This window comes from Spermophilus citellus (genome assembly GCF_964194105.1).
Source record: "Spermophilus citellus genome assembly, chromosome: 8".
NCBI classification, from domain to species: Eukaryota; Metazoa; Chordata; class Mammalia; order Rodentia; family Sciuridae; genus Spermophilus; species Spermophilus citellus.
The window spans coordinates 96412571-96556749 of record NC_138189.1 but is presented as its reverse complement, the minus strand read 5'-3'; the positions used below and the strand labels follow the sequence as shown (position 1 = coordinate 96556749).

At 37.1% G+C, this 144179-nt stretch overlaps 1 protein-coding gene and 1 long non-coding RNA gene across 6 annotated transcripts; one reads left to right on the top strand and one right to left on the bottom strand.

Annotated features, from left to right (window-relative positions):
* The first annotated feature begins 26635 nt into the window (after positions 1-26635).
* On the top strand, positions 26636-115581 carry ENPEP (glutamyl aminopeptidase). Its single transcript, XM_081303182.1, has 20 exons — positions 26636-27540; positions 46461-46602; positions 48490-48621; positions 60955-61075; positions 63533-63687; positions 64349-64462; positions 67881-68015; positions 70740-70805; positions 75668-75733; positions 75878-76026; positions 83528-83607; positions 91959-92095; positions 92237-92292; positions 97884-98034; positions 99430-99503; positions 99613-99717; positions 99806-99976; positions 104152-104292; positions 113044-113122; positions 114031-115581. Exons 1-20 carry the CDS (start codon positions 26891-26893, stop codon positions 114181-114183), a joined length of 2877 nt encoding a protein of 958 aa, XP_081159308.1. The 5' UTR covers positions 26636-26890; the 3' UTR covers positions 114184-115581.
* LOC308654153 lies at positions 62392-141285 on the bottom strand. Of its 5 annotated transcripts, none has more exons than XR_014023185.1 (8): positions 140546-141285; positions 98794-98869; positions 81794-81932; positions 80894-81018; positions 79760-79845; positions 76837-76907; positions 74527-74603; positions 62392-62909 (listed from the first exon to the last, which is right to left on the bottom strand). It is a non-coding gene; the product is annotated as an uncharacterized lncRNA (long non-coding RNA). The 5 variants fall into 5 exon arrangements; XR_014023187.1 differs by having other exon boundaries at positions 81845-81932; positions 140546-141283; XR_014023186.1 differs by lacking the exon at positions 80894-81018 and having other exon boundaries at positions 140546-141283.
* Between the last annotated feature and the right edge of the window lie 2894 nt (positions 141286-144179).

The window sequence follows — 144179 nt, the reverse complement described above, 5'->3', positions numbered from 1 at the left end:
CTTGGCTCTTAGAGATGTGTTTCTTAAAGTAAAACTGTTTTCAAACATTCAACTATGACAGCAAGGGCTTTTAAACATACCGTAGATTATGAAACACTTTGTTCTTTCCCATGATGTTTCTCTAGAAAAATTAAAACAATTTTAAAGCTTACCCCACCCCCCAAAAAAAGAATTAGAAATCCTCCTCCTCCCTCCAAGAATTAGTATATTTGCTAAGTTATTGTTCTTTTAATTCTCTTGCTTTTGAGATTATTCATGTAGAAATCTATTCTTTGAGTATAGTGGGAACATAAAGAATTATATATTTTAAAAAATAGCTAAAAGGAAAATGAAGTTGGCATTTTTGCTTTGTGACAATAGGATAATTAGGAAGTATGGAATTTTTTTTTTAATTTGCAAAACGGTTAAAAACAATCTCTGTTGTACTGAGGCAGAGGAGACTATAAATCAGAAAGAAGATTTATTTCAAAATCAAAAACCGTTGGGATTCTTCCTGAGATTTGCATGCTTGAACAGTTCTATTCAAAATGGCAATCCTGTCCTACCAACACTGCTCCTTCTTAGTCTCATTTCTGTCATGTGTATTTAGGGGAAAGCATTTTCATGGAGCTAATGTTTTGCATGGATTCACATCCAGTTAAAACACCTTTGTGTAACAGGTCCTAAGTCATGGCATTCAAGTGTAAGCTTGTCTATGTGTCTGAATGATTAAGGTTTTGCAAAAGTCAATACAAATAAAGTTCCATCAGTGTCTTTCTTTTTTGCAGCCCTGAGGATTGAACCTAAGGCCTAGCTCTCTACCACTGAGCTACACCCTCAGCCTTTTAAACTTATTTATTTATTTATTTTGGTACTGGGGATTGAACCCAGGAACAGTCTACCTCTGAGCAGCATTCACAGCCCTTCTGTTTCTATTTTATTTTGAGACAGGTCTTGCTAAATAACCGAGACTGGCCTCAAACTTGCAATCCTCCTGCCTCTGCCTCCCAAGAACTTGGATTACAGCCACATGCCACCATGCCCAGCTTGAGACTTGTTGAGTAAGCTACACTTAATGAGTTAAATTGTTGTGTAGAACAGCATTTGGCACATACTAAATCCATGTGTGTATTACCTTTGGCCATTCAGAATATGGAAAGAGTAGACAAAAATAAAATAATAGATAAAGTGGTTGTCGAGTTAGATAATAGTTACATATTCATCCCAATAATCCCTCCTGTGTCATAGTGCAGCAAGATGTCAAGAAGTAAGGTTAGTGGGATTTGAAGGGGATGTTTAAATTGGGAATAACCTCTAAAAGTCTTTATTTTAGTACTGTTTGTTCTTGTTTTATTTTGTTACTTACTTTTAGAAACATTTTAGCAGAAAAAGAAAGAGAAAATACCTATGACTTCCCCATGTAACTGGTGTGTCCATGCATTAGTTTAGCACAAAACTATCCCCTGGGAACAATCCAAAATATAATCCTCTGACTGCAGAACTTGAAAAAACTGTTGCTGCTATTGATACATAACATACTGCTACTTTTGGTCTTTTTATATAAACATAAATACACTCACACATATACATGTATATATTGAATTTTTGGAAAATTTATCTGTGCTGTCAGCCTTGGAAAAAGTATCCAAGTTTATCATCTTTATTTGGCATCCTACATCAATTAACAACCATGTTGGATAGGTGTGACAGTGTACACCAAAATCCCAGCGGCTCAGGAGGCTGAGACAGGAGGATTACAAATTTTGGGCCAGCCTCAGCAATTAAGCAAGGCCCTAAGCAATCTAGGGAGACCTTGTCTCAAAATAAAAAAAAAAAAATAAAAAGGATTGGAGATGTAGATCAGTGGTAAAGCTCCCCTGGGTTCAATTCCTGGTACCAAAAAAAGAAAAATTAAAACAAAATCATATCAGTTTACAAATGCTAAATTTATTTTTTTTCATTTGTACAGGGGTTAATATCCTGTATTAAATATGTAAGATCTTATCTACAAAGGTTTGATTACAGAAATTAATAAGTATCTCTAAATAATGAAAAAAACCAAAGTATAACCCTCAAGCATGCATGTGTGTGTGTGTGTATGTGTGTGTGTGTGTGTGTGTGTGTGTATATATATATATATATATATATATATATATATATATGATACTGGGGATTGCACCCAGGACTTTGTGTGTGTCAGGCAAGCACAGTACAACTGAGCTACATCCCAGCTGTCCTCAAGCCCATATTAGCAGAAAGCAAATCTCTCTCCCTTGCTATGCCCCAGAATGCCCCAGAATGCTTACTCATTATGCAGGACCACCCATATCTGCTTTTGGCTCACTGCTAAAACCATAATTAAGCTCATGCCCTCTCTGAGAATGACCAACTCCATCATTCTATGAGAACTTTATGAGGAGCTGGGTGTCATAGCATGCTACACTCCTTCTGCTTGCTGATGCAGATAAAAACCTAGATAGCGTGAGGAAGTTCTCCATTCCCACAGCTGGCATGACGTCATGTCTCTGTGCCCTACTTGGAGGTGGTTGCTGCAATCAGCAATGGTACTGCAAGGTACAGGAAAGTTGTTACCACCACAAAGAATGCCAGAATCAAAACTGGGCCAAGCTTCCCAAGTGACAGTCCTTAGTGTCACTCAAACCTCCACTCTCTAGATACAAAGACCCCCTCATGCCCACTCCACCAAGGTGGATGACTCGTTTGGGATGGATTCTAGTGTCTTTCTACCACTTCATAAACTGGAACTCAGAGTTTCCCTGGCCACACACTGAGAGCAAAGGGCAGCTCACAAATTCTCTCTTCCACACTTTTCTCCCAGAAACTTAGCTTCAGAGACCTGCCTTGACTTAATCAGGGTACATGGGTCCATCAGTTTTGATAGTTTCTATTGTTCTGCCTTCAAATTTACTACTCTTTACCTCCATTATTCCCATTCAGTGTAACTTTCAGCTCAGCCATTGTAGCTTTCATCTCTAGAAGTTCAATTTGGATCTTAAAAAGAAAAAAAAAATAAGAATTTCTTCCATGTCCACTTAAATTGGGGGGGGGGGCAGTACTGGAGATGGAGTTAGCTACGCCCCGGGCCCTATTTGTTTGTTTGTTTATTTAGGTACTGGGGATTGCACCCAGGAGCATTCTACCTCTAATCTATGTTCCCAGACCTTCTGCTTTTACTTTATTTTAAAACAAGGTCTCACTAAGTTGTCCAGATTGGACCTTGAACTTGTGATTCTCCTGTCACAGCCCTCAAGGAACTGAAGATTATAGGCATCTACTTAACTTTTTGAACACAAAATATAGCTGTAAAAATTGTTTGGGTAATTTTGTCTGCTAATTCTAGCATATGAGGCAATTCTGGCTCAACTGATTGATTTTTTTTCTCCTGTTTAAGGCATCGATTTCTTTGAATGCCTGGTAAATTTTAATTGCATATGAGACATTGTGATTTTATTTTGTTGGATGCTGGGTATTGCTGTATTCCTATAAATATTCTTGAACATTGCTCTGGGATACAGTTAAGCTAATAGGAAACAGTTTGATCCTTTGTGGTTTTATTTTTAAAGATTTATTAGGTGGGATCAGAGTCATGTTTATTCTCCAGCTATAATTATTCCCCACTACTGAAGCTAAACGCTTCTGAGCACTCTATCAAATGCCCTGTGAATGATGAGGTTCTCCAACATGGCTGGTGGGAACAGGAACCTACTCAGTCCTGTTCAAGTGCTCAGAGTCTCCCCTCTAAGCTGATTGGGTGGTTCTCTGATCTCTGATAAATTCCTCATGTGCATGGAGTATTCTGCTGCATCGTCAGGGGGACACCTTATAGATCTCTGGGTTCCTTTTTCAGTGCAGATTTTTTCTCTTTGGTATTCTGTGCTATGAAGACTAGCCACTTGGTCTCCCTGGATTCCCAGTACCATCTATTCAACTCAAGGAGTCTGCCAGCAACTCTTAGGTTGCACTTCTTTGCACCATAGCTTGGAAACATGCTCAACAGGATAAAATGGACAAATATAGGCTCATCCAACATGTTTTTCTGTATTTTGAAAATATCTGTCAGTTGTTGCCTTGTGTCTGGCATCCACGAAATATTTCATAATTTTTTCCTTTTATTTTATTTTTTTTGGTATTGCAGATGGAAGGATAAATCAAGTCTGTGTTACTCCTTGATGAGACGTGTAAGTCTACCCAAAGCCATTAAGATCAATAATGTTCTATTTTGGAAAGAAGAATTAGGGGAAGTAGTACTTTGAGAATATGTAAATAAGAGAGATTTATGGATGGTAATTTACTGAAATAAATAATATACAGCTGTTTTGCATAACACTTCACAAAATATTGAGAAAAACAGACATTATGTCAAACAATGAGAAAGACTGTGGGGAGAAAACCAAACCTGCTCTTGAAGCTGCTATTGGATTGGGGTCTTAATCTCTTTCTTGTCAAAGAAGCTCTTGGAATTCTTGTACAAAATTCTCCCAAATCTTTTTAACATGTTCAAATGCCATGTCTGAAGTTTCTTTTGTGGGCATGTGTGTGGGCATTGAACCAGGGGTACTTTACCACTGAACTGTGTCCCCAGCCCTTTTATTTTTTCATTTTGAGATAGTGTACAAATTGCCCAGGCTGACTGGGAACTTGTGATCCTCCTACCTCAGCTTCCTCGGTTGCTGGGATCACAGATGTGTACCACCTTGCCCAGCTTCCCTATTTGAAAAGATTCTACCCACACAATTCAATTTCTACCCATCCTCCTCAACTTTTTAACTCATGGGAAAGAGAATATTTGGTAGAATATTTAAAAATAAGAGTGACAGCAGACCCTTCTGCTCTGGAACTCACATAGTCTGGCTCCTGATGTGTGGATCTGGGATGGAATACAGAAGGGAACAGTCTGACACAGGGCAGGAGTGAGATAAAGCTCACAGTCACACCCCATGGATGATTGATATGTGGTCATACTTGCCAGATGTATTGCACTATCCATATATCAGGTGAATACAAAGCAGCCTGGCACATACCTATAAAGCCGGGTGATTCTCCAGAAAAGGGTTATGGGAACCATCAGAGAAAGAGAACTTATCTGTCCCTTGAATAGTGTGAGGATAGACTGATACAAGAAATCCCTGTTCCCTTTCTAAGTTTTAACTGAGACTATTATTTCTAGTAACCTCCAAAGTAGAGATCAGATTACTCAAAAACCTATAGCCACCCACATGGAAATATATTCAACTTTTAATTTTTAAAATGATTTTATAAAAGTGACAGCTTTAGATGCTGTAAGAAACAGAGAGTGTCTGAAATGGGAGTGACACTGTGATCTAGTGGGGAAATAAGTCATGCCTTTATTCAAAGTAACACAAGGGAAGGAGTAAGTCACAATATAAAGTGTCAACAGAAGAAAGGTCACAGAGTTAGCAAATAATGGTAAGGAAAAAAATCACAAAATTTTGCTGAGCGTAGTGGGGCATGCTGGTAGTCACAGTAACTTGGGAGGCTCAGGCAGGAGGATCACAAGTTCAAGGCCAGCCTCAGCAACTTAGTGAGACAGGTTTCAAAATAAAAATTAAAAAGGGCTGGGGTATAGCTCAGCAGTAGAGCATCCTGGGTTCAAACCCCAGTACAACACAGATAGACACACACACACACACACACACACACACAAACACATGAGAAAATTGCCGCAGTCTGGCTGGGCACAAAATCACGAGCCACTCAAGCAGGAACAAACTTTATTTTTGAAACTCCCCGCCAATGCTCCCTACGCTCTGGGGGGGGGGGGGGAAATGCCGACCAACCCATGCGGTGTTCTCCCCCCACCCCCCACAGGAAATCCCTCCTCCGGAATTCCCTCCTACCACACTTCCCCAAACAATGGGAACTCTCCAGGAGTCGTAGCAGGCCGAGGTGGATAGCAGGAGTCTAATATCCATATGAATGCAGATCTTAACATAATCATATCATCTCAATGGCTAGCTGGCGTCACCTTTCAACCAAAAATGCCATGCATCATACTACTTGGCTATGGCTCTTAGCAGAAAATCATAATATTTAAGTTCAGAGAGATCTGAGAAATAAACAGTCACTAGGCTGGGGTGGCCTTAAAATGCCCCATGAAACTTGTGGTGCTCCTGTTGTGCTTAATGGGATTTCAATGAGAATAGTCTTGGGGTGGCCAAGACTCATGGGGACTTATTCCCATATAACTTTCACTTCATGGCAATACTTGCAGAGCTAAAGTTTCATGAAAAGTAAGGTGGCAACAAGTGTAAAGTTCAACATTCCCCAGGGCAGGAACTTTAAAACTTTACATCCTAGAGTCAGCTGACGCCCCGCTGCTCCCGGGCTCTCCAGCTGGGATGGTGGCACAAAACTGCAAAACTGCTTCTAAATTCTTATCTCATCAAGAAGGGGAGGAAGGGAGGGTCATTGCTCATAAGTCAGGCATTGGTTCATTGAGCACATAATAGTGCGAGGAATTGCCCATCATCTTATCGTTACCTGCTTCAGTGAACATGACGAATGGGTAAGAGATAAAGCTGTTTCAGTACTGCTGCGTGTGTTCCTGCAGCATCATTTTCCTGCTGCCTCTGTAGGAGTAGCTTATAGACCGATGCTAAGAAAACTGCTGAATCTGGAATTGCTTGCCAAGGAAGCAGAGGAAGAATGATGTCAACACCTGCAAGGACACAGAAGAGCAATGATCCTGCCTGTATCAAGAGAACAGTTGGTGAAGTTGAAGACTCATGGGATTGGACAAACAAAGAAAAATTAAACCCATAAAGAGGGGAAAGACAATGCTGTGTACTTTTTCAGAGCACCTTTGCTCTGAAATCAAGTCAAGAGAAAGGTATATACTCCTAGTGAAGTGGGAGTCAGGGCCAGTGGTCCTTACAGTTAGAACTAGTATCTGGGGCTGGGGTTGTAGCTCAGCAGCAGAGCGCTTGCCTAGCATGCGTGAGGCACTGGGATCGATCCTCAGCACCACATAAAAATAAATAAAATAAAGGCATTCTGTCCATCTACATCTACAAAAAATTTTTAAAAAATTAAAAAATCTAGTATCTGAACCCTCCATTTCATACTTAATAAGTGAAAGAAAAGCATTCTCCATGACCATTTCCTGACTTCCTTGTGTCATTCAAAATAGAAAGCATGAATTTCAAAATCTCAGATAATTTGGTGTTTTATTTTACAAAATTATAGGTACTATTATAATTACCCTTCAAAGATCAGGAAATCTTTTTTTCATTTCCTACTTCCTATTATACCTTGGACTTTTAATGTCAATCTTAACTCTATTCCCATCACCCTGTGAATTTATCAAATAAATTTTCAAATACTATTATCATATAAGGAAAGAACTCAAAAAAATTTGGGGTGGGTGGGTATGGTGCCAACATCTTTGTTTTTTATTCTCCACTACTTGTCAAAAATGTTTAAATATTTCTACTTGAAGAATAAGGGTTATTAATTTTTTTATAATGGGATGAAACCCTGGAGTGCTTGACTACTGAGCTGTATTCCCAGCCCTATATATATATATTTTTTATTTTGAGACAAAATAAAAGGCCAGCTCAGGCTGGCCTTGAACCTGTGATCTCCTGTCTTAGTTATTTAAATCACTGTGGTTACAAGAGAACACCATTCTGCCTCCCTGAAGGATTAATAATTAAATGCAAGAACTTCAACTTAATTTATTTTTTGTCAAAGGATAGAATTGCAATTTAGTTTTAAAGATCTAATTGACTTTATTTTGCCGTTTTGGAATCAGGCAACACTTCCTTCCAGAAAATAGAATAAATGTTTCAATGAGCCAAGCAGAGAGGTTGGTTTCATACACAGAAAAGGTATATAATATATTATATATATAATATATAAATTTATATATATATTATATATATACATATTTTTTAAAGTGGCTTTGTCATTTCAAACTTACTTTCCTTGTAAGGTGGGGGATAGGGAGACAAAACAATAGAAAAATAACCACCTGGTTAACATAAGGTTACCAGTTTTGTGTAAAGATTAAGGTTAAGGTGAAGATAAATTCACTATTATGCTGGTTGAAACTGGCCTGTTTAGAAAATTTGGCTGTTATCTCTCTAATCCTGATATCTAGGAAAGCCAGATAGACAGCTTAGTTTCAGGTTGATAACATAGAACTTTATAGCACAAGCAACTCCCTTTTCATATTTAGCCCATTCAATTAGGGCCAGTGCAGAACCTTAGTTCAAAAACATGTTCTCTTATGTGAGCAGAGTACATGCCTGTCATCCCAGTGTCTCTGAGGCTGAGGCAAGAGGATCCCCAAGTTCAAAGCCAGCATGAGTAACTTAGCAAGACCCCTTTTCAAAATAGAAAACAAAAATGTCTGTGGATGTAGTTTGGTGATCGAGTGCCCTTGGGTTCCATCCTCCCACAGCATTGTAAAAATAAATAAATAATAAAATAACATTTAAAATTCTATAATTTTTATTTAACATTTCCATTTAAAAATAACAACCAACATCTGGGTGTGGCGGTGCATGCCTGTAATGCCAGCAGCTAGGGAGGCTGAGGCAGGAGGATCACAAATTTAAAGCCAGCCTCAGCAACTTAGAAATACCTCAAGCAACTTAGGGAGATCCTGTCTCTAAGTAAAATATCAAAAGGGCTGGGAATGTGGCTCAGTGGTAGAGTGCCCCTGGGTTCAATCAACAAATAAAATCACTTTACTGCATTATCATATCAGTAGTGGAGTTGTTTACTTTGCATTTAAATACCAAGTTGGAGACACACTTCAGGGTGCATTCATTAGGCAGAGGTGACTATGAAGCATAGAGAGGCAGATAACCATACAAAATAATATTGTTTAAGTCACTGTGTAGGATAGTCATGCTTGTGTTTTACATCCTCAAAAGTCCTCAAAAGTCAAAGATTAACGAAAAGCAAAGGATATGGAAATAGTCCCCAGAGAACTTCCCTTATCTACAACTGTTCCCTACCCACCCTCCTGCCCTGTCCTAAGTGAGCTTTATTACCAACCACAATCTTCTCCCATGAAGTGACCCTGCTAAATGCCATAAAACCCAGACCCTTGTTGTAGCCTGTCACCATTTTCCCTCTAGAATATGTGCCCCTCCACGGCTTAATACAGCATCACTGATCCGTCGAGGTCTGTCTCCCTATCTTTTTCTTTTCATGTTCTCTTTCATTTGCTTTCAAAAAGCACCATGACTCTACAACCACCATTCCAACCAAAGCCAAACTCCTAAACTTAAATAAGTTTTTAAAATCTTTTATAAAGTGTTGATTCGTCAATTGTCAATTGACTGCCTTTTATGTGTCAGGTGCTGTGACACAGAAGAAAATACCTAATATTGAAAAATAGCTAAGCCTATAACTAATAAACATTCAATTTCATTAGATGTAATGAAAAGAACCCTGGTCTGAGTAGCTAAACTGGGCTCTCTGTGACCTTTGGAAGGTTCTTTAGACTCACCCTGGGTTTAGTTGTCTTACCTGTTTACTAGATTATATCTAAATTTCATTGCAGTTCTATATGCCATGTTCTTATGAAAGATCAACTTCTCTTTATTTTTAACTCAGTGCAAGTATAGGTGGTATGGTTGAATACATTTTTAACATGAATTTAAAAATCGGTAAGTCATTATATTACTAAAGATGCTCTGAATTTCCATTTGGCCCAAATTCTAAACCAGATAGTACCCCCAGTCCTATTAACTTGCCAATAAATACTGATTCAAGGTCAGGGCATGGGTGTGGGAAGGAGTGTGACTGGAACTTGGCTAGATAAGAGACAATTCCCCTAAATGCACAAATTGCTGATAACAAGGCCATTTCACCTGTGTAGACTGAAGGTCAACACAAAGATTCATTGAGTAGGCTGATTTCTGATTACAGGAGCTGGTAGGAATCTTTGCAAAAATCTGGCGAATGTTGGAAGGCAGGGTGTGGAACTGCCCATGGCCTGAAAAGACACTAAGAGTCTGAGAATAATGACAAAGAGAAACTGAAAGAACTGGAACGAAGGGCTTGAGTAGAGACTCAAAGGAGGAGAGAGGCTTCTTGTTCCTGAAGCCAGGTAGCCTTTAGAGGAGGATCAAGCCAGGTGTGGTGGTGCACGGAATTTAGGAGGATCAGATGTAGGTGATGTGCATCCTCAAAGTTAATTTTTATTTACCCCCCCCCCATTTTTATATGCCTACTGTATACCTGGCACACTTCCAGACAACGGGGATACAAGAAGAGTCCTCATTTGGTGGGATTTATATTCTAGTTGGGGAGATAGATAATACACATTAAGGAAAGACTAGGTGAAATAACTTTGGATGGGAAGAGGGCTCTGTCTGCAAAATATAAAATAGGTCAATATGATAGAAGGTGCTAAAGAGAGTCAGGAGCCGTGGCACATTCCTGTAGTCCCAGGACTTAGTTGGGAAGCTGAGGCAGGAGGATCACTTGAGCTCAAGAGTAGCCTGAGCAACAGAGTCAAGTAAGTAAATAAGCAAGTAAAGAAAGAAAGAAAGAAAGAAAGAAAGAAAGAAAGAAAGAAAGAAAGAAAGAAAGAAAGAAGCAAGCTAGCTAAAGAGGAGAGAGAATGGGCAGTAATGAGAAAGCTAATGGAGTCTACAAGGTCCTCCCTGAGGAAGTGACATTTGAGATAAGGTGTGAATATGAGGATCCCTCCTTGCAATGATGTTGGGGAAATGTGTCTTAAGCAAGCAGAATTGGAGATGGGATTCTGGAGTGTTCAAGGAACAGAAGGAAAACTGGAGGGAGTAGAGCCTGGCCTAGGAATAAAAAAGGGATCTCGGAGGAATGTGCAGGGTTTCAATGTTGCTCCAACTGCATTGGGAAACTGTAGCCTAGTATTGGGTTCCTTGGTTCTTGTCTAATCCAAAGAAAGATTTGCGAGACATGGGATGTAATGCCAAATTCGTGGGACCCCAATAAACCTCCAGGCGCAGAATCCGATGCAATCACACAAGAGTCTGGACTCACAATCGTTTCTGACCCAGCGGTCCAGAGGAGTGAGTCCTGACACTTAGTTCAGTGAGGATTTATAGGCTTTTTGGGGGATACTCTATGTGTCACAACATCACACAGCAAATCATTTCACACAGTGGGAAAGTCAAACAACAACTCTTAACATTGATTAGCATATTCATTGGCGGGAACAAGTCGGGTAAGAGTGATTGGTTAGCTCAAGAGGGGGATAGTTTGAACTTATTGGTTTAAGCTGAGAGGTATGTACGTGATGAACTACTTGGTTTCCTAACGTGTTATCAATCACCGAAACTACTAGGAGGGTCACCTGGCATTTCAGGTGTCTTCCCTGTCTCACTCTGATTTGGTTGTTGCTATGGTCCGAATTAGGCCTCAAGCATTTTTTGGTCTTTTCAGGAACTTGCATTTGCTGAGTCAAGGACATCTGGTAGGACAAATGACTCAACAGGGTAGCTATGTGCCTAGGAACGTGTTTTCCAAGGAGAAGGGTCACCCCACTCCCCCTTTGGACAGGCCCTGCTCTGAGGTACAGGCTGGTTTTTCAAAAATGGAGTCACATCAGTTTCTCAGGGTAAGCATAAAGGGTTTATTAAGCGAAGTAAAAGTACACTCCAGATGAGAGAAAGTGGCCCGCTACAGGTTTTCTACACTGCAGGTTTTAATATTTGGTCTAGAAACCTCCCTCCTCATGTATTTTGTGCTTCGGGGGTGCTTACCCTTGTCTCGGTGGCTCAGTGCGTCTGCGCTGATTTCACCGAGTTGGAAAATTTCCTGTCAGCACCTAAGTGAAACTTTGCTGTGTTAGTTTTAAAAAACTACTATGGCTGCTCTGTATATTGTTTTCATAAAGCATTTCTTTAATTAAAAAAACTCAGATTTAAAAGTATAAAAGAGTTGCTTGACCTGCAGGTGTGTCTGAATGTCAGGCATCTTTAATAAAGGATTGATCAGGCATGTTTGTTGACTGACCTATAATCCATGCAGTAAAAGCAATTTCCCCAAGAAGGAGTAATAGGCAATAAATAATGCCTGACACCCAGGAGGGAGGAGGGAGTGAGAAAGATAATCAGAGGGGAATAGATACTTCTGGAATGGGAATCTCAGTACCAGGTTCTCCTGATTCCAGGAAGCCTTATAGCCTTCGTAAGAGCAAACAAGTTGCAGGTGACGTCCATCACTCAAAGCTGATTTTTATTTAAAAAAAAAAAAAAGACCTTAAAAAAACATGGAAAATTATGGAAAATTGCAAAGGCTGGGCAGCACAGATATAGAATTAAATTTCCCTTAACAAATGAAAAGTATAAGATAATGATGGAAAATGGATTTATATTTTATTTAGAAATGGCATAAATCTCTCTTCTTAACTTATTTAATTGATCAAGATTTGGAGGAGGGTTATTATTACATTATAGGAAAGTGACAAATGCTAATTTTCCCAGAAAAATGCTAGATTTTCCCAGAAGAATTTCACAAAGATATATGTGTGTGTGTGTGTGTGTTTATTTATGTGGAAAACTAAAGAAATATATCTTCAGGTATATTTAGAGAAAAAGGTCTCTAAATCAAATGAAAGTAAAGGTGATAACATAAAACTACAAAAGAATGTCCATAATTATTTAGGGAACTAAAGAAAACCACAGTTTTTAACATTTTCTGTTTTTTAAAACTACATATTTTTACAACAGCAATTTCACATAGTACATATCATTTTGTTTGTTTTTATCACTTTATTATATATATTTATATTTTCTTTCTAAACAATAAGCCTAAATTTAGCTAGTAACTAAAATAGTTAAATACAGCATCACATTGAAAATTGATTAATATGCTTTAGAAAAAAAGCTGTTTAAATGCTGTTGCATGAACTATGTATGACATTTTAAAAATTTTACATATAGTGTTAAAATTCTAAATTTATAGCAAAACTAGGAAAAAGTGTTTTTCTTTCAAGTTAGATTTTATCTGGCCCTCATGTTATCCACGCATTACTCCTGTATAATATTTTCTATGAAACTGGCATCATTCAATGCAGAGTGGGGAATAATGAAGACATTACAAAACCAAGTGAATGACTCTGATCTCAAAATACTGTATGGGGAGAAAGAAGATACATAATATGCCAAGAAAGTAGGAAACAAATTTAAAGTATCAAATAAGTATGAGACACTATACACAAAAATTCTATAGAATGTTATTCTGTAGAACATTACAAAGAGAAAATGATTCCAAGGAAAAGAGGTTAGTTTCTTTGGCTGAACACATGTGTGTGCCAGATGCTGTGTCATGTGCCAGATATCATGAACACAAACTAGCATGAGGCCAACCTAGACCTCTGCAGCTGTGCTGTCTGCTAGGATAGCTGCTAGCTATGTTAGTACTTGAAAGTATGGGTCAGTTTATCATCTTAACACAAAACATACTAGGCTTTTGTTTGTTTGTTTGTTTTTAGTTGGTTGGTTGTTGGGTTTTTTTGTTTGTTTTTTGTTCACAGGGATTGAACCCAGGGACACTTAACCACTATTTTGGTCAGCTTTTTCACTGCTGTGACTAAAAGATCTGACCACAACAATTGTAGAGGAAGAAAAGTGTATTTGAGGGCTCACAGTTTCAGAGGTCGCAATCCATAGAAGTCCGTTCCTTGGCTTTCAAGGTAAGGCAGAACATCATGGTGGAAGAGTGCGGCAGAGGGTAGCAGCTCACATGAAAGGAGAGAGGGAGGGGGGAGGGGGGGAGGGGGGAGGGGGGAGTGGGAGGGGGGAGTGGGAGGGGGGAGTGGGAGGGGGGAGTGGGAGGGGGGAGGGGAGGGGGGAGGGGAGGGGGGAGGGGGGAGTGGGAGGGGGGAGTGGGAGGGGGGAGGGGGAGGGGGGAGGGGGGAGGGGGGAGGGGGGAGGGGGAGACTGGGGATGTGGCTCAAGCGGTAACGCTCTCGCCTGGCATGCGTGCCGCCCGGGTTCGATCCTCAGCACCACATACAAAGATGTTGTGTCCACCGAGAACTAAAAAATAAATATTAAAAAATTCTCACTCTTTAAAAAAAAAAAAGCAGAGAGAGACTCCAATCACCATATACAAATGTATACCCCAAAGTCACACCCCATTCCCACCTTCTCCAGCTACACCCTACCAGTTCAGTTACCACTCAGTTGATCCCTATCATAGGATTAATTCACTGAGTTAAGACTCTCACAACCCAATCATTTCTCCTCTGAACATTCTTGCATTGTCTCAGACATGAACTTTTGGGTGATACCTCACACCCAAACCGTAACAACCACTGAGCCACATCTCCAGCCATTTTTATTTTTTATTTTGAGACAGGGTCTCTCTAAGTTGCTAAGGACAATGCTAAGTTACTGAGGTTACCTTTGAATTTGTAATCCTCCTGCCTCCACCCTCCAGAGTTGCTGGGATTACAGGTGTGCCTGGCACACACTAAGTTTAGGTAGTGTGTGTGTGTGTATACCTAAAACATTAATTTTTATATTAATATATTAAAAATTTTGTTTTGTGTCTACAACATGATAATATTTTGTACATACTGGTCTAATTATATTGCTAGAATTAATTCCATCTGTTTCTTTTTTGTTTGTTTTTTAATGTGACTACTAGAAAACTCAAAGATAAATATATGGTGTACAATGAATCAAAATGCATCTTCTGTCATGTATAACTAATTAGAACAAACAAAAAATTTTTAAAAATTTTAAAGATAAACATATGGCTCATACTATATTTCTATTGGTTGATACTGCTCTGGGTTTTTAAAATCCAAACAAGAAAACAACAGATTAAAGCTATACAAGATAACCTATATATAGTGCCAAGAGGGTGGACATATCTCAGGGATAGAGAATTTGCTTGGCATGCACAAGGCCCTGGATTCAGTTCCTAGCACGGTGTGGGGTAGGGGCAAGAGATGAGAAAGAGAAGCTACGAACTCTCAGTATAATATACTCAGCAGTCTGTGAAGAAAAGTAAGTGTTGGTCAATGTCAAGGAACAATGATTGTTAAATGGAAAAATGAAACCTGTAAAAGTGTAGAAATATACAATGTTTTCTGGGGAATGATTCTATTTAACTTTAGACCACCGGAACTTGCAGGTAATGGTGAACTACACAAGTGGATATGGCCAAGCAGAGTTTTGACCTTGAATCTCAGGAGAAAATTTGGATTAGTGATGAAATTTGGCATTCTTTGAACAAATGATTGAAGTCATAAGATGAAGTTATGGAAAGGTTAGAAAGAAGGAAGAGAAAGCATCTGACTTGTGGAAGAACATTTAGTGGACAAGAAGTAAGGACATTGGAGCAGACAGAATGGAGACAGAATGGGGTAAGAAGAACCAAAGCAGGGGCAAGAGAATGATATTGTTTCACTCTTCATTCAGTAAGCATTTATTAAATACCTACTCTATGCCAGGTATTACAAGAACTTATGGAGATAAAACAATAAATACATGGTTTGGATAGATAAGAGGTAGATGACTGGTTAAGGATAGTTGTGGATCAAAGTAGAAAGAAAAATCTACAGATCATTGAGCTTTGCACAAAAAGACAAATGACCAAAGCTATAACACTACCAAAACAAGAGCCTAAATTAATCAGACAGGAAACTCTGCTTTAGGCTGTATCTCAACTTTAGCACCATTGACATTTGGATTAAATAACCAATGGAAAGGCTGTCTTCAACATTGTAGGGTATTTATCAGCATTGAGGGCCTTTGCCCTCTAAATGCCAACAGAAATCCACCCCTACCCCAGTCATAATAATCAAAATATCTCTGGATATTGCCAACTGGGAAGATGACAGTTACCTTTAATGAACTGGCCTAAAGTAAACTTCAGTGATTAAGTAAAACTAATATGTATGGTAAAGAATATTAAAAGTCATGCTAGCAGATAATTCCTTTGACTTGAAGTAACTTAATACTGTGGAGTTTATTTATTGCTTATGTAAGGATCAGTTAGTGTGTGGAGTTGGAAGGGGCTGTATTTGTTCAAAAACCCAGAATGAGGAGGAGGAGGAGGAGATGAAGGGGGAGTAGGGGAGAGGAAGAGAAAGAGGAGGAAGAAGAAGAAGAGAAGGAGGGGAGGAGGAGGAGAAGGAAGAGGAGGAGGAGGGGGAGGAGGAGGGGGAGGAGAGGGAGGAGGAGGAGGAGGAGATAGAAACAGAAACCCAGACTCCTTCCATCTTGTGACTCTTTCGTCTTCACTATTTGCCTGTTGTGATTTTCCTGGGTATCAACATACAGCTGGCAGGCAGTGTAAGAGAGTGCATAGAATTACAGAGGTGGCTCCTGTGGACCAAATCTGGAAGAAACTATTACTTTTCTTCACATTCCATTAGCCAAAATGGAGTCACATTTCCACAGGGGAGAAAAGAAAGGCTGAGAATTGTCCATCTGTGAGTCTGAGAGGAGGGAAAATGTGTTTCATGAACAATTACCCAGTTACTACCAATAAGCCAGTAGTCACCTTGTATCTCAAATGAAATTTTGTCTTTAATTATCAAATTCAATTGTCTCTATATAAATAAAATTAATAAAATTATAGATGAATCTTTATGTATTTATTGTTATGTAGACAATGTTGCTTTAGAGTCAGAAATATTGAGTTTCAGTTGCTAAAAAGCAAAAAAAAAAAAAAAAGAAAGAAAAAAGAAAACACTCATTATGTATTGCTTCATTAGCAATGGGGAGAAATTAGCCATGCTGGCCTTCATGGCAGAATGATTAAGTGTTAAGACTGAAGTCACAAGATTGGTTCAGAACTTGAACTCATTGCCAGAATCAACACAGAAAAATGACCAGGTCTACCCCTTGGACATAGATACGGGTAAAGTTATGTCATACTTATAATGCTGTAGTTGAAACACATGAAAAATCAACCACCAAGAAAATGAAATAGCCTTTTTAAAAATAATCTGAAATAACTCACTCGACTTCTCAAATCACTGACTTATTTGAAAAATAGAATAACAATCAACTTGCTTTATAAATTTGTGCATGATAAGTTTCTAGTCTTATTCTCTTGTTTTTTGACTAGGCTAACATTTGTCATCATGTACTAATAAGCTAGGTGACACACTACCTAGGTTACAAGACTACTTTCTGAATACCCCAGGGAGATGGGACACCATTGGAGAATAAAGAGTAATGCAATGTCTAGCCCAGCTCAGTACATGTCATGGGAGGGGGTCCTGAAAGACTTGATATCCAGATATCTGTCTTATATGTTAGATCTGGTAGTAAATTCTTCTTTAGAAACTATTATACATGTTATTTGTTAGCTAGGCTATCTGCAAAGGTCTATGTAGGCCTTAACATAGCAAAACCACAAAATTATTCATGGAGAGGTCTGGAGTGGGTCATAATAGTACCAAATTTCTTCTATTTGATTTGGAGTCAGCCTGGTGTGATAAGTGGCAGCTGGGGCTCATAATAACTAACTCATAGCATTGTTGAAATGTACTAAAAAGACAGCAAATAAAAGACATCTGGTCCCAACTATGCACCAAGAAGGCTGGCTCTGTTTCACTCTCTTCTTCCACCTGAATGCAATTACATTTACAGAGCAGGAATGAGAGACGGGTAAGTAAGAAATGAAAGACACAGACCATGCAGAGATACACACCAGAGTTTATTTGTCAGGGCTGACACATAAAGGCCATCTCTCTATAAGAGAGAGAGAGGCAAAACAGGCTGGGCTCTGGGATTTTTTAATAGGGCAGGCTCAGGAATCAGAGCGGAGTGGGTCCTAATGAGGGTGGTTGAGAGTTGGGTTCATATGAGGGAGTGGTGAGCTTTCTCAGAAACGCCCTTGGGTGGGGAAAGCAAAACTTTTTTCCTTAAAATGGCGGCTGTCACTTAAGATGGCCGTCCAGATGCTAAGCAAGGACCTTATATCTTTGCCCACATTTGTTTCTATGGTATTCTGAAATGCAAATAAAACCAACTTTAGGAAAATAAAATTGGGAGCTGCTGTTCCTAAGCCATCTCTAGAAGCAGTGTGGGGCCCAGGGTAAATCACCTTGTACATTTCCCCCTCAAAGTAAAACAAACCTGCTCCTGAAAGATCAAGCTGAAGTAAATATCCATGATAGGAAATAAGTGCAGGCTATGAGGGTGTGGCCAAAGTTCTTCCATATGTGTAAAGAGAGTGTGTGTGTGAAGGACTGTGTCAGTGAAGTGTGTTCTGGAGATTAACTTGGGCTATTCAAATTGTTGTTTCTGTTATATTCCTCTTTACCAGTAGGAGCTACCGAAGGAATAAGCAAGCCAGACTTGGCCAAGGAAGTATCAAGGGATGCAGCACCCGGGAATTTTTTATGCAGTGATAAAAGGAAAGAAGCACTTAAGGAAAAAATGTGTCTTCATTTTTCCCCCTCTCTACTTCTGTTTTTTTAGTTTGATTGTGATAGTGAGAGCTGTGGCAACCAGTCTGAGACCACACTATATAGAGGGTAGAGGGGGAAAACAGGCAGAGATGAATTTCTTGATATGACTGAGCTGCTAAAATCACACTGAAGCTCTGTAACTCCAGATTTCTTGTTATAACTTATTCCAATTAGGATACTATTTTTGTGGTGTACATGATGTGAAGTTTCACTGGTAGTGTATATACGAGCATACGAAAGTTATGTCTGATTAATTCTACTGTCTTTCCTATTCCCCTCCACCTTCTCTTCCCTTCATTCCCCCTCTATTCTTCCACTCCCACCCTCCCTTGTTGTGGGTTAGTATCAACATATCAGAGAAAACATTCGGCCTTTGGTTTTTTGGGACTGGCTTGTTTCACTTAGCATAATATTCTCTAGTTCCATCCATTTACTGGCAAAAAATATAATTTCATTTTTGTTTAAGGCTGAGTAATATTCCATTCTGTATATTTACATCACATTTTCTTTATCCATTCATCTATTGAAGGACACCTAGGTTGATTCCATAAACCATTCAATCCAGTTATCCCACTCCTTGGTCTATATTCAAAGGACTAAAAATCAGCATACTACAGTGACGCAGGCACATCAGTTTATAGCAGCTCAATTCACAATAGTCAAGCTATGGAATAAAAAGTATCTTGATTTATGAACTTTAAAATAAGTTTTTTCTCAGCCAAGCACTGGGACACAAACCTGTAATCTCAGAAACTTGGGGTGGGGGTGCCGAGACAGGAGGATCACAAGTTCAAGGTTAGCCTCAGGAACTTAGGGAGGTCCTGAACAACTTAGCAAGACTACGTCTCAAAACAAAAACTATAAAGGGCTAGGGATATTGTTCCATAGCAAAACATCACTGGGTTCAATCTCCAATACCAGAAATAAATAAACAAATTTTTTCTCAAAAGGAATCTGAAATTCTCATATGTTCCAATCCATTATTGACTGTGCCTGATAATTTCACACATGGAAAAATATCTGAATCTTAAGTAAAGAGGCTGTAAGCAGTCAAGCTAAGACCCTTACAGCGCATGCATATAAATATCTTAGGCCTATATTCAAAAGAGACCAGATAAAGCAAGAATGAGTTCACTACCTGAAACCCCTTTAAATGCTAAAGGAAAGCATGGCTTCAAAGGAAAGAATCCAAATGTTTTAAGTCAAATAACTTTCCAGGTTAGCTGTTGACAACAAGAATAAAAATAAATGAGGCCAAGCATTCAGAAGTCAGAAGGAAATGACTTCTAAAAATAGTGTCATTTGCCTTGAACTTTTAGTAACATTGACCAAAACAAATTCTAGAATAAAAACCTCAGAAATCAGAAGTGAATATAAAATTTTCCCAGACATCAACTTAAGGAAGGATTCAAGTAAAATCAGTGGAGTCATATTATTTATGTGGAACTACAAGTATCCTAGTCACTGAACAAATAATTGATGGACCCTGTTAACAAATATTCCATAGTGAAGGTAATTACAAAGAAAAGTCATAAAAGTCCTTTGAAACCTTGAGCAAAAGCTATTATGTCCCAAAGAACAAAAAGAAAATTCTGAAGAGTACCTTCAGAAAATCAGAAACAAATTAAAGAAGGTATATTTTGTGGAAAAAGATAATATTCTACTTATCCTGACCCTCTTTCACTTAAGAAGAACTATTGTCTTGAAAATGATGTTTTCACTTGTTTATATTCGGTGTCTTTTTACCATTTTAAATACCTAACATATTCTGCTTCTCACTAAACGTGTGCTGAATGAATATATAAAATCCATTTTATTCACTTAAAATAACAAAAATTTATTCTTCCACATTTTGGGACACCAGAAATTCAAAATGAATTCAGCTTGACGCAAATCAAGGTGTCAGCAGGGCCACACCCACTGTGGGAGTTGTAGAGGACATTCTGTTCCTTGCTTCTTCCAGCTGCTGGTGACTGTCAGCACTTCTTGGCTTGTGGTCACATGGCTCCCACCTTTAAGACCTACATCTTCAAATCTCTCTTCCCTCTGTCTTCACATTGCCTCTGTGTTTAAAATCTCTCTCTCCTTTCAGAAGGGAGTGTAAGGTTGTGTTTAGGATTTGCCCCAATAATCTAGGATAATTCCCATCTCAGGATCCTTAACTAAATTACATCTGCAAAGAACCACCCTGCCTCCTCATTGTTTTTTTAAACCATATAAGACAACAGTCACAAGTGCCTGAGATTAGGACCTTGACCCCTGGGGGGAGTTGGAGGGCGTTTTCTGATTTAAGACAAAAATGTTCTTAAAGAACAATAAAAAGGCAGTTAAAGCCTTTACTTTCAAGGAAAGCAGAAACTGAACACAACTTTATTAGTTAAAATCAGTGTGGAGCTAGATATGGTGGCCCACACCTATAATCCTAGTCACTTGGTAGGCTGAAGAAGGAGGATCATGAGTTTAAGATCAGCCTCAACAATTTAGTGAGGGCCAAGCAACTTAGGCAAGGTCTTGACTCGAAATAAAAAAAATAAAAAGGACTGGGGTGTGGTTCAGTGGTTAAGCACTCCTGGGTTCAATCCCCAATACTAAAAAAAATTTTTAAAAAGTTAGTGTGGTAATGAAGAAAATTCAAACAAAATAGCTAGCACTAATAACTAATAATTGGAAAAGTACTGGCCTTTCTTCTGAAAGAAATAATTACTATCACCTAAGGGGAAGAATAGGTCCATTAGAATGTTTATGGAGAACCTGATCCAAAGCCTTCTTTGCTAGTGTAATTCACTTGGATTCTGTATGAAATAAAAGAGCATTCAGTGATATAGTTTCCCTACACCAACATTAATTTTGCTGACTTCTGCAGATGCAAGAGAGAAAATGTTGCCAAGAATTTGGACACTACAAAGGCTGAAAGGAAATGCTGAGTAAATTAAGCACTTCAGGAAGTTTAAAAGTTCTCTTGAAATATGAAACTATTATTTAGTGCACTGTGAAAAAAATATAAAGATAATTTTTAAATTCCTGGAACAACAGAAATCTAGACTATATTATCACTATTATTTTTCTCCTGCTGTTTCTTTATTCACCTGCTTTCTCCCAATATAATGCACATTAAGGAACTCACTATAAAAGCAGTTCAAAATTATAGGAGTAATAAACTCTTTCCTTTTGTTTTATTTGCTTTTCTGAATATTTTCAAAACATCTACGTGCTGAGAACAAAGCAGAGGTTTACATACATGCCTTTAAGAGTATTTACTAATATTTCTTTTAATGTTCACATTTTAAAATTTTTTCTAAAATTTCTTGCCTAATATATGTTCTTTGAAAAGTCAATATTTATTGAGTCAATAAATATTTGTGGACTGAGCAAATGAATGAATGAATGGTGGCCTGGAGACACTTACCAGGAGGGTGGCAAGCTGATTCTCTTCAGAGGAATCCAAATGAGTGACCAGAACAAGATTCACACTTATGAACTGAGAAGCCCTGGCATCCATGGAAGATGGATGTGGGAAAGATTTAGACCATCAGTCTGTAGATCCCAGAAAATCCTGCAGGACAATCAGTCTTGGAAACAAAGAAAAGAGAAAACTTATTGTTTCATTGATTTTTACTTTTTATTGAATAATTTTCCCCTTCATCTTTGAAAATCTTCCTTCTTCCTTTCTCTTGTCTTTATCATCTATCCTTCCTTCACATTCTCCTCCTTTTCATTTTCCGTAGTGTGTATTTGCCCATATTGTGTCAATCATTGGACCAATTCATCATTTACCAACCCACAAAAATAAGTTGTAGTGTGCCGAGCATTTTCCATCTGAAAACTACCCACAAAAATAAGTTGTAGTGTGCCGAACTTTTTCCATCTGAAAACTACTCCTAACAGCTGCAATCACTTCCAGCTCTTAAAGTTTATTTAGTCCACTTAGTTTAAATGGGAACTGAATCTTTTCAAACAGTTGCTGAATCCTAATAAAAGATGATGAATAAAATACAGGCATTGAAAACATCAAATGGGTTAGACAGGATCACAAAGAGCATCGCCAATATGGATTCAGAATTCATAGTTAGCAGAGTCATAGAAAATGTCTCCCTGCTTCCATTCTAAGCCTTTAAGTTTGAAAATGTCTGGATCAACCATGGAATTATGCAGAATTTACATGCGTGATAAAAGTGGCCCTATAGCAAGATGGAGAGGAACTGGTTATTATCTTCCCTAAAAAATACAACTAAATAGTGGCAGATTCTGCTTCTTCCAAGTTGTGAATCCAGCTTGCCACTTTTGTTTGTTGGTTAACCATGGGGTTCACCTCAGATCAACTGAGAGAAATAAAGAACCAGCCAAATAATCACACTGTAGTGTCAGTTGTTGACAACACTTCTGGAGATGGTTCTGGTGCTCAGGTGAGCCTAAGGCACATCATGTATACAGAAGGCCAGGTAGCCTCAGTGCAAATGTGTACTCCCTGGACTTCACAGCTTTAAGCTGAAGCTTCAAGTGAAAAAATAAAAAGAGAGAGAAAGAGGCACACTCTAGGTGTTTCAGTGTTATGGTGATTCCAACATCACAACATACCTGCTGTGGGAAGGAATTGGTTAAGAAGTACCTCTGCTACTCAAGACCCGATATGATCTCTTTGCCTCCAAGGTATGTCTTTCCAGGTGTTCCTGGAATTTTAACTGATTTTGTTTTATTTATTTATTTTTATTTGTTGTAATTGATTGTATTTTAACTCAACATTTCTGATATACTATGTCCATGAATGCTTTCTATTCTGGATTCTTGGTTCCTTTCCCCTTCTTTTTCTTTTTTAGATTTTTTTAGGTGGTGTTGAAGATTGAACCCAGTGCCTCACATGTGCTAGGTGAACACTCTGCTACTGAGCTACAACTCCAGCCTTCCTTTCCCCTTCTTGTTCATTTGTTTATTCATAAGCCATCAATAAACATTTATTGCGTCAAATGGAGAATGAATATCAGACTTGTATTTTAAATAGAAGATGATAATGTACATTGTCAAAAGCTTTGAGAGCTGTGATCTAGAATCTACAGTGAACAGCCATCACTGGCCTGGACCTAATTAGTGAAAACTGATCAGGAGTAGCCTTTCCAAATTACTTTTATCAGGGTAGGGGTTGGAGCTCAGTAGTAGAACAGTTGCCTAATACAGGCAAGGTCCTAGGTTCAATTCCTCAGCACCAAAAACAAACAAACAAAAAAAAAACAGAAAGAAAATATTTCAAATTACTTTTATCTGATATAAATTCATTCAACATAACTTTATCCAACATAAACTATTTCATCTAGAAGGGCTTGTGTGATAGTTCATTGGTCTCCTTGTAGGAATAGCTTCTCTCTCTTTCCTCAGTAGCTGCCTTGATGGTCACTGTGGATTGAGCATGGAATGAGGGTTTTCAAGGTCAAGAGGATGCTGCCACAGACTCTGCCTTCCAGTGTCAGTGACACGAAGGACAGTAGGTACTGCTGCAATGAGAACAAGTGTTGAATTATAAAAGCTAGGTGAGTTTATATTTAGTAGATCCTAACCTGTTGACCATAGATAGGTTTAGTGTACGTCCTGGCTCTGCCACCCTCCTGCCCCACCTGTCTGGCTGTGTGTCTTATCTCTATCACATTTAGCAACCTTAGTATGCTGATCCAGTTAGGATGTGGTGCCCCTCACTGAATGCAGTCAGCTTTCACAGACAGGTACTAAGATACTGTGGCTGCAACTAGGCGTTAGACTCTAAATTTACACACACACACACACACACACACACACACACACACACATTACTTACATGTATTTAATGTATTTTATTTCTTCTAGCAAAAACTGCATGTAAGTACTGACTCTTTTACGATGGAATTCCAGGCAGAGTAGGAGGGATGTTTTATAGCAAGTAGCCATTCTCAGTCATCATTAAGTGTATTCTACCCTAAAGGTCTATTTTCTTCTCTGCCCAGTCTATGCATAGAGTCTCATATTACTGTTTTTCTAGATGAGGTGGAGTTTGTATATGTTTGCTTATCTGATCATTCTAAAAAATGCTTCTAGTTTAATATAACTTCATATGTACCTTCTTCCAAACAGTTTTTCTCTTCACTTTTTCTTTCATTATGTTGAGGTAAATTTGATTCCTATTTTGCCTTTTATTTTTGAGACACCATATGATTTCCAGCCGCTTGCCAGGGAGCTGATGGGTCCAAAAATATCTGACATCAAACATTTAGTGAAATGTCAATCTTCTCAACAAAAAGGGGGTTTGAGCTATCCCTCTCCTTGGTCTATACCCAAAGGACTTAAAAACAGTACTACAGGACACAGCCACATCAATGTTTATAGCAGCACAATTCACAGTAGCTAAACTGTGGAACCAACATAGATTCCCTTCAATAGATGAATGGATTAAAAAAATGGCATTATATACACAATGGAGTATCACTTAGCTATAAAAGAGAATAAAATCATGGCATTTGCAGGTAATTGGATGGAGTTAGAGAAGATAATGCTAAGTGAAGTTAGCCAATCCCAAAAAACCAAATGATATAAGAAGGCTGATTCATAGTGGGATAGGGAGAGGAAGCATGGGAGGAATAGACAAACTCTAGATAGGGCAGAGGGGTTGGAGGAGAAGAGAGAGGGCATAGGGTAATTAACAATGGTGGAATGTGATGATCATTATTATCCAAAGTACAAGTATGAAGACACAAATTGGTGTGGATATACTATGTACACAGAGATATGAAAAAATTGTGCTCTATATGTATAATAAGAATTGTAATGCATTCCACTGTCATATATAAATTTTAAAAAAGTACAAAAAAATTGGGGGGGGGCTCGAAGGGCTAACATTCAGAAAGTTGATTTGCCAAGTTTAAACATACGTCGATCTCAAAAAGTTTAGAATTGCTTCAAAATATGAAATTAATGAATACAAGATAGATCTATAATTCACAAAACCATATCTCCTCCTTCTATTAATTCTTTTCCTCTTAGTAGTATTTCATGAGAAAATGCAAATATTAGAATATAGTAGACTATTTTGCCTTAAAGAGGTCATCCCACCCCCATTCATTCGTTTGTTTAGTTTGTAACAGAATAGTTTAAAGCAACATTTCTTAGAGTGTGTTCCTTGGTGTTCCCTCACCAAAAAACAAAAACACAAACAAAAAAAGCTCATGTGTTAACTAAATGTGGAAATTACCCACATAGTGTTTCCTCTCAGAGTCTCACAATGTGTGTTACCATCTGGAGACTCTGAAAGAATGGAGGACAGCAAAGAAGATTTTAACTTACTCTCTCGGTCAGCATTCCCTGTCCTGCCAGCATATCTATTAATACCCATAGATTGTACTTTGGGAAATAATTGAGTTTCTCCCAGGTACTTAATCTTTGAATATTTCTCCTCTTTACAGAATAGAAGCAGTGTAATGTGGTAATTAAATGTACAGACTTTAGATACACACACCTGCATTCCAACCCCAATTTGCTGTTTACCAATTATGCTACCTTCAACAATGACACCTCTTAAGATGTCAGTTTTACCATCTCTAAAAATGGTCATCCAAATAGCACCAATCTCATAGGGTTGTTGGAAAAATTTCAACAACATCTATAAATCACTTTGCATAGTGCCTGGCATATAAAAAGTTGTCAAGATTTGCATTATTATTTTTGTATTGTTACTATTCCAAATGACTTGGGTGCCTACATGTACAGCTACCCCTAAATATGGAAGTCATTGTGACTTGCCCGGACCCCCTGTCATCCAGATGCAATAGGTTTGCCTTACAGCTTGGAGAAGTGGTCCTTGGATTTATGAATTACTCCAAGCACCCAACTCTAAGGATTGTCCAGAGGGCAGCATTTGAATGTTTATATAATAGGAAGAAAAAGAATGGAAACAGTTTCTTTGGCAAGCGACCTGATAAAATAGTGAAATTCAAGAAGCCCTTCAATTAAGAGAGAGAATGTGAACACAACAGGAAGAAGACCTAGTGGCAAAGGTTGAGTTTTTCTCTCTAAGCACACCTCTTACCCAGAGGCTTTCTCTCTTGAAAGCTGCTGACAGAGCTTGGGGGTGGGGGGAATCATTCTCCTTTGGCTGATAAGCGAAGTCCTGTTTTATGTTTAACTTGCTCCAGAGTGGGAGGGGTGGGGTGGGGATGCGGTGTTTATAAGGGGAGCTGGGGCAATGTTCCTGTCATTCCCTGTCTGGGATTCAGCTCCTCTTCTGGAGTCCCCATCCCACCCGCCTCCCTCGTTTCCGCCCTCACCCTGGAGTGGCTGGTGGGAACTTGAAGGGAGTGGAAAAGACGCAAGAAAGCAAGAAAGCCGGAGGAAGAGGTGTGGTGAAAGTGAAAACAGGCTGCCAAACCAGGGGACTCTCTCCAATTTAAGAAGGAAGTCAGCTGACGTTAGTTAAATTTAACATCCCTCTTATGTGTAACATTTGACTTCGGAAACAAACAAAAAAAAATGAACTTTGCAGAGGAAGAGGGCTCTAAGAGATACTGCATTCAAACCAAACATGTGGCTATTATCTGTGCAGTGGTGGTGGCTGTGGGGTTAATAGTAGGACTCTCCGTGGGCTTGACCCGATCGTGTGACTCCACCGACGGCACAGCTCCGGCGCCATCCCACCTTCCTCCCCGGACTAGCCCTTCGGCCCTTCCTCCCAGACCTTCAGACCCCCCTCCCCAGGACCCCAGCGCCTGTCCTGCCAGCGAAGATGCAAGTGGAGAGTGGAAACATTTCAGACTGCCGGCCACCGTCAACCCCGTGCACTACGACCTGGAGGTGAAGCCCCTGATGGAGCAGGACACATACACCGGCAGAGTGACCATCTCCATCAACGTGAGCGCACCCACGCCTTACCTGTGGCTGCACCTGCGGGACACCTGGATCACCCGGCTCCCCGAGCTCAAGAAGCCCTCGGGGGAGCAGGTGAAGCTCAGGAGGTGCTTCGAGTATAAAAAGCAAGAGTATGTGGTGGTGGAGGCCGAAGAAGAGCTGGCCCCCGTCAGTGACAAAGGTCTCTACCTCCTGACCATGGAGTTCGCTGGCTGGCTGAACGGCTCCCTGGTGGGGTTTTACAGAACCACCTACGTGGAGAACGGGCAAGTCAAGTAATATTAAGTTTTGCTTTACTTCCCCTAAGCCCACAGATCTCCTTTCTAGTTCTTTTCTTTTTTCACATTCTACGTTTTAATTATTTTATTGGTCTGATCTTTATCTGCCTTCATCCAGTTCTCTCTGTTACTCTGAGAAGCAAAAATTCTTGCCCTGCTGTATTTTAAAAACCTATCATAAAATTTAAAAGTAGTTAATGAAATGCCTGGAGGGGGAGAAAAGCAGTAACAGGGAGTCCTTCACTCAACCAGGAGGAATCATGATATACTGCATCCCATCCTTTATATTTACACAGAGTACTTTCAGATTTTAAAGTTTAGGAGTTCAGTAAATTTCACTAGTGATATTCTTGGGCCATTGGGCAGTGATTTTATACTAAGCTTTTAAAGTGATGTTACACTACATCCTGAATGCTATTCCCCATCCTTCATGTATCTAAGTGAGCAATCAGTAAATGTCAATGATTATTTTGTCCAGTATATCAAAGAGAGACATTGAAAAACTACATGAGATCCACAGAATTGTTTTTTTTTTTAATATCTTCATCTAGGAAGGAAGGAAGGAAGGAAGGAAGGAAGGAAGGAAGGAAGGAAGGAAGGAAGGATCGATCATGTCTTTCTTGTATCCTATGGCCAGAATTGTACTTTATTTATTTATTTATTTAGTTAGTTAGTTAGTTAGTTATTTTTGGTATTAGGGATTGAACCCAGGGGTACTTTACCACTGAACCATTTCCCCAGCCCTTTTTATTTTTATTTTTTTTTTTTTATTTTGAGACAAGGTCTTGCTAAGTTGCTGAGGCTGGCTTTGAACTTGAGATCTCTTGCCTTCACCTCCCCAGAGGCTGGGATGTACACTACGTCTGTAAGTGCACTACGGGCCGGGCTTCTCATTCTTAAATATTTACAGGAATTAGATTTTAAAGATTGTGTAATATCCTGTTGTATGAAGGAACAGAAACTTTCCCCTAATTACCTGATGTTGGGTATTTGAGTTGCTTCTAGTACTTTATTATTTGAAAAAAGTTAGAAAAGGGCATAGGTATACATATATTTTTATGTATATATCTGTTTATTTCCTTAGGTTAGGATATTATCCTAAAAATAAAAGTAGTAGTAGGCCAAAGGGTACAAATATGTCAAGAAACTTGTAATACTTAGTTTATTCATTAAATAAATAATACAAATTCATTACAGAGAACTTGTAAAACAGAGAAAATTATAAGAAAAAAATAAACATTCCCTGTAAATCACCCAAGTATACCCAAGTAAATCACCCAAGTATAGCCATTATTAGCCTTTAGCCAGATACTCTGTCTTTTTTCTGCACACAGATAAACATGGTGTTATTGTATTGCATGGTGGTATTGTGTAACATGATTTTTCACTATATCATCAATACTTTAATACGTCATTTGTATTCATCCACAAATGGAATATTTGATAGGCCATTGGATAATACTAATGTAATTTTTCAACTTTTCTACTAAATGTGGGTAAGCTGCTCCTATTTAACACAATGAACAGTTAGTAAATTATATATAAACATTTTCTAATATTTCTATTAAAAATTCCTAGGAAATCGACCAAAATTATGTCCCAAATTACATTCTCATCAGTGATATGTGAACAGGTCTGTTTCTCTGAACCTCACCAACAATATGATGGTTTTTTTTTTTTTAATTGTTTGCCAATTTCATAGAGGAAAAGGCTTAATATTCTGAAGAATATCCACCTTAAAGAGATTGTAAAACTTCATTAGTGTAAAGTGAAAATAAGCCAAAACTTTTAAATCATTATCACTAAACTTTTTAAACTGCTTTTTAGTTTAAAAATTTGTGAAGATAATAGAAATCTTATCTGAGGGAAGCCATCAAAATATTTATAGAATAAATAAGATAGAATTTCATATAAGAAAGGTTCAAAAATATGGAACAAGTTTCCATTAATAAATTTCTGTCACATAATTTATAAGTTTAAAAAAGCATTTTATACTCAAATGTGATTTTCAGTCTGGCTCTTTGTGTTATTTTTCTGTACCAGTTAATTTTACCAAAGTAGATATACTTGAGAGCTGCTCACTTTGAAACTCAGCTGACTTAGTTTTTGGTTGGCAAATCCTAGATGAGGAAGGACAGGGCTTGGCTAGATTCTCGAGGAGGCTTGGTCTCCTGAGTTTGCCTGTTTTCATTAGTAGCAGTTGCAGTTGAAACTCTCACATTACACAGATGCTGCCAGTTCTGTATTGCACACACAGCTCTGGAGGATTCTGGCATCTACTCAATAATCTCATTTAGGCTAAATGGAATACTTTTTTTGTTTTTCTTATGATGAAATATTTCAGGCACTTGAGAAAAGTGCATTTATGTTTTGTTTTGTTTGTTTTGTTCTGTTTTCAAGCCTGTGAGTAACATCTTGACAATGTAGTTAGTCCCTAGTGGTTCTCATCCCCTGAGTCCATATAAGGGCTGCCAAGGTAAGGTCACAGGGCAGCACCATTCTGTCACACTCTTCAGTGAACTTTGTCTTATGTGATGTTCATACAATTTTAAATATTACCATACTGTTTCATTTTAAGTATGCAGTCAAAGTATATTTTATTTATTTATTCAATACATAAAAATTGGACATGTTTATGGTGTGTTTTTGATGCATGTATTCATTGTGTAATGTTCCCATAAGAGTGAGCAATCTGTCTCCACAACCATTTATCATTTTATGGTGGTGAAAACATTCAAAATCTTTTCATCCAGCTTTTATGAACTGTATTATACATAATCTATAGTTACCATATTGGGCAATAGTGTACTGGAATGTCTTGTTATAACTGTAGCTTAGTATAACTGTAGCTTAGTACCATGACCAGCTTTTCTGCATCCCAGCTCTATCAACTACCATCACAGCCTCTGGTAACCACCATTCTACCCTCAACATCTAGGAGAAGTTTTTTAGATTCCACAGATGAGTGAGATCCTCCTGAATTTGACTTTCTGTGCCTGTCAGTTCACATAATGTCCTCGGTTTCAATCACGTTGCCTCAAATGACAGGATTTCATCCTTTTGAGGGTGAATAGTATTCTGTTATGTATGTATATCATGTTTTCTTTGCCATTCATCAGTTGATGGATACTCAGGCTGATTCCATGTTTTGGCTATTGTGACTAATGCTTCAATTAATGTAGAAGTACAGATATCCCTTTGACATATCAATTTCATTTTCAAATTCTATTTCCTGACCTTTCTACCTTCACATAAAATTTAATTCTGGGGTTGAGTATCAGTTTGGGATATCAATCTGTGACAGTCTCAATGCATTCTAAGCATGATTGCACTCAGTAGTAACCAAAATTACTTGATTTCTGCAAACACAACCAGGACCTGAATTTCACAAAGGAGAGATGAGACAACAGTCCATGATTCTTTTTCTCAAGATTGAGAGGTGGAAAAAAATAAGTGGAGCCACTGTAGAGTTCCTTAGTAATAATAATAATATCCACATTGTCTTAATAGTAACAGAGAGGCTGAGAAACGTTGCATCACTTTTCCTTTCTTTCCCACTTCTTCCTACTCTCTAGACTGTTACTTAAGAGTCTAAGAAATACCACTTAACTGTAACCTTTGGAATGTTTCCCTCCCTACATTCTTCCCCTCCACTTGTACTCACTGTGTTATATAGGGTTTCCTGTTGTCTTCTTCCCAAAAAGTTTCCCTCTACTTAAATCTCCAAAGTATGTATTTTCTTCTCCCAAACACTCAGCATTTCCTTCTCAGTATTTGAATTACTCTTGCACAGAATTTCCCAAGGTATAATCTATAGCATTCTGGTTGTAAGGAATCTTAGTAGATATTGCCAGAAAAGAATCAAGGGAGGGATTCTGTGGCCAAATCAACCAAAGAAATAATATGACGTACATAATTTGGTTTGCTTTTTAATCATGGGACTTTTTGGAAACTTTTATTGGATGATGTCCGTTATGAATCTTTGACAGACTGCCATAGTACAGTTCCCATACTGTGACTGTGGAATCTCTAGTGGAGTTCCTGAAAAGAGACGGTGGTTCTCCTGTTTCCCATCTAGTACACAGCAAACGCTCAAATGTCATTGAATGACTACATGGGAACGTGTTCATTCAGGTCCCCATCTGACTGGTGTTCCCCTACACATGCCGAGACATTGAAATTGAAATTGACAAAGTTGCAGCCCATTTCCCATTAATGAATTCCACTTTCACTGGTGAAATTTTCTCACTTAGGGTGGAAAATTAGCCTTGGCTTCTTATCTCCCCATGCTATGGAATGGAAGAGCAGTTTGTCAAATCTTTGTTTGACTTTGGAATGCAATCTTTATACTTTTGTGACTGAGAATCATTAGAATTGACAGAAAATACGAGAAGAATTTATTTTATTTTTTTTTTATTGGTTGTTCACAACATTACAAAGCTCTTGACAAATCATATTTCATACATTAGAATCAATTGGGTTATGAACTCCCATTTTTACCCCAAATACAGATTGCAGAATCACATCGGTTACACATCACATTTTTACATACTGCCATATTAGTGACTGTTGTATTCTGCTACCTTTCCTATCCTCTACTATCCCCCCTCCCCTCCCCTCCCGTCTTCTCTCTCTACCCCATCTACTGTAATTCATTTCCCTCTATGTTTGTTATCTCATTCCCCTCATAACCTCTTATATATAATTTTGTATAACAATGAGAGTCTCCCTCCATTTCCATGTGATTTCCCTTTTTTTCTCCCTTTCCCTCCCGCCTCATGTCTCTGTTTAATGTTAATCTTTTCTTCCTGCTCTTCCTCCCTGTTCTGTTCTTAGTTGCTCTCATTATATCAAAGAAGACATTTGGTATTTGTTTTTTAGGGATTGGCTAGCTTCACTAAGCATAATCTGCTCTAGTGCCATCCATTTCCCTGCAAATTCCGTGATTTTGTCATTTTTTAGTGCTGCGTAATACTCCATGGTGTATAAATGCCACATTTTTTTTTATCCATTCATCTATTGAAGGGCATCTGGGTTGATTCCACAGTCTAGCAATTGTGAATTGTGCTGCTATGAACATCGATGTGGCAGTATCCCTGTAGTGTGCTCTTTTAAGGTTTTCAGGAAATAGTCCGAGAATGGCAATAGCTGGGTCAAATGGTGGTTCCATTCCCAGCTTTCCCAGGAATCTCCATACTGCTTTCCAAATTGGCCACACCCGTTTGCAGTCCCACCAGCAGTGTACAAGAGTACCATTTTCCCCACATCCTCGCCAGCACTCGTTGTTGTTTGACTTCGTCATGGCTGCCAATCTTACTGGGGTGAGGTGGTATCTTAGGGTGGTTTTGATTTGCATTTCCTTGACTGCTAGAGATGGTGAGCATTTTTTCATGTACTTGTTGATTGATTGTATGTCCTCCTCTGTGAAGTGTTTGTTCAAGTCCTTGGTCCATTTGTTGATTGGGTTGTTTGTTTTCTTATTGTCTAATTTTTTGAGTTCTTTGTATACTCTGGATATTAGGGCTCTATCTGAAGTGTGAGGAGTAAAAATTTGTTCCCATGATGTGGGCTCCCTATTTACCTCTCTTATTGTTTCTCTTGCTGAGAAAAAACTTTTCAGTTTAAGAAAGTCCCATTTGTTGATTCTTGTTATTAACTCTTGTGCTATGGGTGTCCTGTTAAGGAATTTTGAGCCCGTCCCCACAATATGTAGATCGGAGCCAACTTTTTCTTCTATCAGACGAAGAGTCTCTGATTTGATATCTAGCTCCCTTATCCACTTTGAGTTGACTTTTGTGCATGGCGAGAGGAGGCGATTCAGTTTCATTTTGTTGCATATGGATTTCCAGTTTTCCCAACACCATTTGTTGAAGATGCTATCCTTTCTCCATTGCATGTTTTTAGCTCCTTTATCAAATATAAGATAGTTGTAGCTTTGTGGATTAGTCTCTGTGTCCTCTATTCTGTACCATTGGTCCACCCGCCTGTTCTGGTACCAGTACCATGCTGTTTTTATTACTATTGCTCTGTAATATAGTTTGAAACCTGGTATCGCTATACCACCTGATTCACACTTCCTGCTTAGAATTGTTTTTGCTATTCTGGGTCTTTTATTTTTCCATATGAATTTCATGATTGCTTTATCTATTTCTACAAGAAATGCCGTTGGGATTTTGATTGGCATTGCATTGAACCTATAGAGAACTTTTGGTAATATCGCCATTTTGATGATGTTAGTTCTGCCTATCCATGAACAAGGTATATTTTTCCATCTTCTAAGATCCTCTTCTATTTCTTTCTTTAGGGTTCTGTAGTTTTCATTGTATAGGTCTTTCACCTCTTTTGTTAGGTTGATTCCCAAGTATTTTATTTTTTTTGAGGATATTGTGAATGGAGTGTTTTTCCTCATTTCCATTTCAGAAGTTTTGTCGCTGATATACAGAAATGCCTTTGATTTATGTGTGTTGATTTTATATCCTGCCACTTTGCTGAATTCATTTATTAGTTCTAGTAGTTTTTTTGTAGACCCTTTTGGGTCTTCTAGGTATAGAATCATGTCATCTGCAAATAGTGATAATTTAAGTTCTTCTTTTCCTATTTTTATGCCTTTAATTTCTTTCGTCTGTCTAATTGCTTTGGCCAGTGTTTCGAGAACTATATTGAATAGAAGTGGTGATAGGGGGCATCCCTGTCTTGTTCCAGATTTTAGAGGGAATGCCTTCAATTTTTCTCCATTCAGAATGATGCTAGCCTGAGGCTTAGCATAGATAGCTTTTACAATGTCGAGGTAAGTTCCTGTTATCCCTAGTTTTTCTAGTGTTTTGAACATAAAGGGATGCTGTACTTTGTCAAATGCTTTTTCTGCGTCTATCGAGATGATCATATGGTTCTTATCTTTAAGTCTATTGATGTGGTGAATAACATTTATTGATTTCCGTATATTGAACCATCCTTGCATCCCAGGGATGAATCCTACTTGATCATGGTGCACAATTTTTTTTGATGTGCCTTTGTATCCGATTCGCCAGAATTTTATTGAGGATTTTTGCATCTAGGTTCATTAGAGATATTGGTCTGTAGTTTTCTTTCTTTGAGGTGTCTTTGCCTGGTTTCGGAATCAGGGTGATGTTGGCCTCATAGAATGAATTTGGAAGAGCTCCCTCTTTTTCTATTTCCTGAAATAACTTGAAAAGTATTGGTATTAATTCTTCTTTAAAGGTTTTGTAGAACTCTGCTGTATACCCATCCGGTCCTGGGCTTTTCTTGGTTGGAAGTCTTTTGATTGCTTCTTCTATTTCATCTATTGATATTGGTCTGTTTAAGTTGTGAGTTTCCTCCTGACTCAGTCTGGGCAAATCATATGACTTAAGGAATTTATCGATGTCTTCACTATCTTCTATTTTATTGGAATATAGGTTTTCAAAATAATTTCTAATTGTTTTCTGTATTTCTGAAGCATCTGTTGTAATATTGCCTTTTTCATCCCGTATGTTAGTAATTTGAGTACTCGCTCTTCTTCTCTTCGTTAGTATGGCTAGGGGTCTGTCGATCTTATTTATTTTTTCAAAGAACCAACTTTTTGTTTTGTTAATTTTTTCAATAGTTTCTTTTGTTTCAATTTCATTGATTTCTGCTCTGATTTTAATTAATTCTTGCCTTCTGCTACATTTGCTATTGTTTTGCTCTTCCTTTTCTAGGGCTTTGAGATGAAGTGTGAGCTCATTTATTTGTTGGTTTTTCCTTTTTTTGAGGAATGACCTCCAGGCGATGAATTTCCCTCTTAAAACTGCTTTCATTGTGTCCCATAGATTCCGATATGTTATGTCTGTATTTTCATTTATCTCTAAGAATTTTTTTTATTTCCTCCTTTATGTCTTCTGTAACCCATTGATCGTTCAGTAACGTATTGTTCATTGTCCATGTGATGTAGGATTTTTCCTTCCTTCTTTTATCATTGATTTCCAGTTTCATTCCATTATGATCTGATAAAGTGCATGGTATTATCTCAACCCCTTTATATTTACTGAGGGTTGCTCTATGGCATAATATATGATCTATTTTTGAGAAGGTTCCATGTGCTGCTGAGAAAAAAGTATATCCACTTGATGATGGTTGATATATTCTATATATGTCAGTTAAGTCTAGGTTATTGATTGTGATATTGAGGTCAATAGTTTCTTTATTCAACTTTTGTTTGGAGGATCTGTCCAATGGTGAGAGAGGTGTGTTGAAGTCACCCATGATTATTGTGTTGTGGTCTATTTGATTCTTGAACTTGAGGAGAGTTTGTTTTATGAACGTCGCAGCGCCATTATTTGGTGCATAAATATTGATAATTGTTATGTCTTGTTGGTGAATGGTTCCTTTTAACAGTATATAATGTCCTTCCTTATCCCTTTTGATTAACTTAGTCTTGAAGTCGATTTTATTCGATATGAGAATGGCCACCCCTGCTTGCTTATGAGGAGCGTGTGCGTGGTATATTTTTTCCCAACCTTTTACCTTGAGCCTGTGTATGTCTTTTCCAATCAGATGTGTCTCCTGGAGGCAGCATATTGTTGGATTTGTTTTTTTAATCCATGTTACCAGCCTATGTCGCTTTATTGGAGAGTTTAAGCCATTAACGTTTAGAGTTACTATTGATATATGGTTTGTACTTCCTGCCATGTTTGATTATTTATCTCTTTTTTTTTTCCCTAATTTAGTTTGTTTCTCCATGATTAGCTTTCCCCCCGTCCTCTGTCTTTACCAAGGCACTTCCCGCTGATGGTTTTGGTTATCATTTTCCATTTCTTCCTCGTGTAGAGTTTTGCTCAAGACGCTTTGCAATGGTGGTTTTCTGGCTACAAATTCTTTTAGCTTTTGTTTATCATGAAAGATTTTTATTTCGTTGTCGTATCTGAAGCTTAATTTTGCTGGATACAGAATTCTTGGTTGGCATCCATTGTCTTTCAGTGTTTGAAATACATTGTTCCAGGATCTTCTCGCTTTCAGCGTCTGTGATGAAAAATCCGTTGTCAACCTTATTGGTTTACCCCTAAATGTAATCTGCCTCTTTTCTCTTGTAGCTTTTAATATTTTCTCTTTTTTCTGTATATTGGATAGCTTCATAACAATGTGTCTTGGCGTTGGTCTACTGTGATTTTGTGTGCTCGGTGTCCTGTATGCATCTACAATTTGTATATCTGTTTCCTTTTTTATTTCTGGAAAGTTTTCTGTAATTATTTCCTTCAGCAAGTTACTCATTCCCTTGGCATGAATCTCTGTGCCTTCCTCTATCCCGATGACTCGTAAGTTTGGTTTTTTTAAATTATCCCAAATCTCTTGGATGTTTTTCTCGTGATTTTTTACTAGTTTATCTGAGTTGGCTAGACTCTTTTCAAGATGATATATTTTGTCTTCATTATCTGACGTTCTGGCTTCTACTTGCTCCACTCTGTTAGTGATACTCTCGATTGAGTTTTTAATTTGGTTTATTGTTTCCTTCATTTCTAGAATTATTGTTTGATTTCTTTTATAATGTCTATCTCCTGATAAAGATGCTTAACTTCTTCTTTTATCTGTTTATGTAATTCATTTTCATTGTGCTCTTTAAGGTTCCTTTCCATGTGTCTAAGGTGTTCCTTGAGTTCTTTATATGGCCATTTTTTCTGATGATTCCAGGTCCTCCTGAATATTTAGGCTGTCTTTCATTGTTTGTACTCCTTTTCTTCCTTGCTTTTTTATGCTCATGATACTTCTTGTTCTGTTTGACTGCTGAGTTACTGTTTACTCTTATAAATTTATTTGATGCTTGGGAGGAGAGGTATTAGAAGGGAAGGGAAGAAGTGACTAAAGAGAGTGAGTGTAGGCAGGTGGAATTCAAGAGAGGGGGAATAAGAAAATTGAAAAGAAATGAAAAGACAAAAGAAAAAAAAGTGAAAAGAAAGAAAGAAAAAACGAAAAAATAAAAATTTAAAACAAACAAAAAAAATTATAATGATAATTAAAAAATGGAAATTGAAGTTTAAATAATAATAATAATAATAGAATAAAAAGAATTAAAAAAATTGAAACCATTAATAAAAAAGTTAAAGAACAACAACAACATCAATTACAAAAAGTGAGAAAAAAATACTAATAATAATCATTAAAAAAAAATAATAATAAATGCAGTCATAGAGCTCGGTTAACTTCTCTTCCAGTAGGTGGAGCTATGCCCACTGGGCCAGGCTTCTCCTCGTGATAGGTGGGAACCAATCACTGTGCTTCAGCTCTTCTTCCCAGACTGTGCGAGTCTCCAGTCCTGAGTGCCTAGGTCCTTCTCTTGTGGTTCCTCAATCCAGGCCCCACTTACCTGTGACGCTTACCACATTACTGGCTACATGCCGGGTCTGCTGCTCCTGGGAGCCCTGTTTTCATGGATGCCTGGGCACACCCTTTCTGTTTGCCTCCCTCGGACCCTAAGTTTGTAGGGCTTGGGGCTGAGGACCCCCAGCGAATTTGTTTGCCCTCAGGTAGCAACTCCCCTGGTAGCTGGTGCAAGGGACCTCTGTTGTCAGCCCTGGTGGGAGCGATAGCCAGGGGTTCTGTGCCGCTAGTCCCACGTCACTCCTGATTCCCTGGGTCTGGCTATGGTGCTCAGTTGGCTTTTACCTCTGTGAGATCAGGTGGGCCGACTAGTTATTTCAGCAGGATCGTTAGTGCTGTGTCACGAGAAGCAGGCGATCCGGGGCTTAAATGCAGCAGATTCGTGCTCGGTGTGTGTTTTCTGAGGGGCCCAAAGTGTACGCCCTAGCTCCACGTCAGCTCAGCATTGCCTAGTGATCCTGAGCAAATAGGCTTTAGATAATTTACAGCTCCCTATGCCCGCGCAGTTGAAGAGGTCAGAGACTTGATCTCTCCGCGCCTGCCGCCATGTTAGACCTCCTCAATGATATTCATGTTACCCTTACAGTTTCCTGGCATAAGCAAGATCTTGGGGTTATACAAACTGCTGCTTCTGTTTCCAGTCCAGTTTTCTAGAACTGAAACCCTGCTGCCGTCGCCTCCACCTCTGATCCGCGCTCTTGGGCGCCGCGCTTGTCTGCGACCTTAGCAGCGCCGCCGCGGAGGGCCCAAGCGGCTGCCGCCGCGCCTCTCCAACCCCGTCCTCCGGAGCACGGGTCCCCTCGCAGGGGGATGCCGAATGACCCCAGAGCAGGCTCTGCCCCAAGGTGCAGCAGGGAACAGGCGACCAAGGCACTTGAGGCCGTGGTCCAGCCTTCAGAGGACAGGGCTCGGCACGCAGCCCAGTTCCAGTCTCTAGATGCGGCAGCTGGACCGTGTAGACAGGGCCATCAAGACAGCATGCAGAAAGCAAATGGCGGCTCCCGCGGAGTGGATTTTCGGCCCCGAAACTACAGCCCCGCCAACAATTCCAATCCACTAACTCTCCCTGTATAGACAATATTCAAAAAAAAAAAAAAAAAAGGGCGGGGTGTACTGAGCTTTCTTTGCCTCAGGTACTTACAATCCACTGCTGATTACACATTCAGCTTCTCTGCCAGGAGCGAAGTGAAAGAGGAAGCAGATGGGCGCAAAGCGCCCGCGGCTCTGAGCAGGAAAGCGTCCGGGAGCCAAGTGTCTCTTTTTCAATCTCTTTGTTTTTTCTGCTGGTTGGCCGGGTGGTCCACTACAGATTAATGGTGAAAGGAGCTCTAACAAGCTGGGCGAAGTCTCGATTCAGAAGGAAGAACTTAGTCCTCAGAGATGCCTTATCGGTTTACACAATCCAGCCCAGAGCTAAGAGGGTACAAGAAGAATTTAAAAGAGGAGCAGGTCGTTTCTAATTTGGGTTTTTCAAGGTGTCCTTCATAACATTGGGAGGATTTCAACTGAGTTTTGATAAATGGGATTTTAATAGGCAGAAGGAGATGAGAAGATAAAAGCAGGTGGATGCCAAGTCAGAAACTCATAACGGGGGTAAGAACATTAGTTTGTAGTCTCTGATTGGAAGAAGCTAGCTAGAGATAACCCTGGGAAACACGCAGGGAAGAAAAAGAAGGCTAGTTATGACAGAAACTGTGAAGGAGGAATTAACTGGTAACTCTTTAGATGTAGATGGAGAAGGAAAGAGATAAATCAACATCTAAGTATATGGGAAGTACTGAAAAGAGATGAGCAACAATCAGATAGTGGTTTTAGGATAGAGAGAAGAGGACACAATAGAGAAAGTAGAGGGAAGGTAGTCGAGATTCCCAGATCCACTGACTGTGGAGAAGGGCTAATGTTATGGGTCTCAGATGCCCGAGGTATGTGATCTGAGTGATGGCTCTTGCCTTTAGTTGATATTGCAAAAGGAAGAAAAAAAGAACGGGTTTAGGAAGGAAGGCCAACTTCAGTGTTAGGCCTGCTGGAGACCTGTCAGACATCTGAGAAGGTACGACTAGTGAGCACTTGAATAAATATATCTGAAGTTTGTAATGAGATTTAGGCTCTGAGTGGAAGCATCAGTGAGATGCTCACAGTCAAGTGTGTGGGGCAGGTGGTATATTCTCATGCACAGAGGTGTACACTCAAGCATGTGTAGTTTCGATCTTAAAATTTTCACTGTACTCAGCTTATTCTTATATTCTTAGACTGATGTCATGCTATCAGTCTGCCCATTATCAGTAAAGAATTAGACTTGGGGAGAGGTTTTGTTTACTTGTTTAAAGAGGTTTCATAATTTCCTTTTGGAAGTGAGGAAATAACAGAAAAAGATTTTTACTTGACCTTGGATATCCAAGGTCAAGCAATAAAAAAACAAGCAATTGGAAATTAAATTATTAATTGGTTTATTCAGACCACCATAAAGCTACACTAAAGTCTGAAATCTATATGAGCCATCCTGCACTGACTGATGAGGTTTCCTACACAATTCTGGAACCCTTTACTTAGTCTGCATAGACATTTGGCATCAGAAGCCCTTTGCTTAAGGATTTCATCTGGACTTGGTAGTTATTTTGCTGGTTCAAGTTATTAAATTGCTGAACATAGCCTGAGAGTGTTCACTGGAAAAAAGTGTTTTTTTCCTCATAAAAAGTAGTTTATGAGATGATCAGGTAGGTTTTTTGTTGTTGTTGTTGTTGTTTGTTTGTTTTTTAAAGTTGATTCAGAGTGAATTGGGCTGTGACTTGGATCTCTTCCTCCGCTTTCTCCAGAGTCACCTTGATCTAATGTGCTTTGAATAGTCAGAAGGATGTTCTTCCTGTGGATGAATTAATAAGTTACAAGGAATTTCTTTTTAACACGCTAGGTCTAGCAATTGACTTAATGTGACACAGAGAGGCCCCTATGGAGAAGGGTTTCACAACAGCACATTGGACTGGCATAATAGCTATTCAGGACATACCCAAGAGTCACTTCCAAATGTATTGTGCTATTAGTCAGACTTTTCCATTAATTTGTAAAATAGTTCATTAGATTTTTAAAAGAAGAAATTTGAATCACTGAATCAAACCTCCCCAGAGAAGTTGTGATCTACAATTGCTTTACATTGCTATCTCATATACCTTGCCTTCAAGTTTGCATAATATTTTTAAAAATTTAGTCATGTTTATTGAATTTGACTATATTAATAGAGGCTTTTAGGTTATTTAGTCATCCATGAGAAAAATAAGGGATTACCATTTTTTAAAATGGTTTATTACCTATAATATTTACATACAAGTTATTTTGTTCTAATATATCAAATGAATAAATTATAAATACTTTAGATTATGTAAAGTGCTATATCAGAAAGCATAGTTAGCATTATAGATTTTTAGGAAATACAATGAGGTGTGTCCTAAACCTATCATGTAAATTTCAAGGGAGTTTCAAATATATTACCACCTATATTCTTCCCCCTCCTATGTCCCCCTAACCTTGTGAAGAGGCTAGACATGCTCTGGTGACTAGGTTTTACAGTTTGAGGACACTAAAAGTTGGAAGGTTTTGTGACTTGCTTAAGAATCACACTTAAGGGATCAAAGTAAGATTAGAATGTAAGAATTTTTAGTTTTAAAAGAGGGCTTTACCTAAAATCATATGATCCTGCACTTTAACAAAGAAAAAAAAATACCCATTTTGTGGCCCTGCTGGTTGATGAATGTCACTTTGGCTGCACTGATGTAAATCCAGGTCACTGTGAAGGAGTTGGACTTGCTGTGATTTGCTGGGAAGACCACCAAGACGAACCAAGCCAGATCTGCCCCAGGTTCCATGTGCAAGCTCAGGAATACTCTGATTTCAGAAGGCAGGTTTTGCCTATTATCAAGCAGAACCTCCTTTAAAGAGAGAGCACTAAAGGACTGAGAAGCCTCCTCTCTCTTGGGTCCTTAGGAGTTTATCTAGCATCTACCCAAGGACAAAATAGAGTATTTGGAAACCTGCACAATGGCTATTATTTGGAAAATGATCCACTCCCTCCTTACTTTCCCTCCCACATGAAGTCCCCCACCCTTTCCCAAATTAGTTAGCTGACTTATTGATTAAGGTGAAGCATTTTTACAGGGAGTGACTTTTCCTTTTCCTCTGCTTCTAGAAAAAAAAATCAGATTCCAGAATTCAGAAGAACAAAAGCAACTGACTTATCATAGGGTTGGAGCTTGGTGGGTCGCTGTACACAACTTAACACTCTGGGAAAGTGTACAAGTTTTTATTCTGATGCATTTGCACTCAATATAATCTATAAGATGTTAGGAACTTCAGTTTACCAAACTGTTAACACCACACAACTCATCAACAATTATTCTACTGCAGAATAAATAATTTAACCCAGATTCAGCAGTCATTTACATCTTGTCCCTTTTCTTTTCTCTCTCTCTCCTTTCATCTCCCTCTTTTTCCTTCCCCACTTTCCCTCCTCTGTTCCCTCCCTCCCTTTCTCTCTCTGTCTGTCCACCTGCTCGCCCTTTGGAGAATACGGTGAGAGCTCTCTCCCTTTCTCTTTTAATATCTGTATATTTCTTAAGTACAGTGGCATCCTCTAACATTATCACAGTACAGTTACCAAAATCAGGAAATTTAACATTGATACAATACAATTATCTAATCCATGGTCCATAATCAAATTTCCACCCAGTTATGTTCTAATTGATTTTTTTTTTCTGGTCCAGAATACAGCCTTGACTCATGCATTGCATTTAGCATCATGCTTGTTTGTACTCCTTGAAACCAGGACAGTCCCTTAGTCCTTCTTTATCTTTCTCTGTGTCAATATTTTTGAAGAGCATAGGCATTGTTTTGAGAATATCACTTAATTTTAGATCGTCTGACTCTTAGGATTTAAAAATTTGAGTTAAACACATCAGGAATATCACTGTATTCCTTCAGGAAATCGCATCAGGAGACTGTTGATTGTACTATTATTTGTGTTGCTACCTTTAATCACTTGCTCAAGATGGAATCCAACAGTGATGACTGCCATTCGGACTGGAGCCTGTTGTAAAGTGACAGTTCCTCCTTGATAAGAATTTTTCTGAAGATTCTTTGAAACTATGCAAATATCCCTCATCAAACTTTTACCCACTTGTTTGAACATCCACTGATGATTTTATTTTCTTCTTTTTCTTCTCTTTCCATGATTTTTTTTAATGGTGCATTATAGTTGTACATAATGGTGGAATTTGTTGTTACATATATGTACGTGCACACAATATAACAATATAATTTGGCCAATATCATTCCCCAGTAGTTCCTGCATCCCTCCCTCCCTGGGGTTACTTTCCTTTACTGATCTCCCTTTGGTTTTCAAAACACCTTCCACAACATCACTTCTTTTTTTCCTTTTTCCTCTCTAGTTTCCATGCATAAGAGAAACCATATAATCTTTGACCTTATGAGTTTGGCTTATTTTACTTAACATAATGGCCTCAAGTTCCATCCATTTTCCTACAAATTACATAGTCACATAATTTCATTTTTCTTTATGGCTGAATAAAACTCCATTGTGTACATTTTCTCTATTCATTCATCCATTGATGGACACCTAGAGTGGTTCTGTAGTTTGGGTCTTATGAATTGTGCAGTTGTAAGCATGGACATGCACATGTCACTATAGTATGATGACTTTACTTCTTCAGGGTAAATACCAAGGAGTGCTATAGCTGTGTCATACCGTGGTTCCACGCCTATTCTTTTGAAGAAAGAAAATCCCATGCTGATTTCCATATGGTTGTACTATTTTTACAACCCCAAAATAGTATAAAAGTGTTCCTTTTTCTCTGCCTCCTTACCAGCATTTTATTATTGTTTGTGTTCTTGATGACTGCCATTCTGATTGGAGTGAGATGAAATTTACCACTGATGATTTTGTAAGACCATTATTCCTACTAAAATTATGAGTTTGCAAACTAAGAAAGAGCTTTCCTTCCTCCCTATTTATTTATTTGTTTTGAAAATCAGAATAAGGAATCATGGATTCATGAATTCCCTTATTTATTTTGATGTTCCAGTTCTCCCAAGTTTGTCCAGTGGTGCTCACGTCAAGCAGGCTCTTGTATCCTTTCAACTTGTTCCCATGATTCTTTGAATATTTCCTGAATTTTTGGCACAGTTAGATATTCCAAGATCATCTTGGAATTTTCCTGACCCAGCACCAGAATAAGCCATTTCTCCAAGGAGCCCTGGTTTCTTTCAGTAGAGAATGATATTTTAAAGTCATCTGGGAACTAATTATGCTCATTACTTCAAGCCTGTCATTGTTTCCAGTCTTGCTCAGTAGATAAAGCAAGGGCATATATGTCTCTGTATTTCTGTATCATCTGCTTTTTATACTTGTATTTAAAATCATTGAAATCACAATGAAACATGTAATTACAATTCAGCCCCACAGAGTACAGTTTAGTGTTCCCTTTACAAATATATAACTCCCTTACCCAACAGTGAGGAATCTACTAAGCTAAGGAAGCTAAGGAAGCCCTATCATAAAATTATCTTCAATTTTTTTTTATTTGCCTGCTTAGGAAATGGAGAAGGATGTTTTCCAAATTGCTAACACATACCATTGTGAAGTATACAAATATACTTCATCGTGTTCAACATTTATTTACACTTATTTTAGATAAAATACATTGAAATGTACAAATCTAACGATCACGATTCAAGGAACTTTGACAAATATGTCCATCTTTGCTATTTATATCTCTATGATGAAAACAAAGTTGTCCAGTCATCTGAAAAAGTCCCTTTTTTCAGTCAACACTCTCCTGAAAGATAGCCAGTCTTCTGGTTTTATTTATTTTTAGTATAGATTAGTTTTCTTGGCCAAGTTTTTAACAAGAAATTTTTTTTAGATCCAGATAGCTTTTGGAAAAAATTCAAAAATATGATAATTTTACCTAGGAAGGATGTTGACCTATGGCATATTACTTTTTAGGTAAAGTAGTGTATATAATAAATCCTTGAACCAAAATAAAAATGCAGAGTGTTCCCATGGCCTGTTCTCCTCATCTGACTGTGCTGAACTCTTCTTCTTTTGCCCCAATTACCTGGTTCACTGGGTTTCAGCTGACCACCTCTCAGTTCCTCAACTGCACCAGGTTCTTTTCTTACTAGAAGGACTTGGCACTCACTGCTCACTGAGCTAGAACACATTTTCCTTATTCTTCACCTGTCTGGTTTTTTTGTGATTATCTAGACCTCAGCACACCATCATTCATTCCAAGAGCTCCCCTTTGATTATTCTACCAGAAATTGCTCATCACTTTTCCTGGGTCACTGTCGGCCATCTCCCCTGGTTTATTTCTCTTTAACTCTCATTGCTCTTCTAAATGACTGAGTTGTTTGGGTGTCTATCTTCTCATAAGATATCAGGGACCTTATCTGTAAAGTCTTTGTTGTTTTTCCTCAGCACCTAGAATAATGTGTATGTGTGTGTGTGTGTGTGTGTGTGTGTGTGTAGGGACAACACCTATTTGTGGGACAAATGAATGATTGATAACTTAAGTTGGTACTCTTTATGATAGGCCTTCCTTAGCTTCTGAGAATCCTGAAGAACAAAATATTTTCCTTTTACAAATTATTAATGAATATAAATCAACATTGCTTTACTTTTCCTTTCTTTTATACTTTTTACTTTGTTTAGTTTTCCAATGAGCAAATACACAACACTGTTGCCTTATTTTAATATGTTTACAGGCATAAAATGTATATTTAATTGATTTTGAGCAGAGTTTTCAGCAAAAAAAAAAAAATTTCATTTTGAAATTCTAGAAATAATAAACATTAACATTTTAGTGAACACAGGCAAATGCCTAGAGTCACAAGAGAATGCTGATGTATCTTTTCAAAAATTGGCTTTTAAAAATTAAAAAAAAAATTGCTGTGGATGCTAAGACATGCTAAGCACCTGTCTACCACTGAGCTACATCCCTGGCCCCAAAAGGTGGATTTGTTTTAAATCAGGCCAAAGTTTACTTTACCTGGGGAATTGCTCAGCACTGCCTCTGCATGAAAATGAAACTGGATTTCTGTCTGTGGTACAACATAAATAAGACAGAATGTGCCATTCGGATAGGACCTGGAGATGCTGGAAGATACTCCTCTGCTCTGTGACAGAATACAGCTGCTCACTACCTCTAGGACAGTTAGAAACAGGCCTTTGAGTTTAGATTTGTATTTATCTCTTTGTTGCTCAATGAGTTTGGGATAGAGAGAGTCATGATTCATATTTTATTTTGACCCACTGAACAGATTTGTAAAATGTGTAAATATTCAAATAAAATACAGGAAGTTGTTTGTCTCTGGATTTTCATGGATTTGCCAATCTAAAAATTCCAGGACAGACTTTGACAGTTATTTGATAATTTTCCTAGATGGAACCTTGTGTTAAGAAATATAATAGTTATAATCATTTTTTTTTGTATAGGAATAAGAACATAGGGTCTGTCAAAAGAGGCAGCATGTATTCTGTCTATGTGTTTATTTCTAAGGAGCATAGCGGCCACTGACCATGAACCAACAGATGCCAGGAAATCCTTCCCATGTTTTGATGAGCCCAACAAAAAGGCGACTTACACCATATCCATCATCCACCCCAAAGACTATCATGCACTTTCAAATATGCCCATGGAGGTGAGTATTTCTTAATGTTCTGTTTATGCAGATAGTTTGTGTGTATAATATCAGCTAAAATACCTGATTTGCCATGGAAGAGAAACCATTAAATTCTAGAACTAAATGTGCACTCATTGTAGGTTTAGAAGATTCAGAATACATTTTAACACTCGCTTTTGCTTTGAATTCTAGTAATCACAGTCCAGTAAAGAAGTCACCTCCATGTTTCTGTGCAGGGGAGAAAACAGTAGACATCCATTGGCTGGGACTTTGCTCAACTCACAAAATCCCCTAATAATGATGAATTCATGACAAACTAATGGAATTACAGGCTTAGAAATATTTCTGGGCCTAAAATAAAACTCAGTAGTTTTATTTTCAGCTGAATATAAACCCAGTTTTTAAACACCGAAAAACTACTGTGAAAAATCTTAAATACTGGGTTGTAGAAGCCAACTCCAGCAAAGACCATGCCTGTAGTTTTTTTTTTTTTTTTTTTTTTTTTGAGAACAGGAAATGTTTGTCAACTGCTGGATAAATAACAGGCTACACTAATTTCTGCCTGTGTAATCATTAATTAATATAAGACTCTTTCCTCTATAATTGGTAATGTAGTTAACTAGAATATCATTACCTCAAAGTTGAAGTTCAACATACTTTATACATTTGACATGTCAAAGAGTAGGTCTCATCTTTAGGTATAATTATCATTTATTTAGTACCAGAAGGACACTGAGGCTGAAATTATACCTCTGATCTTTCTGATTCACTGCCTGAAATGTCATCACTGAAAATTCTTCTCTTTTGATAATAAAATATCCCTTGAAAAGACAAACACAAAACAAAAGCATTAGAGGGTTAAAATGTAAACTGTCGTCAGCCATCCATGCCTCCATGTGAACTAGCTTCTAAACTTGATTTCTTTTGGTATCAGGTACATGAGTAATTAAGTTTTGGTTGGAGAAGAGAGAGGAAAGAATAAAGTTAAAGTGTGACACATTGACCCAGAAGATGGGTTCAGGGTACAGCATCATCAAAATGTCTTGGCATGAATGAGGGAAGAGAATGGGAGGGGGAAAGCAAACTCACCAGTCTCTGCTCACAGTCTCCCCACATTACCTTTCATTTCACAGAGTTATATTTCTTGACCTTCTTCTAGATCCAGACAATAGAGCTGGAAAAGGGAAAATTTTCAAGTCATTAGGAGATCAACACTAATACTATTAGTCTTTCATCAACTACCTTACTGGAACCCCAGCACTTTTATATAAGCACATACACATAATGTCAATCATATATCAATTCTAGTTCAGCCTCCCTCATTTAATATCTTTGTAAAGCTTCCCACTTAGACAGAGAAGGAGTATGTCAAGCACTGGAATCCTTCTCTCTGTCCATGGTAACCAAGGCACTGACTTTAGAGGCCATACCTTGGGTCTTCTATAGACAACTAGAAGTGGAGAAGAGAAGCCACAATTCATTTTTTCTTGATAGAGTGATTCCCCTCCAGTATGTACTCAAGTTAGCAAACATTTACTAAGTTCTTTCTCCCTGACAATATTAAACACTAGCCTACCTTTATTAACAGATCAAAATACCCCCTAAAATATTATGGTGAGGATTGTTGTTTAGTGTAGAAAGATAAACTCTCATCCAATTGACATCATAGTCCAAATTCTGTTTTTCCTAGAGAAACCCAATACTGCATATAATTCAGTTACTCTTTCACAATACTTAAAATAATGTGAATTTTCCTTTAGTCTTTTCAACATCACCACAAAAATTTTTACTTCTGAGCTTTGGCAAAGCTCCTGAGTAGAGAGAAGAGCTGGGGGGTAACCATTTGTTTGTCTTGGACATGATTGATCTCTTGATAAATGAAAAATTATCTTTTGTATTCTATAGATAACAGAGTCAGTGGATGACCAATGGATGCGAACAACTTTTCAGAAGTCTGTTCCCATGAGCACTTACCTGGTGTGCTTTGCTGTACATCAATTTGCTTCCATAACGAAAATGTCAGAAAGTGGAAAACCCGTGAGTTCCATTATATTTTAAATATTTACCACCTGTGAATTTGTAGTTAGTTTTCCACATTTTTGAATAGATATTGGTTTGTTTTTTGCATAATAGGCCAGAAAACTCCATCAGACATCAGGGTCTATGAACTTGTAAATATATCAAGCTATATAGAAAAATATAAGCCAAAAGACCACAGACAGAAAGTAAACAAATAGGAGAAATGCAGATATGCATGGCCTTGAATTATTTTAAGGGGAAAACTCACAATGAATCAAAAGCTGGATCCCAAGTACACCAGCACAAATGTATTTAAATATCTGTGCATATTCAATTTAATAAAATGGCTCAGTGCCACTGGGTGAGGTCCTAGGAGGAGAGACTCCAGGGAGAGAGGAAGAGACGAGAGAGAGCCAAATGTCCTTTAAGTAACCAAGCACTGAGAAGTTGGGGCCATTTCTACATGTGTGACTTAAAATAGGACAGCACCAAAGTGTCAAACGTACTTTTTAAAAGTGTGAAAAAACATAAGCAATCTTTTTTTTTTTAATGAGGATATCTAGTTTAATAATTTCCTTTTAAAAAATCAAATAATTTTACGCTTTTTTTCCTCATTTTGGAGGCCCCCATTTTGCTTATGCTCTGAACACTGACTTCCTCTATAAAGCACGTTAACCCAACTTTGTGCCATCGGTTTTATACGTGTGCATATGAACTTATGAAATATTTGCAGTATTATTTAAAAAGGGAGGACCACCACCCCATTATACGGATGGGAAACTAAAGCTTAATGAGTTCAAATAATTTGTTCATGATTCAACTGTTAAGTGTCAGAGACTCAAATTCCATTTTTTACCCCAAATACTGTATCCTGATGAGCCTTCTGAGATGTAATGTTCTAAAAATATCTTACCTTTTCACCAGTCATCGGAAGGGAAGAGATGGATCCTTTATTTCTGGTGAAATTAGCTCCTGGGAAAATTTAACTTTATCTTGGTTTAGGAGGATGGACATTGACATAAGCTAAACCTTTCCAGATGGCTACCTATATTCTATCCATATTTCAGTGAGTAGGGAATGTCCAAAGACCTTTCAGAGGGGCTACACATCATGACTCATCCATCTTTGTATTTTCCTTGCCACAAATGTTGCTTCGACGTGACCTTCACTCATGGTGAAGGGGACTACCAGTGGCAAACAGATACTATTAGATATGGAAAAAAAATGGCATCAGAAAGAGGAAGTTGTTTTTTCTAGGTTGAAATGAGTGCAGTCAATGCATTCCTCTTGTTAAAGGCAGAGTTGAATACATCCATGAAGCTTTCCGCCCCCCCTTCAATCTCATAGCAAACATGGAATTTTGTCTGAATGTGCTTTCCTCATACCCCACAACTCAATTGCATCATTGTTTTTTTATGTGGTGCAGGTGTTTCTCACACCAATTTTTTTTAAATTACAATTACTTCTAGGCAAGTTTTTCTATTTTGGGTAGAAACACCAAGCCAAAGTAGAAAAGATTCCAGTAGGTTCTACTAATCATATAATTTCATAAATGAGAACAATGCAGCCGGGCACCAAGGCACACACCTGTAATCCCAGCGACTCAGGAGGATCACCAGTTCAAAGCTCGCCTGGGTAAGAGCGAGGCACTAAGCAACTCAGTGAGACCCTATCTCTAAATAAACACAAAAAAAGGGCTAGGGACTGGCTCAGTGGTGGTTAAGCACCCCTGATTTCAATCTCCAGTACCAAATAATAATAATAATAATAATAATAATAATAATAATACAACAGCCAATCAGCAGATGATATTATTATTGAAATTCCTTTCTTTTCTTTTTTATTTATTTATTTTATTTTTTATTCTTATTTGTTATATATGACAATGGAAAATGTATTACAATTCATATTACATATATAGAACACAACTTTTCATATCTCTGATTATGTACAAGTATATTCACATCATTCGTGTCTTCATATATGTACTTTGGATAATGATGACCATCACATTCCACCATCATTTCTAACCCCCTGCCCCCTCCCTTCCCATGCCACCCTTTTGCCCTATCTAGAGTTTTTCTATTCCTCCCATGCTCTCCCTCTCTACCCCACTATGAAACATCTTGATGCTGGTTGTTTTAATGAATCATAATAACAGCCATTATTATCAGGTGGTTAGTATGTGCCCAATACTGTTAAAATACTTCATGAACTAGATTTCTTTTTAAAGTCATGTTTGTTGAGATATAATTTATATATGGTAAATTTATCCTGTTTAGTTTTATAGTTATATGAATTTTGATAACACAAATATAAAAAATGACAACATATATATGGATATATAGTACTACTGTCAAGATACAGAATAGATTAGCTTGTGCTCCTTTACTTCTTTTTTTTAAACAAATAGAGAAATTAATTTTAATACATTTTCATTTAAACCAATGGATTACCAACATAATTTGCAAAGAAAATAATTGTTAGTAAGATAAGTAAAGTGTTTCATGTTCATTTTCTTTGTCCCAGTAAGTCTTTGGAATCTAATGTCTATTTAACACATACATAGCACACCTCAATTCAGACTAGACACATTTCAAATTTCAGTAGCCTCATGTAACCAATGGCTGCCATATTGGCTCCTTTCTCCATCTTTCACCTTTTGGTGAGACATATGCTGTAGGCTACATGATAAGTCCTCTTGTTATGTGGTTTCTTGTTGAGTTCCATCAGAAAGGGACATCAAAGAGATGTACTTAAAATATACAAGAGTAGAGCAAGGTGTTTTATTCCTCCCTATAAGACTCTATTAGGGGGCTGGGGATGTGGCTCAAGTGGTAGCACGCTTGCCTGGCATGCGTCTGGCCCGGGTTGGATCCTCAGCACCACATACAGGGATGTGTCTGCCAAGAACTAAGAAAATAAATATTAAAAGAATTCTCTCTCTCTCTCTCTCTCTCTCTCCCTCCCTCCCTCCCTCCTTCCCTCCCTCTCTCTTTATAAAAAAAAAAAAAAGACTCTATTAGACCGTGAGTTGTTTTCTACCTGCTTTTGGTGGGAATAACTTCAGTTAGGTCACTTTCTCCTACAAGTTTTTCATAATGGCTCTCTCTTACTTCACCTCTCACCTCTCCAGTTTTACAAAAGGAAAGGTGCTTCACAACCTCTCCCTTACCTTTATAAATACCTTATTAAACAATTTTTACTCTGATTAAGCTTTTTCATCCTTGAATCTTGAATAATGATTTTTAATTATAAGAGAGTAAAATCCTCATCTCATATCACAGGGAATGTATATTCACATACCAAATTAATTATATGTTAAAATATAATGTATAAAATGCTAAAACTTTTAAAGAACATATTTGTGTAACTTTGTGAAGAGAAATGGAAAACAAAATAATATGAAATGAACAAAAGCTTAAAAATTAGATGATATTATAGTTAAAATTATTATGTGTAAAAATTTATTAAAATGAGTTGAAAGAGACATGAATTATATTACAGCTCATTTTTTTTAAATTTTTGATATTTAGCTTGACTTGGTTTCTCCTTTGGTTGGCTTATCCCTTATTGTAGTTCTTCCCTTTGCAGATTTTCATTGTTGTTTTTTATTTCCTCCTCATGGAATATTTTGCCAAGAATGTTCTGTAGTGCAGACTTTCTTGCTGTAAATTCTTTTAGCTTTTATTTATCATGGAAGATTTTTATTTCATCATCAAATTTGAAGCTTCATTTTGCTGGATATAAGATTGTTGGTTGGCATCCATTTGCATTCATAGCTTGGTGTATGTTGTTCCAGGTTCTCCTGGCTTTGAGAGTCTGGGTTGCAAAATCTGCTGAGATACAAATTGGTCTTCCCTTATAGGTAATCTGATTTTTTTTCTCTTGCAGGCTTTAAAATTCTATCCTTATTCTGTAGGCTAGGCATTTTCATTATAATGTGTCTTGGTGTAGAATTGTTGTAATTTTGTACATTTGGTGTCCTGTAGGCCTCTTGTATTTGATTTTCCAGTTCATTCTTCATGCTTGGGAAATTTTCTGCTATTATTTCATTGAAGAGATTGTGCATTCCTTTGGTTTGAATCTCGGAACCTTCCTCTATCCCAATAAATCTTAAATTTGGTCTTTTAATGATATCTCATAATTCTTGGATATTCTGTTCATGGTTTCTTACTATCTTCACTGTGAGGTCAATTTTATTTTCAAGATTGTATATTTTGTCTTCATTGTCTAAGTTCCTGACTTCCAAGTGATCTAGTCTGTTGGTGATGCTATAAATTATAGAGTTTTTTAATTGGCTTATTGTTTCTTTCATTTTGAGGATTTCTGTTTTTTTTTCAGTATCTCTATCTCTTTCTTTAAGTAATCTCTTGCAACTTGAATTTGTTCTCTTATCTCTTTGTTGGAGTGATCAATTTTTGCCTGCATCTACTCACTTAGGTCGTTCTTCAATTCCCAAATCATTTTAGTTATGTATGTTCTGAACTCCTTCTCTGACATTTCACCTACTGCACTATCTATGGATTCTATTGTTGTAGTGTCTTGGTTTGTTTGGGACACTTTCCTCCCTTGTTTTTTCATGATGTCTATGAGTCTTCCTCACTTGAGTATAGATTTGAGGTATTACAGCTTCTGCCCTATTGTCTTATAGTGTGCCTATAGGTTACCAATACCTCACTTTTAAGGGAGAGATCAATATTACAGCTCTCAATGTACCCAACGAGCAGCCATATATTGGTTAGCTTCTATTTTTACATTACAGTTTTGTCACTATAATTAGAAATGATGAGTTCGGTTATCTTCTACCTTATAGTCAATAGGTTTGCATAACGGTTTACAGTTTCTAATGGTAGAAGGGGGCCTGGGTAGTTGGCTGAGATGTTTATGAGGTAGAATGTTAGAATATGGAGGTATTAAATTATATGACTAGTGAGAGGGTAATCATAAGAAGTTGGCTATTAGTAGGAGAAACAAGAGAGAGGCAACCCCATGCAAGACTCCCTGTTACCTCAGCAACAGGATAATTATTAGCACCCCTAGTAGAGATACCTTTCGTGCAGCCAGGCCCACAGGGATCTTGGTGATATCTTACCAGGTCTTTATTGTTGTCCCTTGATACAAGCGGCAATGTCCCAGTGGTGGTGGCAGCCGCAAGCCTATATGTACCCTGATGTTGGGCTGTGGAGCCACACTTTGCTGAATAATGAACTCCAGTGCAGGGTGGCTCACCATGTATCTCTGTGTCTCCAGGTGCGGGACAGGACTCTCCTCCCGATCTCTGGGCCACGGTGTCTTGAAGTTATTTTCTAATAATGTTGTTGAGATTGAATTTCCAATATCACTCTGACCAAGGATGTTTCCTTGTAAGGTAGCTCTACTAGTTGAGTGAGTCATTGAACCTGTACCATTCAGCTAGCTGGGTTCTAAGGATGGATTTTACACAAAAGATTTAGAGTGATTTAATGAAAAAGAGAATTTGGTGAAAGATCCCCGAAAGTCCTGTAAGTAGTAAATCTTTCTTAAATGGTTCTATGATAAGTGAGAGCATAGCATTCTGTCTTAAATCAGTGAAGCTTTTCATCGTTTGGAAGAGGAACAATGCTAATATTGTCATGATATATTACTTTCTCATCATTAATTTAACAAGAGAGTAATAGAAGCCAAACTTCCTTTTGAAACTTCCCAGATGCTCTGAGTCAGAATTCCAAGAAAATTAAAATGTAAAACTGAAGCCACTAGGTGCCCCTTTCCCTTTCTTCCACCACACCTACCCACCTCTTTTCTCAGGGCTGGGGGTCAAACCCAGGGCCTCATGCACGCTAGGCAGATGCTCTCACTGAAAGCACATTTCCAGCCCTCTACCCCTTCCAATCAAAGAATGTTCTCTCCTGCAAAAATCTGTGGGACTGTGCCCTTCAAAAGTTGAACAAAAGTTCAAGGGAGAAGTTTGAAGCCTCCAGTGTGAATGTTAGTGCTTCAGAGTAAATTCCTCTTCCTTGGCATCCGGAAGGTTCTCCCCTGGCTCCCTACCCACTCACTCTAAACTAAAATCTAATAGTTGACATCACAGAACAAAATGCTCACAGTATGATTTCCTACTTCAGAGAGAATTACAGGAAAATCAACCTACTTAAATCTACTGAAATGTAACATCAGAGGAAATCCATACCAGGTGCATGGTCCTACATTTTTAGAGCTGAACAGACAGCCTAAGACACACAGTATATGAAAACAAGCAACAGGAAAGAGAAAGTCAGAGCCAAATAGAAACACAGTGGGAGTGAATTGCAATCATTGGAGAAACAAGAGAGAATTTTTTAAAAGCCATAACAATTAAGTATTCATACACCTGTAATCTTTAATTAGTAAGTTCAAAGATTCAAGAAGATGTGCTCATTTTAAAATAAATACAAAAAGTGACACGGAAATAATCAGAAATAGTAATTAGAGTTTAAAAACATGATTTCCAAGACATGACCTTGGTCCCACCCCCACCCCTACCAGGTGATCAATTCATTCCAAAATCAGAGCCTAATAAGCCCATAATTTCATTCTGCCCACTTTTTTTTGTATTTTTATTAACTCCATACAGGTATTCATATTGTTGCAAGCCCTGATAGGTCTGGTGGGGTTCCGATTTTTATAACTTACCGATCATTTCTGAGTGTTAGGAGCAGAGGGGATCCATCAAACATTAATTTTTACTGCATCATCTTGACCTGAGGTCATTACTTTTTCTGTTAAAAAAATAAGTTTAAAAAAATTAAGTTGTAGCTAGATAGTTGTTGCACACACCATTTTTATTTTATTTGGTACCAGGGTTTGAACCCAGGGGTGCTTAACCATTGAGCCACATCCCCACTCTTATCAGAAGATGATCAATAGACAAGAACAATAAAGACAGGGCACAACTGACCTGCAGTGCTCCCAGCTAGAACCCTGCAGGCCTGGCTTCTGTCCCCGGTGATGGCAGCAGTAGAGGCTTGCAAAATGGATTCTTTCATGTGGTCTTTCCAAGTTTAAGGACCTCATCTCCGACCTCAACACAACCTTCCAGAGTCTTGCTCCACCAACCTTTCTTCCTCTCCCTGACCCAGGTAACTTTCATCTGGTCTTTTAAGACAGTAGAATCTCAATGTCTCTCCATTTTCTCTCCAATATATGATTACAGCAAAAACTCTGGTTTATTTATTTTTTCCTGGATTTCAGTTTTTTATTGCTAAAAACCTTTCCAAACAAGGTTCTTGCAAATCAAAAGATCTCGCTTCAAAATTTATAGTGTGGGCACCAAGAACCTACTTTGGATGTCCAAAAAGTAAGTTTTGCCTTTCCGCCCTCCATTTTGTGGCAGTGCCATTGGCAGTGTGGGTACCCTGTGAGATCACTCACATATAAGGAAGTGCAGACAAGAAAATCGCAAAGGCCAATAATTCAGTGTGTTATCTTTAGTGATATTAACGCTGTTTATGGACATATTTTTAGAATCATTATGTGTCAATTGCTGTGTTTGCATTATCTTATTTAATCCTTGCAATATTTCTATGACACTATTATCATTATTATCTCTATTTTGTAGCCAGGGGAGTTAGATTTCAATCTGATGAGTAGAGAGAAAGTATGATGTAGAAAAATGAACCTTGTTCTGAATTCTAGTGTCAGTGTGCTTTGGACTTCATTTTCTCCATGCATACAATGAGGAAGTTTACTTTTATTTATTATCTGTTTATTTATTTGGTACCAGGGATTGAACCCAGCGGTGCTTAAACACTGAGCCACATCTCCAGGCCTTTATTTTTTTTATTTTGAAACAGGATTTCACTAAGTTGCTTAGGACCTTGCTAAGTTGCTGAGGCTAGCTTTAAACTTGCAATCCTCCTGCCTCAGCCTCCCAAGCCAGAGGGATTACAGGCATGCACCACCAAACCTGTTAGGAAGTGTATTTTTTTAAGGGGGGGGGGGAGAGAGAGAATTTTTTAATATTTATTTTTCAGTTTTCGGTGGACACAACATCTTTATTTTATGTGGTGCTGAGGATTGAACCCAGCGCCCCGCGCATGCCAGGCGAGCGCATTACCGCTTGAGCCACATCCCCAGCCCAGGAAGTGTATTTTTAAATCTCCTTCAAACCCTGAAAATTTAAATAGAGGTTTACAATCCTTATCTAAACCCTTACAACCAGTTGTGTGTTGGAATTCCTAAGTTTTTGGATTTGTGTAAAATGATATGTTCAAATGCTGTCACTGCAGTGGCATCGGGGGTAGTATCTTATAAGCACACAGTGATGTTTCTGCCTGTATTTTAATAGCAGGGAAAAAAATAAAGATCATTTAAAAAAAAACTCCTAGGAAAAGACAATAGAATGAATTGGACAACACTTTTCTATGTTCATATATGAATACAAACCATGGTACTTCCACATCCTGTTCAGCCATGGAAATGAGAAATTATACTCCATGTATGTATGATGTCAAAATACTGTCATGTAGAACTAAAAGGAACAAATAAAAAATTTTAAAAAAACTCCTATAAGTTCAGATAAGTTGATACTGCCATATTAATTTGTTTAAAGACAACAAAAGCTTTTGATTTTCAGAGCTCTGTGTTTTAAGGTCATGGCTAAGGAATTGTGAACCTGAGAAAGGACTGAGGGAAGTGAGCATTGATGATATAAAACATTATGTTCCATTATCATTAACAGGACCAGATTCATAGAACTGATGAAAGAAACATTGCATGGGAAATGCTTTTAACAGTACCTAAAACAATTTAGGTGCTAAATAAGACTAGCAAGAAATCATAATAGTTCCATTGTTAAGCTTTGTACTTGATTTTGGTGGCAGAGACATAAATAATCATCACTGACTGTAAAGATGGCACGTGGTCTTATTACATTGTTCTAAGAAAAGTTGACCTCAAGGGACACATAAAGGGAGTGACAATGATCAACCAGGAATCAATCAGGACTCACGTCCCATCTCTGAAACTACTGGACACATTTGAATGAAATGGATAATATTAAAAACTCTAAAAGCCTACTTTATAATAAGTTCCAATAGGTTAAAGGAAAAGCACAACAATAATGGTAAAGCCAGTGCATGGTGCCTCCCCAAAAAAGAATCAACTGAATCTAGACTTTAGAAAGCCCAGACTTTCACCACTGACATTTGTGCAGTGGATTCAGTGTTTTGAGGTATGACTAATAGTTTCAGGTGGAGGTATATCCAGGTAGTATAATTTGCTTAGGGAGCTTACTCTTTTTTAAAAATTAAATACGCACATAAAAGTTCGGTCCTTAAAGCATTATAAATCTCACATTTATGTATGAAGTTTACAAACCTTATGTTCATATTTATATATAAAGGTTGCAAACTTTATATTTAACCTTTAATAAAGACCTTGAATAATAAAGGCATGGCTAGTCATACACTTTTTTCAAAAAAAAAAAAAATATATATATATATATATGTATATATATATGTATATATATGTATATATATATATGTATATATATATGTATATATATATATATTTTAAGTTGTAGATGGACACTCTACCTTTATTTTATTTATTTATATTTTTTGTGGTGCTGAGGATGGAGCCCAGGGCCTCACACTTACTAGACAAGCACTCTACCACTGAGCTACAGCCCCAGCCCTAGTCATGCACTTTTAAAATGTCATCTCGGTACAGCAAATATGTGGATTAGAAAGAGGGAAATTGTTATTGAAAAGTGATGACGATTCAGAGGTTATTTACTGCACTTTGTCCTGCACAGAATGCTGAGACTTAGCAGATGATAGAGAGTTAACACCTTCACCAAGGGCCAGAGAAAGGAGAGAGGGATGTGAATGGAGCTTATGTTGAAGACAAGGTCAGAGAGCAGGAAAGGCACACAGAGGGGGAGCAAAGGTGTTGGCAGAGGAGGGTAGATGCTTTCTAACGCCCCAAATTCAGACATCACAGAGATTCTGCAGTTCAACGCTCCTCCCCCAACACACACTATTTGGGAGCTTCAATTGACAGACAATGTTGGCTCATTACAAAATTAATGGGCCATACCTATATAACCTGTGATTGCGCAGTTCAGTCGCTCTAACAGTGGTCATAAAATATGATCTACAGCCTCGCTTTGAAGGGTCATAGATCACAGATAATCTGCAGACTGGCTTGGCTGCAAAGACAAGCATTCTTCTGTGGGGCAGGGTTTCTCGGAAACAGAAGAGAAAGGAACTGCTTTGATTTGGATTGACTCTACATCGATACCAATCTTATCTAAAGAAACCTCATTTCTTCTGCTGTCACCATCAATATTGGAAAAAACGTAGAGGAAGAAAAAGTGAATTTTATTGTTTCAGAAGCATGCTACTTCAAAGGAGCCCATGAACCAGTGTGGGAAATGAGCTCTGAGAACACATGGAGTCTCTCTTCCCGTTGCTTCGCCTAGGGCAGGAGGCCTCATGGTTGTCCGTTCCTCCTCTTTGTCAACGTTCTTTAACTCCTCATCATTGTGCACATCACAGAAGCACATAGTGTGTGAGCAATGATGGAGTGAATCAAGAGGACCTGCTACCTACTTATGTGTTTCATGGTAGAGAATAGATACGGCAGAAAATCTGAGAAAGTTTCATCACACTAGTTGGTTTACAGAGGGAAGACTGTGAGACTCTAGATGGACAACGTGGCAATCGTGTGTGATCCCACTGGCTTTAGTTCCATATGGTCGGTTACCCTATTATCTTTGTTTCATTCAGTGAGCATCCACTGGATCCTCAGTTTCACATAACTGCTTGGAAAATTCATGTCACTATTCACCAAAAGGATAGGGAGAAAATAGGTCACTCATCATTTTTGACAAGTTAAAAAAAAAAATCAAAGAATGTTGAGATGATCTTTGAGTGAGTTGTGTTGTTCTTGAGCATGTATTTATTTTTCCAAATCAGGCAAGAATGTCACCCAGTGCATATGAGAATCATGAGCCAGTGCTGATAATTCAAGAATTTGTCCTTTATCTTATTGGATCTTTCTACTGTTCTTCACTGCTAAGAAAAAATGACTAAAGATGTGTGCTGTCATGAACAGCAAAACCAGTAATACTCTATAAATAGTGAAAGAAAAGAGTAGGCATCTTTTTTTTTTTTAATTCTTTTGTTATACCTTGAGTCATCTGTTCTGGTTAGGTCAGTGGCCTTGAATTTACTAGGTATATCTTTTGCTTTCCCTGAAGGTTTTTGATCAGGCCTTGGGGTGAGTATGCATATTTCACTTGAACTTCTCACAAACCTTCAGCCCAATCTAGCTGACTCCAGCTGACTTTAGACTCTGTCTGAAGCACCTTTTTCTTTTTTGCATACAGAGAAATGCTGAACACCTGTGATATTCTTGCACATAAACCTGATGTCTAGGAACCACATCTACTTGCATAACATTATGATTAAGAAGATCCTTGATTTTTAAAAAAAAATCATACAAACTTAGAATTTGGGGAAAATATGCTTGGTATGATTGATAAATCTTGTCATAGCGGCAAGAAATAATACCCTAGCAAATTAGAGAGTTGATGTAGCTTTTGAAGATGACTCCCTTTCAGGAAAATTTTGGATCATTATATTTTAGGCTCTGGGAACAGAATAGTTGAAATAAAGAAAAGTTGATGTGGAAAAGCTGGATAGAAGAGCACAAGGAGAAACATGTGTTTAGGGGCTTTTTAAATGAGAATAAAAATCACAGGAATTCATTTCCTGAAAGACAATCTACACACATGCAGAGAAAAGCAGAGACAGAAGACAGATTAGTGGGTGGTTTGAGGGTTGAATAGATGCATAGAATTTAAGAAGAAAATGTATTTATAAATAGAGAAAGTAATAACATCTTTTAATGTTTTGAACCATTGCATCTTACACTTTTTTGTTTTGGGTACCAGGAATTGAACTCAGTGGCACTTAACCACTGAGCCACATTTCCAGCCTTTTTTGTATTTTATTTAGAGACAGGGTCTCACTGAGTTGATTAGGGCCTCCCTAAGTTGCTGAGTCCGGCTTTGAACTCTCGATCCTCGTGCCTCAGCCTCCAGAGCCACGGGGATTATAGGCATGTGCCACCATGCATGTGGTGTCTAACACTATTTCCAGTCACTAAAGTTGCTCAATGAGTGATACAATTTATGTGGACCTTTCACACACTGGTGAGGTGATTTGTCCACAATCAACACAGCTAGTATGAAACAGAACTGGGATTCAAATTAGATTTATCTGACTCCAAAGCCCTTTTGACTATATTACATATTATAGTTTATTTGTGTTTTATCAAATGTATAATTTTCACTGTTTTTTTTTTTTTGTATTTTGTTAGCTCACTATTTATGTCCAGCCAGAGCAAAAACACACAGCTGAGTATGCTGCAAACATAACTAAAATCATATTTGATTATTTTGAAAACTACTTTGCTATCAATTATTCTCTTCCTAAATTAGGTAAGAATTATTTTTTTTCTATTTTTAATATTGCCTTTGTTTTTACCTGAGTTGATTCATTGCATCTAATTAACTGTCATCCCTAAGTCCTTTTCTTATATGCATACTATATGTGTGTGATATTAACTAGATGATGTTGAGACATCCATTCTGGATTCTTCCAAAAATAATGTGTATACTCTGTTTGGATCTATGTACAGTGTTTATTTACAAATAAAAATGATCAAAAATAAAAGTATGTGCACCGAACTGCAGAGCTTATTAATGATGGAACAGAAACAGCAAACCAGATTAGCTTAAACAACCAGCATGCATCCCAATAGTGTACATGCCTTCCCAACATCTGTGGGCTGGAAAAGAAGAGGGGTAATTGTTGTCGCAAGAGTTCCATGTGCTTCCAATCTTCCCATTGTTGTGCAAGACTAATTCTAGATTCTCCAGCAGTTAAAATGAAATGCTGGTGCTCTTTTCAGAAACATCTCTTTTTTTTTTTTTTCCTGATATGGAGGGAAGCATGTTTTCCTTTTAAAACAAAAGTCAGACTGTAACCAGAATAGTGTGGGTATGACATTTCTATAAACATCAGAAATACCTTATTAATAAACTTGAGTGGTGTTGGCAGAACTTTAAATTTAAGACCCATAGAGTTGCTTGTAGTGATGAAATGAAAGCAGTGAAAGAACAAACCAGCCAACAACTGGCTTCCTTGCTCTTCTGTCTGCCCTTCCTTAATAAATTATCAATGCAAAACAACTCGAATGACAAATTTCCTACATGAGAATAGCTATGACTGGGAGCAAGTTTGTATTTTTTTCCCCCCAGTGGAAACATTTCCCATTTTTTTTTTTATTGCTTAACAGTGATTACAGAAGGAGACAAAAAGAGAAGCAAATTTTCATCCAAATCAGAAAAATAATTAATAAAATATGAAGCACCTGAATTCAAAGGATTCCCCCCCCTCCCCACACACACACCCTTTATCTCACTTGTACTGCCCAGATGTAACCTGGGAAGTGGAACTCTGGTGAATTTCTCTGGCTCTTCTCCTTTCTTCCTCCCTCTCTCTTGCTCCTTCTTTATACTCTTTTATGAACATTTTTAACCCTTTAAGAATTAACTGCATCATAGAAGTAACTTCTACACTCATTACACTCCAAAAGTTTAACGTATTAGTGCTATTTAATTATAATTATAGTGCTATTTAATTATAATTCCAATACTCAACCAGACATGATATTACCAAAAAAATTTATTCAGTGATAACATGCAAATTACACTTCACAATATTTTGAAAAATATCAGCACTTGGTGGAGATACTGCTCCATCCTTTCAGGGATATTCTTATGACAAAACAATAAAACCTAAAAAGTAAACTACTACTATAACTTGACCTCCACTTAAGATATATCCCTTTTTGAAAAGCTTTATGCTTTAGAAATCTTTATTTTAACCAGAAATAAAGGGCTTTTCTTTGTCTTGTTTGTTTTTCAGGATTTTTTTATTGGTGCATCATAATCATACATAACAGTGAGATTCGTCGTCATATCTGCACCTGTATACAATATAACAAGAAAGGGCTTTTCTTACATATTAGATGAAAACTTCAGTTTATTTCCACTTTTGTCCCTCATTTAAATTCTATGTAATGAAAAAATTACATGCTGATTATGGTTCATTGACCAGGGAATCTGTATTTTCCACTAATCAACTGAGCATTTTCTATGTGGGGGTTTAGCTGCTCAAGGCTTCCTCCTTTTGCCAGGTATTAGGTCTACTATCAGCCTCAGCAAACATAAAGAATAGGAACTCCTCACAAAATCCCACACTTTAGACCTGGAAGAGAAGGAAGAGAGAATATAACCAATTCCATGATTCTCCAACTTATTTAATACACCTAAGTAGATAGTAAGCTATTAGATTGGTGGAGAATCAGGTGGACCTCAAACTGTATAGAATTAAAGGGGAAAGGAAGTTTCGTCTTCTCTATTATTCTTTATTCTTGGTTAGAGATTTATTTCTGTGTCCTTAGCCACTCTTTATTTCTCAGTCCTGATTTGAAAACTCTCTATTCTCTTTCTCTTCACAGCTTATCTTCAAAACAGATACTTTTCATAAAATAAGTGAAAATCATGGAGGGGGGAGAAACCTAATATAAAGAAAGTACATATAGAGAGTAACAAAAGACATAAAATTATAAAGCCTTGAAAAAAGAAGGCATGAGTATTCTTCTTTTTAGGAAAAAAAAAAAAAGATGCATTGCTATCTTAGAGCCAAAAGGAAAAACTCCCTGGAAGTTTTAAGACCAAAATGTTTGAATAAACCATTACTGTTTCTCACTCTAAGAAATTATTTTTAGATTTTTACAAAACATTCATCCAAAGAACTGAATTTGGTAAGAAATGCTATGAACAAATGGAAAGAATGCATTTCTCACTGGAGTCTTTCTTTTTCCATAGATAAAATCGCTATTCCAGACTTTGGCACTGGTGCCATGGAGAACTGGGGACTTGTCACTTACAGAGAAACAAACCTGCTTTATGACCCTCAGGAATCAGCCTCATCCAACCAACAGAGGGTGGCCACTGTGATTTCCCACGAACTTGTGCATCAGGTGTGCATGGGATATTGGCATCAAGTCAACTTTCTTTTTTTTTTTTTTTCCCGGTTACTAGGGATTGAACTCAGGGGCACTCAACCACTGAGCCACATTCCCAGCCCAGCCCTGTTTTGTATTTTATTTAGAGACAGGGTCTTACTGAGTTGCTTAGCGCCTCGCCATTGCTGAGGCTGGCTTTGAACCCACAATCCTCCTGTCTCAGCTTCCCAAGCCGTTGGGATTATAGGCATGCGCCACTGCACGTGGCTCAACTTGCTTTTGAAACAGACTTAAAACCATAGGAATAATTCAAATTATCTATGACTTAGCAAATAAAAAATAGCTGATTCAGAACATCCTGCATGGAGACCATTCTTAGTGCTAATACGTATTTAACCATAAAGAAATTTAAAAAAAAATATTTTGCCATTGGTAAATACACAGGCCTTCCTATAACTTTTTAGATTCTCAGTAATATCTAAATAAAGGTAATAAGGCAAGGAAGAATTTAATATCATTTAAAGATCAGCATAAGTAAAGCAGGAAATAAATACAGTGCTTGCCACTTCTCTGTCACAGTGTCGAAATTTAGATGGATAAATAACTTTTTTGAAATTTTCTAGTCTCTTCTACCATAAGAAGAATTGAACTCTATGTTTATTGCTTATCATTTCAGTGGTTTGGAAATATTGTAACCATGGACTGGTGGGAAGACTTGTGGCTGAATGAAGGATTTGCTTCTTTCTTTGAATTCCTGGGAGTAGACTATGCAGAAAAAGAGTGGCAAATGGTGAGCCCAGAGCACATGCATTCCAGATCTCTTCTTTTCATTATACAAAGCACAATAACGGGCCAGTGTCAGGATCCAAGGGTAATGTGCTTTGGGAAGTTCATTGTGAGAATAGGGTGGAGCCATCTGGCTTCCAGAGAACTATGCTTAAAGCCAATGCCTGGTCCCTACAAGGCAACTGACCACCACATCAGATATCCCTGAGAGATGTCCTTGGGGATATCTTTGGAGAATCACTTAAAAATACATGTTGAGGCAGGAAAAAAAAAATAAAAAGACAGCCAGCATAGAAAATGCCAACCCAATGTTCAAGAAATATCTACGTGCTAACCCTTTGAAAAATGTCTGTCTTATTTTGTAAACTATTTACCTTAGACAGGGTGCTCTAATAGTGTGGTGAAGAGATAAAAGAATAAACTTAGTAGTTAGCTACAAGTTCAAATCTCAGACACATCATTTCTTAGATTCATGACAGAAATGTGACCTTGAGCAAGTTACATAAGCTCTCCTTAGTTCTCTCTTCAGTGTTCAATAAGGACATTGTTCTCTATCTTAGAAGCTTAAAAGCTTCCAAAATATACATATATTGACTATTAGCATAAAGTGTACCCCTGAGGGACCTGGAAAAAAAAAATACCCATGTAAACTCTATAGATTTTTTGTTTGTTTGTTTTAGAAAACTTAGCTGTACTTTGTATTTATATTTAGATGGTCTTAGTATTCTTATTCTGATTGTACCTATGAATGTGTGTCCACAGAGATATAAATGTGGGAGTAGAGAATTAGGAGATTGTGTTCGATGTAGAACACTGCCCTCTACTGGGAAGAACTATAAATATAAATGCCTGAAACCCTTGCCATTTCCCTAACCTGCTTTAAAAAAGTAAAAAATCTAATTTGCAATTATTGCTTCTTTAAAATTTTAATCTATATCATGATTTTTTATCCATGGAACTGTTGACATCAGGGACAAGATAATTCTTGAACCCATCTTGCCCCAGTTGTGACAACCAAAAATGTCCTCATATACTTTCAAATGGCACCTGAGGACAAAAAATTTCCTGGAGTAGATAAGAACCACTCATCTACACTGAAAATGTATGATTTTATAACTTATTGAAAATAAACTACATAAATAAGAAAATCATTTCAGCCTTCTTTCAAAGGAATCCGATACCCTTCTTATATCAAACTGTTATAAGAAATTATGTTTTAATAGTGTCTGATACTTTAGTTTCAGTGTTTCAAGAACATTGATAAAATTCCAGAAAGATTTGGTATGCAGTTCTTGAAATTGCAAAAAAAAAATTAATCATACTGTATAATATATTCACAGTTTATCTGTTCCTTCATCCATTCATTCATTCTTCATTTAGGAAAACTAGAGAGGACCCCAAAATAAATAAAATGTATTCTAAGCCCTTAATGAGTTCCTAATTCAAAGTCTTGTTGGTGAAGGGGTCAGATAAAGAGAAATGTTTTGTGAGAGAACTTTATGGTATCACAATAGTGAAGCCTTATTTCTTTGTTTTTTTTTTTAATCAAAGCTTTCTTTTTCTTGTTTTCCATATTTTTATTGGTGCATTATAGTTGTACGTGATTGTGGGATTCATTGTTACATATCTGTACATGTACACAATGTAACAGTGTAATTTGGCCAATATTGTTCCCCAGCATTTCCACTTTCCCTCCCTCCCTCCTCCACCAATCCCTTTCCTCTACTCTACTGATTTCCCTTCAAATTTCTTGAACCACAACCCTTCCACATTTCCTTTCCCTTTTCCCCTCTAATTTACACATATGAGAGAAGACATGTGACCCTTGACCTTCTGAATTTGGCTTTTTTCATTTAACATAATGTTCTCAGGTTTCCTTCATATTTATGTAGATGACATACTTTCATTCTGTATAGCTGAATAAACTTCCTTGTGTATATATACCACATTTTCTTTAACCAGTCATCTGTTGATAGATACTTAGGCTGATTTCATGATACTTGGCTATTGTAAATTGTGCTGCTATAAACATGAGTATGCATGTATCACTATAGTATGATGACTTCAATTCTTTGGAATGAATACTGTGGAGTGCTGTATCTGAGTCTATGGTGGTTCCATGCCTAGTCTTTTGAGAAACCTCCATACTGATTTCCATAGTGGTTATACTTATTTACAATCCCACCAACAGCATAAAAGTGTTCTGTTTTCTCCATATCCTCTCCAGAATTTACTGTTGTTTGTATTTTTGTTTTTGTTTGTATTCTTGACTGCCATTCTGACTGGAGTGAGATGAAAGCTCAGTGTAGTCTTGAGTTGCATTGTAGAACCTTCTTTCATCAGTGAAAACTCTGAGGGCCAGGAAGTTCACTTGAGCTTTCACATAGACAATAGATATTGAAGCTAAGACTGCAGTCCAATTTCCAGATACTGAGAATAGGATTCTCTCTATGCAGACTGCCTATATGTACAAAAATCAAAATCCAAGTCAAAATTATCTTGACTAGCAGTCATCATTTGACAGCAGTACCTTGCCTATTGTAAATAGACACCATAAAGTTGGAAAATGTCAACAAATATGCCATGCTTCCCTTTGGGAAATATTTTAAATTAAGTAGGCTCAATAAAGTTTCTGATTTTTAAATTACTAATGACTTAACAAAGTTAAATTTCAGATTCTTATTCTTTAAGAAATAAAATCATAATAGCAGCTAAGGTGTTAGGTTTTCCTTTCATGCCAGGATCTATATCAAGTGCTTACCATGAATTATATCTTCAATCCTGTGCACAAGTCCACAAAGGAGATGCCATTATTACCCCTGTCTAGTGAGGGAGGGAACTTTCTTAAAGACAGCTTAGAACCAATGAAGTTGGGCTATATTCTTAGGCCTCTCGACCACTCTGTTTTGCTGAGAAACACGAAATGAGAAGTGATCATAAGAACTGAAGAATAAGCTAGTTCTTTTTTATTAATTATGAGTCATCCAAATTCCAAGGACAAATTCACAGGAAATAAAAACTGAACCTCAGCTTCAGTAGATTGACATGCTACTTAATTCTCAGAACAAACTCATGAAATAATGTCACTGCTCCCATTGCACAGATGTGGCTATGGGGCTTAAAAAGTTTGGAATAGTCCAAAAGTCACATAGAAGTGGCAGAACAGAATTCATACCCATTTTTGTCTTTTTGGCCTGTTTATAGGAGAATGAAGTCAAAGCAGTTATAAATTGAAGAAGGGAATGAAATCAGTACAGATCAATCAGTGCAAAATATGACTGATTTGAAGGCCTACTGTTTGTTTCAAATAATTTGAGTCATTTATATTAATTTTCTCTCAGCTTTTATTATATATGGTATTACAAAATGTGCACCAGTCTAAAGGAAGTGCTCTATTTCTTTGGCTCGCTCTGTCATTTCAGCGTGACCAGATATTACTTGAAGATGTATTACCTGTACAAGAGGAAGATTCTTTAATGTCTTCACACCCAATAGTCGTAACCGTGACAACCCCTGATGAAATAACATCTGTTTTTGATGGAATATCCTATAGCAAGGTGGGGAACTGTGGCATTGCTTTGAAATCTTCCTGTTTACTGACTTTTCTTTCAAGTAGAGGCTAAAAATGGTAAGAATGGTATTAAACCAAGTGGGCTCTAATTCTTATAATTAGTAGTAGTTTAACAGTTACATTTTATAATCTGGTTGCCTAAGGATCAAGATAATGATAACTGGGCATTGCCACAGGATTTTTTAATTCAGTGTTTGAATTTTTCTCTTTTCATTTGTGCTTGTACCTGCTTCCTGCTTTCATTCTGATAATTGAACATTTAGTCTTTTTTTTTTTTTTTTTTTAATCAGGAATTGAATCCAGGGGCACTTAACCACTGAGAGACATTCTCAGCCTTTAAAAAAATATATATTTATTTTTTAGTAATAGGTGAACACAATGTCTATTTTACCTTATGTGGTGCAGAGGATCAAACCCAGTGCCTCACATATACTAGGCGAGCTCTCTACCTCTGAGCCACAACCCCAGCCCACCTCAGCCCTTTTTTATATTTGATTTTGAGATACGGTTTTGCTAAGTTGCTGAGGCTGGCTTTGAACTCACGATTCTTCTGCCTCAGCCTCCTGAGCCTCTGGGATTACAGGCATGTGCCACCATGCCCAGCAAACATTTAGTCTTTTTTTTTTTAATATTTATTTTTAGTTTTAGGTGGACACAATATCTCTGTTTTACATTTATGTGGTGCTGAGGATCAAACCCAGTGCCCCATGCATCGTAGGGGAGTGCTCTAGCACTGAGCCACAATCCCAGCCCCAAATATTTAGTCTTTAAACATCAAATTTAAAATTGTTTTAAAGACAGTATATCTTACTTTTCTGCTATGTGGTCTGTCAGTGAGGAATCCCATATATGTGGGCACTTTTTCTAGTAGAATCCTTTAATGCTCCCAGTAAACTTAAATCTAAATCAGTTAGAAGGAAATATTCTTATCCATTTTTAGATAAAATTTAAAGATGACTTATTAGCATTTTATAAATGAGGAATTCTTATCCAATAAAACTTTTATGAAACACTGCTGAAAATCTATAAGCCAAAGTTTTGTGCCACCTGTTCTCTCCCACAACAGCTCCTGCAGTTTCTCCTTCAGACATATCCCATTCCTATATGTCACATCATTTAAAACTTTATTTTTGTAATTTTCCACTCTGGTTTCTTGTAGTTTACCCACTACATTAAGTTACTCAAAAATTACTGCAAAGTAATACAGTTTGGTTTGGGTATTTTGGGGGGAGGCATTGGTTTTTTGTACCAAGGATTGAACCCAGGGGTGCTGAACCACTGAGTCACATCCAAGACCTTATAAAAAATACATATATATGTATTTTTAGTTGTAGTTGGGCACAATACCTTTATTTTATTTATTTTTATGTGGTGCTAAGGATCAAACCCAGTGCCTTGCTCATGCTAGGTGAGAGCTCTACCACTGAGCCAAAACCCCAGCCCCCCCCCCCAAGACCTTTTTATGTTTTATTTTGAGATTGGATCTCACTAAGTTGCTTAGGACCTTGATAAATTGCTGAGTCTGGCTTTGAACTCATGATCCTCCTGCCTCAGCCTCCTGAGCCACTGGGATTATAAGCATGCATCATCATGACCAGCATTTGTTATTTTAAGTGATGCCTAAAATATAGTTTTATTTATTTATATCATAATTATTGAAATAAATACTTATTAAACTTGACTTAAGTGAAAAAAAACTATGTTTTAGTATTTGAAATTTATAGCATCATATGTTTTGGCTTTCCTTCTCATATTATTCCCATGGTGTCTTTTTTAGTCTTCTTTAATTCTTTTTCCTTCATATTATCAATGATTCTTTTTATCTTTCTGTTCAAATGAAAATTTCTTATTTACTTAACAGTCTATTTCATTAACTCCCATGGGAGAAGTTAGAACAAGTTTCAAACACCCAGAGTCCTAAGTATACCCAGGACTTACGATATTAGGTCAGAAATAAATATGTTTCTATGACATATAATAGCTTTCTTACTATGTCTGAAAACAATTTAAAATGCTTGCTAAATTATGGTAAAAATTACTAAGTAGGGGAGGCAATGTTTTTCTGGTCAGTTACTCAAAAGTTTATTTAAAAATCTTATAAATAGTGCATCTTAATATAAATCTTATAACATATGAAAGGAAAGTAGAAAACAGGTATTCATCAGATTGTTCAGAAAAAAGAAAAAACCACATAGACAAACTACTTTTACAGAGGAAGTTTTTTAAAATCTAAATTATATACTATTCATATTAAATTGATCAGATAAATCTTCAACTCTCTATGTCCCTCTGATAAGTACAATATTTTTTTCCTGCATGGAGATACATTTTATAATTTGTGAGAATATTACACTGAACTCTTTCTTCATTCATCAAAGCCCCTGATCTTTTGACAGTTTCTTTCATTTACAAAGCTCCATCTGCTGGTTCATTTGGAGAAGTGCAATAATCATTGGAACGGTAAGTCACCGAAGTGATGGCCATTTCATTTAGCAATTACTTTACCTTTTGGTTATTTTAGAAACATAGATAATAGGGTGTACTAAATGGAATTTTTATCCTAAAATCTATAACCATATAATTTAATAGAACAATCTTCAAGAAATAATCTCACAAATATAATATTGAAATATCAGCCACAGTAGTGATAACTGATATTTCTCTATATAATATTTATTAGTTTTATTTGTCACTTCTTTTCCCATCATAGGGAGCTTCTATTCTTAGAATGCTTGAAGACTGGATAACACCAGATAAATTTCGAAGAGGATGTCAGGTATGATTTATTACTTTAAGTGGTATCGAAAGTAAGCTACACTGACCTGTGACTGATGAATGTTAAGAAATGTTGCTCATTAAGGATAATTCCTTTTTCATTTTCCTTACTCAGGGATAGACAGTACAGCAAAAGATAAAAGGTTATTTTACATCCAGTTAAATGCCTATATTGTATCTAAATTATCAAGTTCCAGCAGTTTCATGGAGGAGTTTAAACAGCTTAGTTATCTTTGATACACTTTATATGTGTTCTAGCCAGCTCTGGCTTCCATAGCAAATTAGTCTTGATGGCTCAAACAACAGAAATTTATTTTCTCTCAGTTTTGGAGGATGAAAGTCCAAGAATCAAGATTCTGGCCAATTCAATTCTGGTGAGGGTCCTCTTCCTGTCTTGCAGATGGCCACCTTCTTGCAGTGGCTTTACATGACAAAGAAGAAGCACTGTGGTGTCTTTTGTAAGAACACTAATATCATCAATAGGGTCTCACCCTCAGTACCTCATCTAACTATGAATACCTTACAAAGGCCCCGTTTCTAAATACCATCACATTGAGAATTGGGTTCAGCATACGAATTTCAGGGGAACACAATCATTCAATGGTAATATGATATGAAAATTTAAATCTATCTGTAAGGGTCTTCCCTTTACAGTGAGAATAAGACTTTTTCTTTATGACTGGATTGGAAAGTAATTAATTTAAATATCATTTTTATGATGGAATCAATAAATAAAGAAGACCAGCTTCCTTTCAAAAAGAGAAAATTTAAAAATTTTTCTAAATTTAAATTTTTCACACATCCCACTTAAGCATATTTTCCAGTGGATGATCTGGTTTCAGTTTTGTTTTTCTTGCAGACCTTTATCCAAATGTCTCAGGGTTGGTGTTTTATAATATGTATTATTAAAGCCATTATAATGTGTCCCCATAACTGCCCTATCTGCAGATTGGTCCCCTCCCAGCCTAGAAAAGGAAACCTGTTTCTACCTCTTCCTTCTCCAAACTCCTTACTATGATAACCCAGGTAATTAGAGGGATCAGTGTGGACATCCAACCCATAAAGCAGAAGCAGAAGACAGGTTGGTGCAGAGCCCCCAGTAACTCGCACATGGAGGACCAGTTCCTTTTGGGGATGTGATTCCCCAGGACAATGGCTCCATTCCTAAAGCTCTCACTATGGCCTTCTCTTTTCACAAGGCACTTAATCCTATGATGCTCAAAAGGAAGCAGGCCCCTCCAGACCAATATTAAGATTCCCAAGTGACTATTAAAGTAACAAATAAAACTAAGATTTAGGAAATATTTAGGGAGTGCACTACTATATTTTACTCCTTTGTTCATTAATAAAATATTCTGTGTGGACGTGAGATGCAAAGGGAGAAGCTGTACGTGTGAGCTTATATGCACATGATAACATCTTGTAACTTTTCCATCAAACTCAAATTTTTTTTTTTTAACCTGGGGGTGGGGGGCATTTAATCACTGAGCCACATCCCTGGGCCTTTTTATTTTTTAATTATGTGACAGGGTCTTGCTAAGTTGCTTAGGGCCTCACTAAATTGCTGAGGCTGGCTTTGAACTTGCGATTCTCCTGCCTTGGCCTCCTGAACTGCTGGGATTACAGGCCTGCACCACCATGCCTGGCTCAGACTCAAATTTTATCTCATCTTCCCTCATTGTGAGCACCCTATGGAGGAACTTTCTCTTCTACATCTTTACATATACTCCAATGCCTAGTAGAAAATGTTACACATACTAGGTGATCCAGAAGGTGTTTGTTGAATGAATGAATGAATAGTGTATAATAAATAACATTGTGGAACACAGAAATAAAAAAGAAATTTCATTTTCGAAAATTGAGTTAAAATTGCATTTGAATTAGTTTTCATTCTAAATCAAATTTTCACTAATAAGTCACACATCCTTGGTATCTTCAGAGCTGAATTCAAAGACTGACTTTAGAGCTGATCTTTTTTATTCACTTATTTAGAGAAGGGCCAAAAAAAGTCCTTAAAAACAAATTTAGCTGAACTAATAATTCAATAATACACATTTCCTTTAACCTAAAGTTGCCCCAAACTAATATTTCTCAACTTAAAATCTTCCTTTACCCTAACTATGATCACATGTAGTTCTAAAACCTAACTGGCATGAATAGATATTAATTTTTCATACCATTATAGTGCTATGAAATGAATTTATAAAAAGAACCACTAAAATATTTATCTTTTTCTCTCAAATAAAAGCTAATATCTAAAAATAGCATATGATCAATATGTTCCACATTCAGTAAGCTCTCAGACCAGCTGGGACATTCTTTCACATAGTTCGGGCACCTGAAAAATAGACTCCTTGAATTGCAGTCACCACACTATGATTGTTGCCCAGAAGTCCCACAGTCTGTCAGACTGGAGTTACTGCTCTTTTCCTTACAGATACTGATTCTCTGTCAGAAGTGGCTGCATTAGTTAACCTGGTGGTGATGAATCTGTTAATGGCAGATATCTGTTCTCTTTCATGCTTATCACGCCCCCCCAAATCCAACCTCAGGCAACAAAATATTTAGATGGTGTGGGGAATAAAAGCAAAGTCATTCATTATTTTTGATAGATAAATCATTAAAATTTGTCTATTAAAAATAATAGACCATGGGTCATTAGTAACATTATGTGGTTATGGAAAAGAAATGAGAGATACTTTGTCCTTTATTTTTCTTGAAGTATTAATAGTATCCCTGGTAAGACAGGAATGCTGAGCTGGAAAATGTGCTCATGTGTTTTTCCTTTTGGGAATACTAGCAATAGAAACACCGTTCCTTTCCTTCTGTGCTCACGAATGTCATCTTATGAGGAACTGTGACCTAGGTTGTTGCATAACTTTAGCTGGAATGACTACATGGTGATTATTTGTGGTGAAGAAGGAAAGTTCTTCAAACAGAATATTCAAAAGCAGTCATCTAAGCAAAATAAAAATTAACACCTTTTCATATAGTGTTATATAAATTTCCATTCAGCCTCTAGTTCCAGAGAAGCAATGAATTGCAATTATAAAAATAACCACCACCATGATGAAATCCACACATGCTGATCCATGATTCAGAATTCTCTTCATAGTAATCTTAGGCAAATCTCTTCACCTTTGTAGGCACTCAGGTAGTTAAACAGAGTGGTTTTCTTCATCTAAAAAATGTGGGCAATGTACTAAGTAATTTTAAAGTCCCTTCTAGATCCAAGATTGCCTGTTTCTAAGCTCAAGACCTTGTGAGTATACAAATAAAACCTAAATTAATTTTAAGAAGATACTCGTCAATATAAATTGTCATTAACACATTGACATACCAAGTAGTATCATACCAAGTATTCCACTTTTTTTTAAAGATATAATGAATGATTAGTGCAATACTCTGGAATCAATACCTAAAAATGATAGTTTCTTCTCTCTTCCTTTGCCTGCCCTCTGGTGGTAGTGCTGAGAAGTGAATTAATCAAAAGAATTTAAAGAAGTCAGTGTTCCAAATGGGCCTCAGTGCTCCCCCAGGCTTCCTGGGGTCCCACAGATCTTATTTAATCTCTCTGTGCTTGGATTGGAGAGGAGTTTAGAAGATAATGTGACTTAGGTACAGCACCTACTGAAAATTTACAGCAACTTAAGAGGGAAAATGATATGCGCTAAGTTAACTATGAAGAATGCCTAAGGAGTCAGAGATTCTGTGGCACCCACCTGTAATCCCAGAGACTCAGGAAGTGGAGGCAGGAGGATCCTGAATTTGAGGCCATTCTAGGCAACTTAGAGAGATCCTGTTTCAAAATAAAAAATAAAAAGTACTGAGGATGTGGTTCAGTGGTAGAACAGGGTACCCTGGGTTCAATCCCAGCTCTGGAAAAAAAAAAAAATTTTTTTAAAAAGAAGTTTCTATTTATATCTAAGATTTCTTCATTTTAAGGGTTTTTTTTTTGGGGGGGGAGTGGTATTGGGAATTAAACCCAGTGTGCTTAACCACTGAGTCATATTCCCAACCCTTCCTTTCTTCCTTTCTTTCTTTTTCTTTATTTGAAAAAGGGTCTCACTAAGTTGCTCAGGACTTTGCTAAATTGTAAGGCTGGCCTCAAACTTGCAATCCTCCTGTCTCAGCCTCCCAAGTCTCTGGGAGTAGAAGCATGCAACTACCATGTCAGGCTTAGACGTCTGCATTTTAAATGGGAAATAATTCTAGAAAGTAACAGGAGTGATGCAGCAGGACAGAAGAAACTTCAGAAAGTTTCCTGCAGAACCTGAAGCAGTGTCCAGATATGGGATGAGAAGACTGGGAATTTTCTTTGGGGCTCTATCACATTAGATCTGAAAATTCATATACAGAAAAAGGTTTTGGGAACAGAACAGCCCAGAGAGGGAGCCTTGTATTTAAAGATTCATATTTTGTTAATATTTGAAGAATAAAGATTTATTCTTTAAATTTAATAATTTCCTCACTCCATCCATCATCATTATTATTGTGATTGTTAAAAAGACTATACATTTATTTCCTTAGAGCAGAGGTCAGCAAACTACTGTTCAAATCCAGCCTACCACCCAACTTTGTAAGTTTTGTGAAGTGAAAAGGCTTTCTACATTTGAGAATGGTTAAAAAAATCAAAATAGAATATTTCATAACATGAAAATTACATAGAATTCAAATATGAGTGTGCATATATATGTGGTTTTTTTTGAAAAAAGCTATGCTCATTCATTTATACATGGCCTATGGTTGCTTTTGTGTTATAGAGGCAGAATTGAGCAGTTGTGAGTAGGGCTTCAAATCATGTTACAGAACTTTGAAAAGGCAGCACTGACTTCCAAAGTACTTGTCATCTTTCCCATACAGATTTACTTGGAGAAATTCCAATTCAGGAATGCAAAGACTTCAGATTTTTGGGAAGCACTGGAAGAGGTAAGGAGGGGTACACCCCTAAGTATTCCTTGTTCTGACTTACAGAAGACTTACTAATCACTTCTTTACCTGACTGTTCTATTCTTTATCTTCCCTTGTTTGTAAATTAATTAATCTATCTCTATTTTTTTTTTTTAATCTTAGGCAAGTGAGAAGCCGGTGAGAGAAGTAATGGACACCTGGACTAGACAGATGGGTTACCCTGTGCTACATGTGAATAAAACCAGCGTCACACAGAAGCGTTTTCTGCTGGACTCAAGAGCTGATCCTTCCCAGCCACCTTCAGATTTTGGGTAATTCATTTCAGAAAAAAAAGTAGAAATTTGGCAGAAATACCCGTCATTTGCTTAGATACTGCTCTCCACTACATGATCAATGTGTTCAAATAGCCAGGTAATCTCCAGGTTCAAAATGGTGGACTGAGCACACACTGCTCTTCCCAAGGTATGAGTGAGTGGAGAAATGAATGTACTAAAATCAATAAACCCTTAAGAGTAAGGAAAATAAATGGGTGGGACTACATTCATCATAGAATTTTGTGAAATAAAAACAGAAGGAGAAATACTGACAGAAAACCAACTGAGGAAAATGCAGCTAGATGATAGTAAAGGGACCTCCCTGTCCCTAGACAGGGTCAGGGCTCAATGTCAGGATGAAGAATGCACAGCAGGAGTGAGAAGCCAAGCTGAAAGTAGGACAATTTTTATGACGTCTAGAAGTAGGACTTGTGCTCTTCCACTTTCTCTATCCACTACCAGTCCTTTCTCTACACAGAACTCTAAGAAATCTGGTTGTGACCCTGGGGCAAGAGTACAGAGGGCTGTTTACTAAAGAAGTAAACCAAAACAGTGGAGGAGAGCTAAGCATTTCCATTTCATTAGGACTCCCAGACTATAGCATTGACCTTTTTCATAAGTGTTATTTATTGGCTTTCAACTTTTATAATCAACCAATGGATAACATGTAACGGTGTTGTTATGGTGGCAGAATACATTGGAAATATAACCTATCTTACCATTATAATCAGAAAAAAAAAAAAATACCTGACAGAAAAGAGGAGGTGGAAAAGGGAGAAAAAATGGAAGAGAGTGTGGGGTACTTACTCAGTGGTGACAGGTCTCTTCCCAGATTGGTGACGTCATGTTGTCCGTGCTGCTGTTCTGGTAGCTCAACCCTGGAAATAGTGGGAGCATCATGTGAAAATGGGCAAATGCTGTTTTGTCCTCTGAGAGCTGATTGTTAAGCAGCAGCCCTCCAGGGACTGTCCCTGCTTAACAGTTAGGAAAGTGGTAAAAACTTCATGAAGCAAGATGCTAGGGACTGAGGTAGTGATGCTAGGGACTGAGGTAGTGGCTCAGAGGAAAAGCACTCGCCTAGCATGGGTGGGGCACTGAGTTTGATCCTCAGCACCGCATAAAAATTAAATAAAGGTATTGTGTCCACCTACAACTAAAGAATAAATATTTTAAAAAATAAAAATAAAAAAGGAGACGCTGAATAAGGTGCTGGCCTTGGGGTGGGGGGCGTTCCTGTGGTGGTGGGGAAGATGGGAAGGAAACTGTGGTTATTCAACAGTTTCCTAGTTTGTGATTAATGATGAGTTTATGTACAAATTTCATAAATTTAATTCTCTTGAGCATTTATGCAGCACTTAAGAACTTAATCAAATTCTTTTGCGTATAGCATTTATAAAAACTTAGAATCAAATTCTTCTAAACACTACCAGTTACAATTTCATGAAATTATTTTCTAATTTCCAAATACAAACACCTAAAGGTTTATAAATCTTTTTTTTTTAAATTATTTGATATATTTTTAGAAATTAACAATTTAAAATACAAATACAGTTTATCAAATTAGAGTGACATTTTTTCATCATGTTAAAAATCAAATCCTCAACTTTACCAAGCAAGATTTTTCTAGGCAATTGAAACATGGATACTGAGTTCAGGTTTTCTAAATATTTTAATTAATATTACAAATCCAATGTGTTGTGTTCTCTGATGTGCTAGGTTTTTTAAAAATGTTCCAAAGACTGTAAAAGTTGATACAGCATGTACAGCATAGCCAGTGATCTCAAAACTCATTCCATTTGCACAAGTTCAACTTGTACAAAGTCTTGATGATATGAGCATTTCTGCATAACTTATTTTGTATACATTTCTGGGGTGCCAAGCACCCCTCCAACTGAAAGGTAAAAATCAGACTCTCAGGACACCCAAACTGTATACAACATTTTGGGGATATCATCCTGGCCAGCTCACCATGCTGAGTCCCTCCTAGGTAGGTTACTAGGTGAACAGGAGCTGCATAGCCTATCACTGGTCCCCGGACATTGTTCCGGTTTCATCCAGTTCCAATTTTTATTGTCCCTTCTTGCAACTTTGAAATATTTACTTGGGGTAAAGAGGATTTGAACTCATGCTCACCCAGGTGGTCTGCAATCTCCATTGCCTGATTCTCACTGAAGAGAATCGTCCTCCTGCTCTCTTTCTTAATGATTTCATTGGCATTATTTTATAATTCCTGTATAAGTGAGCTCAATTAGTTAGTAGCAATTAGAATAACATGAAGAATGAGAATCTTAAGCTATGAAGAAAGTATTTTGGAAAGTGTTTAATAACTATGAACCAGTTCCTTCATAGTTACTATTGTATGTTCTAGCAAATTACATTCACTAACTTTATAATAGTGTTGGAGCTGTTTGATATTAAAATTTAAAAATATTTCTCTCTTGTGAAACAAGATTTCTTTGGGAAAGTTTCTTGGTAATTATTCTCTCTTGTCATACATGCCCACTGATTGGCTGAGCCTGAATTAATTGGGAGAGAGGGATGGGAGATGGAGATGGCGGGGGTGAGGTCACAGAAAACATCTGTTTACCAGGATGAGATATTGAAGGTGAGCAAATTGGTGCAAAGGGAGTAAAACAAACTATAATATGGAGGAAGTCCTCAAAGGTTTTAAAAGGAGTTTTGTGCATATAATGTGTAACATTTACTAAGCCTTGACTAAGTAGCCAGCACTATTTTAAGCACTTTAGATGTGTTTGATGAGAACAGTTGAGGACAACGAGGCAGAGAGAGAGATTAACTTATTCAAGGTTATTCACACGCACAGTAAATGATAGAGCCTTGATCTGAACAGAAGGCAGTCTGGCTCCAAGAGACTGGAAGCAGAGCAACTGGAAAAGTGGTGGGAGACAAAGGTGGGGAGAAAGGCAGGGACAGGTATGCAGGCCACATGAAAGATTTTGGACAACAATGTGCAGATTCAAGGATTTTAAGGAGAGAATTGGCAAGATTTGCGTTTTTCCAAGTTCCTCTCTCGCTACACTATGGGGACATGTGTGGAATCAGGGAGGCCAAGTAAGATGACATTGCAGTGAATGACTCATGTGACAACTGGGATTGATGGGCCCAGAGTAGGAGGGTGGCTGTGGCTGGAAGTTGTGGTAGATATTCCAAAGATTTCAGTTCAACATTTTCAATTAAAAAATAAACAACAGCCGGGTACAGTGGTGCACACCTATAATTTCCAACTGAGGAAGGAGGATCACAAGTTTGAGGCCAGCTTGTGCAAGAGAGACCCCGTCCCAAAATTAAAAATAAATAAATAAATAAAAGGACTGAGGGTGTCCTTCAGTGGTGAGTGCCCCTGGGTTCAATCCCCAGTACTACAGTAAATAAACAAATAATATGCAAATGACTTAATCAGATGAATTTGCAGAGAACAACTTCTTTTTAGACTATTGTGCTCATCTTGTAAGACAATGGTCATAGCCACATTTCTACAGAACTGAAAGATCTTTATAGACACATTTTACGATCCATAAACCACAACCTGTTTTCTATTTTCAATTCAGGACTTTGAGAATTCAGTCACACTAACAGCACACTCGGGTATTTAAAAAAATTAAAATTGCCAAAACACTTTACTGTCCAAGGTAGGAGAGAATGGAGAGCACTCAGAAGTATGAAATTAACTTTTTCTAAGATGCTGGCTGGAAAAGCCTGAGGCACTCACCTGGCAGGCCATTATCAGCCTGAGCGGGAACCTCAGGAGCTCAGCTCTGTCACAGACTATGAGGTTCCAAGAAGCTGGGTGTCTTCCTGTAACACAAATTCTGAAAATCAATAGTTCACACCAGCACAAGGATAATACCATTCCCTACACCAATATGAAGACGCTCAGGGAGTGTATGTGTACACTTCTTTACTTTTTATTTCAAAAGGGAAAGATTAAAATTGAGAAAACCTCTTTATTTTTCACTCTTTCCTCTTCATGATACATGATTGAAATGTAGATTTGACTTTCTTTCAGGTGATAATTCAATGACAAAAGTCAACAGAACAGTTTCTGTGATGGTTCTGTAAACTATGAACTATTTCTTTTGTAGTTATTGTTTCATGTTCTAGTAAATTAGATTAGTTGTATTAAATACTTCTACAGTCTTTAGATATTTGGGGGGAAAAAAGAAAGAAAGAAAACTTGTTGGGCTGGAGATGAAACTCAGTGGTAGAGCATTTGCCTAACATGGGTGAGGCCCTGGGTTCGATCCCTTGCACTGGAAAAAAACAAAAAACAAAACATTCTCTCTTGCAAAATAAGTTCCATTGTGAAAGTTCCTCAATAATTGTTTCCTCCTGTCTCGTGTCCACTGACTTGTTAAACCAAAGACAGTCAACCAGTGTTGATTGGATTTTAACTACTCTTTGGCTATAAATTCCTCTCCACAAAAACAAAACAAAACAAAAAAATTATTACCAAGTGAGCTAAATATATCAAGAATAAAATCACTTTCTACAATAAATTACAATATATCTTTGAATTTTATTCATGAAACTTAAGAGTATGAAACTATCTTAACCCATTTTTCTCTAATATTTGTCTTGAATTCCTACTTTCAGATACTATTTTTATTTCATTTGGATTCATAGAAGCATGATTTTTGGTGACCATTTATCAAAAATCAGTATACTTGTCTCAGTTTTGTAAAACAACAGCAAGGGGATGTTATGCATGAATAGGAAAAGAAACTTAGAAAATAGGTTTTTCCCTGTTGAGAATATTTGTTAAAAATCATCAGTAGCTCCTGAGAAATAACAAAGATACTATTTTCTTCACTTTATTATTTTTTTTTTAAATCAAATCATGTACCCAGAAAGAAATGGGACCTTTCTCCAACCCCAAAGTTCATCTTCTCTCTGGTCAGATGTGTTCCTGTTGGGTGATCTGTCAAGTTGTACTGTGAGATGAATGGCCTCTTCTAAGTATGCTTCTCACTGTAATCCAGAATGAGGAAAGTATTCACTGAATAGAACCTTTTATAATTCAAAGGACCCACCCATGTGTAGGCTTTTGCTTTAACATTATGGCGGCAACCTTCTCTTACAAATGGGCCACTTACCACTTCTCCAGTGGGCAAGTTTTCTTTCTTTCTTTATATATATACCTTTATTTTGTTTATTTAGTTTTATATGGTGCTAGGGATGGAACCCAGGGCCTCACACATGCCAGGCTAGCGCTCTATCCCTGAGCTACAACCCCAACCCTGACAAGTTTTCTTGCCTTGAAAGTCCATCCATTGTAAACAGGCAGAAGAAGGGAGTAGGTGTGTCTTTCAGGGGGCAATTAAAGTCAGTTTCCTTGGAGAAAACTAGATTGGCCACTTTTAGTATTGATGGAGCCCATTTCATGGTACCTTAATCACACACTTAAAAAACAAATCTTGACACTCATACATTTTAGATGATGTAATTTTCATTTCTTGAAATTTTGTATTCCCAAATCTCTTATTTTACTTAGTTTAGATTAGGTTAGATTGTGTGATACTAAAAATTACCAAATTGTATTCATTTTTGTCTTAGGATGATCTTAAAATCCTCAGGGCAATATTTTTTTATTTTATTTTTTAGTTGTAGTTGGACACAATACCTTTATTTTATTTGTTTATTTGTATGTGGTGCTGAAGATCAAACCCAGCGCCTCGCATGTACTAGGCGAACGCATTACCACTGAGCCACAACCCCAGCCCAGGGAAATATTTTTATACATGACCTTGGTGATATAGCTTCTGTCCACTTTTAGGCATGGTGTAGTCCTACTGACCATGTTTTTTACGGTGATAGCCAAGATGTGAAGTCACATTGTGCACATCCCAACACAGCATCCTCTGTTATTTCCATTACGTTTGGCACTGGAGAAAGATGAAGAAATATTAGTTTGCATGGCAGCATCAAATTAACAGAGCAGCGACAGAGCAAAATATGTAGGTTGTGGTTATTTAACAATGCCTGTCTTCTGAGAGGCTGCAAGGGCTCTCAGGATGGCTTCCCTAAAAGCAAACCCTGAGATGATCATGTGAGTGAAAGTGACTCCTTAGGAAGTGTCTCTAGGAAGGATGGTCACAGTGGGTATGGGACAGGGAAGGGAGAAGAAGGGAAGGCAGTCCAGCAGAGGTGCTGTATGAAGCAGTCCTGTGCAGAGTAACTGGCTCAGTCCTGCAGAGAATTTCTGGAACCTGTGCAGAACACTTCAGAGTGTTCCAGAGTGTTCCTGATGGATGGGGTAAGAAAGGTTCTCAACTTTCAACCCATACCAATCAGTCATTGTTAACTAAGGGTGGCATCCAGAAGAATGCAAATTCCCAGGAATTTCTGTTTTTCCTGCTCAGGCAGTTTGAGGACAGTCCTCTGACAGAGAGACTTAGGTTTTGGTTGCTTCCAGGGAAAGCACATTGCAATCTGGGTTTCTAGGGGATAAGCATCAAGCTGTGTCCACAATAGGACCTAAGAAATTATTTATGTACTGGTTTTATGAAATTTATAGCCAAAAATTCCACTGCAATAAAATACTCCAAAGGACCCAGTAAAAAGTCCTTTAAAACACTTCAATAATATAAAGCAGAGGATTACTTTTTTCACATAGATAGCAAAAATCTATTCTTGAATGACAAATTTTATTATATCCTAAATGGGAGAAATGTCAATCCTAATTCTCTGTTAAGGAATTGAATGTTGACAGAGAAATCAACTTTGAGTAGCAATTCAAACCAGCTATTTGTACCTAGATTCCTATTCTCTCTAGATACATGAGATGATGCATTTGTGATTGAGTGGCGAACAATCAAATGGCATTGATGGTCTGTTTTTTGATATTTCAAGACTAAAATATTGGGAATATATTATATCCAAACACAAGCTACCTCTGCATACCAAGTAGCTAAGGAAAACAAATGGAAACCCCTGAAACATCTGATAATTTTTCCCTTTAGAGCACATGTATTCTCATGATTCTAGCTAAGAGATACTTAGAAAAAAACGTGAAACTTTGAAGGGAGGCGGGTTATGGTGGTGGTACAATTTCAATCTAACTTCTAAAATGTATTTCTTTAACAGAATTTTACAGACTGCCTTTTGAATTTTAACAATGTTTTGTGCTCCTTAACAGAAGCCATCAAATATAAAGTGTACATAATCATGTATTCAGATGCTCAATATTATATGTTATATTTCTGCAATTTCTTTATTTCAAAGCCTCAAAGCACTTCATTGAATAATAATCTTCATTCCTGGATAATTTTTGATGCAAATTTCCACAGTTCATAAATTTATAGAAATTGAGAGCAGTTACCTGACCTATTTTTATGACTAAAGTATGATTTATTAACTGTATTGGTTGCATACTATACATTGGATGATCATATAAGGAAAACATGTTTGTCTTGATTTTTATTTTTGATTTTTTATCTTTTAGTAATAAAGTTAAATTTTTCTCTTTTAAAAATTTTAGTTACACATGGAATATTCCAATTAAATTGACTGAAAATGATGCACCACTCGATGCCTTCTACAATAGGTCAGAAAAAGAAGGTAAATATTATCAATTGATTGATTGATTCTTTGAATTCGTGTTCTACATTAAACTAAGTGTGAAGAGTTACTTATAAGCTGAAAATCAAATAAATTTTAGCTTAAAGAAACCTCTTAAATAATTTATTGATGATTATAAATCTTTATCTGCAATAATGACTTTTCTACTTTGAGATTTTTTTTTTAATCATTTACCATGATTGACATACCCAGCCTTGGGAGATCAAAGTATAAGTTTGCTTCCTTCCCTTCATCTTTACCTCTCTCTCTCTTTCTTTCTTCCATTTTTATCTTTTTATCAAACAAGTAAGTCATTGAATTTCTTAAAATGTTATGTGGCAGGCTTGGTTTTTTTTTTTAATGTTCTCATTAAATTAGACCAATCATTTTCTGAAAATTTATCTCTTGTTCTCTCTCCATTGATTTGTCTTTTTCTTACTTGAAAAATTCTAAAGTTATATAGAAACAGGGAGACATTACAAGGACCTCCACGTCACCAAAAAAAATAATAAATAAGACAGGTTTTAGCACTAATCCCAGAAGAATCTTGCTTTTAATACTTTTACCGATGTACTTGTTTTATGTCTAAAAACTTCATCTTTTATTTTTATTTTGTAGTCCTGGGGTTTGAACTCTGGGCCTCTTGCATGCTAGGCAAGTGCCCTTCACTAAACTTCACTTCCCCAGCCCTTTTTATTTATTATTTTGAGACAGGGCTGTCACTAAATTCCTGAGGCTGGCCTTGAACGTCTGATTCTCCTGTCTTAGCCTCCAGAGTCTCTGGATTTACAGGCATGTGTCACTGCACTCAACTCAAAACATTTCTTATGTAAGACAAACTAGACTATGTCCTTGGCTCCATTCCATCAGGACTTGGTCTCAGGAGAGCATTGGGCATACACTTTCACCCGTGGCTTCTTAAGGCCAAGCAGATCACTTGTCTGTGGTTATGGTTTGGATATAAGTTGTTCCCCAAAATGCTCACATGTGAAACAACGCAGGAAGGTTCAGAGGAGAAATGATTGAGTTGAAGTCTCAACCCAATCAGTGACTTAATCCCCCTGAGTGGGATTAACTGAGTGGTAACTAAAGTGGTAGGGTGTGGCTGGAGGAGGTGGGAATTAGGGTGTGGCTTTGGGGTATATATTTGTATCTGGAGAGTGGAGTCTCTCTATTTTCTGTTTGTCATGTTAGCTGCTTCCCTCTACTATACTCTTCCACCATGATGTTGGGCCTCATTTAGAGCCCCCAGGAATAGAATTGGCCTTCTGTGGACTAAGACCTCTGAAACCATGAGCCCTCAAATAAACTTTTCCTCCTTTAAAATTGCTCTGGTCAGATCCTTTAGTCACAGCAGTGAAAAAGCTGCATATGCCTATAACATCCTAAAATGTTAATTATGTCTGAGTTCATCTGGCAAGTAAATTTTATTCTGTTTCCAGTTGATTTTTTAAAAATCAGCTTTATTGAGATATAAGTTGTATACCTTTAAATTTACCCATTATTTTCTTATTTTACAGTGCTGGAGATTGAACTCATGACCATACACATGCACAGCACACACTCTATCACCAAGCTCCATCCCACTCCACAGTTCATCCATTTAAAGAGTAAAATCCAATTTTTTTTTTTTTTTGGTATATTCACAGTCACATCAGCACAGGCAATTTAGAGCATTTTTATTACCTCAGAAAGAAACCCTTACCTTTATCTATCATCTCTCCATCCTCCCATGCCTCAGCCCAAATTGAACACTAATCAACTTTCTACATCTATAGATTTACCTCTTCTGTATATTTAATGTAAATGAAATTACATATATATAATTATATATAATTTATATATAAATAGCATTTTTAATCTTTTTTTCATTTAGCTTAATGTTTCCATGGTTCTTCCTAGTTGTTGCATGTATCAGCATTTCATTCATTTTTATTGCCAAATTATATTCCATTATATGGATATGTGACCTTTCTTTATACATATCAACTGACAGATATTTGAATCATTTGTACCTTCCTCTCTTGTCAGTAGTGCTGATATAATCATTTATGTATAAGTTTCTCTGTAACTTCCCTAGGTTTTTTCCCACTTTATTTAAAAAAAAAACTTGTATTATAAAATCTTTTGTGATTTTTAGATTTACTATAAACTCTACCAGCTTTGCTATTATGGAAGTAAGACTCTTCTTTAGGCTCTTCTTGACAGGAATTGCTATCACAATGAAACTTTCCCTTTATCATTTATGGTAACAATTATTATAGCATTGTGGTCAACATTCTGAATTTCCAGATCAATACCATTCTGTCTCAGTATTTGTATTCATTTAGGTTGTGATTGAATACTAAGCTGTATCTCTTGTGGTCTGTCTTCCAACCATTTTCAGATTCGTAAGCACATTTGCCAAAGGAAAATGGAAAAGACAGAAAGAACACACTAAAAAATATGTAACAGCCCTGGTAAAAGACATAAAAGAAGGTTAGGATTTCATTGGGAGGTTTAACTTTTTACCACATTTTCCCCCCAGTGGTCACCATGTTTAATGAAGGTTGGAAGAATGTCTTGGAAGCAGCTTCATTTGCTGTTTACAAACTTAAAAGCATGAATAATTCATCTATCCTTACAGTTTACCCAGCATTTTCATGGACTTAGGGTCCCATAGCAGTGAATTTCCAAGATAACTAATGCTCACTCTAATACTTCATAAGTAAATTTTAAGAGATCAGAATAAACAACCTTCTAATATTTATTGTGTACTCATTAGATAGAGTTGGAATGTTGAATTTGATCCCTTAATTAATCAGTTATTTCTTTCAAGCCAGTATTTATTAAAGCTAACTTACATGCCAGATACAGGGGTAGGCCTGGAGATAATGTGAGAGTAGGGGAGAAGCATGACCCCTTACCCTTGTGTGGACAGTTGTCCAGGGCTAGGTCAGCAGGTAGATACAATACTGTCCTAAGTGGCTGGTAGGGTAACTGAAAATAGTGAAGGGAACACACAGGACAAGCACCAGCCCAGATGTGGGGGATCAGGGAAGATTACTAAAGAAAAGGATTTCTAGGCCAAGAGTTCAGGGGCTACTGATAGAGTATAAATGGGTAACAGGATTGATGGAGTCTTGGGGGTCCCTGTACACTGAACAGGGAGTGTTAGCATAGAAAAGAGAGAGGGAGCTCTCACATCCCTTTCTACCCTTGAAGTATTATGTTTAACACATTTTTTTTTTCTGTAACTATTGACTTATCTTTGTCTCTCCTCCCACGGAGTGTTCCTTGAGGAAAAGAAACTTATCCCTTATCCGTTGCTGTTGTTACTGTTCCTGGCCACTTAGCCAGAAACAAACTTGACATCTCTTCCTACTTCAAAGTGCCTGCTCCATTTTTAGGCTATGCAATAAGTTCCTGTTTCCTGTTTGAGAACATCTTCAGCTCTCGGCTGGGAGCACAGATGACGAGCATGTCCTGAGTGGACTGAATGGGTAACCAGCTCATGTTACCAATCCTGCTGCCCTCCTCTTGGTTTCTTTGATGACTCATCAGTTAGAAACTCCCCAGGCAATAGTGGGACTTCCCCCCTTCCCACCCCAGATCTTTTTTTATTTACATTCATATTTTAAGCATTAGAAAAAAATTAAACATGTACTCTCTAACCAGAGATGAATGAAGGAGGACTTCTATCACAAACCTCTTCAGGCTATTCCAAGGTGCCCTAAAAACCTTTCCTTTTAAACTATAGTTACTAACTAGATCCTCTTTTAAATGAATTTATCTCTGTTAAAATGAATTTATTCTTACCAAAATATATGTTTCTTTATCCTCAATGCTGTTATTTCCTCGTTGGGATTTTATTATAAACATAGTCCTTCTCAGGACTTTCTCTGTAGGATATTTTATGCTGCCGTTTCATTTGTCATTGTTCCTTTATGTTTCCAACAAAATCATTGTCATTTAAGCTTCCTATGCTCTCTTTCTTCTTTTTCAATTAACCTTTAAGCTTTCCGAAGACACAAACTGCACCTCGTTTCTTGTCGCCTGTTCACTTTTATTACTAGTGCTAGGCACATCCTGAGAGTTTGGTGAGTCCTCGCTTAATGGACTGTCACCTGTGTATGTTTCTGTAACCTCTCTTTCTTTAGTATCAGATACTATTTTGGCTGTTGTCGATGCTTCTACCTTTAGTGTTACATGGACCTTTTTACTTCTAATTTGCCTCTTTCTAATATTTAGTGTGATCTTGGGTAATCACCTTGCTAAAACATAATATTTTTAAATAGTCATCCATAAATACATAGGATCTGAGGCCTAGGAGAGATATAGACAGGCTTTATAGCTCTAACTTCCAGATTCAACTATCACTGGATACTTTAATAACCATTCTGACTATCATAAAAACAGGGTTTACTAAAAATTAATAATGGCTATATTTAAATATTTATTACCAAAATAATGGTGAGCATGTAATTTCATATACAATGACAAAAAGCAAAGGTCTTCATTTTTTCAGCCTGAGCCTCATGGAATGTGCAAACTTTGGATAATTATGGACACCATTTTGGTGGTTTGGAAACTCAGTTTGTTTTTTCAGCCCTGGTCAACCAAGTCTTGGAAGATTTATTCACCCAAACCAAACATACAAGAGATTAACCAAGAATGCTAATTTGTTAATTTACCCACAGATAAAATATCCTGGCCTAGTAAACCAGCATACTCATGTTAGCTAATTGGTGTCTCTTCCCAGGGGAAAAGTTTACTTAGTAAGGATTAGGGCAGAGTTAAGGTAAATCAGTTATTTTAAGATGTCACCAAACTGTGATAGCCTGATATATTGCATCCTCCAGGTGACTGTAATTATTTTACTTAGAAACTATCAATAGTAGCCTGATGCAATAAAGTTTCTTGTTTGTGCAAGAGTTCAAAGAAGGTATTTCTGACTTGCCATCTCTCTTGGGTGGCTCTCCATCAAATAACAATCCTGTTTTCTTCCTTCTTCTGATTCCATCCCCTCTTGGATGTTAGAATTCCTTGCTAGATCTTTTGTATCTGGGCAGAAACAGAGGAAGTTAATTGAGAGAGTAGGTCTAGAAGTGCATCTATTGCTTTTGCCCACATATTATAGCCAGTTCTCAATGTGTGCTGCTACCTAACTACAAGAAGGCTAAGATGTACAATTTAGCTCTATACCCAGGAGGAAAAGGGAAGAGTGTGGTGAGCCACTAACAAGTCCCTGCCACATACACTGTTCTCTATAGGACCAGAACTGTCAACAAGCCTGGAACACCTGTGCCATCTCAGTTGGGCCCCTTCCCTGGGCAGACTGGAGACACTGGCAGATCTTCACTATCTAAGACTCTTTTGCAATTTTTCTTCCCAGTTGCCAGAATCATCAGCACTGACAATCCTTTCCCATGACAGAAAGGTTGGCATTTTCTCAGGCTCCTGCTTGTTTCGTATTAAAACTACTCCTTTCTTTCCAGGAAGATTGTAATAAACTATTTGCTGAGATCTGGGAGCGACCCTATAATTATTGCTAATATAATCATTAATACTTTCTTGATTGGGCATTTTGTTGTACACATTATCCAATTTGACAATGGATCATGTTACCTTTAGTTTCAGAGATTGAAATGTTCTTCCTTGACCCCACAAACGGACAATGCATTCCTGTTTGAAATTTTTAGCTCTTTAAGTTTATTTTGTGTATCATGAGTCAAAAAGTACTGCTCTTGAGTCTTTCGTTTTACTAGTAAGTGATGCACAAAATTTAAAAAGATGTAAACTCTGTCATTACATGCTAAAATTTAATCTGCTCAAAGAACTAGTGCAATACAGCCTTTATAAAGAAAAACATTTAATTCTTTAGGAATCTCAGGTTATTGCAAGCTGTCTTCTTGTCTAAAATTTGTTATAATTATTTATAAAAAATAGTAACATTAAAGAATGATTGTATATGCTCTTTTGGAAAAGGTAATTATCAGTCTCCATAAAAAAACAACAACACTGCTCTTAATAGTCAGAAAAAAACTAATAAAAAGTAAATGGAGAAACAAAAAAAGAAACACACCCGTACTTCTCTGTGTCACCAGGAATAGGCTCAATATTTTAGTCCTACTTACTTCATTATGTAACTAAACCGCCAGACAGTATTTTGCTGCTGACAACTGTTCTGAAAGTAGCATGAACTTGGAAAGTCCTTAACTACTAACTTCCTGGATCTCAGCTTCCTCATCTATAAAGTGAGAAAAATCACAGTGACTCTAGACAGGCTTAACTGGAGACATATAAAGCACACTAAAATACTGCAGTATTTAGATGGATTGCCAGGAACTTCTCAATGTTATTTATATTTGCTTTGCTATTTATAGAACTGGCAGCCTATCCCCTTTCATAATAATGGAGATAGCTACCATCTGTTGGACACATAACTATGTGACCAACGCTTTACCTATGTTATCTTATTTAATCTTTGCAACAGGCCTGGGGGATTTTTATCCTGTTTTACTCCTATTGAATGAGGACACAGGAGTCCAGTGATCTGGCCAAGGTGACAGGGCTACTAAGCCACAGAGAAAAGACTTCATCCTAAGTCTTTCAGACTCGAAAGTTCATATTCTTTCTTCTGTAACATATGGCTTTCTGCTTAGCAAGAGACTCTCCTCCTGATACAAACATTCAAAGTATAAGGTTGCCAAAAGATTAGCTTCCTTTCAACAACTTGTCCATGGGAGAATGACAAAGAAAGATTAATACTACATGAGTGAGGTAAGGGTTTATAATTTGTCAAGTACCTACTCCGAAAGTTCCTAAAGAAACGTATTGTCTTGTTGAAGAGCTTGCTCATATATTATGAAAAAACTACTGTGTCCTGGATATCTTCCAGACCTTGCAAACACTTCCAAGAGTTAAATCATCTTTCCTCCCAAACTGACTTACCTTCCTCTGTTCTCTAATGGCAACACCATTATTCATCCAATCATGCAAGCCCTTTTCCCTTCCTCCAACTGTCCACATCAGGTCAGAAGAAGGATTGTGTTGGTCTTACCTGTAATCACCTCCTGTTTTCATCATCTCTGCCTTATCCTTTCTTGCCCTTCATTATAACAATGGATTCTAAATGAGTCTTCTTTTCTCTAGAAGGTCCTCCAAAATATCTCCCATAAAATGACCTTTCTAGAAAACAGACTTGAGCATATTATTTTCCTGCTTAAAAACCTTCCTTATCTTCCCACCTCTCAGAAGGTGAATTCTCGATGCATAATCTTCATTGCAAGCTTCATCTTCTGTTTTCCAGTATTTTCTCCATTGTCATTACACTCAACTAGTTGAAATTCCTCAAATATACTAAGAATCCTCACGTCATTATTTAAATTGGATATTGTCCATGCAAACAAAAAGCATAGGAATTAAAGTTATGCTAACAAATATTGGTCATGTCAGAACATAACTATGATTTTAAGTGTATATGCTTAATTTAAAACATAAGTCTCTATTCCTTTAGTATTGGGCTTCTAAAATCTTTATACTAGGACCCTCTGTAAATATTGGATGTAACTTTAGAAAGTTAATTTGATGAATCCATTGATGAAAAAATGTTGTTATAATCAAAATAAGGAGGTAAAAGATCTTACCAAGATAAACAAAATTGAAAGAAAAATTATGACAAGTATTAAAAAATCAAGAATGTTCCATTTGGATTCTAATTCATTTGCAGGTCTTCTTGACACTTTAAAAGCTTTACCAGGGCTGGGGATGTAGTTCAGTGGTAGAACACTTGCCCATTGAACATAGGCCTTGGTTTCAATGCCCAGCACTGCAAAGAAAGGATAAAAAAATAAAAAGGAGGACCACTGATTCTCAAATCATTATTCTTAGCAATAGCCATTTTCACCAGTTTTAATGGTTGGTTTCAAATGTTTACATTTTTATACTCTCCCCAGGCAGCCACAATAAACACTTTTCATGTAATGAATCCATTGTGATTTGGAATATATGGACTATCCCAGAAGGCATAGGCTTCTCTATCTTTAGGCGTTGTTTTATTTTATTAAAGGATTGGCCAGCATAGAATTATTTCATTCATTTGGCAAGCTTCTGCCAGTAAGAAATGTAAGTCACAAACGACAGGACACTTATTGACATTACTTATTTCTTTTTCAGCTTATTCACCCCAGTGACATTTCTAAAGTTAGGCAACTAAATAAGAATTAGGCTTTGGGGCTTTGGATCCAAATCAAAACTTGACTCCTTGAGCTAATATTTCTTTTCTTTTCTTTCTGCCCTCTGGGTCTAATTTCTCTGTGTTTACAGTATATGCAAACATGTTTCTCATTAGTGTTTATTTACTACCACAGGAATCACTTTGAACCCTTATGATCCTAGTGGAAATACTTTTCTCAAAATAAATCCAGATCATATTGGGTTTTATCGTGTAAATTATGAAAAACTAACTTGGGACCAGATCGCTGGGAATCTTCTCTCAAACCACTCGGTAAGAGACAGCAATGGTTATGAATTGTTTTATTTTTATTCTAAGAATAGCATTTTAATGAATGATATTAATTTTTCTCAACACATTTTCATTTAACTATGTTTCATTTTTTTACTTCTTTTTTTTTTTCATTTTTCCCAGCAATTTTCTTCTGCTGACCGTGCAAGTTTCATTGATGATGCTTTTGCCTTGGCCAGGTAGGTTTTATAATGAGATCGGATCATTTAAGATATTGTGGGTTTTCCCATAAATATTTGCTTAAATGAATTACAACATTTAAGTATTAATCAATTTTAGTTTAAAATAGTCAAGCCAATATTTTAAACATCATTGTTTTTATTGGCCCTCTTTTTAAAAAAGTTTGTGTTCCTCATAACCAAACTGCTGATATTAGCCCGTCACTTATACACAAAAACTCACACACCCTATTAACTTTGAGTATGGGTTGTTCTGGATCAGAGGCCCTGGGCTAATTAGGAGTGATATTTGCAAAGGCTCAAAGGTGTACCTTCACAAAAGTGTACCTTTACAATTTGATTTAATAAAAAGGTAACCAATGTGTTTTATTAATTTGGTTTCATGACCCCAAGCTCATTGTAAAACTTGCCTAAAATTGTCAAATCTTGTTCAGGTCATTGGGGAAGGAGCCATGGTGTGCACGATTTATCAGAATTAAGATTCCATTTAAGAAATTTGTCTCTCTTTTTTATTTCTCATGATCTGAAGGTAATCTGCATGTAGAAAAATGCAATCAACACAAATTAAGGGAAGAGAGGATTCTTAACCATGGTAGCTCTAAATTTTTTTCAGATAGTTGAACAATAGTTGGTTGTTCAACAAGTATTTATTAAGTTCCCAATACTTTGCAGAAGTTGGAGACACAGCCCATTTATTTCTCTAACTTTGTAGTGACTTCACTCTAAATATGGGGAAGATATTGAGAATGAGATGTGACTTCCTTATGTAGCCTCCCATGGCTCCTTTGTCTGGGTTGGGTGTTCCTCTTTTGGGTCCCATCTTCTCCCACAGTATTAAATCAACATTATTTATTAGTTGTCCATTTCACCCATGAAATTAAAAGTTTCATGAGGGTAGGCACCCAAACCCAGCTCATGGCTGCATGTGGCTGTTAAAGTTGATGCTCAATAAATATTGCCTACAGGGATGGCTGGTATAGATGGCTGGCAGGATCTATAACAGCAGCAAAAGGCAGAGGAGAAGTATTTTTTACATGGACTTCCTGGACAGCATATTAGAAGTCAGAAAACCTTGGCATTTTTCATGGAAGAAATAATAGGTTAAAAAGCAGGCTTTTGAACTTGATTAAAATCCTGATTTCATGTAAACTTAAGTCTTCTAACCTCTCTCTGGTTCAATTTCCTTATTAGTAAAATGGAAATGAACTTATAAGGCTATTGTGAGGAATAAATGAGATAGACATAAATCATCCACCATATGACTTTTCTGGAAAAAGTGCTCAGTAAATTGTATTACTTGACCAAAATGCATAAACTATTGATTATTAGCAGCAAAGATAAGATACATTTAGAAAAGTGATTCTGAATTTGTAGACTTTATAGGTGGTGTAGAATGTGATGCTCTTTAGTGAATTCTCAAGTTTAATCTGCCAGATATGTAACAGATTAATTTTTTCATTTCAATACAATATGCGATTTAATGGATATGTATTGAGTACCTACTAGGTATAAAGCACTGTGTACACCCTGGGAGACTAAGTAGTAAAAGAAGATGACTGATAAGGATTTTTAAACATAACAGAATTATTTAGAATTTCTTTTTCTGGAAAACTCTTCAGATGCACTGTGTACCATGACCTCTTCCAAAACTTAGCCTCGGGGCTGGGGATGTGGCTCAAGCGGTAGCGCGCTCGCCTGGCATGTGTGCGACCTGGGTTCGATCCTCAGCACCACATACCAACAAAGATGTTGTGTCCGCCGAGAACTAAAAAATAAATACTAAAAATTCTCTCTCTCTCTCTCTCTCCCCCCCCCCCTCACTCTCTCTTTAAAAAAAAAAAAAGACAAAACTTAGCCTCTGTTAAAATTACAATGAATTGCAGTATCTTTATCATTTAATTCCCATCACAACACAATGCAGATGGCTCTTTTTGTTCTGAGATGAAGGTAACAGCTCTTGAATACTTCTCTCAGGAACTGGATATAAAACAAATAGCTCAAACTATAGAAAAGACCTTTTTTGCATTTCTCAGCTCCTTAGCCATGACCTCATAAAATTTTTAAGAAATATGAGAAGGAAGAAAGTGAAACTAATTTAAAAAGCAAACCATATGTAGAATCACACCGCAGAGCTGGAAATACCTGAGTTAACACCTGGCCCAGTTTCCTTCTACAACATATGAAGAGAACTGGATTAAGAGAGGAGCAGACTCCACCAAGGCTGGTGACAGCTGAGTCCTTCCCACTAGGAAACTTTAGGAGGGAAGAAATGTGCAATTAAGCAGATAAGTACCTGTGGAAGGATTGGAATTTACACAGGTCTATTGAGGTGTTAAAAAAAAAATAACTTTATGTTTAATAATCAGGCTAGGCACAGTGGTACCCACCTGTAATCCCAGCAATTTTGGAAGCTAATGTAGGAGGATCAAAAATTCCAGGCTAGCCTCAGCAAATTAGTGAGATCTTATCTCAAAATAAAAAACCAAAAGGGCTGGGGATGTAGCTCAGTGGTAGAATGCCCCTAAGTTCAATCCTGAAAGAAAGGAAGGAGAAAGGAGGGGAGGAGGGAAGGAAAGAATATAGGAGGGAAGGAAGTAAGAAAATTCTCAACCAAGCCTGGCCTTCAAATCTAGTTTTTTTTTTTTTTATTGACTTAACAAATGTGGTTTGAAACCCAACATTGAGTAAGAATGTTTTCTGGTGTTGAGTTCCATAGAAGGAGAGACTGAAGTGGAGGTTCTTTTACAAATCATGAGATTTGGGGTAGGAGGGCAGGAAAAGAGTAGGAGGAAAATGGTGCCCAAGATGTCCTCTCATCTGAAGTCTGGCTTTGCCAGATTCTAGCAGGAAGCTATGAATTGTAGGGGAGCAAGTTCAACCAGGGAAGCTGGTTGACCTTTTGTATTTCTGAATTGACAACCGTTGGGAACGGGTGGCTGTTGCACAATTTCTTTGGCAAGATGGATGTGTTTGGCCAAGGGCTATTTTCTGGAGAAGGGAGAGCCAGGAACCCACAGAGCACCATGAAGGAATCTGGCGCGCAGGCCCTCCAAATGTGTTTGTCTTTCTTTCTTTCTTTCTTTTTTGGTATCAGGGATCAAACCCAGGAGTGCTTAACCACTGAGCCACATCTCCAGCCCTTTTTATTTTTTATTTTGAGACGGGGTCTTGCTAAGTTGCTTAGGACCTCCCTAAATTGTTCAGACTGGCTTTGAACTCGAGATCCTCCTGCCTCAGCCTCCAGGGCAGCTGGGATTACAGGCATGCTCCACCATGCCTGTCTTTGTTTTAAAAACCATTTTTAGAGTAGAGCAAGCAGATTGGGGGAGGGAGGAGAGGAGGGAAAGGGAAAGCACTGTGGAATGAGATTGGTCAAATTATGTATATGTACAAATATGGCATAATGAATCCCACAATTATGTATAATTATAATGCACCAATTAAAATAAAAAAAAAACTTCTTAACACTTGTTCCCAATCAGCCATATCAACATTGTCTGGGAACTTAGGAGAAATGCAAATTCTTGGGCCCTACCCAAAAACTACTGAATCAGAAACTCTGGGAGTGGGGCCAAACAGTTATGTATTTAATAAGCCTTCCAGGTGTTGCTAATGTGTGCTTAAATTTGAGAATTCTGGCTCTAAATGATACTGCTCTTCTGATTCAGTAAATGGAAACTTCAAAGTAAGGTGCTTTGAGGAAAATGAAAAGTTGGTTGTCAATTCAGAAATACAAAAGACCAACCAGCAGGACTTCCCTTAAGCTGGACTCACTCCCCTACAATTCAAAGTTTCCTGGTGGAATCTGGCAAAGCTTAACTTCAATAAATACTTTTAAATATATATATGTATGTATATATATTTAATTGCAGATGAACACAATACCTTTATTTTATTTATTTATTTTTATGTGGTGCTGAGGATCAAACCCAGTACCTTACATGTGCTAGGCAAGCGCTGTACCACTGAGCCACAATCATAGCCTTCCATGAATACTTTAATTCTTTAAGTATTATCCATGTATTTATTATCACCAGCAACAATTCACTCCCTGTCCAGTGTTCTGGTTCTGTGACTCAGACATCAAGAAAATTAGCAATACCAAAGTAGAACCACTGCATATCAAGTGTACTTGGATAAAAATAATAGACTAGGATATTAATTTTTCAAAGAACTTGAATATATCAATATTTAGTCAGGACCTTTAGATCCTTGGTTTTCCTCCTTCTGCCCAGTTAGACAATTCTCTTGGCTTTTGTAACCAAGGCCCATTCCTCTGAATCTTTTCACTTTCTAGAAATGTGTGGTCCACTTGGTTTCTGACCAGAGTCTATTATTCTTCCTAATTTTTTTCTTAACCACTTCACTAATTTCATCCTCAGAGTGACAACTATTCTTTAGAAGTTTCCCAAGAAAATATTGATAGGCCTAGATGTTGCTCTATCCAGTTGAGAAAGTATAGAATCACTAACATTAGAAAACTTTCAATTAAGTCATAAATGTCAACACAAAATTCTATAATTTTTTAGTTAATAAACATTCTTTATAATAAGCTACTCCATTTCTCAAAATTCTTTATGCTTTTGTTAAGGGAGACTGAATGATCTTGAATAGAAATCCTTCTAGATCAGAGCAGGAACTGAGAACATATGAAGAAGAATCAGATCTTCGAACTGAAAACAAACTATATTCCTATCTTTCCAATACTCATACATTTTCTAAGCAAACTTTTAAGGGAGGAATCAATACATAATTACATTATTGTTTATTTTTTAAATGATCTCAAACATAATAGCACTCAATGCGTCAATATCCTAAATTCAATAATTTTTTAAAAATCAATCTTTAATTTAAACTTTCAAAATGTGATTTGGAAAGACAGAATTTCCATCTAATGTTCTTTTGGAAATCTAGGCTACAATTAAAAGGTGTAACAAGTCCTGAGAATATTGATTTCAAAAGGTTCTAAGATGTCTTAGAGGAGAGGAGAAGTTAGATTCTTTAAACTTTGAAATGTCAAAAATACCTTCAAATTTTTTGGAAGAGAAAAGTCCATTTTTATTTATGAAGATTACTGGGAAATGTATAAGAAAATAGATGTTACAACTGGAAATATAAGCTCAGTTTTAATGCTTTGTTTAAAGCATCCATGATTCATACTGCCCTTCATGTTTCTTCTTCATATTAAATGTAAATGATTTCAATAAAATACACTTATAATGAAGTCTTTATGCATTCTAATCAGTTTGTGAACTTAAAATTTAAAAGCTTTTATTCATCATTATTAACCACATATCAAAATGGCTTTGGTTTCATCTGAATTTTTGCCATAGTAACTTTTTTAAAATGTACATCTTAATGTTATGTTTTCTTCATTCTATTATCGCACTCATATATCATTTTGAACAAAAACCTTTGGATTGGTCCTCAATAGTAAGTGCAATTTCTTAATTGATTAATAAAAGAATTTTCATTAACATGGAGTACTGGGGATCCCCCATATGTTGCTACTTTTAGCCAAATGTAAACTAAAATCTGTTTTCTAATTAGTTATGTATGTGTGCATATTTTGTTTTGTTTTGTTTTTTAAGAGCTCAACTGCTGGGTTATGATGTGGCTCTGAACTTGACCCGGTATCTCAAAATGGAAGAGAACTTTTTACCATGGCAGAGAGCCATTTCAGCTGTAACTTACATCATTAGCATGTTTGAAGATGATAAAGAGCTATACCCCATGATAGAGGTGATGTTGCTGCTATAATAAAAATATAAACGTTTAGTCATTAGTAAAATAGGATGGTTTCTGAGGGAAGAAGCTCCTAGGGGACATATCATCACTACCTCACAAGTGAAAACAAAGTGCAATCTTAAGGAGATGCTATCTATTCTTTTTCAATTTGAAGCATATCAGTATGTGTAGTTTTGTATATTGCATAAGGTATATATTTGAGTATTAGAAGAAATACAGTAATAAATATTTTATTTAAAATTTATAATATTTTAAACTCTAAATACTAACTGGATCTTACCTTAAATGGATTTATCTCTATTAAAATGAATATTCTTCCCCAAATATAATATTTCCTTATTCTTGAGGCTGTTATTTCCACATCAGGATTTTGTTGTAAAATAGTTATTCCAAATTGCTTTGTTACGTCTGTGGCACTTTGGTAGTTCACTTGTAATTTTAAACAAAATCTGGATTTGAATTTCTAGCTCTTTCACTTACTAAATGAAAGATGTTGGGCAATTAATTTAATGTTTGTAAATCTTAGCTTCCTTTTGAACAATAGGAACATCAACACTCATCTGCCTTTGTGAGGATCAAATTATATGAAAGTTCTCTGTAAATCCTAAATATCAGTTATTTTTATTATTTCATCAATACTTGAACAACTTTCTTAATACTAGAACTGTGTCAGGTGTTTTCTACTTATTTCATATATTAACTAAGAAATGGAGATTAAAAAGAAATTACCCAGCAAGGTGTAGTAGTGCATACCTGTAATACCAGCAACTTGGGAGTCTGAGGCAGGAGGATCACAAGTTTGAAGTCATCTGGGCAACTTAGCAAGACTCTGTCTCAAAATAAAAAAAATAAAAAAGAGCTGGAGAAGTAGCTCAATTGTAAATGACCCCTGGCTTAAATTTCCAGTACCAAACAAAAGAAAACACCTGGGCATGGTGGCACACACCTGTAATCATAGTAACTTGGGAGGCTAAGGCAAAAGGGTCACAAGTTCAAGGCTGACCTAAGCAATTTAGTGAGGCCTTAAGCAACTTAGCAAGAACCTGTCTTAAAACAAAAAATAAAAAGCACTGGAGATGTTGCTCAGTGGTTAAGCACCTCTGGGTTCAATTCCTCGTCAAAAAAAAAAAAAAATAAGGCTTACCCAAAGTTTTGTAAAACATTAGAGAAAGATATCCAAGGTGGTTTATGTCCCCATGATTGAAGCAAAATTGTAATGTGATAAAAAAAAAAAAAACTGAACACATTCCTTTCTAAAAGTCAGGCCCAAAGTTTTCAAAACTAATAGGAAAATTCTTACAACAGGGGACTGCAGATTACAATAAATGGGAGACTGTTGATAGGTAGCAAATTATTACTCATGGTAATAACCTGATGTTTTTATTTCAGAAATACTTCCAAGATCAAGTGAAGCCCATTGCAGATTCTCTGGGATGGGATGATACTGGCGACCACCTTACAAAGTAATTTTTCACCTTTTAAAAATGAATCTTCATTTAGTATTTATTTGTGTGTTTTAAGGCATGTTGAGAAGTGCTTAAACCCTGGCTTTGTGTTTGCCTGTTTTCTAAGGTTACTCCGTGCCTCTGTGTTAGGGTTTGCCTGCAAGATGGGAGACCCAGAGGCCTTGAAGAATGCTTCCCAGTTATTTGAGAACTGGATAAGGACAGGCAAGAGGTGACTATTCACCTTGTTTTTATTTCTAGAAGACTTTAAACTGAGAAATGAGCCACTGACATCTCTGAAACCTTGCTTCCTTGTCTAGCATTCCTGTAAATCTCCGGCTTTTGGGTTATCGGTATGGAATGCAGAACTCTGGAAATGAAGCTTCATGGAACTATACGCTAGAGCAATACCAGAAAACTTCATTAGCTCAAGAAAAAGAAAAACTGCTCTATGGATTAGCATCAGTGAAAAATGTTACTCTTTTGGCAAGGTAAGTGTCTTTTTTTAAAAATTTTTTTAGGGTTTTGGTGTTTGTGGTTCTAAGAATCAAACCCAGGACCTCACACATTCTGGGAAAGTGCTCAACCACTGAGAAAAACCCCTAGTCCAAGTTGGGATTTCATTTCATTTATATTAATGGTGTTTAGTAGTTTATATGTCACAGTCTCTTAAGACTCTGATTAAGAAAGTATTATGTCTTTTTCCCCATAAAAATCCATTGAAAAATATTTTTCATGTAAGAAAGAAAATATCCATCTTGTGATTGAGCAAAAGAATAAAGAAATGTAGTCTCATATGAAAATGTTCTGGAGGTAGGTTTCCTGTAGGGTGCAGTGATATTTTTATCCAGAACCCAGGCTCCTGTTCTGCCATGCTCAAGGTGTGGGATGTCTTGTGACTTCCAAAGCTCCAAACATGTTGTCATAACACAAAGATGCTCAATAGAGGATGAAAGGCGTGAAAGAACATATCTTCACAAGGTTCTGTCTTTATAACTAGAGGACAGTTGTGTTTACCTCCCCTTATGATCCAGAACAGACTGAGATGCAATCAATGTGGGTCACACTCCCTGTCTACCATTTGCTCATTTGCTGAATAGGATGGACTTGAATTGATTTGGGCCAATCATAAATCTTTGGGGTTATGGTAATGATCTGCCTTCCCTAGGAACCAAATATATCTAAAGATTCCCAAACTAGGCTCTGTCAACAGAGAAAGAGGAGTTCTGCCACAGTGTGTACCCACGTGTGTATACACACATGCATGAACACACACACACACACACACACACACACTTACATTATTACATTATACCCAGAAGGTACAAAGACTGCTTGAAGCCCATCTATGAATTTTTTCTCACTCTTCACCTGTGCCCCAAATTGACTGGCTTGTGCCTTAATTCATTTTTTTTTCTCGTTTGTGGTATGAGTTACTTATCATTCATTTTACCACCACTTGTAGTGCCCCTTCTATGTAGGTCTAGACATGTAGATTATGGAAATAAAAATAAATAAAACATAATATCTATCCTTGAACAACTTACAGCTTCTCAGGAGAGGCAGAATGTAAACAGTAAACTACAGAACAATACAGTTTGAAAGGACTGCAAGAAAGGTTTGCTTTTGCCTAGCAGGGCCAGCAATATGCCTCCATTACCTTAAATATGTGCCAATTCTCCAACTTTCTGTTATAAGATAGCCCATTAGGAACCTGGTCATTTTAACATCACAGGTACCCCATTAATATGTATAATTTTGTGTTTTTAATGTATCAGTTAAAATAAATTTAATTTAGATTTTAAAAGAATTTGATCATTCTAACATCCCTCAAAACATTATACTTATCATGACTTTCATAGCATTGTGCTGATTATATCTACTAAGAATATATTAGAAAGTACTTTAGATGCTTTAGTAAGACTCTTGTGGGCCAAGTGGTAAAGGATAAATTGTGCAAAACTTTAGGAGCCCAGCACTTCAGTGCAGTTCCAGGAAGTTCAATGGTTTCATGCATGTTGAGATATTCCCTCTAAGGTAAAAGACAAGTTACCACACCTTGTACTACCTTTAAAAAAATCATTTTAGTGGACTGCTTTTATTTTATTTTTTAAAGTGGTGCTGGGGATCAAATCCTGGGCCTTGTGCATGCTGGGCAAGTTCTCTATATCACTGAGCTACAATGCCAGCCCAGTAAACTTTATTTTTTTTAATTGAGGCAATGGGGGCGGGGGCAGGGGGAGTGGAGGGGTAGGGGGAGGCTGGGGTTGTGGCTCAGTGGTAGAGCGCTGCCCAGCATGCATGAGGCACTGGTATCAATCTTTAGCACCACATAAAAATGAAATAGATATTGTGTGTCCACCTACAACTAAAAACTAAATATAAAAAAAATCAAGGCAATTGTCCTACATTTGAGTGTGTCACTTCAACCACCTACAAAGTCTTTCAGTTTTTAACGATGACAGAACAAAAGAAGGCTCTCTGAAAAATCCAGGCTATAGTAAAAGCTTTCCTAGAATTCCTTTCTTATCTGACACATATGATAAATATGTTGTATTTCATGAGTACAGGTTTACCTCCTGCAAGTACAAAAAAGGGTAGTATCTTTATTTGCTCTCTGATTATTTCCAAAAGTTTGCACGCTGTTGAGTGATGAGCCAGTAAGATGGGGAACAGCTGATACTAATTTTGTCTGCCAGTCTAGTTTTTAAATCAGTTGTTAAGCTACAATTCTAATTTATTTGTTTTGTTTTTAAAGAGAGAGTGAGAGAGGGGAGAGAGAGAGAATTTTTAATATTTATTTTTTAGTTCTCGGCGGACACAACATCTTTGTTTGTATGTGGTGCTGAGGATGGAACCCGGGTCTCACGCACGCCAGGCGAGCACGCTACCGCTTGAGCCACATCCCCAGCCCCCTACAATTCTAATTTAAATGGTCTCTTGGAACAAATGTCCAGTCTTCTCAAGTTCCTTTTCTTCCACATGTTCCTCCTATACAGGGAGGCATAAGTCATCTTGTTGTGATGGAGAAAGAGAATTCTAGTCCTTCCTGGTTTTACCCTAAGGTGTTGACCTATTTTGGTCATGGACCAGAGTCCACTGGGTTTTTATAGATCATGTTTTACCTGCTTGGAACACTGTACATTTTCCAGACACTAAAGCTGTGTTCCTGGTCATTTTCTTCTATTCATGAAGTACCTATGCTGTGTGACCTTTTTGTTTTCCCAGCAGCCCTTTGGGCAATCCTATATCTTATTATTAGACTGAAGAATCTCCTAGGTTCCCCTATACAGTTCACAAGTTAAGGGAACCAGGAGCATCACCTTACACCCATTAACATGTTCACCTCACTCTGCCTACTGACAGTCACCTATACCATAATGGACTTAGCACAAAGGTAGATACTCAACTGCAGGCCCACCCTCAGAGGACTGGAGAGAGTGATGTTGTTTAGTTTCCCAAGTGACATGGACTTCCTTTAAAGCTTGAGTTTTCTCCAATCTCAATTAGGGTACACATCTATGGTCAAGTATGTTGTTTCTTGACATGCTAATAAAAATGAAAGAAATGTAGAATTATCTTTTTTCTTTGACATAGGCTGATTACTGAAACTTTCTCACAACTCAAATTGAACACTCAGCCCTTGGTTTAGCTATTATCTTTTATTTCCCTAAAGATGTGAATGAATCATGCCAATTGGTAAGAGGCCATGGAAACCCAACACTAGAAGAATATGAAAATTCTATCAGCAATAGATATCTATTTTTCAGATGTCATCATAGTGAATAAAATATGTGCTGATCTTCTTTGGAAACATTCTTCTAATACCAATATGCCCTTATGTAGAGCCTCAGGGAGAAATACAACTCTAGGTACAACCACTGCATAAATTTAATAAAAGTATCCATTTGGTCATTTATGTTCATGCATTTGCATCATGCCATAACTAGAGCCAAATAATCTAATCAATAGATTACATTTGGAGATTGTTTCTTATAATCTAGGGAAAAGCAAACAAGTTTTGCATTTTCCTACAGCAAATAAGAGCATAAAACTATTAACCATTTTTTAAAAAGAGCATAAATATTTTATCTTAATTTACTAACTTCTTTTTTTAAATTTAGTGGGATAACACATAAGTGAATTAAGTGTTTATGTTCAACTCCATACGTTTATTTTCTAAGGTTGATCATTAAAATACTATGTTTTTTTTTCTATTTTTAGTATTTCTAAAACAATTTAAATTTTTGTTGGGGGAGGCACTAGGAATTGAACCTGGGGTGCTTTACCACTAAGCCATATCCTCAGTTCTTTCTTCTCCCCTCCCCCCTCCTCATCCTCCTCTCACTCAGATGTCTTAGTTGTTGAAGCTGGCCTTGAACTTACAATCCTCTTCTTTCAACCTCTCTAATTGCTAGAATTACAGGTGTGCACCACTACACCTGGCAATAATTAAATTTTTTAATGTTCTATAGTTCATATTTCTCAAATTCTCAAAATCATGGGCTAATCTTTAAAAACAGTTAAAAATATTGAACCTTTTTAAATTGTGTTTCATCATTTATCATATTTAACTCACTACTGAATTGCAGGAACAACAGTTATACTGTATTGGCATTTAGCTAACAGTGAACATTTTGAATTGTTTTTGTTTGACTTCTCTTAGGTATTTGGATTTGCTCAAGGACCCAAACCTTATTAAAACTCAGGATGTGTTTACAGTCATTCGATATATCTCCTATAATAGCTATGGGAAGAGCATGGCGTGGAATTGGATACAGCTCAACTGGGAGTACCTAGTCAACAGGTATGATGGTCTATGTTGTCTTTGTTTGATATTATTTACAAGTTCCTTCCTTTTTCTCTTTGGTGTACTTCTACTGACGTCTATACAATATCTGAAAAAACACATCCTCAGAGGTAAAGGAAAATGGTATTTACCTTCCAAGTAAGCAACATACTAATGAATTTTAACCACAATTTTTTTTTTACTGGAAATTATTGTTTCCAAACGATCTATAAGATTCTGAGATCTGGAGAGATGGCTAAATGGCATTATTTTTAGTTTGGGTAATATAATTCTTCTCATTGTGCTAGTTGCTAGGATAATGCCAGGCACATATTTAGGTCTCAATATTTGAAACTTAAACGAGAATACCTGAACCTAGGCTCAATTTAGAACCCTATATCTTATTGAGGTTATATGGGTGATACTGTATGATCTCCTCTGACCAGATAATTACACTTGTATTCTAAATAGTTCCTTAAATAGTTCTGAATAGTTCTTCACTGACATAGCAGGGTTTTGGGGAGGTGGTAGGAGTGGTGAAGGAAAGTTTGAGGATTTTTTTGTTGTGGGAATTGAATCCAGGGCCTCAGGCTTGGAAATCATGCATTCTGTCATTAAGCTACACTCCCAGCCTGATAACAACAGTTCTAAAATGGGACAAGAGAAGAACAAAGTCAGTGAAAGAGACACTTTTCCAAACTTCTTAAGAATTTCTTAAGCCCCATGCAGAAGAAATATTGCTATTCTTGGTTCTGATCCTCTAAACGCAATTTTCATGAAAAAAAGCATTTTTAAAAAAAATGTAAAATAAATACATGCCTCAAATAAATGTGTAGCTGGGTGCGATGGCGCATACCTATAATCCTAACATCTTGGGAGGCTGAGGCAGGAGGATCACAAATTCAAAGCCAGCCTCAGCAAAAGCAAGGCACTAAGCAACTCAGTAAAACCCAGTCTCTAAATAAAATACGAAATAGTGGCTCAGTGGTTGAGTACCCCTGAGTTCAATCCCCAATACTAACAAAACAAAACAAATAAATGTGTAAAGATTGGTGCACATTTACCACCTGTAGTCCTCACCTTAGGAAACAGCTTCTGTTTTCCCTTCCCACTCTCTCAAGTCATCCAGAGGCACCACCTACTTGGTAATGACTGCCATGCGAGAAATACCAACTACAACAATCCTGCTGTTTCTTTACTCTTTTCTATTCTACTCACCAGTGGCATTGTGGATATTTAATTTCTTTTCCTTCTGAGATCCACATTATATCTCCAGCTCTCAACTAAGGTGTTTCACATTGCTTTTGCCTATTCATGATAAGATTTTTACCTTTTCTATTCTTGTGACTAATGAGTGTAATTGTTCATCTGTCTCTAAAGATTGGCTGGTGTATGTATGTGCATGTACATGTGTGTGTTTGTGTTGCTCATGTGCATCGTTCATTTGTTTATAATTTTTTCAATGAAATATTTGGTTTAGAATGAATAAATGTACCTGTTAAGAACATGCTGTTGCCGGGCATGGTGGTGCAGGCCTGTAATCCTAACAGCTGGGGAGGTTTAGGCAGGAGGATCACGTGTTCAAAATCAGCTTCAGCAACTTAGTTAGACCTTGTCCCAAAATAAAAAGGGTTGAAGATGTGACTCAGTAGTTAAGCAACCCTGGGTTCAATCCCTGGTACCAAAAACCAAAATAACCAAACAAACAAAAAACCATGTATGTTATAACATATGTTCATATAATGCAAGGTAATCTGTTCATTTTTTCTCCCAAAAATGAAATGCCTAATGACACACACTGTGAATTTTGTTTTAGTTGAAATACTATGAAACTATTTTTATTTTTTCTTTGGTGTATGGTATAAGGAACCTATGTAAATAAAACACAGTATTTACTTTTGAATTATTGTGAAAAGACAAGTAAAGAATGTTTTATTTCACAAAATAAAATGGTCATTCCCTTACTATTTATTAACCAGAGTATTTTTCACGGCTTATTTTAATAATTCTAGTGTAACTTATTTCAAATATTGCATTTTTCATTTTTAAAAATTACTTATTTCTTTTTTTAATATTTATTTCTTAGTTATAGGTGGACACAATATCTTTATTTTATTTTTATGTGGTGCTGAGAATCAAACCCAGTACCTCAAGCATGCTACTTGAGGACGATACCTGCAAGCCACAACCCCAGCCCAGTTCATTATTTCTTAATTAAAAAATTAAGAAATAGAAAAAAATAGATTTTACCTGCGATAAAGGTCATAAACATCTAGCCTAAAATAAATGTATTAGACCTAATAAATTGAATTTTTTCCTAGGGAAAATAAATTGCATTTCCAGAACCGTTCTAAAACTCTTGCCCAAGGCTTTGAGTATTTCTTCACAATCTAATGATCTTTCATGAGGCATTATTTTAAATGGCCCCAAACATAAAATTGTATAATAACCACATGTCTGACAGTTACACAAAAAAGCAATATTAATTATGTTTGGTTTGAATAAATAGAATTTCCCCATGCAAAATTATATGACAAATTAAGCAGAAATGAGCCAAATTTTTTTCCAAACTGTGTTTTCAAAATTTTAAGATAAGTCGTTTTACTGCTTCTATTTCTGAACTACTTATTGTCATTCTAAAATAATCTACATTTTAAAATAAAGCTTTTGTCATGTGATTTCTATGACAACTAATGTCCTTGCCAGTTTGATCCTTGACCACAAAGTCCCAAAGATACTTGGAAATTATTCTTTGTTTCTTCTACTAAACTCTTAGGTGAAACTGTGAAGTTGAAAGAACCCACTAAGTCAGTAGTTTGGTATAATAAAGTCTGTTTTTAGTCTGTGGCAACAGATGAAAAATCAAGTCAATAATTTTGGTTTAAAGAACATGATCAAACATGACCGAAACTAAACACTATCTCATAGACAACATAATTTAATAAGAACTTAATTAAAAGTTCTGTATGCATCAGAATAATTTCTTAGGGGTAACACAGTAATACTTACATAAATATTAAGCCCAAGAAGATAAATTTTTATATAATTTTCTAATTGTTTACAATATTATTAAATCCTTATTTTAGTTTAAAAAATAACCAATATGATAAATATCCAGCATATTTCCCCTGACTTTCTATTCTTGATATGATATTGGTTTCTTGGGATAAACATATTTGATTCTCTCATTTCTAGATTTACACAGGTACTTGTAATTTTTATTAATCTATTTATTGCTAGCTCTCAAATATTTTCTTTGATTGTTTAGTCACTAAGAACAAAACAGAAAGGTACTATGGAAATTGTAGGTCATCGACAAATTCTTATTACCTGCATTGTAGCAGACTTTAAATCTCATTTCAGGAACTCAGTATGTCTTTCTTCTTAAAATCCCCTCTTATTAGAGAACTGATTTTTTTTCTTTTTTTACAAAAGGCAGATAAGCATTCTTATCTTGTTTATGATACCTTTTATAGTGCAATATAACCTAGAAATAATTTTGTTGTCACATTACCATTTTTCCTCTAGTCATTTTCTATGGTTATTTATTTATTTTATAGAAATGGAATTATACATGTGACTTTATAATTTGATTTTTTATATATATCACTCTGTCTTGTGGATGTCTCTTCATGTCTTTAGGTTGGTTTTTGAATGTTGTTTTTAAGGACCCAATAGTATTTTAATATATTTTAGTTTACTTAGCCATCTTTTAGACAATGTCATTGTTCCCTGACTACTATAAATAATGTATTGTGAACAATACCTTTGAAACTGAGTTTCATTGTTCTTTTCAAATGTCCCTGACAATAACTTTGGGATACAGTTAATACTAGAAGTATTACTACTGGGTTAAAGCATGTGTCCATTTCTAGAGTTTTTGATAAATATTGTAGAATCATGATACAGAAAAATTTCACTAACAATTGCCCATTTTTCCAACCCTTCCAATATTCAAGATTGATATTTTTAAGTATTCTTGGTAACTGAATAAATAAGAATTAATATCTCATTTTAAACTATAAATCTTCCATCCAATAAGTCACGTGGAGCACCTACCATGTGCTAAGCATTATGATTGGTGTTGGGGATGAAACATTTAGGAAAAGCAAACCTCGTTCTCTGTCCTCATAGAGCTTAGAGTTTAGTAACAGACACCAATAATATGTGAAGAATCATACAAATGCATGTGTACTTAAAATTGAAACAACTACCAATAGAAGAAGTTCAGGGTGTACCAATATAATATAAAGGGGAAAATAGAATATCATCTCTACGATTCTGTTTTGGTACTTAGCTTAACCAGCTTGTTTTTAGATCATGTAGATCTATACTACACTACTAAGAATTTCTCCTGAATAGAATTTTTTTTACTGTGTTTAACTTACTTTGAAAATTACTTTGAAAACATACAGATCATAACCCGCAAAATGCAAATAGCTATAGACCAAATAGACCAAGTGGAAAGAAGTTGGAAGAAAGGGCTTCCCTAAGGACATCATGGTTGAGCCAGAGGAAGTGCAGGAGTGAATTAGGCAGATAGGAAGTGAAGCATTTCTGGATGAAGACCTATTAGGAGACAGAAAGTAAAGACCAAGACTTGCAGAGTCATGTAAAAAGTTGGACTTGTGTCCTAAGCAATGATGAGTCACTGAAGGTTTTTAAGTAAGAAAGTGAAATGATGAATTTTACTGGTGGTAAGATGAAGGGTAGACATAGATGGGGGCCAGAGTGGGATTTGGGAAAAGCCGTTAGCTGCTGTGATAGTCCCAGCAAAAGCCAGTGACAGATTGGACTATGGATGTAATGGTAACGATGAAGAGACAACAATAACATTTAGAACCTGGTGGTAGATTGGAAATGGAAGATGAAAGTGAGGGGACAAGAGTAATGCCTAGATATGAAAAGAAAAGTGTATTTGTATGTTTCTCTGTGAAGCAGAGGCAAGGATATCTTTAGGAGGGAAGAAGCAGTTTCAGAGGTTGGGAGAGTGAAAAATCTTTGAAAAAGGTAATGCAGAGAGGAAGTGAATGAGTTGGCTAGGGTAATATAGGAGCATCATCAGTGTGAGAGTCCATTTAAGTTAAGTTTGAATTCATGAATTTATAATGAAACAATATAGGGAAAGTTCAGTGACTTTCCTTGACAGAACTTGACCACCTGATAGAAGCTCAGAGAAAATGGGTAGTTGATTTCACCTGAACTTAGAATTTTTCCAGACATAAGTTATTAAAGTACACGGGAGTTGAGGGCATACAGCAAAAATGTTATTGTAAATTGTAGATAATGTTACCTGAACTACCTAAAGAAATAAGTTGAAAATAAGGAAGATCTAATGGTCCAGGAGAAAGTAGGGGTCGAGATAGCCAAGGGGGCAGAAATCCAAGAATGGTCATAGTAGAAACTAAAAGGTAGATTATGTCATGGAAGGTACATAAATTAAGAACTTCAGGTGCAAATTACTTATGGATGATCACAAGGTATCATGGGAATTTGTTGATTGAAATAGAGTGGAGAATATATCATTGGAAATAAGGTCAAGAAACTAAGGAGCTAACACGGTAAAATCACCTCATGATGGGATAGCCTGGAGGAGCCAGGTGCCAAAGGGTATTGTATTTGAGAGGAAGTAACCAGAGAGAAGTATTTCAAGGGAGTGAAGGAATAATGGTCTAGGAGCAGCAATGGGGAGCATGAGCTCTCCATTCTCCCAAGCTGTTACAACAAAGAAAGGGGGAAAATAAGCAGGATCTCACTGACAAATAGTGTTTCCAGCAAAGGGACAGTTCCACATGGTTCCAGAAGGCTAGGCAGAAGGTTCAAGAGACACAGGCACATTTTGGATCATGACTGACGACATTAGGAATGAAATGTGTGATGGAATTAAATTCAGTGGTGTCTATGGTAAATAACAGTGCACACTGGCCCTACCGTACAAGAGATCGTGATTGAATACTAGACTATTTCAACTTTTTCCCAGGGGCAACTTTTCATTCCTTTGCGAATGTTACATTACCGTATTTCACCATCTTACACTTTCTAAGTTTCTTTATATGATTAAAATATTTGTTCTATATCGTATCTGTTATATGATTTTTCCCTAGTTCATTTTTTGACTTTTAAATTTGTTCATGGCAGATTCTTTTTTAAATTTGTGTAAAACAAACTTTACCAGTTTTTGTCTTCATAGATTTTGCTTTTGCTAGGTAATGATTTTTAAAGATTAAAATTTCTCCTACTATTTTGTATGTTGCTAAATCTTCCTGTATCCTTCCCAACATTCCAGTGCTCCAGCTTTATACAGAATTTTGTGGTTGTTTTCCTTGCACTATAACTAATTGTGGTATCTGTACCTGTGTCATACCTATTTATGTGATGGTCTGTAAGAAAATTTCTGCATCTTGCTCTTAACCAGAGACTATGCAAAAATGACAGGAATAGAATATCATATCTACAATTCTGTTTTGGTACTTAGCTTAACCAGCTTGTTATAAATCTTATAGATCTATAGTACATTACTAAGAATTTCTCCTGAATAGAATTATTTTTACTTTAATTTGTTTTCTTACTGTGTTTAACTTACTTTGAAAATTAATTTGAAAACATACAGCTCATCAATAGTAACAAAAACAGCATGGTACTGGTACCAAAACAGGTGGGTGGACCAATGGTACAGAATAGAGGACACAGAAACCAATCCACAAAACTACAACTATCTTATATTTGATAAAGGGGCTAAAAGCATGCAATGGAGGAAGGATAGCATCTTCAACAAATGGTGCTGGGAAAACTGGAAATCCATATGCATCAAAATGAAACTGAATCCCTTTCTCTCGCCATGCACAAAAGTTAACTCACAATGGATCAAGGAGCTTGATATCAAATCAGAGACTCTGCATCTGATAGAAGAAAAAGTTGGCTACGATCTACATACTGTGGGGTCGGGCTCCAAATTCCTCAATAGGACACCCATAGCACAAGAGTTAATAACTAGAATCAACAAATGGGACTTACTCAAACTAAAAAGTTTTTTTCTCAGCAAAAGAAACAATAAGAGAGGTAAATAGGGAGCCTACATCCTGGGAACAAACCTTTACTCCTCACACTTCAGATAGAGCCCTAATATCCAGAGTATACAAAGAACTCAAAAAATTAGACAATAAGATAACAAATAACCCAATCAACAAATGGGCCAAGGACCTGAACAGACACTTCTCAAAGAAGGACATACAATCAATCAACAAGTATATGAAAAAATGCTCGCCATTGCTAGCAGTCAGAGAAATGCAAATCAAAACCACCCTAAGATACCATCTCACTCCAGTAAGATTGGCAGCCATTAGGAAGTCAAACAACAACAAGTGCTGGCGAGGATGTGGGGAAAAGGGTACACTTGTTCATTGTTGGTGGGACTGCAAATTGGTGCAGCCAATTTGGAAAGCAGTATGGAGATTTCTTGGAAAGCTGGGAATGGAACCACCATTTGACCCAGCTATTCCCCTTCTTGGTCTATTCCCTAAAGACCTAAAAAGAGCATGCTACAGGGACACTGCTACATCGATGTTCATAGCAGCACAATTCACAATAGCAAGACTGTGGAAGCAACCTAGATGCCCTTCAATAGATGAATGGATAAAAAAAATGTGGCATTTATACACAATGGAGTATTACTCTGCATTAAAAAAATGACAAAATCATAGAATTTGGAGGGAAATGGATGGCATTAGAGCAGATTATGCTAAGTGAAGCCAGCCAATCCCTAAAAAACAAATGCCAAATGTCTTCTTTGATATAGGGAGAGTAACTAAGAACAGAGTAGGGACGAAGAGCATGAGAAGAAGATTAACATTAAACAGGGATGAGAGGTGGGAGGGAAAGCGAGAGAGAAGGGAAATTGCATGGAAATGGAAGGAGACCCTCAGGGTTATACAAAATTACATGCAAGAGGAAGTGAGGGGAAAGGGAAAAATAATACAAGGGGGAGAAATGAATTACAGTAGAGGGGGTAGAGAGAGAAGAGGGGAGGGGAGGGGAGGGGAGGGGGGATAGTAGAGGATAGGAAAGGCAGCAGAATACAACAGACACTAGTATGGCAATATGTAAATCAATGGAAGTGTAACTGATGTGATTCTGCATTCTGTATACGGGGTAAAAATGGGAGTTCATAACCCACTTGAATCAAAGTGTGAAATATGATATGTCAAGAACTATGTAATGTTTTGAACAACCAACAATAAAAAAATAAAAAATAAAACATACAGCTCATAACCTCCAAAATGCAGATAGCTACTAAAGCTTCTGCTTTCCAAAAGCAGAGTTAATAGCCTATGTTCAAAGTTCTGCTCCCGCAAGAAGATACATGGAGTAGCTGAGTTTCTGCTTTATTGATAAGAACTGGGCCCAGTGTCTACACCTAGCTGCAAGGAAGACTGAGGAATGTGGTCATTAGCTGAGTGCTTCTGTGTGCAGGAAAAAAAGTATCTAATTGGAGAATAGAGCAAACAGTCTACCATATCTAAGGAAGTGGTGTCAATCTGTCTACAAATAAACAAAACAAAACAATAACAACAACAAAAGCCCACAGAAGTTACTAAGCATTTCTCCTGAATAGAACTATTTTCAGTTAAATGTGTTTTCTTACTGTGTTTAACTTACTTTGAAAATTACTTTAAAAAAACACAAAAAATAAAGAAGAGATCTTTATTTCTAGAGAAAGATTGAAAGCTCAGGCACTTATACTCCCTTTTATTCCTCTACTTTTCTCTCCAGATTTACACTCAATAACAGAAACCTTGGCCGGATTGTCACTATAGCAGAGCCATTCAACACTGAAGTACAACTCTGGCAGGTACGAAGATAAATTCCTCTCTACTTGTCTAGAAAGGAATATAATTACACCTTTTTTCTCAAATAGAAGTGGTATTATCTCCATTCAAATAAAACAAGACAGAAAGAGAATGCTTGTATCTAATAAAATGTACACCTATTTTTTTTTTATAAACTGAAAAAACAAACTTTAAAAGTTGAGAAATATGAAGCCTTAGGTTCACCAAAGCCTGAACATCGTGCTTCCCCTTTCCTGGTAGTTATAACTCTGATCAAGATTTGATTAATTCAGAATTCATTGTTTTGGAATTTTAAAACTAATCCCCAATTTCTGAATTTCCGGGGAGGAAAAGTGTCAATTAATACTGGACAAAGAAAGATCGTTTGATGTTATTTAGATTTGAAGACTCTTGCTTATGTTAAGAAACAAAATGATTATTTTTTGAATGGAAAATACTACTATGACTGGGTTTTGGGGAGAGTTTTGGAGGGTAGAAAGGAGAATAGAACCAAATTGAACAGAGATCTTTTTTTATGAATGAACTGAAATAAATGAACTGAAAGCACATTAAAATACTACAAACTCTTGGAGTGAGAAACTAGATAAAACCGCCATTCCACTGGCCAGATTTTCCAGGCAACACCTGAGGAATGCACAGAAAATAGAAAAGTGAGCAGGAGCAGAAATGGGCATGCCAGCCACTGGCATGCTGCCCTCCTTCCCCACCCTGTCAGAGCCTCTTGGCTTGGCAAGCTGGCAGGGGTCCAAAAGCCGCAGGTCATGCTTCCTAATGCAGAGGCAGATCTCAGTGCCTTGCAATGATACTGAGTGGCCAGGTAGGAAGGAAGCACACCCAGTTTGTGAATGAAATTCTTGAAGAATAATTGAGATTAAAATGGCATTCCTAATTATTTCCCTGTCTTTTCTAGATGCAGAGCTTTTTTGAAAAATATCCAGAAGCTGGAGCAGGAGAAAAACCTAGGGAACAAGTGGTGGAAACAGTGAAAAACAATATTGAGTGGCTAAAACAAAATAGAGAGACCATAAAAGAATGGTTTTTTAACTTATCAAATAACAGTTAATATGTTCAAATGTCATATTTTTTTAATTTGTGAAGTTGTTTTTCCTATTAAGCATTTGATGGTCTAAATTTAGAAGCACTAAGGAGAGAGCCTTATGAATGGATACTGATTTTGCTAAGTACTGTGTTGACGTCTTGCAAAGCTTTTAAATTGTTCCTCTTTGTTTATGAAGGAAGATACTAATAGAGTATTTAATATACTCAGGGATTTCTTCTAAGTGTACTTCATAGGAGATTCTTTACAAACTGAAGAGATTTAATAGTCATTTTAATGTCTTTAAATATCATTCTTTGTATCTTAAATCTGTGAAAATAGAACAATTTGGTCTTAGCTTTACATTTTTAGTACCAAAGAAACACCACTTAATCTTCTCTCTTGATTGATTTTTAAAGTTTAAATACCAGTACTTGAGGGACATGTTACCATCTTAATCTTTATTTTATTATTCAGAGTTACACAGACCTAATATCATTTTATTCACATATGTCTTACTACTTTAAATCCTACCAAAGTAACCTGGGCTTAAGTTTTGCTCGAGGATTGCATGAATTAGCCAAAGAAATGGCTGAATGTTGCCATTGCTCTTATAAAATCAACAAGAGAACTCTTCTTTCTTTTTTAACAATAAATCTAAATTATTACCTTGAAAAGAATATTGTTTTTTGATGTCATTTTACTCTTGAGTAAACATGTCAGCATCATTCCCCAAATAATTTTTCAAGTTGCAAATATGATTCAGGAACCTGCCTTTTTTCATGCTTGGTACTCTTCTTTCTCCATTCTTTACAAAGCTCCTTCAAATATGCTATGAAATTAGAGGGAACATAGTGCTTAACTGTGCTCCATGGATTTTAGAGGAAAAAAGCTAAATAATTGGAAACTGTTCAGGAAAGAGAAAAGGTGGATTATTCCATAAAACTAAATGGAATTAGAATTTAGCTTTGACCTCACCTAGCAATCTAAGTGTGAAAATGGGGAAACTCATGGACATCTCCAACATGACTCTGCATATCTGAGGATATATCTTCTTATAGTTAAGTTTTATATATAAATCCTTAGATCCTAATCCATACAGAATAGCACTGATCAAATTTATATGCATGACTTGATTAAAGACATCAATTTCATAGAAGCTGGTGGCCAGAATATGTTTAATGTGGCACTCGATGCCTAGTAGATCCACAATGTAAGTCCAATAGGCATTTATCTTTTGATAAATGTCTGTGTCCCAAAGTACTATATCTAGCAAATCTAAATTTACTTGTAACCTTTGGAAGTATAGGGCAATTCAGGAATAGCTTGATAAAAATTGAAGCACAGGGATACAGTCAAAATCTTAGTAATTACTTTATTTACACAACAATATGCCCTAATCCTGTACTCCAAACTGTGAATTTTGCTACCACTGTTTCTTTTTTTTTTTTTTTTTAAGAGAGAGTGAGGGGGGGAGAGAGAGAGAGAGAATTTTTAATATCTATTTTTTAGTTCTCGGCGGACACAACATCCCTGTTGGTATGTGGTGCTGAGGATCGAACCCGGGCCGCACGCATGCCAGGCGAGCCCGCTACAGCTTGAGCCACATCCCCAGCCCTACCACTGTTTCTTATCACTTCTCAATTCACACAGCTCAACTAGCAAATTCAAATGCAGACTGAAGACAAAAATGATACAAAATAAAACACTTCCAGCCAAATTTTTTATAAATATTATTGTAAATTAGTTCAGAATGAAAAACACATTAACCTTATAAATCATCAAGAAAACCCCAATAAACTCATGGGGATTAACATCCTAAGTTCAAATTCTGGCCCCAATCAGAACCAGCACTTAAAGTCCATGTATTGTTTTAAGGGACAAATAAAGAAGTAAGATGGTTCATCCTTCTGCTTTGTGAAATAAATAAAAATTTTAAATGAAAATATAAGTTTGAAGAAGATGGCAAATAAAACAGATTCCAACTTATCAAATAAATACATATACATATGTAAATGAAAATTCATTTAGTATACACACACACACAGGATATTTATTGTGAGGAATTGGCTTATGTGATCATGGAGACAGACCAGTTACCATCAGACATCTGCAAGGAGATCTAGGAAAGTCAGTGGTGTAATTCAGCTTGACTCTGAAGGTCTGAGAACCAGAAGAGCTAATCCAAGTTCAAAGACAGGAAATGATGAGATGAGATGTCTCAGGTCAAGCAGTCAGGCAGAAAAGGGGAAGTAGAATATTCCTTTTCTTCCATCTTTTGTTCTATTCAGGATCCCAAGGCATTAGATAGAGCCACCATGTTGGAGAGGGCAATCTACTCTACCAAGGAAGTGATTCAAAGGCCAACTTCTTCTAAAAACTCCCTCACAGACAAACCAGAAATGAGACTTAATCTGGACACCCTGAAGTCCAATCAAATTGTCACATAAAATTAACAATCACAGTTGACCTTATGGTCTTCATTCATTCATTCATTCATTCATTCATTTAATCATTCATTCACATAACTAATATTTATAAAGTTTCAGTCATATTATAAATCCCATTTTATGTTCTGGTCATCTTAAATTAGAAATGGATTTAAAGGACACGTGGGAGGAAAATGAGTTGAAAGGATAATGGAGGAGGATGGGAGAAATAGGGCAGAGAATGTCAACTAACCGGCAATTCGTGTTTTGTCCTGATATTCCACCTGGAGAGCCTTTAAATGTTAACATGGCTACATATATAGGCCAAATGTTGTGAACTAACAGCAATTTAGATTATGTGATTTAAAGGTGTGCTAGATATTGCCCGCTGGCAGGGGACAACATTTCTACATTCTTTATGTCCCATCCTTCTTTATTGCACAGCTGAAATGCCAAACACAGCACTCCCCACACTTCACGTTTGAGGTCCCACCAATGATGTGAACTTTCATGAGATGTGGAAGGAAATTAGAGAAGAGGCAGAAACTACCTTCTTTCCATGACAGTGCAGGGAAAGACAGTTGTGTGGGAAGGCATGAGTTGGCAGCCTTTGCACTCCATGTCCCTATATACCATCTCTGTGTAGCAAAGAAGTTCTGATATGACTCTCATAGCTTTCTCATTTCTGGGTGACATTAGTAAGTTTTCAGTTTCTGGATCAGAAAGACAAGGATATGTCACCTTGGAACCAGCAGCTTGGCACTGACTCTCTTATTTCTATTTCTCTAGTCCTTTTTTAAAAAATATATATATATATTTATTTTTTTAGTTATAAGTGTACACAATACTTTCATTTTATTTTTATGTGGTGCTGAGGGTCTAACCTAGTGCCCCATGCATGCTTGGCAAGTGCTCTACTTTTGAGCCACAGCCCCAGACCCCCTTAAGCCCTTTTAATAGCATATAAGTTTCTCTCTCAAGAAAATCCTTCTATATTTGGAGAATATACTTAGAATATTTCTTGAACTGACCTCTGAATGATATACAATGAAAATGCAGATTTTATTTTGTTTTGTATTTTCATTTAACTCAATGATCCTTTCCTGCCTATTGTCCCTAGTGTGTGTGTGTGTGTGTGTGTGTGTGTGTGTGTGTGTATAAAATTTTTTTTTAAAGCTGGCCAGGCATGGTGGTGCATTCCTGTAATCCCAGCAGCTCAGCGAAGCTGACGCAGTAGGATCATGAGTTCAAAGGCAGACTCAGCAATTCAGTGAGGCCCTAAGCAACTTAGTGAGACCCTGTCTCCAGATAAAATCTAGAAAAGGGCTGGTAAAGTGGCTTAGTGGTTAAGCTCCCCTCACTTCAATCCCCAGTACCAAAAAAAAAAAAAAAAAAGAAGCTTCAATCTGGGTCCTTTGCTTGGTGTGAATTAATGATATGGACTGACTCAGAAAGTCCACTCTGGCTCTACTAATTGCCAGAATATAGGAAAAATTGTGATGGCCAGCACTTCAAATATGGATTCCTCCCTATGGTAAAGGAAGGTGTTTCACTTTTGTATTATGATACATACGCATATTAGAAGGCACTATTGCAACTCCACTCCTAAGACTATATCCAAGGGAATTGAAAAACGATGACCACACAAGAACTTATACCTGAGTGTTCATGGAGACTTTACTCATAAGAGTCAAAAAGTAGAAATAGCCCAAATGTCCATCAACTATTAAACTTGAAAATAAGCCATAAAGCACAATATTATTTGGCCCTAAAAAGGAATGATCCAATGACACATTTTAATATGGATGAGCCTTGGCAGTATTATACTAAGTGAAAGAAGCTAATTACAATGGGCCACATTTCATATGATTCTGTTTCTGTGAAATGTCCTGACTAGGCACATCCACAGAGACAGAAAGGAGATAGACGTTTGAAGGTCTGGGAAGAGAATAGGTGAGTGACTGCTGAAGCTTTTCTTGGGAGGTGATAAAAACATTCTAGAATCAAACAATGGTAATGAACGTACAACTCTGAATGTACCCAAAACACTTAATTATACACTTTAAAAGGGTGAATTTTATGGTATAAGAATTCTCTCTCAATAAAGCTATTGTTTAAAAAGTTGCCTTTCCTCCCTTGGAGTTTCACTAAACTAAATTACAGAGGAGCTAACCCAATCAACAAATGGGCCAAGGACATGAACAAACACTTCACAGAGGAGGACATACAATCAATCAACAAGTACATGAAAAAATGCTCACCATCTCTAGCAGTCAAGGAAATGCAAATCAAAACCACCCTAAGATACCACCTCACCCCGGTAAGATTGGCAGCCATGATGAAGTCAAACAACAATGAATGCTGGCGAGGATGTGGGGAAAAGGGTACACTTGTACATTGTTGGTGGGACTGCAAATTGGTGCGGCCAATTTGGAAAGCAGTATGGAGATTCCTGGGAAAGCTGGGAATGGAACCACCATTTGACCCAGCTATTGCCCTTCTTGGTCTATTCCCTGAAGACCTAAAAAGAGCATGCTACAGGGACACTGCTACATCGATGTTCATAGCAGCACAATTCACAATTGCTAGACTGTGGAATCAACCCAGATGCCCTTCAATAGATGAATGGATAAAAAAATGTGGCATCTATACACCATGGAGTATTACGCAGCACTAAAAAATGACAAAATCACGGAATTTGCAGGGAAATGGATGGCACTAGAGCAGATTATGCTCAGTGAAGCTAGCCAATCCCTAAAAAACAAATACCAAATGTCTTCTTTGATATAATAAGAACAACTAAGAACAGAGCAGGGAGGAAGAGCAGGAAGAAAAGATTAACATTAAACAGAGACATGAGGTGGGAGGGAAAGGGAGAAAAAAAAGGGAAATTGCATGGAAATGGAGGGAGACCCTCATTGTTATACAAAATTACATATAAGAGGTTGTGAGGGGAATGGGATAACAAACATGGAGGGAAATGAATTACAGTAGATGGGGTAGAGAGAAAGATGGGAGGGGAGGGGAGGGGGGATAGTAGGGGATAGGAAAGGTAGCAGAATACAACAGTTACTAATAGGGCATTATGTAAAAATGTGGATGTGTAACCGACGTGATTCTGCAATCTGCATTTGGGGTAAAATTGGGAGTTCATAACCCACTTCAATATAATGTATGAAATATGATATGTCAAGAGCTTTGTAATGTTGTGAACAACCAATAAAAAAAATTAAAAAAAATAAATTACAGAGGAGCAGCGGCTCCTGAGGAAGCCCTATCTTCCCTGCAATGGACAGTGACAATTTTCCTTTTGCCAAGGTGTTTACAAAGTGTCTCTTTTTAAGACTGTTTCTACCTCCAGATTTGAGACTTTGCAAAAAGATTCTTATATTCTGATTCAAAGGTGAAACTAGTTCTTAACATTGCATTCTCCATTATCAGGATTTGAGTTGTTGTTGGCTTTCTTACTACCACGGGGAGAGAGGCTAAGTGGAAAGAAGCAAGCAAAGAAGGGAAGGAGAATCCTGGCCACATTATTGAGCACCTAGATCTAGCTGCTTCCATACTGCATAGACATCGCCTTGTTCTTGGAATCTAATGAGCCTATAAATCTCTACCTTTAAGGTATTTTAAATTCGGTTTCTCTTATTTTCAGTGAAAAGAGTCCCCCAGTGCAAGGTCCCATTATATTCTCTCAAGAAAATTTTATATTACTTGGGGGGGTATGTTATGAAAAAGTGCTGAGGGCCATTACCAAGTAGGAAATTTCCTTGCCAGCGTACCCCATGTTAATTTCGCTGTTGACATTGCATGTTAGGTGACCCTGCCCAAGGACGAGGGTGGATCCAGGATTAGGGTGTATCCTGCAGTTTGAGGAAGTATCCCAATCCTTGGGTTTAGGGCGTTCCCGGTTTAAGACAAGGCGTTCCCAGTTTAAGACCTTGGATTTTAGGGAAGTTCGATGTTGAGGATTATTGCTGCTGGAATTAGGGCGTTCCTGCTGCCTGAGCTCTCATTGAGTTCTCGTGAGATTCAGAGAGGATTTTGGGAAGAAAGCCTGGTGGAGTAGGTGAATTGGGTGGCAGCAGAACTGGGATTGCCCCAGAACGTGTGTGGAGGCCGGTGTGAGTTCGGGAATAAAGATTGCTGTTTGAATCTACAAAGCTGTGTGGTGGCTCGTGATTCTGTGCCCAGCCAAGACTGCGGCATTTGGTGGCCCGTACGCGGAGCGTCTGAAACTTGGAGGTAAGTGAAATTCCTCGCCCCTGAGGGAAGACGAGAGAATGGGTGACTATTTTAAAAAGCAATGTGTTCTTGTTTTGATTTATTTCGTTTTTGTTTCAAGCTGCCTGTCCCTAGAAATTTCTCAGGCAAACTGGGAAAAATGGATGGCTGAAGGTTTGAAGTTTGTCAGCCCAGAGAAAGAGAAAATTGATACAGCGAATTTTTATTCAGTTTTTGTTTCATTCAGTTTCGGTTTTGTTCTGTGTTATCTTATTGGGTTGCGTTATTCTTATAGAAGATTAGAAATTAGTAAATTAGTAAAAAAAGAAAAAAATTAGTAAAATTAGTAAAAAAGAAAAATTAGTAAAATTAGTAAAATTAGTAAAAAAGAAAAAAAATTAGTAAAAAAGAAACCGAAAAGGTGTTAAGCAAAGTGTTAGAGATTCAGACCATGGAGAAAGACATTTTAGATCAAGCAAAAGAGAAGGTCTCTCGAGCTAGTCAGACAGAGGAAGAAAATTTAAAGGAAAAGGGGTTATTAGGAAAAAGGCCACAACAAGAGGCTGTTACTAACTCCGTTTTATTACCAGAGGGCGTAATTCAACCAACAGCCCCACCAATGGAAACAGCTGAGTGGCCCTCAAACCCCGTAGTTGATAAGTGGGATCCTGAGACAGGACCTCAAAGATTAGCATGCCCTGTACTTGAACAGGTAGGAGGGCAGCGAATTCACCGTGCTTTAGATTTTAAAACAGTGAAGCAGTTAAAGGAGGCTGTAACAACCTACGGTCCCCAAGCTCCCTTCACGGTAAGCATGGTCGAATCCATTATTAACTTGGACATGACGCCAGCAGATTGGGCTAGCATGTGTAAATCTGTGCTAAATGGAGGACAATATTTGTAATGGAAAGTTGCCAATGAGGAATTTTGCACGGAGACAGCTAGGCGAAATGCAGCAGCTGGTTACCCTCAAAGAAATCTAGAAATGCTTTTAGGAAAAGGACCTTATGAGGGTCAACGGCAACAAATTGAATATGATCCTGCTGTATATGCACAAATTGCTGTAGACGCAGTTAGGGCATGGAAGACTTTACAAGGACATGGAGATTCACAAGGTCAGCTATCTAAGGTAATACAGAGACCTAATGAACCTTACGCTGACTTTGTAGATAGGCTTATTCAAACAGCCGCCAAAATTTTTGGGGATACAGATCAAGCAATGCCATTAATAAAACAACTTGCTTATGACCAAGCGAATCGTTGCTGCAGAGAGGTTATTAGACCATGGAGACATGAAGACTTAAATACATATATTAAACTATGTAGAGATATTAATGAACAAGGGCAAGTCTTGGCAGCTGCAGTACAACAGGCTTTAGATGCCAGGCCAGAAACATGCTATAATTGCGAACAAACAGGACATTTTAAAAGGAGTTGCCCTATAAGAGGAGGTTTTAACAAAACTAGAAATCAAAGGAATAGAATACCGGGTATTTGCCCACGATGCCGTAGAGGGAGACATTGGGCTAATGAATGCCGTTCTCAAACCACCATAGAAGGTACTCCGTTATCAAAAAACAGACAAGGATCAGGTATTTACCCACAATATCGTGGAGAAAGGCATCAGGCTTCATTGCCAAAAAACGGAGTGAGGGGCCCAATGCTCCGGGGCCCAAAACCACAAATATACGGGGCAGTGGAGGAACCCAGCAACACCATCAGGGTGGTGCCCAGGACACATTGTCCATTAAATCCCTCATCAGACAAACCCGAGGGAGCGCAGGGTTGGACATCTGCGCCTCTGCCAGAGCAGTATTAACTCCAGAGATGGGAGTTCAAATCATTCCTACAGGAGTAAAAGGACCTCTTCCCCAAGGAACAGTAGGCTTATTATTGGGACGTAGTTCATCTACATTAAAAGGACTTATGATAAGTCCTGGGGTAATTGATCCCGATTATGTAGGTGAAATAAAAATTATAGCTAGTTCTCCAGGAGGTATATCAGTAATTTCACCTGGAGATAGAATAGCACAGTTGTTAATAATACCCAGCCTACATAATAAGTTCTCTAGTCATAATGTAGAAAGAGGTTCTAAGGGATTAGGCTCCACAGGTGTAGACTGGGCTATGTTGTCTTTAAATTTAGATTCTCGCCCGATGCTAAAACTAAATATTCAAGGGCACGAGTTTAATGGGCTACTGGACACAGGTGCTGACCTTAGCATTATATCTCGTCGAGAATGGCCAAAACATTGGCCATTACAACAAGCCACTCAAACGCTTCGAGGCCTAGGAGTGGCTACTAATCCCCATAGAAGTTCTATGGTATTAGATTGGAAGGATCCTGAAGGATGTGAAGGAACTATACAACCATATGTTTTGGATCACCTTCCTATTAATCTATGGGGACGAGATGTCCTGGATCAACTAGGTTTGATGTTAACAAATAACATCAATTCTAATGCGCCCACTACTAGGGCTAGACAAGGTGTTAAGAAAGAAAAAAGATTAGGAAAACAAGAACAAGGTTTAGCAGCACCAATTCAATTAGATCAAGGAACAGACAGACATGGGTCGGATTTTCAGAAAGGGCCACTGAGACAATCAAAATTACTTGGAAATCAGAAAGACCAGTGTGGGTTCCTCAGTGGCCCTTGACTAAAGAAAAGATACAAGTAGCCCATGATCTGGTCAAACAACAATTAGCGGAAGGACATTTACAACCTTCCGTATCTCCCCATAATACTCCCATTTTTGTCATCAAAAAGAAATCGGGTAAATGGAGATTATTGCAAGATTTAAGAGCCATTAATAATGAGATGGTTATTATGGGACCTGCTCAATCAGGGATTCCTCAATTGTCTGCTTTACCAAAAACGTGGCATGTTTTATCTATAGATATTAAAGATTGTTTTTTTTCGATTCCAATTCATCCCGAGGATAGTCCACGTTTTGCATTTACTATCCCTGCATTAAATCATGAAGGTCCTGATGAGAGATATGAGTGGAAAGTACTCCCTCAAGGTATGGCTAACAGTCCAACTATGTGTCAAATCTATGTAAATAAAGCAATCCAGCCACTTAGAAATCAAAATCCTGAACTAAAAATATTTCACTATATGGATGATGTATTATTAGCACATAAAGATAAAAACATATTGCTGGAATGTTATGCCACACTTACGAACTTATTAAAAAATTATAATCTAGAGATAGGAATAGATAAAGTACAATTAAATTTTCCAATTAATTATTTAGGGGTTCTATTATCCTCAACCATGGTCCGTCCGCCGAAAATTCAAATACGAGTAGATCAACTCAAATCACTCAACGATTTTCAAAAGTTATTGGGAGACATAAATTGGATAAGGCCTTATCTAGGCATACCAACAGGAGAGTTGGGACCTTTATTTGATATTCTAAAGGGTCCATCAGATCCTAATTCACCCCGAATGTTAACTCCTAAAGCTAGAAAGGCATTAAAAATTATTGAAACTTATATGGAAAATATGCATTTAGATAGAATTGATATAAGTTTGCCTTTATTATTTATTGTACTACCAACAAAAAATATTCCTACAGGAGTATTTTGGCAAGAAGGTCCATTATTGTGGATACATTTATCTTATTCTCCTAACACTATTCTTACTAGGTATCCTGAGGCTGTAGGACAATTAATACTCAAAGGAATAAGAGCAGCAAAAGGAGTGTTTGGAATTTCTCCCAATAAAATTATTACTCCATATACTATGAATCAAATTGATGAGTTAGCTAATGAGCTAAATACTTGGGCAATAATCATGTGTAAATCTAATGTTTCATTTGATAATCATTTGCCATCGAATCCTTTGTTGTCTTTTTGGTCTAAGCATCCTGTAATTTTTCCTAAAATGACAAGGAAAACACCTATCATGAATGCTCCAAATATATTCACTGATGGGTCTAATAATGGTACAGCAGCTGTAGTTACCCCTGATCAAACTTTTACATTTTTAGTACCCAAACAATCAGCTCAAAAGGTAGAGCTTAATGCAGTTTTACAAGCTTTTGTGATGTTCAAAGATTCTGTATTTAATTTATTTTCTGATAGTCAATATATAGTTAATGCTATTAATTCCCTTGAAGATGCTGGTAGGATTTCCCCTTCCTCTACTGTTTTTTCATTGTTTTCCACTATACAAAGTCTAATATGGGACAGAAAAGATCCATTCTTTATAGGACATATTAGGGCACATACAGGATTGCCTGGAGCCCTTAGTTTGGGCAATGATTTAGCAGATAAAACTACACATGACGTACATATTTTCTCTACATTAGAAGAAGCTACAAATTTTCATAAAAGGTTTCATGTCAATGCTAATACTTTACAAAAGCGTTTTAAAATAACTAAGGAACAAGCCAGGCATATAATAAAACAATGTCAAAATTGTGTGACCTTTCTACCACAAGTTAATCTTGGAGTCAATCCTAGAGGACTGATACCTAACCATATTTGGCAGATGGACGTCACACACTTGCCAGAATTTGGAAAATTAAAATATTTACATGTTACAGTTGATACTTCTTCTGGATTTTTGATGGGCTCCCTTCATGCCGGAGAAAAAACTAAAGATGTTATAGCTCATTGCTTACAAAATTTTGCCACTGTGGGTGTTCCTAAACAGTTAAAAACTGATAACGGTCCTGGTTATACATCTGCCTCTTTTAAACAATTTTGCTCATCATTCGGTATTACTCATATAACAGGAATCCCATACAATCCACAGGGACAAGGCATAGTTGAAAGAGCTCATCAAACTATTAAAACGTACCTATTAAAGCAAAAAGAGGGAATTGGTAAGGGGTATATATCCCCCAAAGATAAACTTAAAATAACCCTTTTTACTCTAAACTTTTTAAATTTGGATTCATCAGGACTTAGTGCTGCGGAAAGACATATGTATCCGAAAAATGTACATAAGCCTAAGGTACTTTGGAAAGATGTTCTAACAGGACAATGGAAAGGTCCTGATCCAGTTATTGTCTGGAATCGGGGTTCCGTCTGTGTTTTTCCGCAGGGAGAACAGCAGCCGATTTGGATTCCAGAGAGATTAACTAAAGCAATTTCTACAGAAAAAGAAGATGATTTGACTCAAATCCATAACAGCTGATATCCAGAGCTCCAGTTTGGCTATTCTTACATCTGCGACAGTGATTAACCATGGTGCTTTTTTCAATATCTATTTTATTATTGCATTTTTCCCACATCGTAAAGTTCTATTTTATTTTTGAGCTCATACAAACCTAGGTTAATGTTTTTCTGATCAGTTTTATTTTTTGACTGTGTTTTATTTTTTGACTGTGGAGTTTTTAAACATTGCAATGGAGATTTCACCTAGGTAAAACTACAAGGCCTTTATTGTCTTATGTGTTGTATGTTATGTGTGCACATTTCTGTTTTGTGTTGTATGTCTGTATGTGTGTATGTCCATATTTCATATATAAGGAGCGCTCATGAAAAAATGGATCCGAATTTTTTTTTTATTCACGTGATTTAAATGCTTTAATTTTAATTAGGTAAACAGCTGTTAAGGATTGTTTTTAAAGGTGGTTAACAGATCTGTTTGCTTACTAATTTAAATTAGGTAAACAGCTGTTAAGGATTGTTTTTTAGGAGGTTAACAGATCTGTTTGTTTACTTTCACCTTTCCTTTTCATTATATTTAATAATTCTGTTCAGGATAATGTCTCTTTAGCATCATTGCCAGAATTCCCATCTCCATCCAAGTGCCGGTGAAGACTAAGATAAAACCAAACTACAGCTTCTATGATAGCCATCACAGTAACTGTATAAACTGATGCATCAATGAATATAACTCAACAAGTTATGCTCAATCAAGGACTCGATTTACTTTGGGAGGAAATGGACATATTGATAGACTCCTCCGATTTGAACTGCCTGCAGAACTTGCCTGGACTATATATCAGTTGCATGCATTGTGAAATATCATCTGATGCAGTGAATTGTGGTAGAGCTGGCATATCTTTGCTGATGGTGTCACCAGTGATGCAATTTCCTTGCCAGCGCACCCCATGTTAATTGTGGTAATGCTGGCATATCTTTGCTGATGGTGTCACCAGTGACGCAATTTTTCCAAAGGAGCCGTCAATTGGCTTGGTGTCGTGGCATTTCTGTATCCTCCTCCCTTCTACTAGTGATGGTCTAAAATTTGGGGGCCAACAGAGGTGAGGCAAGAACCTCACCCCCCCACTGGCACCAAGGATATTTGGGGGCCAACAGAGGTGAGGCAAGAAACCTCACCCCCCCACTGGTGCATAGGCCTTTCCACAAGCTTGGCTGAATGCTGGACCGGTAGTCAGTGACGGGTTGATCTGATTGCAGTGGATTCAACCTAAGACAGGAGGCTGACGCCTAAAGGTCAGTTTTCCCATGACGGGTAAGAACCATATGTTGAATTGGACAACCTACCAGGCACGGTCCTTAAGCCACATTGCTTGTTGTTTAATTAATCAGAAGGGGGGAGATGCTGAGGGCCATTACCAAGTAGGAAATTTCCTTGCCAGCGTACCCCATGTTAATTTCGCTGTTGACATTGCATGTTAGGTGACCCTGCCCAAGGACGAGGGTGGATCCAGGATTAGGGTGTATCCTGCAGTTTGAGGAAGTATCCCAATCCTTGGGTTTAGGGCGTTCCCGGTTTAAGACAAGGCGTTCCCAGTTTAAGACCTTGGATTTTAGGGAAGTTCGATGTTGAGGATTATTGCTGCTGGAATTAGGGCGTTCCTGCTGCCTGAGCTCTCATTGAGTTCTCGTGAGATTCAGAGAGGATTTTGGGAAGAAAGCCTGGTGGAGTAGGTGAATTGGGTGGCAGCAGAACTGGGATTGCCCCAGAACGTGTGTGGAGGCCGGTGTGAGTTCGGGAATAAAGATTGCTGTTTGAATCTACAAAGCTGTGTGGTGGCTCGTGATTCTGTGCCCAGCCAAGACTGCGGCAAAAAAGAAATTGTTAAGGCTAATAGGGTTATTGGCAAGAAGGAAGAATGGAGGGAAGGAAAGAGGGAATAGAAAAGAAAAATGATGAAATATGATATGTCAAGAGCTTTGTAATGTTTTGAACAACCAATAAAAAAAAAGAAAAGAAAAATGAGAGAGAAGAAAAGAATAAGGGAGTATTTTATTGAAAATGAAAGGAAGATAATAAATCATAATTTTCACCACATATCAGCATGTGAATAGGAAGGAATCTTTACATTTGTCTTGCAATAATTCATTTTCTAAAGGGAAAACCACAGGCAGATTTTTTTTTTCTCCATTGAAAACAGAAAAGTAGTAGCCCCAGCAAGTGAGACCAAGGTTATATTCATTATCATTAAAACAAAGACAATCAGTCCTTCAAATTCCAAACATTTACATTGTTATATGTAAAACAAATAAAAGAACTTCCCTCCCCCTCCCCCAATAAACAGAACAGTACCGAGGAGAGAAGATGTCAATACAGGAAGGAAAAAAATAAAAACAAAGGAAGCAAGATAAAGCACATGGCCTAAAGGATACTGGATAGTTAAATTAGTCATGTCTCAAATTATGCGTTTTAAAATGCCTAGGGAGCATTTTAATTATGACAGTTACCATTAAAAAATTGTTTTATAATATGTTGCTTTTCCATGAGAAGGAAAAAGGTTGTCAACTGCAAAGCCTCCTTGTCTGTCCTTGAATCCTCACCCTTTTCTGGAATGTACAGACTCGTCCAATTAGAACAGGACCTTACAATATTCTCATAAGATTGGATAAGGTTCAGAGGTGAGGATGAGCGCAGCGTAGCTTTTAAGGGACACTGACAACTTTTGTTTTCTATACATTTAACATATCTGACCAGTATTCCTCTCAACCAGAGTTGCTCTCTTTGTTTTTCTTAGTCTAATACTTCTTTTCCTATATCAAAAAGGATAATTATTAAAAGAAAATGCCATTAATAGGCAAGTACAGAGCCCTGCACCCAGCCACGGTTCAGTACACGTTCTCTTTAGTGCCCAGGCCACTTTCTCTTTCATGCTAGGCGCCATCTTTACTCCACTTCACAGAGCATTGCACTTGTAAATCTACCTTCTCCCTATTATATCAGCAACCTTTCCTTCTCTCTTTCTCTTTGCATCAATACAGAATAAATGATATTATTTCCCCAAAAGGCAGAAAAGCAGAACTCTCTAGGTCCCCTTTTCTGGTCTCTCCTCATCTTTACTGTAAAGTTTCTCTGAAGAGTTATTATGCTTATCTAAAATTTCATTCTTGAGCTCATTCTAATAAGGCTTTCACCCCTACTATTTCTACTAAAACTTCCCTTGCTGTAGTCAGCTTTCTAAATCCACTAGTCAATTCTCAAAGCAAATGCACAGAAAATAAATAATAATAATAAATGGGTACAGACCTTACTGATATTGGTTTAATCTAATGTTAAATTTTAGAATAACTAGACAGATGAATTACATCCTTCAGAAAGTCTATTTTCAATGGAGTTTTGATAATTTTTATTAAAACAGAAGTAAGGATTTTTGAATATAGATGTTCTCTCTTGTTACTTTAATAATCAGATGAACTGAGGGAATCGTTGGTGAATTCTCATGGAAGTTGAGACAGCTGTGTCAATAGAATCCACTCCAAAAGTTGTGCAAGGGTAAGATTTTCCCACATCCATCTGTTCTAACACATACACCATTTTTTAAAATTCCCAGAATTATAGGACATAGAAGGTGACTCCATTTTTTTTTCAATCTGTAAAAGGATTTAATAAAATACTGTTGAACTGCTTCTCAGCCATTTCCCCTTGGAGGAAAATAAATAAATAAAACAATTCTGATTAAATAATATAAAATCTATATGTTTAATCAATGTATCTTTGCAATTAACACTTCAAGATAAATTGAACATGTAATCTAATTGGAAGGATCTATTTCAAAATTATAACAATGCCTGAGTGGCATAACTGATTCTTATCCAAGGAGTTAAAGGTCTAGATTTAGGGATCAATGAAAGCTCAAATAAATGTATACACTTTGTAAAAGATTTATCTGTGACATAAGAAGAAGAATCTATGTTCCAAGTTTTCAGAAAAGTCAAAACTTCAAGTTTATCAAGAAGAAAGCCATAAAAATGTAGATTAAATGTCTGGTAAGTTAACAGATCCATAATTAGGGGATAAAAGGGTATGCTTTATAATTTTTCTTTTTCTCTTTTAAATAGAAAGTGATAGTCTATACTCTGAGTCCACAGGAAACTTCTCTGATGTTAAGGGTGAACTTACTGCCAATTCTGAATGTGCCCTTTAAAGTGGAGGCATCTTTCAACTGGGCCAATGTTCTGTCTCTTGTCTCCTGCTCACTCACTTCTCCTCTCCTCCTCAGGAGAAGGAACCAGGCACACATGACTCAACCTTTCCTTTCCTTCTCCTTCCAGGGACTCACCTGTCTTGATAGTATGTGTCCTGATATGCTTTTAACAAGGAAGCCAGCTTAGCAACAAAGGCTCCCCCTGTGGTAGAAGAAGTGGGAGTGAATGGGTTGAGGAGGCTGTGCAGGATGATAAATCCACCCAACTCTTGTGTTCATCATTATTGCCACACACCTGAACTATGTCTTCCTACCTAGTCTTTAGCTATAATAACTATTTAACTCCCCACTGGCTAGGAATTCATCTGGGGACAGAGGTAGAAAAGGATGCATATAAATTCTTGATGCACTTAAAACCAACACCAATTCGGAGGTCCATGTAGGCCTGCAAAAAGCTGTATTTGCTCATCCCCTTCTGCTAACTAATATACTAAGCGGGATTTTTGGATAAAGGTAGGATTGTTTTGTTAGAGTAGGTAGCTTGACGTGAACAAGGGAGATGGAGAAAGGAAATTCAGACTCTGCCCTTGGGCTGCAGCCATTACACTGCCCAGGGACTGCCCTCTTGCAGTCAACTCCCTGTCAATCTGGAGAAAATGGACACCGGCTATGCTGGAAATTTCCAATTTGGCGAGATGTGCACAAGCGCACTAAGCCATGACGGGAAGCCAGACTAACCAGCCCCAAGTACAGAAAATGCCAGGAGGGAGGTTCCCAGGCCAAATGTAAAAACTCGCCAGGTGGGAAATCCCAGGATGTTTCCTGTGTTGGAGGTGGCCAATTCTTGCACCTCAGGGCCTACTTCCATTTCACTAAATAAACACTCCATGCTTTTTCTGTCTTTCTGCTTAAATCTTTGTTTCAGGAAGAGAAAAAAAGAAGGAAACCAGCTCAGTAACAGTTTGACAAACATTACTCAGTCCCAATTTTCCACTATTTGCCCCTGTAGATATCTGTCAGTGCATATTTGTAAATAAAACTAAATAGTGAGCTTTAAGCTCACATATTAATAACAGAAGCTGGCCTTAATGAGTAATTAGAAGAGTTGGCAAAGTCCTAATGTACATAGGGCTTAAGCTTTATCGTGAAGGATAGTAGTACATAGTTAGAGGGAAACTCCAAAGGGGTAAAAAGGCTGTAGTTTTACATAAATTTGACACCAATATAAAGAGTGACAGTTAAGGAGCACAGTGCATAATGGTACATCTGAATTGGTATGGTGATATCCAGATTAGGTGTTGAGAACTAAACTGAGGCCTCTATCTTGTAGCAATTAAGGAACCCACTAAAGTTTTTGAAACAGAGAAATAATGTAGAAAATACAGAATTAGATGGACTAGTTTGATTTTTTTTTAATGCAGGCTGCATTGAAGAGATAAGAGAATCAAATACTAGTAAGCACAAAGTCAAAGGAGGAAACAAATTGCCTTCCTTTCCATGCCTCGCCACACCTAGGTACAGCAAAACCTGAATCTCCTATTGTTCACTCCTCAATCACCACAGCATGATTTCTGCATCTTAAATGATTCTTACAAATGTACTACTGACCTATTAATCACTAACCCAATGACCATTTTATTCATTTGTTATCTAACCTTGACAATCATTAACAACCAGGATGACTGACCACTCTCTCCCATTAGTTATCTAGGGCTGCTGTAACAGAGTATCACAAACTCAGTGGCTTAAACAAGAGAGGTTTATTGCCCTAAAGTTCTGCAGGCTAGAGAGTTGAAAGTGTTGGCAGGGGTGGTTCCTTTTGAGGGCTGTGTGGGAAGGATTTATTCCAGGTCTCTCTCCTTGGCTTGGAGATGGCTGGCTTCATGTCCACATGGAATTCTCTCTGCATGTGTAGCTGTGTCCAGAGTCCCCCTTTTATAAGGATATCACTCACTGAACTAGATCCCACCCTAATGAACTAATTTTTACTTGATTATATCAATAAAGACCCCATCTCCAAAATTATCACATTTTGAGGTCCTGAGAGTTACAGCTACAATATATGAATTTTAGGGGACACAATTCAGCCCTTAGCATCCTCCTTCTTGAAATTTTCCATTCCTTACAGTTCCTTGGGGCTTCCTTGTGGCTTTTTCTCATATATCTCTGACCATGTCTCATTCTCTTTTTCTGCATTGTCTTCCTCCACCTACTCCTTAAATGTTGATATTTCATCATATTCCATGTTCCTTCTTACTCTTCCATTTTTATTCCACATGCTATTTCTTGCGCTCCATGTCTGCATGGTGCTAACTCTTGTCTGTGTAGGTAAACCTCCAAAATATGTATTTGAGGCTTCATGTTTAGCCTATGCCCTATATAGACTAGACTCATATATCTGTTTATTCATTCTTTTATTCAGTGCATACTTATTGAGTGTTTATGTGAGTTATAAATCATTCTACATGGTGGGAAACATACACAGTATCCCTGCTCATGTTGGCTAACCTTCCCATGGAGGAGAGGCAACATCTAATAAATATGTAAAGTCAGAGAGTGATGAACTATAATAAACAATAACAATGGCAAACAATGTAGCAAAATAAACGGGACAGAGTAAATAAATGCTATTTTAGACATGGTGGTCAGGAAAGGCTTTTTTTGTGTGTGTGTGTGCCAGGGTTTAATTCCAGGAAATCAAGCCACATCTCCAGCTTTTTTTATATTTTATTTTGAGACAGCATCTCCCTAAATTGCTTAGTGTCTCAAGAAGTTGCTGAGGCTGACTTTGAACTTTTTCAGCCTTCTGAGTTGCTGGGATTACAGGTATGCACCACCACACCCTGCCAGGGAAGTCCTCTTTGAAAAGAGAAAATAAAGAGATCTGGATCTCCAAAAGCCAAATGAATGTCTCCATACAACCCACAAGCATCCCAAACTTTTTCAGATTTCAGCCTAAAATGAAACTTATTGTCCACCCCCACCCACACACACAAATCTGCTCTTACAGTATTTCTGATCTTAACAATGATATAAGCACTCTTCTAGGAACTTCTGAACTTCACTTATCCCATATCTAATTAATTAGTCACTAAATCTCATTAATCAATAATGTTTCTGAAATATCTCTCAACTCTAAGTTTTCTTTTTTAAATATTTATTTATTTATTTATTTATTTTTTAGTTTTCGGCAGACACAACATCTTTGTATGTGGTGCTGAGGATCGAACCCGGGCCGCACGCATGCCAGGCAAGTGCGCTACCGCTTGAGCCACATCCCCAGCCCTCTAAGTTTTCTTTTGTATACCCACATTCACTATCAATTCTTACGTCACCTATCACAATGGCCTCTTTCTGCCCAGCTCGATATTAGCAGATGAGGTTTTCTTGATGAAAATCTGCTGCTCTTTGGCTCTAATAGTCCCTTCTCCTTCTTATCAATAGAATTCAAAACACTGATCCTATCACTCAAAACTTCCAGAATCTGCATCACTCCAAAGTTATCCTCTCACAGCCAAGCCATTGTATTCTAGCTTCAACTTTTTCATAATGCTCATAGATATAATTTTATACTTGCATATTCTAAATAAAACTGATACTTTAGAAAAAAATTAAAAAGTGAACTGACTTTTACTGGCCAGAATGCCTTCTCCAAATTTAATCACTTGGCAAATACTTGTGTCATATCTGTGATGATGTTTGCTTTCTGTCCCTACGGAACTCCACACTTTTGTTCCCACAAGACTAACATCATTCATCATAGCCATTACCATTACTTGCTCCGATGTGTTAAACTGCCAGCTCTTAAAGTCAGAGCCCTTGTCAGCTGCATCTTTGTAGCACTTTATTTACATAGTACCTAGAACACAATAAAAATTTGATAACTGAAACCACAAAATTCTGGTGAAATAAAAATATATACATATATCAAAATAAATGGAAAGCAATTCCATGTTCATAGATTAGAAGACTCAATATTGCTAATATATCAATTCTTTCCAACACTTGATCTATTGATTTAATGTAATCCCAATTAAATACCAGCAAGCTTTGTAAGTACCAATAAACTGATTCTAAAGATTATACAAAAAGCAAAATGCCTAGAAAATAACCAACACAATAGTGAAGCAGAATAAGAAAGTTGGAGGATTCAACATTATCTGATTTCAAAACTTAAAATAAAGACATATTCAAGAGACCATGCTGTTTGTGAAAGAATAGATACCTAGGTCAAAAGAACAACTAGTCCAGAAATAAACTACACAAATATAATCAACCAATCTTTGACAAAAGAGCAAAGATGATTCAGTGGAGAGAGTATAGTCCCTTTGTAGGAAATGGTGCTGGGAAAATTGGACTTCCAAATGTACAGGGAAAAAAAATGAACCACACTTTAATCTTTCACAAAAGTTAATTCAAAATAGAATATAGGCCAAAATGTAAAAGACAAAGCTATAAAACTTCTAGAAGAAAATAAAGAAGACTGAATTTGGTGATGAGTCTTTGTGTATAACACCAAAGCCAAATGCATGAAAAAAAATTTAAGTTGTACTTAACTGAAAATCAAAACTTCTGCTCTTTAGATATGAAAAGATACTGTTAAAGCAATGAAAATACAAGCCACAGATTGAGAAAAAACTTACAAAATACATATCTGATGAAAGTCTAGAATTCAAAATATACAAAGAGGGTTAATGACATGGTAGAGTACTTTGCCTAGCATGAGTAAGGTTTCCAGCACCAAACGGAGGAAAAACACAAATTCTTAAGATGATATAAAGAGAACAATAACAACCCCAAACTAGCCTATATTAAAAATGGCAAAAGATGTTTGTGAATCTACAAATATGTGTGAATAAGTTCACACACATGTATTACCACAATGAAAAAATAAGCATATTTACATATACCCTTATATCTATGACCATATTCTATGTCAAATATTTACTAGGATTGTTCACAAGTTTTTGGTTCCTTGTCTTCTTCTGGACCCATGGTAAAACTGTATCACCCCATGTCAATGAATAAGACATTGCTGTTAGACTTTGTTTGATCATGGAACTGTATCATATGCCATTCTGAAGCAAAAGCTTGAAGAGTCAGTAGAACTTCAACATGCTCTCTTTTTCTTCTGACATAGCCATTTCCAAAGTTATAGATAGTGACTGCTTCATTTACCAGTTTGAGAAGGAAGAACAATGATGATGTGAAATAAAGCCTTCAGCCAAACCTCAATGGATGTTTAACATGAATACAAAATAAAACTTGATGTCCTAAAGTTAAAAAAAATAATTTAAAAAACCCAGTTCACCAAAGGAGATCTGAAAGATAGTCTACCTATGAAGATAGATGGCATATGAAAAGATATTCAACTTCATTAGTCATTAGGAATTGAAAATTAAAATGAGATACCACTACAAATCTATTAAAATGTTTGGAACTCAGAAACTGGCACTATCAATTGCTGGTGAGGATGTAGAAAACAGAAACTCTTCATTTCATTGTTAGTAGGAATACCAATGGTATAGCCACTCAGAAATCAATTTGGCATTTTTTAACAAAGCTAAACACAATCTTACCATATGATCCAGCCATAGTACTTTTAGGCATTTACCCAGATGATTTAAAATGTTATGTCCATACATACCTGCACATGCATATCTATAGCATATTTGTGTTTAATGGACAAAAAATTGAAAGCAACCAAATGTCCTTCAATAGGTGAGTGGAATAACAAACTATGATACAATGGAATATTATTCAGTAATAAATAGAATTTAGCTATCAATTATTAATATACATTCAAAATTTATTAGCTATCACTTATTAATATACATTCAAGATTCATTCATGTCACAAGAAGGCACGAATTAATCTTGAATGTATATTAATAAATGAAAGAAGTCAGTTTGAAAGGCTACATGATGCATTATTCTAATCATACAACATTTTGGAAAGCAATTGTAGACAGAAACAGTAAAATATCAGTGACTGCCGAGGGCTCAAGACTGGGAGAAGGGTAAAAAGGTGAAGAACAGAGAACTTTTTAGAGCATTCAAACTCCACTGTATGACATTGTTAATGATAAGTATATGACATTGTGTTTTCCAAAAGCTATAGAATTTTATACCACAGAGAATAACCTTAAGAAGCATAAAGTAGAAAATAATATCCAGTTAAGAGGTCAGGGGAACTTAAACCAATTAGAAAAAATGACCAGAATTCTAACTATAATTACAGGTATATTTACAACCTTACTAAATGGGGCCGGGGGAAGGTGCTATCCTCTGCAACTGTGAAAATAAGCACATTCTATAAGATTAAGAACACAAGGGCTGGGGTTGTGGCTCAGGGGCAGAATGTTCGCCTAGCACGTGCCAGGCGCGGGTTTGATCCTCAGCATCACATAAAAATAAATAAAATAAAGGTATTGTGTCTAACTATAACTAAAAAAAAAAAGATTAAGGACAAAAAGAAACTATACACAAGCTCTGTACTTTTGTTGACACAATTATTCTTTAGAGAAATACTGATTAAGAATTTTGATACTGCTATGCACATATGGTGGAAATGAACAATTAAGCAAATAGAAGGTAGATGGCTGGGAGCCAGGTTTTGCACTATTGGAGTCGAAGGTTACAGATAAGCAGGGAAGGAAGCTAGAATGATCTACATTGTAATGGATTAGAGTTTGAGGCATCAGCATAAAGTCATGTTTAACTTAACATAGATTCTGATTGTGACAGAGAGTTATTTACAGAAATGTGTATATGTAGGGGTCAGTACACACTCATGTATGTCCCTGGTCTGTCAGCTGATAAAGACTAGAAGCAATAATACTGTAGTAGTACTGAGTACATGTAGCACCCATATCTCAGTTTCTAATATATTCTCCAATAAAAGAAACTATGGCCCATGGGAAAATGGCTAATTCTAGAACTGGGGCAAGAAATATACAAGATGAACCTGTAGCATCCGGGAATGCCAGAAAGTAAGGAAATGCTCAAAAACAAAACAAACTACCTCACAATCATAGGGATAAGTTAGAGGGACAGAAGAGCCCATTGAAAGAGCTCCAAGTTGCCAAAACCAGACCAAGTTGAGCAAGAAAATAAAGTGGTATTGAGTTATAACCCAACGTACAAAATAATTACTTAAGATCCCACACTTGGTTTTGTCTGTGTTCTGTTGCCATAACTGAATACCATTGGCTGATGAATTTATAAGGAGGAACCATTTATTTAGTTCATGGTCCAGAGGCTGGGAAATCAGACAGCATGGTGCTGGTATCTGGAGACAGCCCTCCTGCTGCGTCATGACACAGCGGAGGGCATCATATGGCAAAACAGAGCAAGCATGCCAGCCAAAGCTCATTTTTAGAACAAAGCCACTCCCTCAATAATTTATTAGTCCATTACTCCTTGAGTGGATTCGTCCATTAAAAAGGGGAAAGCCTTCATGACTCATTTCCCAAACATCCCACCTCTAAAAACATTAATATTGGCATTTAGGGATTAAGTTTCCAACACATGAAATTGGGGAGACATTTAAATACCAACCACACTGATATAAATAGACGATTAAGTAAATTAACAAATGGAGGACACAAATCTCTTGTTGAGAAGGCCATAGAATTAATGTAGATACTCCTTTTTTCAAGGAGGTAGAACACAGATTCCCCATCTATAAGTGTAGACTATGCACAGTGATTTCCCTCCAAAGAATACAGTATTGAAAAGGAAAAAAGAGACAACTGTAATGTGGCCAACCGTACCAACACTACCTCAGCCAGGTGTTCCTGGTCAACATCAACAGTGATAAATCATATCAATAATGTGTGCTCTTGATATGGCATGTGAGGATGGCACTTTAATTCTGTGACCACCTAGCCCCCCAAGCCCTTAAACCCCAAGCTAATCATGAGAAAAACATCAAATAAATCACAATTAAGAGACACTCTACAAAATATCTGACCAAAATACTTAGGATGATATTGGCCAAATTAGATTGTTATGTGTGTGTACAAATATGTAACAATAAATCCCACCATTATGATGCACCAATAAAAAATATTTTTTAAAAAGCAACCTGAAAAATAAATAAATAAAATGACTGACCACTCTTCAAAACTGTCAAGATCATCTCAAAACAATGAAAGTCTAAGCAATTGTTACAACAAAGAGACTAAGGACACATAATGATTAAGCATAATGTGATAGTCTGGTTGAGATCCTAGAACATAAAAAGGACATTAAATAAAAACAAAGAAAATTTGTTTAACCCCCAGTACTGCAAAAACAAAAACCAAAGAATTTTGAATAAAGTATTAACCTAAGCCAATAAAAATAAAATTCAGTAACAACTTACCAAATGTAGTTATTGATTCCTTAACAGTACTCCCTTTCCTAAATTTCATCTAATAGGATGCTTTAGAAATGTGTTGGACTTTGGCATTAAGATCTGATCCAGATCTGATCTCACCTGGATCTTGAGCAAGTTACTTTTAACTTCAGTAAGGCCATTTCCTCATTTTAAAAAGTTGACAATATTTGCTTCGTAAGACTTGTAAGGATTAAATCTTTATTGAATACATAAAACACCTAGCACAGTAATAGGCTCATAGCAGGAGACTGATAAATGTTAGAATCCATCCCATTTGCAAGTTACAATGAGATATGGAAGTCAAAAAAGGCAGGTCTTCTATATCATGTAAAAACACTGAATGTTTATTTTAAGTCTCATGTTGTAGATTAATAGTTTGCCATCTGACACTTGAGGGGTGGGTATTGCTTGTCAGAAATTAAAACATTTTGAATGCAATATGTCTTTGATAGGAGATAAAGCCTTCATCAGCTATTAGAACTTTTCATAAATCTTCACCTTGTACTCATCCTGTATTTGCTTATTTGAGATCTAATTATGTCTTGCCTATTTGAAAAATCCTTTCTGAATATCCCTTATTTTATTAAAAAGGGAATGGGGAAAAGTGAACAACCATTTAATTCACTATAATGGTTAATAAGAAAAGTGATAGACTCAATGCACTTGGTCATGACTTGTCCCTTAATAAAAAGTGGGTTTTCTTTCTAGCAGCAAAAAGGAAATTTAGTTATATACACCCCAGGTGTATATACTGCCTTAATTTTGAAATACAAAAATATAAGCTAAAAGTGTCTTTATTTTCTATTTGGATCCCAACAAAAATCAAACACAACTAATAAGAGCCCAAAAAAAAGAAAGGGAGAAAGGAAGGAAGGAGAAAAAAGAAAAGAAACAAATGAAAAGAAAGACAAAGAAGAAAACAGACTATTTGTGAGGAAAAAATATGGAAATGTGAATAACAAAATAATGCAACTTCCAAAATAATTTCCAGTTCCTTCCTGGCTGTGGGATAAAAGCTCTTTTCTCACTAGATTAGTCCTCACATTAAGAAGAGCAGCCTCTGGTGGCAGATTAAGGATTTTATAAGTGGCCCTGCAGAAACCCAAATCCCTTCCTTTTCTTTCTTTTACTACTTGCTCTGAGCAAGCTCAGAGCCAGAACAGCTAATCAACTTTAGCGATTATGTATAATTTCACCTGAATGTCTTTAATACATATATTTTATTTGTACTCTTTTTTTATATGTAGTTGTAAAAGCTACTCTGAATATCTCGAATACAAAGATGGGCTATTAGCCAAATGGGCTAGGATCTGAATCATGATAGGGTGGGGTGAGGAAATATTTTAAGGAACAAGCGATTGTCTGAAATTTTCATAAAGACAGGTTCGATAAACTTAAGTCCGGCTCTCGCTAAGCCTTCTTTGTCTCCTTATTTAAGGAGTAATCAAATAACTCTGAGGAAAATTGAAATTTCTGAGAAGCAACCTTCTTTGAACTTCACCATTTTTTCAAAGGGATCGCCTTTGGAAGACAGGGATGGGTAGTAGCGCTTCACCACTTGCCTCCCAGGCAGGCAGAGGCCCTGGGTCCATATCCTCCAAAGCAGTGCCTTTCTCCAACTGTGTGAACTCACCAAATAATGAATGATTCCCCCCCCCCACCCCATTGCTGCATTTCTCCTTCCTCTACTTATCATCCAAACCCTTGGATTCTTGCCAATTGCGATATTAAAAATGAATAATAAATAAAATGTTCCTCATCATTTATTGCTATAGAAACTGTTGTTACCTTGGATGAACGCAACAAGGGGGGCTAGACGTGAGAACCGACCTTAATGGCAGGTGTACTATGTTGCAAACTCCCTACCCCAGCACACTCACAAAACCACCATGAAGCCTCATGAACATCCAGGGCCAACGCTGTTTGTTTCCACAAAGGACAGGAGCAGGGGGGTGGCGGGAAATCGTTGAGAGCTGGGATGAAAACACAAGCCTTCCAGAGAGACACCGGGGAGCTTCACCCATTATCACCTCTCTGAGTCAGGTTCCACCGTCTGGGAAGGAGTAGAAATGGGGAAGGTCGCAGACCTGGCGCACCCCCCACGGAGCCTCGGGGATCGCCCTCTCCGAGCCTTGCTCGGGTGGCCCGCTGGGGTCGCGACGCGCCACCAGTGCAGCGCAGCGCAGGCCAGGCCCCGCGCCCTGGGCGACCCGGCGCACACTCGCGCCTCCGCCTTTGCCGGGCCCGGAGCCGGCAGCCGCCTCCACCGCGCATCGGCCTCGGGGCCCGCCTCTTCCGCAGGGTTGCAGTCCCCTCCTTGGGGCCGGTGCCTCCTCCAGTTCCGAGCGTCGCTCCCCAACCTCCGAGCGAGGAGCAAGAGATGCGCGTGGGAGACCAGGAGGACGAGGACGAAGCCTTAGACTTTTCAAAATAAATGGCGCGCTTGGTGTTGGAGGGGAAGGAGGAGGCCTCGGGCTGGGCGGACTGACACCCTAACCCGACTGGCTCCAGCTGGTTCCTCGATCCGGGAGGCGGGAAGCGCGACCCGCCGGCGGGAAGGGCACATCTGCTCTGCCAGTCCCATGAGCCCCCAGCAGGACAGTCCCAGGCCCACGTGTGGCACAAGGGTTGTACCCTGCCTGGGACTTAGTTCCGACTCCCTGGAATAAGACCTATGGTTCCTTCACTTGCAAAAGGGGGCTGGAAAAATAAATAAATAAACTTGACTAGCCCTCTACTCCCATGAGTTCCTCCTAAAATTACTTCAAGGGAGAGTGAACCATAAAACAACATTACCTTCTTGGAAATAATTAATATTATCATTTAATTTTTTTTGGTGTTTCTCTACTGGTCTTACACGTGCTTTCAAATAAATTAATTTAGATTATGTTTTATTATATTTTATTTATTAAAAAATGCTACTTCCTCATAGGAGTGCTGCAATGATGAATTAATATTTGCTAAGCACTTGGAAGCGAAAATTACATAAAACTTGGCGGAATCACTCTATTATTATTGATGCAGAAAAACAATAACTTGATGGGACTGGTAACCCGGGCCATCTGCTGTTAACTGAAATCACATTGTGCAAAAGCTTTGCCTTATTCAGGCCAAGTGGTGAAGTACAGGAATAATTATTGAGTAATTTAAATTCCCCAGGAAATGGAATCCTACTTTGAGGGGAAAAGTGAGTCTCCTGATTTTATTTTGTTTTTGCTCAATTCTTGTTATAATATTTTATTGTCTAAGTGGATAAATTCTCAATTTTTATTTATATTTTCTGCAATTTAAAATGAATTATTTTAAGACCAAGAGTGAATTAACAAAGTGAGAATTAAATACTTATTTTTCTTTCACAGGAACCCTACTATTTTTAAATTTAAATACATCTCCAAATAATTTCAAATATTTTTACATCAACCATTAGTTACACAATATTGCTGGCCAGTAGACAGGAGTAGAGTTGACATATCTAATTTTTCAGAGGTGCATGTTAACCGGAACAAAGATAGGCATCACATCTAGAATTAGATTTCCATTTAAACTTGTTTCCATCAAAGCACTCTTTTATAATTTTTAAGACAATTGCTTCAATTCTCTTCTTTACTTCACTAATGTCCACTTGGATACAGCCCTCAAAATTATATGGTACCAATTATGTTTCAAAAGTAATCTCAAGAGTTTTAGAAATAAATTATTTTTTCAACACAGGGTTTTAAAAAGTAATGTTCTAAAAGACCTGGCAAGCAGCACTAATCAATCATTGCGAAACTTCTCTATATTCAAGCACAGAAAACATTAAAATTTAATATCACAAAAGTAGGCCAGACCACTATCATCAACATAATAATCATCATCATTTATATAACATATTAAATTACTCAGTGTAGGAGTGCCAGAAAATGAAGTAATGTTGTGAATTCACTAGAGGGAGCAATTCTTTTTAGTAAATTGGTATTACTTAGCTCTATATATTTAGTAATCCTAGAGTAGATCTGGTCATTTAACATAATGTGAGAATAAAAATATGCAGGGTTCATAGGAGAGATCTTAGTGAATATGTACTGTCATTTCAAAAGTCCTTTATAGTTTTTCTTAAAACATCTGAGGAGAAAGGAGCTTGAGAATATAAGATAGAATAAGTCCAAGGTAATGATAGATCAGTTGAATATTTGTCAACATTGCCATTTTAATTTTCACATTTGTACTGTTAGATAAAAAATTACTTGTCCACTAAAATTGGCACAGCATCTAATCCAACAACAATCTCAGTGACAATAGCTAGTTTCCAAGTGTCTGGTATAAATGCAGACAAACTCAGATTTAATTGACTAAAGCAGCATGACAGATGTTCAGACCTATTCACACTTTTGCTATATGTTCCTCTTTTTAGCTCTTTGTGACTTAACCTCAACAATTCATTTAGATTGTTGTCCTATTTGATGCACTTCATCACTCTGGATTTGAGGCAGAAAAACATTTTCTAAGCAAAAATTAATATGGAATTGATAAATAGTATTCTTACTATCCTAATTTTAATGTTTTGATTAGTTGTAAAATAATAGAAATTTTAAAATAAAATAAAATTTGAATTATTACTGTTTAATTAGTGCCAAATTTAATAATATACATGATGCTAACTTTTCAAAAATTACCGTTTTATTTTCTTACCTAATGAGTATTTAATATATTTGTAGTGAATTAGTACTTGATGCAGGAAACTGTTAGGATCTGAGCATTTAAAGATAATCCAAGGGCTGGGGATGTGGCTCAAGCGGTAGCGCGCTCGCCTGGCATGCGTGCGGCCCGGGTTCCATCCTCAGTACCACATACCAACAAAGATGTTGTGTCTGCCGAAAACTAATAAATAAATAAATAAATAAATAAATAAAATAAAGATAATTCAACTAGACCTTTAAAAATGAAATTATATTTCTTGTGGTAATTGGATGGAGTTGGGGAATATCCTGCTAAGTGAAGTAAGTCAATCCTAAAAAAACCAAAGGCCAAATGTTCTCTCTGATAAGTGGATGCGGATCCATAATGGAGGGAAACATGGGGAAAATGAACTTTGGGCAAAGGAGAGGGAGGGAAGATGGGGGCAGGAAAGATGGTGAAATGAGAAATGAGATGGGCATCATTACCCTGAATACATGTATGACTGCACATGTGGTGCAAGGCTGCATCCTGTACAACCAGAGAAATGAAAAGTTGTGCTGCAATTGTGCACAATGAATCAAAATAGCCTTCAGCTGTCATACATACCTAATTAGAATAAATAAGTAAATAAATTTTAAAAAATTAAAATTAAAAAATTAAATTATTTTTCAATAATTCAATTATAATTAAGTGAAGAAAAGAAACTCAACTATGTATTTTCAAGCTTCCTCAAGTTTCTTACTGAAGGGAATGGTATTTCTTCTGTTTTTAAATCACTGGAAAACCATGATAAGAGCTGAGTTTACAGAAAGTTCTATAGTCTTCCATATGAGACATGTTTAGAATATAAACTGTCAACTCAGTTCCAACTCAAGTATTTTCCTTTTTATTCCCAAGTCAAGTTTTCCTACTGTTTATTTGTTTGTGTAACTCTTTTCCCTAAAATGCCAGTTTTTTTAAAAAGTAATCTGAGTACTTGTGTTATTGTATTGATGGTTTTTAGTT

Bases quoted from the DNA above. Each gene is read 5' to 3' on its own strand.
- ENPEP (XM_081303182.1), top strand. From the start codon at position 26,891: ATGAACTTTGCAGAGGAAGAGGGCTCTAAGAGATACTGCATTCAAACC. The intron at 70,806-75,667 runs GTATGATTTATT...TTTCCCATACAG, and splicing joins AATTTCGAAGAGGATGTCAG to ATTTACTTGGAGAAATTCCA. The intron at 75,734-75,877 runs GTAAGGAGGGGT...TTTTAATCTTAG, and splicing joins TTTGGGAAGCACTGGAAGAG to GCAAGTGAGAAGCCGGTGAG.